Source organism: Erpetoichthys calabaricus, chromosome 1 (genome assembly GCF_900747795.2).
Source record: "Erpetoichthys calabaricus chromosome 1, fErpCal1.3, whole genome shotgun sequence".
Lineage (NCBI taxonomy): Eukaryota > Metazoa > Chordata > Cladistia > Polypteriformes > Polypteridae > Erpetoichthys > Erpetoichthys calabaricus.
Genome location: NC_041394.2, coordinates 130,472,036 through 130,577,035, shown reverse-complemented (window position 1 = coordinate 130,577,035; position 105,000 = coordinate 130,472,036). Strand labels below are relative to the sequence as shown.

Genomic DNA, 105,000 nt, shown 5'->3' with positions numbered 1-105,000 from the left:
TCTTTCCCTTTATCCTGACTAGTCTTTCAGTCCCTGCCACTGACAAACATCCCCACAGCATGATGCTGCCACCACCATGCTTCACTGTAGGGATGGTATTGGCCTGGTGATGAGCGGTGCCTGTTTTCCTCCAAACATGACGCCTGGCATTCACACCAAAGAGTGCAATCTTTGTCTCATCAGACCAGAGAATTTTCTTTCTCATGGTCGAAGAGTCCTCCACATGCCTTTTGGCAAATTCCAGGCGGGCTGCCATGTGCCTTTTACTAAGGAGTGGCTTCCGTCTGGCCACTCTACCATACAGGCCTGATTGGTGGATTGCTGCAGAGATGGTTGTCCTTCTGGAAGGTTCTCCTCTCTCCACAGAGGACCTCTGGAGCTCTGACAGAGTGACTAATATCATACTTAATACTCTTAGTGTTAAAGTAGCTAAAGCTAAAGTAGCTATGGTATTTGGAATAGTTTGGCTATTCCGTGGACCATTATATTGTTTCAGGTTAATTACAATCAGATGCCTTAAACTAACAAACAATATGCGGTAATTTCAGTGTATTTGATAAAGCTGCATCAGTGTGGATCTAAATGAAAAAGGGAAACCACACTTGAACAAAAGCACTGCTTTGACGCTGGGTGCCGCCAGTTTGCAAAACCGAGCAGAGAACTTGTGTACGTGATGTAAGCGTGAAAACGGGCTTACGCAACAGTTTTGTGCGTACGCACTGTTTATACATGAGGCCTCTGGTCTCTGTGACTGACATCTTTAACAAAAGTGGAGTTTTTTTACTGCGATAAAAAAAAACTTTTTTTCTAATATATTTGTACTACAGGGGTCTGGTAAGCAGATGAGTTTAGAGTCTGACATTGTTCTAGGGCTGCCTACCATTGCCAAAAAAACAAACAAAAAACAGGGGTCACATAGCCTCTTCCTGTGAGTTCCTGGGTCTAGTTAACATAGGGAGTGCATAATCTGGCTTGCCAATGCCTTTTTAATGATATTTTGTGCTTTTACTAAACTTAAACAAGGTAGGTTGAACCCTTTAATTCAACTGAACTATAAATACACCATTCAGTATTAAAACGTAATATTATTTTGAGTATTACATTATAAGGAAAATTAACACAATACCAAACATTCCTTATCTAACCTCACTTATTCACTGTAAGCAGTTATCATGTCAATATGTTAGTGTTTTTTTCTAAATAATAGCAAGAGCACAATAGAACAGGTCAGGCTACAATTAAAGCATACACATGGCAAAGGAACAAAATTTGGAGTGAATGCTCAAAGTTAAATAACAGTTGGGGAGTTTCTGCTTGCTTATTAATTATGAAACCTATTGAACGACAACACGGTGCTCCTTTGCATGCAAACAAAGTGTACTGCATCCACTTCAGGCTTGTTTTATTTTTTCTTTTTTATTTTTTTATTGAATTTATTAAAAGCATATAACATTCCATTCAATGAAGTCAAACTTAACAAAACTAAAATAAAATAAAATCAACCCCCATCCATGAGGATTGTTAATTCATCCACCGGAATGAATTTGTATCCCAAGTCAGCATTCTCACTCCCACCACCTTTACTAGAAATGTCTCCCAATATGTTAGCTTTGTTATTCATCCATCCATCCATTTTCCAGCCCGCTGAATCCAAACTCAGGGTCACGGGGTCTGCTGGAGCCAATCCCATCCAACACAGGGCACAAGGCAGGAGCCAATCCCGGGCAGGGTGCCAACCCACCGCAGGCTTTGTTATTCATTAACTTGGAAAACCAAAAGAAATGTAACCTGACTGTATCGTAAATGTTATAAGTTGCCTTGGATAAAGGCATCAGCCAAATAAGTAAATGGAAATGGAAAATGGAATTAACAAAGAAGATAACAATTGCAGCATTTGTGGATTTTCTGCTTTTGATAAATGCAGATGAATAGTTGCACTCTTGTAGAATCCGTCAATCTAAAGCTATTAAATTATACAGTAAGAAAAACTGCGAGAGTAAAAAGATGATAAGTTTAATAAAGAAAAAGTCATTTTGAATGAACTCACCTGTTCAAAACACACTTTGCAAGCAGCACCTTGTTTAAGTTCATGGACTTACAAAGTACACGAGTACTTGAAATTTATACCCACAACTAACAAGGAAAGCGGAAACTTAAAAAAACTGAAAACATAAAGAATGTTTGTCTTGGCCTCGTTGATAAACTTGTTTTATGGCTAGCAGCATTTTAGCAAAAAGTAGCATGAAAAATTTTTATCATGAACTACTCTCTGAAGGGAGAAAATATTTGCTTTATGACTTCCAAGCCCCTCCTTTAACCGTCACCTTATTTGTGGTGGAGGGGTTTGCGTGTCCCAATGATCCTAGGAGCTCTGTTGTCCGGGGCTTTATGCCCCTGGTAGGGCCACCCAAGGCAAACTGGTCCTAGGTGAGGGATGAGACAAAGAGCGGTTAAACAAACCTCCTATGAAGAAAAACAATTTTGGACAGCGTTTTCCCTTGCCCGGACGCGGGTCACCGGGGCCCCACTCTGGAGCCAGGCCTGGAGGTGGGGCTCGATGGCGAGCGCCTGGTGGCCGGGCCTGCACCCATGGGCTCGGCCGGGCACAGCCCGAAGAGGCAACGTGGGTCCCCCTTCCCATGGGCTCACCACCTATGGGAGGGGCCAAGGAGTTCGGGTGCAGTGTGAGTTGGGTGGTGGCCGAAGGCGGGGACCTTGGCGGTCCGATCCTCGGCTACAGAAACTGGCTCTTGGGACGTGGAATGTCACCTCTCTGAAGGGGAAGGAGCCTGAGCTAGTGCGCGAAGTTGAGAGGTTCCGGCTAGATATAGTCGGACTCACCTCGACGCACAGCTTGGACTCTGGAACCAATCTCCTTGAGAGGGGCTGGACTCTCTACCACTCTGGAGTTGCCCCCGGTGAGAGGCGCCGAGCAGGTGTGGGTATACTTATTGCCCCCAACTTGGAGCCTGTACATGGGGTTTACCCAGTGGATGAGAGGGTAGCCTCCCTTCGCCTTCGGGTGGGGGGACGGGTCCTAACTGTTGTTTGTGCGTATGCACCGAACAGCAGTTCGGAGTACCCACCCTTTTTGGAGTCCCTGGAGGGGGTGCTAGAGGGCATACCTTCTGGGGACTCCCTCGTTCTGCTGGAGACTTCAATGCTCACGTGGGCAATGACAGTGAGACCTGGAAGGGCGTGATTGGGAGGAATGGCCCCCCTGATCTGAACCCGAGCGGTGTTTTGTTATTGGACTTCTGTGCTCGTCACGGATTGTCCATAACGAACACCATGTTCAAGCATAGGGTGTTCATATGTGCACTTGGCACCAGGACACCCTAGGCCTCAGTTCGATGATCGACTTGTGGTCGTGTCATCGGACTTGCGGCCACATGTCTTGGACTCTCGGTGAAGAGAGGGGCGGAGCTGTCAACTGATCACCACCTGGTGGTGAGTTGGCTTCGATGGTGGGGGAGGATGCCGGTCAGGCGTGGTAGGCCCAAACGTGTTGTGAGGGTCTGCTGGGAACGTCTGGCAGAGCCCCCTGTCAGAAGTAGCTTCAACTCCCCCCTCCGGCAGAACTTCGACCACATCCCGAGGGAGGTGGGGGACATTGAGTCCGAATGGGCCATGTTCCGTGCCTCTATTGTTGAGGCAGCTGACCGGAGCTGTGGCCGTAAGGTGGTCGGTGCCTGTCGTGGCGGCAATCCCCGAACCCGCTGGTGGACACCGGCGGTGAAGGATGCCGTCAAGCTGAAGAAGGAGTCCTACAGGACCCTTTTGTCCTGTGGGACCCCGAAGGCAGCTAATAGGTACCGGCAGGCCAAGCGGAATGCAGCTTTGGTGGTTGCTGAGGCAAAAACTCGGGCGTGGGAGGAGTTTGGGGAGGCCATGGAGAATGACTTTCGGACGGCTTCGAGGAGATTCTGGTCCACCATCCGGCGTCTCAGGAAGGGGAAGCAGTGCAGTGTCAACACTGTATATGGTGGGGATGTGCGCTGCTGACCTCGACTCGGGACGTTGTGGGTCGGTGGGGGGAATACTTCGAAGACCTCCTCAATCCCATTAACATGCCTTCCAATGAGGAAGCAGAGCCTGGGGACTCAGAGGTGGGCTCCCCCATCTCTGGGACTGAGGTCACCGAGGTGGTCAAAAAACTCCTTGGTGGCAGGGCCCCGGGGGTGGATGAGATACGCCCGGAGTTCCTCAAGGCTCTGGATGTTGTAGGACTGTCTTGGCTGACACGCCTCTGCAACATCGCATGGACATCAGGGACAGTGCCTCTGGATTGGCAGACCGGGTGGTGGTCACCCTCTTTAAGAAGGGGGATCGGAGGGTGTGTTCCAACTACAGAGGGATCACACTCCTCAGCCTCCCTGGAAAAGTCTATTCAGGGGTCCTGGAGAGGAGGGTCCGTCGATAGTCGAGCCTCGGATTCAGGAGGAACAGTGTGGTTTTCGTCCTGGTCGCGGAACAGTGGACCAGCTCTATACCCTTAGCAGGGTCCTGGAGGGTGCATGGGAGTTTGCCCAACCAGTCTACATGTGTTTGTGGACTTAGAAAAGGCATTCGACCGTGTCCCTCGGGGAATCCTGTGGGGGGTACTCCGAGAGTATGGGGTACCGGACCCCCTGATAAGAGCTGTTCGATCCCTGTACAACCGGTGTCAGAGCTTGGTCCGCATTGCTGGCAGTAAGTCGAACCCGTTTCCAGTGAGAGTTGGACTCCGCCAGGGCTGCCCTTTGTCACCGACTCTGTTCATAACTTTTATGGACAGAATTTCTAGGCGCAGCCAGGGTGTTGAGGGGGTCCGGTTTGGTGGGCTCAGGATTGGGTCACTGCTTTTTGCAGATGATGTTGTCCTGTTTGCTTCATCAGGCCGTGATCTTCAGCTCTCTCTGGATCGGTTCGCAGCCGAGTGTGAAGCGGCTGGGATGAGAATCAGCACCTCCAAATCCGAGACCATGGTCCTCAGCCAGAAAAGGGTGGAGTGCCCTCTCAGGGTAGCGAGATCCTGCCCCAAGTGGAGGAGTTCAAGTATCTCGGGTCTTGTTCACGAGTGAGGGAAGAATGGAGCGTGAGATCAACAGGCGGATCGGTGCGGCATCCGCAGTAATGTGGGCGTTGCATCGGTCTGTCGTGGTGAAAAAGGAGTTGAGCCGCAAGGCGAAGCTCTCAATTTACCAGTCGATCTATGTTCCTACCCTCACCTATGGTCATGAGCTATGGGTAGTGACCGAAAGAACGAGATCGCGAATACAAGCGGCTGAAATGAGTTTCCTCCGCAGGGTGTCTGGGCTTTCCCTTAAAGATAGGATGAGAAGCTCAGTCATCCGGGAGGGGCTCAGAGTAGAGCCGCTGCTCCTCCGCATCGAGAGGAGTCAGATGAGGTGGCTCGGGCATCTGATCAGGATGCCTCCTGGACGCCTCCCTGGTGAGGTGTTCCGGGCACGTCCAACCGGAGGGAGGCCCCGGGAAGACCCAGGACATGCTGGAGGGACTATAGTCTCTCCGACTGGCCTGGGAACGCCTTGGGATTCTCCCGGAAGAGCTAGAAGAAGTGGCCGGGGGAGAGTGAAGTCTGGCATCTCTGCTCAAGCTGCTGCCCCGCGGCGACCCGACCTCGGATAAGCGGGAGACAATGGATGGATGGATGGATGGACTTCCAACCCAAAGTCATACCAAATGATAAGCACAGACTTAACTTGTTCATGTGCTATTTCATAAATTACTCAAGTTGAGTAATTTTCTGAAGAATTTTTTTTTTCCAATTCAGTGTTTTCTAACTGAGCAGACCTGGGTACAAAGAGGATAGCAGTGCAAGACGACTACAGGGCATTCTTATGTACTCACCCACCTGGACAAATTTCAAGCTGCCAAACAACCTATTCTCTTTGTTTGTGGGATGATGGGATGTGCCTGGAATATTGCTCCGAGCAGGGGTGTACACACTCCCTGAGAAAACATACATTAATGACTGCAGCTTTTACTAAACCATCTTTTTGTAAATATGTATATATATGTATGTATGGAAGACAGAAGGTGCCAGGGGATGGACAAGAAGAAATGTGCGCCAGGATCAGTTCCATCCCCCATACATTACATGAAAGTGGTCCGCTGGAGGCATTCCAGCTTGTACACCCACAGGGGTTCATGGATGTGGAGTCTGGAAATGCAACACTTTTGGAATCACTGGGTACCACAAGAGGGTATTGTCAGGGGAGGACTCCCCTAGTCTTTAAACAACCCTAAAGTGCTTCCCACAAGTCAGTTCAGGTCACTGGAAGCCATTCTGTGTTCAGTATAAAAGGAGTCAACTCTGACTCCACGAGGTAAGGAAGTAGGCAACACTCAACTGGAGATGAAAAGAGAGGAAAGAGTCATAATATCATGTGATTATTGGTTGTTGTGGTACAAAGCCATTATTTGAGCCAATGACAGTGTTGGTCATTATTTGGTGTGGCGAGCGTGTAGGCATGACATCATACATATAGTCGAATTCGAAGTCAGTGCTCCACTGAGTGTCCGCAAAGGTAGTTGTGTGTGTTTGGATACTGTACTGTTCAAGTTTCATAACACTTCTCAAAGCTTTCTTTGAGGTGAACAAAAAAAAAAAAAGAAACGGCATCAGTTTACTGTGAAAGAAAAAGAATTCTGGAAGAAGTTGATTCCGGAATGAAGAAAAATGACGTGGCAAAAGCATTTTGGAATCTCGCCTTTATCTTCATCTAATGACTTGTTTTCATTCTGTATTTTCATAGTTTTATTTCTATATAAAAAAAAGTTACATCTAAAGTCTCATTTTCAAATTCAATTTGTTTTGCAGTTTAAGAAACGTTGTTTTATTATACAGATGTTATCAAGCTTGGGTTACAGAGTTGCACAAGAGACAGTAAGATGAGTAAACTGATCCTGCAGTAGACAACCTGTTGCTTTGCTCTTGGTTAACTGTTTACCAGACATAGCAGAGCACCTACGGAGATGTCCCTACGCCCCTGCCATTAGACATAGCAAACGCTGGCGTCCCCTGTTTGCAATACTATACGCATTTTCCCCATTTTCGTTATAATGAAATTTCCATCATAATTAAATATTTTTATGGTCTCATGAGTTTTGTTATAATGGGATTCCACCTGTATACATTATGACAGGCAGCCATGGCCATTACCTGGCTGAGTCACCAGCTGGACAGAAGGACGGGGAAAGAGCAACGACAGTGCATTACCTCTTCCAGGGCGCTAGAGGGCAGCCCTCCTAGTGACAGTGACAGCATGGATTTCCACAGGGCACAGATGCGAGTAGGGGAGCAACAGTGCTCTGAGTGCCACTGTGTGGGCCATGGGTGGAGCGCTGTCCTAGTAGTGTATCAATAGACACTTGGAGAGGGCCTCAGCGCAGCACCTCTGTCTACTTCTTGTCTTTTCTTTACAGGACAGAGCCTTGGTCCAGACAGTGTCAACTCCCCATCTTGTTGAACAACAGTTCTCGCGGGACAGGACAATTCACCCCACAAGGCTCAGCTGAGGGAGGGGCACTGTGACAGGCGGCCATGGTCATTAATTGGCCGTGATGCCAACTGGATAGAAGAACTGGGGGAGAGAGCATCGGCAGGGCACAACCTCCCCCAAGGTGCTAAAGGGCAGCCCTCCTGGGTGGCTGTGGCACCATGGATTCCTGCAGGAACGCTGAGAGTTGCAGTGTTGCACAGCCCTGTTGGGTTCCATGGGGGCCATCAGAGGGAGCTGAAGAGCCCTATATGGGGCTTTCACCACACCGATTAATGAGCCACTTAGAACATTCCCAGGGTCTGTCTAAAGGAGCTACCTCACTCTATTTGGGGAGCCAGAGTTGAGAGGAAGAGGAAAAAGCTTGCCAAGAGGAGGAGTGGAGGCGGACGACAAGTAGACAAGGAAGAAGGGACTGTAAACAGTTTATTTTGGCACTCTGCTTATTTGTACTGTGCTGCTGTTGGTAGTGAGGGAAAAGCGCTTCCCCATCGAAATAAACGTGTGGTGTGGCAAACTCATGTCTCTGACTCTCTGTGCTGAGGTGGGGTGGCTGTACAAGTCCCTGGTTTCCACTATCTATAAGTTCCAAGTAAAAAATAATTTAAAAATTAAATCACCAAAATAGCAATAAAAAGATTCATAATTATAATTAAATCTTGTGTGAGTAAATAAGTTTACCCAACCTATTCTACAGCTTACAAATCGTAAAGATGTCAATCAAATGATCTTTGGTTTATTTTATAACATCATTTAAACAATTTTGAATTCAAAAACATACAATCCAATTTAGAAGTTTTTTTGGCATTGGTTTTGAATGTAGATTTTAAATATATTCAATTATTTTATAAATCACAAATTCATTTTCTAAAAGGAGGAACAAAGACAAAAAAAAACAAGTTATCTTTGGCAAAAATTGTCCTGGAACACCAATTATAATACTGGGTTATTTAGGACCACCGTATGAAGCAGAATGACAGAAGGCTAAAGTGAAAGATTCAAAAGAAAATGGGACAGAGTGGTACTTTTGCAAATATGAAATTCTATGAAGTATGTTAGAATTAGCAAATGATGCTTGAAAAGGGAGGAATAAAGGGTCTTGAAAAGGTTAACAAATTCCATACCAGTCAACCTCCCAACACAGAACCTGTCTTAGAAGGTCCAATTCATATGGTCAAAAGCCTTCTTCGTTTTTATTGAAAGAAGAAAGCTGGATGTGGGAAATGTTGGAGCTGCATCAGTTATATAAAACAGGCGGTGGGTGTTGTCTCCATGAACAAGGCACTCGCTCCCTGGGAATATGTTCTTTTAGAATTGCAGCTCCTAGTGGTTTGAGTAGAGAGAGCAGCTGTATATAAACACAGGGTTATTCAAAAAGATTAATCAGATTTCAAAGTTGCCATTATTTTTACAAACCGTGAGGGCACCTAGGAACCAGACCACATACCAATTGAAAGAGGGGGTTATAGAGTTTCTGACAGTCAATGGAAGATGGCCTACCTTCAGTCTGTGAAGAGATGGTGACCTCTGAGCAGAAAGTATTCTCAACAACGAGCTCCCTCATCGCTGGATTGGCCGTAAAGGAGCCCACGATTTGCACTCCTCTTCTGTCCCCAAGATCACCAGATCTCACACCATTGTGACTTTTTTTTGTGAGGGTACATTGAGAATTCTGTTTATGTGCCACCACTTCCAACAACACTGGATGATCTCCGAAATCGCATTGAAAGAGCCGTGAGTACATTGACACCAAAATGCTCAATTGAGTATGGGATGAATTTGACTATTAGTTGATGTTGTTCGTACAGCTGGAGGAGGTCATATTGAGCACTTGTAAAATTACATAATAAACTTTATGTTCACCTAAATGATTTTACAATTTACAGGGTTGTTCTGTAATGATTACAAATGAAATAAAATCATTTTGAATCGGATGAACCTTTTTGAATCACCCTGTGTAATTTATTATTATTATTCACCGTTTAAAAATCGACAGAAAACACAGGTGAAAAGGGATAAACTATACACATATTGTTCATGAAGCTTGTCAGATTGCAATGTGCTAATGAATGTGCCATCTTAAAGTATGTACTGCAAACAATATGTTGGAAAATAAAATGTCAATCCATAACCTTTTCTGAGATGTAGAGCATTTACTTCTAAGGTTTAGGAAACAGTTTTGGGGCAGGATGAAGGCACAAAATACACTTGAGATGTTTATTACTTTCTTTATGTATGATATTTCTTGAAATGCAAAAAGCATATATGTTAGGTACATTATCTACTCTAAATTATCACAATATATGAAATGAACAAAGGATGGACTGGTTGCACATTCATAGGTGACAACAGACTTGTAACCCAAAGTAGCTGGGACAGGATCCAGCACTCCAACCCTGTATTGGATTGAGCAAGTATGCAAATGAATAGATGAATATTCATTTTGTGCAAATATTATTAGCAGACAGCACATGTGCATACATGCTATCATGTGCATATAATAGAAATACCCGTCTAATTTACAGTATGATTACATAAAGAAAAATAGCCAATTAAAATGAAATCCTATTTACAAAGTTATCTTTCATTTCATATTACTTCACCACAGTTGTGAAAATTTCCACCAAAAACAGTCTACCAGAACCTTAATGAATGTCTTCAGAAGTAAACACACAAAAACTTCTGCCACATAAAACTGCACTGGCATGATGGTTCTGTGGCTCAGTAAACAAACAATACTATGTGTTACACATGTGTGACTAAGGATCACCTCCAGGGCACTCTTCAGGTGAGCAATACCCACCCTGGATGAGAGGAGGGATGGTGCTTACAATCTCCTCTCCTTTCCCCACAGTTGAAGAGAAATGCCCAAATGAGGAATGACCACACCCCCAATTCTTCCATGATGCCCCGCCCCTTCTGGGCCTGGCGCTATTTCTTCTGACACTGCACCTGGATGTGAGTGATCAGTTCGATTCATACCAGGACCAGTTCTGGAGTCTTCTCAGGAGTGGCAATCCATCAAGAAGCTCCTTTAGTCAATTGTACTCCCTGTGGATTTGCCATCCATTGTCCTAAACTTTGGTTAATTTGTGCTTTTTCTAAAGCAAACTATGGTTATTCATCAAGGACTGATAGCTTCTGGCTTTATAAGGCTCAAAAAGCTTTTTTTTTTTTTTTGCTTATCTATATAGTCAAGACATTTTGGCTCAAGTCTCACCCTAATCGTCTTTATCATTCTTGAACATTTCAGACTCTCAATTACAGTGCAGGAGGGGTAAACTTGCAAAACCAGTTGTCTGACAGACACACAGTCCCATTATACTTCACTGCCAAAAAAGTTAAGTGTACTGTTCAAACATTTCTATACTGACTGCTGAACATGCTCTGGATTAAAGTTGAGTGTGTCTTCAATGATGCAAACTCACTCACTGCCTCTTTCAGAATGAGGTCTAAGGAGTGGTTACTACAATGGAAGTTCTTGGAGTCTGGATGGACATCTTTCAGTTTGTTAAATTTTTTACAAATGGCAGGTCAAGGCTTTGTTTGACCATTCCAGGACATGGAACTTTGCCCCCCACATAATCATGATAGTGCAATTACTTGAATGTTCAGGATCATAGTCTTGTTGAAACACTTTTGTGTTCAACTTGAGTTTTCAAACCATTATCTTGACATAACTCTTATAAATTCTTATTTTTTTCTCAGAATTCCCAATTCTCTCAATGATGTCAGCTTAAACAAGGCCATAGTAAGATCCACAGACTCTTCCACGATCATCCTTGACAGGACAGACAAGTCTTTGCTGGCTCTTCAATAAAAAATGGGCCCCCTCTTGTTGTGTCCAAATAGGCTGAAGTTTGGAGTTATCTGTGCTGAGAACTAATTCACACTTGCCCAAGTTGTCTGTAACAAAAACTTCAGATTGGCAACTTTGCTATATATGGATGGAAAGAAGGTTCTCTTGGTGAGCCTTCCATAGATTGGCATTTCTTTTTTTGGACTCTTTCTTACTGTTAATTATGCACTGCTATTCTAGAGGACAGCTAGAAGTCCTAAGGGTGTAATTTTAGAATGGTCTTTTACTTCTGTTACTATTATCCTTGTTACAGTGGCTGAAATATTAGAAGAATGTTCACTTTCTGGCAGGACTGCAGTTATTTTAATTTAATTAATATGAATTGACTTTATACTCGGCATCAATTTTGATGAGCATTCAATAATGTTTTCTCAGTTCTCCTGAATGCTTCCTTAGTTGAGGTGAGGCAGGGTGCTATTGTAGACAAGTAATTGATAAGCTTTCTTGTAATTTTTTATAGTTGCTCTTCCCTTCACAACCATTTGAGGTCTTCAGTGTAAGTTACCTTAATGTTACTCACAGAACTAAGGGTTCCTTAATTTTTGGACATGTACAATTTCTGTATACTATGTGATATTTTGCTACATGAACGTTTTCTTTCAAATAACTCAAGGAAGTGACAAATCCTGAATACATATTGTCACATACGAGCACATGGAAGACAGCTAGAAGGACCCATCAAAGGTAATTCCACACCAGGCCAGGGGGTGGTGGGGTGTGCTAATCTTTCCTCTGATATTTCTGAAGATCAAATACGTGAACTTCTGCCCAAGTTGAAGACGTCACTTCTGGTTCTGGCCACGTAGATTTCATTTCTGGTTCCGGCCACGAAGGCATCACCTTCTGGTCTGGCCATGAAGATGTCACTTCTGCCCGACCCTGCCATAAAACCCTGACAACCTCCTTCTGTAATCAGTTCGATCTTGGACTCAATTCTGTACACAACTGCACTACAAGCTTTGCCTTTTTGCAAGCCAGATTCAAGTACACGTGGGTTGCCCCAAACCTTTTTCTGTGTGTCAAGTTGTATCATATTCACAATATGTACTATTTGCAGTAATAAAAACAAAACATCCAAAAGTATGTAAAGTATGTAAACTTTCAAGCATGACTATATGTGTTCTCTCAAAACAATAGCTTTCCAAACATCCCCAGTATGATAACTATGGCTTCTGAATAGAAACCCTTTTGACAGAGAGATTAGATAGTTTTGTAAAGTAGTGCTTTGATCTTTTATTGGTAAGTCTGATCTCACAGATCTATCAAAATTAATGCAATTCTGAATGTAGACCTTACAGCCCAGTCACTTCTTTTATCACTCACTTATCAAAACATTTCTTTGTTACCATTTACTCATCCCTTCTCCACCACTTTACCTCTGAGTAAAATGGAGAACACAATGTTTCTTTAGTGTAATGCAATCAACATTAATTTAATAAACCATTTTCCTTGAAATGATCTCTCAGTTTTCCTTGTGCCAAATCTTGTAACAGGGAATTTAATGTCCTTAAGTTAAAAAGCCTCCTCAAATTCTGTCATTTTAACATCCATCCATCCATTTTCCAACTGCTGAATTCCGAACACAGGGTCACGGGGGTCTGCAGGAGCCAATCCCAGCAACACAAAGGCACAAGGCAGGAACCAATCCCGGGCAGGGTGCCAAACCCACCGCAGGACATGCAACTCAATATACGAAGGAGAATCAATAGTAAAGGCAAGCTTAACCTTTAATGCTGGGAGCTGTGAGCACTTGAACAAACAGTTATGTCACTTCTCCACCAAGTCTCCATGCAGGTCGATTACACTTCTTCTATTGTTCCATTAACATCTTAATTCCTTGGGAGAAGAAGCTTTTCTCCGTTGCTCCTCAACTGCAGTTGTGCACCACTTCATTAGAGGTCAAACCTGTGACTGTGTAGAGCCATTTTAAGTGAACCGAAGATGTGATAGTAGCATGTGCTAAATCAGGGCTCTAAAGGAGAAGGCTTTGGAAAGGAGGCTCTGAGAGACCTGCTTTGGGACTACAGACTGGGATATCCTGCATGGATCACAAAGTGAGAACATTGAGGAGGTTGTTGACTGCACTACTGACTACATCAACTTCTGTATGAATATTGTAGTTCCAGTAAGAACTGTACGCTGCTATGCTAACCAACAAGCTATGGATTACAAGTGACATCAAGGGCCTTTCGAACCAGAAGAAAAGGGCTTTTTAAAGGCGGTGATCAGCATGAGCTCAGTGCGTGCAGAAGGAACTCAGAGTCCAGCTCAGGGCGGCAAAGGAGCAGTACAGGAGAAAGCTGGAGCAGAAGTTGCAGAATAACAACATGAAGGAAGTGTGGGATGGGATGAAGATCATCACTGGCTGCAGCTAGAAGCGGGTTGCTAACATCGAGAGAGACGTGAAGAGAGCAAACCCAAATGAACAACTTCTTTAACAGGTTTGACCACCCTAACCACACTCACCTCGGGAGTACTACAACCTTCCACCCATCCTTCTGCTGATACCAGCATAGGAGAGACATCCCCACCCACAATTACAGCAGTGCAGGTTAGCAGAGAGCTTAGGAGACTTCGTGCCAGCAAAGCAGCAGGTCCAGATGGAGTATCGCCACGACTGCTGAAGGTTTGTGCGCTGGCGCTGGGGAGTCCTCTACAGCGCATCTTCAAACCTGAGCCTGGAACAGGGGAGAGTCCCGAGGCTTTGGAAAACATCTTGTATCATCCCAGTCCCCAAAGGTATCACGTCCTAGTCGCTCAACGTCACATGTGATGAAGACCATGAAACGGCTGAAGCTTCACCACCTGAGGCCCACTGGTCCGCCACGCCCTCGACCCTCTGCAGTTCGCATGTCAGAGAGAAGGTGGGAGCGGAGGATGCCATCATCTATATGCTACACCGATCACTCTCCCACTTGGACAGAGGCAGGGGTGCTGTAAGAATTATGTTTCTAGACTTCTCTAGCACCTTCAACACCATCCAACCTCTGCTCCTTAGGGATAAGCTGACAGAGATGGGAATAGATTCATACCTAGTGGCATGGATCATGGACTATCTAAAGACAGACCTCAGTATGTGCGTCTCGGGAACTGCAGGTCTGACATTGTGGTCAGCAAACACAGGTGTGCCGTAGGGGACTGTACTTTCTCGATCCTGTTCAGCCTATATACATCGGACTTCCAATACAACTCAGAGTCCTGCCACATGCAAAGTTCGCTGATGACACTGCTATTGTGGGCTGCATCAGGAGTGGGCTGGAGGAGGGAGTATAGGGACCTCATCAAGGACTTTGTTAAATGGTACGACTCAAACCACCTACACCCTGAACACCAGCAAAACCAAGAGCTGGTGGTGGATTTTATGCGGCCCAAGCACCTCATGGACCCCATGATCATCCAGAGGTGACTGTGTGCAGATGGTACAGACCTATAAATACTGTACATGGGAGTGCAGCTGGATGATAAATTGGACTGGACTGCCAATACTGATTCTCTGTTGAAGAGAGGACAGAGCCGGCTATACTTCCTTAGAAGACTGGCATCCTTCAACATCTCCAATAAGATGCTGCAGATGTTATATCAGACAGTTGTGGCGAGCTCCCCTCTTCTACGTGGTGGTATACTGGGGAGGCAGGCATTAAGAAGAAGGACGCCTCACGCCTGGACAAACTGTGAGGAAGGCAGGCTCTATTGTAGGCATGGAGCTGGACAGTTTAACATCTATGACGGAGTGACGGGCGCCTCAGCAGGCTCCTATCAATTATGGCAGAATCCACTGCACCCCACTAAACACTATCATCTCCAGACAGAGGAGCAGCTTCAGCGACAGACTGCTGTCACTGTCCCTGCTCCATTGACAGAACTGAGGAGATCGTTCCTCCCCCAAACCTATGCGACTCTTCAATTCCACCCCTTGGGGGGGTTGGTGGGGGGGGGAGTAAACGTTAACATTATTCAAAGTTGTTGTCTGTTTTACCTACATTTTTATTACTCTTTAATTTAATATTGTTTTTTGTTATCAGTATGCTGCTGCTGGAGTATGGGAATTTCCCCTTGGGATTATAAAGTATTCTAATCTATCTATCTATCTATCTATCTATCTATCTATCTATCTATCTATCTATCTATCTATCTATCTATCTATCTATCTATCTATCTATCTATCTAAAGGGGATGAGGAAGATGTTCAAACAGCAGCTGTTGCATTGCCTCCACCACTGCGGCCACTGCATGACAGCTGTTTTCACTGGATGCTATGTCTCTTGCTTTCTGGCACACAGTGGTGAACCTATATCAGTTTCTACCTGTTGCGGTTACGCATTTTCAAATTGCTTTTACTTTTTGATTTATCATTGTATAATGCATGCACACTTGGTTAATCTGCTTTTCAACCAAACATTGACTGTGCAAGATACAATATCTAATTGACTGTGATGATTGCTGGTGCTGGACATTGTTGTTTTAGCTTCTCAGAAACTCTGAGGATTTTTTACATTCAACAGTCTCTGACATTCACGAAGAATGGTAAGATAAAGGAAAACCATACAATGATTGAAAGTTCTGTGAATAATGAACACCTTATTAGCTTCTTAACGTTATGTTTACCCCTGGAAAAACATGTCAAAAATGTTAACATTTGCTTCAACAAGAAAAATATTATTACATGTAAATATCAAAACATCAGAAAAATGCAGGAGGAAAGTTATGTCTAGTGTCCATTAAAGTACAGATGCAGATTTAGCACACATCCTTTGTGTGATATGTTTTGAGACAGTCAACAACACAATTGGTGACAGCAGAAATGTGTTTCTTTCTGTGCTTTTCGTATATTATTTTTTCTTTTGTTGCTTGAGCTTGCTGGGAGAATGTCAATGTCTGATCTGCACGATTGATGCACCCCCTTCTGTTATTGTGCAAGACTTCTACATTTCCCCGTGACAGGAACACCAGTTGCTACATTGTCAGTGGTGCTTAGGATCCAACAGCTTTCTTGTCCTTCTGCCTGATTGCAATCATTTTGTCTCTTTGCCACACACCTACTTGCATAACAGTTCGGTGATACAGTTTCACTATTCATGTCAGTGATGACCAGTTCCCATGGTCTTTACTATCACTTGATTTAAACTAATGTTAAAATGTACTACCGTAAAAGCAGATCATTGCAGTCACCCAAGTCTGATTTGGACTGAACCCTAAGCAGACAGGGACTGCTCCCACCTACTTCAAGCATGCAGTGATTCAACCTCTGTTAGAAAAGGCAGGACCTCAATGTCTTGCTTCCCAGTAGCTTTTGTCCCATTTCCAAATTATCATTTCTTTCCAATGTTTTGTAGAAAGTTGTGGGTACCCATCTACAGGCTTTTTCGGAGCACAACAATATTCTTACTACGTTTCAGTCTGTATTCAGAACATTTCACAGCATAGAATTGGCGCTTCCAAGAGTGACGAATGATTTTCTGTTGGCAGCTGATTCAAGGAGGTGCACAGTGCTAATGTTACTGGATTTGAGCACTGCGTTTGACACTGTTGATCATTTCATTCAGATTAACAGGTTTGAACATTGGGTTGCTATTCGGGTTACTGCTCTTAAGTGGGTTCGCAGATTACTTCATAGGCAGGACTTTTTCTGTACATGTTAGTAGCTCAACGTCTCCTACTGCTTCTGTAACCTGTGGGGTACCCCAGGGGTCTGTCTTAGGTCTTCTTCTCTTTATGTATGTTACCGTTATGCTCTATATTAAACAAGTATAACATCCCATATCATTGTTACACTGATGATGCCCCACAATTACTTCCAAGTGCAACCAAGTGGAAATGGAGTCAGTGACAAAGCTTTTTAACTGCTTAAACGATAAAAAACACTGGATGGCAACTAACTTCTTGCAGTTAAATGAGTCAAAAACTGAAGTCATTCTATTTGGTAAATCCACTATTACCCGAAACATTGCTAGCATATTGGTCCCACTTGTCCGGTACTTAATGCAATGTGCTAAAAAAATCTATTTATTTTCTCTATCAGACTATCACCAGCAAACTATAAATAGTCCAGATTATCTTGATCAAAAGGCATCTTTAGATTGGAGCTACCTGTAAATGGAGGTGCAGGATTGTCAGCAGTAGTATGAAGCTGGCACCAAACACATGCATCACTGAAACTTAGCAGGCCTGAATCTTCCAAACATGGTGTCAGTTTCACTGTTTGTGTCAATGTCTGGTGACCAATTCACGTTGTCTTCATTATTGCTCACTTTGAATAATGGATCCGTTTCCGTTTGTTCTAAAACTGGCTTTACAGCTTGGTTACAGGCTCTGCCCCCACTCATGAATATTGATGAATTACAATAAAGAACATATAAAAAATTAATGGGTTTTCACAGAATGATGTTATTTTAAACACTTTCCCAAGAGTTATTTGGACGGAACAATGTTTGACTTGGCCTTAACCATATTTACATAGAATTCTGAGCCTGTTTCACGCTCCCGGGCTACTGCTCCAGTGTTGGCCTCCCTTCATAGGCCTCTTCCCCATTAGTTATAATGTGAATTTTAAGATTTTAGTGCTTGTGTTTAAAGCATTACATGGGTCAGCTCCACCATACTTAGCTGATCTTCTCGATCAGTACTCGTCAGCTGAGGTGTTCAATTCAGCTATTGCTTACTGCCACACATGAATGGTTGAAGCTGAAAGGTGATAATGCCTTTATGGTTGCTGGTCTGAAACAGTGGAACAGTTTGCTCCTCACAATAAGGTAAGCTCCCACGATTTACGCTTTTACTAATAAAGCAATTTTATTCACTTGAATTTCAGTGCTTAAATCTTTCTATTTATGTTATTTATACTGCATTATTTTTTATATAATTCTGTATCCGGTTTTTATTTCTTACTGTTAGTTTTTATTCTTTAAAAGGACTTTGGTCAACTTTTAGCTGTTTTAAAATGTGCTATATAAATAAATAAAACTGATGGTTCAGTTTCAGTTTGTTCTAAAACTGGCTTTACAGATTTGGTTTACACAACATTGTATTTTGGTTGAAGGCTCTGCTCCACTCAGAAATATTGATGAGTTGCCTGAGAGTGGCAAAATCACATTGAAATATTCATGATTTTTTTGCAGCATATTATTTTATGTATTAGATGGCAGCAGAATACTGTCCCAAGAGTTATTCAGACTTAACACTGTAACAGCAGATCATTACAGTCACCCCCAAATCTGAACTGGACTGAATCATAATTACATAGAATTCCAAGCTTGAATCACACTCTGGGTTAATATCGAGGACGTTAATGAGAGACGTTTCAGAGAATGGCCAGACATACTCCAGTAATAGCTTTTAAAATTGTGTTGTGCAAAACCTTCCTCTGTCTTGCACATGAATATAAACCACGTTAGACCATGAAGTGGATGGAGCTACAACAGCAGAGCACAGGTTCCACTCCAGTTAGCTGGAGATAATGTGACAGTGGGCAAGTGAACAGGAGAACTTAAGTGTGGTCTAATGGAGCTCAATTTTTGGTAAAACATCAAGATGTTAGAGTCAACATTCAGTATACATAGCATGCATACTCCAGTATGGATTCACCCTGCCTTTTATCAATGGTACAAGCTGGTGGGGGTACAGGAGAACTGTGTAGGGAATGTTTCCTTGGTACACATCAGGGTTGTTGACATACCGTCTGAGTGCTCCTAAGCAGTGTTACTTACCATATTCATTTCTTTCTAGCTGGTATATGCACTTTCAAAACAAGTATTTCCAGTAGAATAAACAAGCTGTGTCACAAAGGTGGTTCCATGAACAGCACATTCACTTTTTTCTAATTGCCTACTCAACCTCCAGATGTCACTCCAAACAGAGCAATAAGGTACTGTAGAACAGGATATTTGCAAGCAAATGTGTCTGAAAATTCACCATTAATTTTGTGATGCCATTGAGTCAGATGAAAATTCATAAATAATTTTCCCGGGCACCATGCAGAATTCAGTCTTTTCTGATAACAAAAGCTGTCCAATCCAGCAAGGCTGCACCTCATAAAATGCCCAATCAGTACATGATGGGTAACTTTTTTGTAAGTACCTTTTGTATCCCACTTCCAGCTTGTATGCTAAATATACTTTCTCATACAGTAAATCACTTACTTGTACTAATAGTAAAGGAGACACCAACCACCTCAGCTGCCTACCCCAAATTTCACATATAAGAGGCCAATTTAGAGTCACCAGTTAATGTGAAATACAAATGCTTTTGATGAGTGAGGGAAAAACCAGAATACACAGAAAAACCACACTGACATTGGTACAATATGCAAACTCCAAAAGTTATAAAACACGTCTGGGATTTGAACACGGAGGTATATTGCAATAATAATAATACCTGCACCACCATGACATTTATGTTACTAAGAAATTAATGAATTGTATAAACTAAATTTGCTGGCATATGTAGTAAATACACACAGGTAAAGAGTGAGTGGCTGGGTACAGTATGAATCTCGTTAAAAAAAGACTTGCTGATCCAATAGTAACGCTCCCCTAAAAAATCATTATTAAACCAGGTTTTACTTGTGCAGTGCAGAAGTGCTAAAAGGGCTCAATGGAAAGACAATTTGACGATAACTAAAGTGAGTTTAAAGTGATCAGAGACATTGAACACATTAGACAGCATCATTAATAGCTCAATTAAAGGTTACTTGTATCTGCTAACAGCACTGTCAGGAGCTTTGAAATTTTGATGTAGCTGTATCTTCATGTATCCCTGAGCATTCAACACCACTAAATACCGAAACACAGAGCAACAAAGGCACCACCACTTTCTAAACAAAACTTTGGTGGAAGGACAAAAAAAAACTGACTGTAATAAAGCAAAACACCTGGATTATTTATTGTTCACTGCAAAGAAAGCTGCAATGGGTTTCAAATTATTACTGACAGAACGCCATCGCCATTCTGTTATGACTTTTTTAGTATTGTGTAGTGAAAATTTCTATCCGCGTCTCATTGTTGTGTGCACCGTACATACAGTATACTTGAGGCACGATGTTGAGTAAAAACATTTCGTTGACGGTTATGGAACAGGCATATGTTCAGTAAAAACTAATACTGCCCTGTTCTTAATAATGCCCAAGATACTAGCCTGGTGACATTGTATAAAATACCCACATGGTTCCATTTAATCTTCGAATCTATAGAATTTAAAGCATTTTATGGGTAGGTTCCACTAATTAATGTAGCAATATAGCCATTAGCTCTCCTTAGTGTTATGTTTACCCCCAAAAAAAACAAGACCGAAAGTGTTGAAATTTTTATTTTCAACAAACAAAAAATGTTAATAGATAGATAGATAGATATGTGTAACAGATTAATACAAATGCCAAAATGTCAACATATTCACAATAAGAAAGGTATGTCTAGTGTCCATCGCTGTACTGATGCAGATTTTAGGATATGTGATTTGTGTGATATTTATTTTTTGAAACGGGTCACCACTGTAGGAAAGATTCATTTTTTAGTATTCCAGAGCTGACTTCACACAGCACGTAGAACTTGATAACAAATTGTGTCTGTTTTTATGCAATGTACTGTATCCGTGACAGCCCTTCCCTTGTATCCCATGAGACTTTAGTTAATAAATATACCACAATCGGAAACCTAGACCTTTTACATATCTTCTGATCCTCTATGAACAGATTTATTGCTAAGTCAATTTTATTAGCGATATGCTTATACTTATAATGAGACAAATTCAACACTTAATCATAACTTGCCAAAAATGGGTGTCTGCAACAATTGGTTTGTGGACCAGTACTATCTCTGGACTGCTTCACCCACTATGCTCTGTAGAATCAGGAGACTGAAAAGCACCCATATGTCATTTGCTGCAGCACACTGTCAGGAACTGACATGGTTTACTGTGACCTTTCCCATACTACTTAGCATAGTGAACTATTTTCTCTACCAGACAATAGACCAGATTATCATGATCAACAGACATCTTTAGACTGGGGTTACCTGTAAATGGGAAACATTGAGGTGCAGGAATGTCAGCAGAAGTATGAAGCTGGCACCAAACACATTCAGCCCTGCTAAGTTTCAGTGATGTAACTACCAAACATGGTGTCAGTTTCACTGTTTGTGTCAATGTCTGGTGACCAATTCACATTGTCTTTGTTATTGCTCACTTTAAACAATGGATCCGTTTCAGTTTGTTCTAAAACTGGCTTTACAGCTTGGTTACAGGCTCTGTCCCACTCATGAATACTGAGGAGTTACGATAAAGTGGCAGAACACATAGAAATATAATGGGTTTTCACAGAATGATGTTTATTTTATACACTTGTCTCAAAAGTTATTTGGACGTAACACTGTCTGACTCGGCCGTAACCGTATTTACATAGAATTCTTAGCCTGATTCATGCTCCGGGTTACTACCAAGGTGGTTAAAAGAAATCAGGATACACTGTATTAAAAAGCGATGCAAAGAAAAATAACCTAAAAAATGTGTAAACCACTACAAAATTGTATTCATAATTAAAAAGAAATAAAAAAAATCCACACAAAAGGTGGATCCAGCCGCTCAAGGTGTAGAGATTCCTGCATGCTGCATCAATAGACAAAAACCTTCTGCTAGCTACAACCAAATCATATCCATCAATCTTAAATTAAATTTGCTTTTAAAGCACAAATGACTTTAGTTGTAAATAGGCTATCTGTAATGGATTTATGCTACGAAATTATTTAGGTTGTTAAATGTCCATTTACTTTTCATACGTTCTCCAGTTCAGGGACATGAAGTGTGGCAGCATATCACAGCAGCAATGGGTGCCAAGCAGAACACAATCCTACAGCACACATTCACACACACTCAGACCAGCCACCTATTGTTTAAGAGCCTACAAATGAGGGGTTTCTTTAGTAAAGTGTATCACTCAATGTACTTAATCAAATAACTATATGCAGTGTCATTAAAAGGTATTTGCCCCTTCCTCACTGCCTCCAATTTTGGTTAATCATAACACTTTACTTGGTTTCTGATCTCCAAACAAATTTAGAATAACACGAAGAAACCTGAGTAAACACAATACTGTACAAGTTTTAAATGATCATTTTGATTTATTGTAGGAAAACAGTTCACCGACACCTACATCAACCAATGTGGAAAAGGTAATTGCCCCCATAAACTTACTACTTGGCTGTGTCACCTTTAGCAGTAACAACTCAACTCAAATGCTTCCCATAACAGGAGATCAGTCTTTAGCATCACTGTACAGAAATTCTGGCCCTCTATTCTCTACTGAATTGTTTTAACTCAGCCACATTGCAGGGTTTCAATTATAAACTTCTCATTTAAAGTTCAGCCACAATATCTCCATGGCATACAAGTTAGGACTTTGACCGGGCCAATCCAACACTGAATTCATGATAATCTCAATTATGGCAAGTTACCCAGGCGCTGAAGCAGCAAAGCATCCCCAAGCCATCCCCACTACCTTCACCGCGTCTGAATGTGGAAAGCTGTGAATGCTTTACACCCGATGTAATGGGAACCATGTCTTCCAGAAGGTTCCACATTAGACATATCAGTCCACGTTCCTTTTGTTTAACAGTCTTTTTTGCCTTGTAACTTACCCATGGATGCCATCTTTCCGATGGTGGAGTAATGAACACTTACATTAAATGAACTAAGAGAGACCTGCAGTTCCATATATGTTCATCTGGGATCTTCCATAACTTTCCAGATGAGTTTTCTATGAATTCTTGGGCGTAATTTTGCTAGGGTGGCCACTCCTGGGCAGATTTACCACTGTTCACATTTTTCTCCATTTGGAGATTAGAGTCATCACTAGAATCCCAGGGTTTTACATATTGCTTTGTAGTCATTTCCCAACTGGTATATTTCAGTAATTTACTTTCTTAGGTCTTCTGGAATTACTTTTGATCAAGGCATGTTGTGATGATTTTTAGTAACTTCATATTGCTAGAAACATTCTATTTAAGTAATGTTTAGAGATCATTAGGGCTGGCAGCATTCAAGTTTAAGCTTGGGTGTGTCTAGTCTACCTTAACCCATTATAATATAAGTTTGGTTCACAATCAGCAGCCATACCACATACCACATTCATAACATAATCCACCTGAAGCTAAGCATGTTTAGGCCCATGCTAGTACTTGGATGTTCTAGCTAAGTTGCTCCATCCAGCCCTGGTCAGTCCTCTAATCTTCCCCTGTCAGTTACTGGCTATCTCTCCACCTGTTCAACACTTAACAGCTAATGTGTGGTGAGCACACTGATGCAAGAATGGCTTGCCATAGCATCAACCCGAGAGAAAGCTGCACACTGATGGTGGTAAAGTGGCTTGACCATCTCAATATAAAGTGTTTTAGAATACCTTGAAAAGCACTATATAAATGCAATGTCTTTTTCTTCATGGTTGACCAGGGTGACTATGGGGACAATCACCTTTTCAAAGGGGTGATAAAAGTGTTGGTGGACTTTTTCCTTCAGTAAATGAAAAGAACATTTAAAAACTGAACTATTTTAGCTCTGGTTGTCTTTTGTATTGTTTGGAGATAATAAACAAGAAGAAATAAGGAAGGGGGCAAATACATGTACAAACCTAGACAAATGATCTTGCAGCATTCTGGAACTTTTAGCAGGGTTTATCAAGCCTGCAATCGACAGATACATGTCGGTATCATCAACAACATATAACCACAAGCAATTTGTTCAAAGCCACAGGAACTTGCTGTGATGGGTCAATGGGACAAGCTAGGAAAACTAAACAGGACTAGTGTGTGTAGTTAACTAATGCCACTTCTTACCACTTTGATATGGTATGCACTTTTAAAAAGAAATTTGGGTGATAACTATTGCCGTTAATGTCCTTCTGTGGTTGTGTTTCAGTAAATACAAGCAGAAACACTTCTATAAATGATCCATCATGTTTGTTAAGTGATTTTTGCTAGTATTCATCACATAGCTCATAACTAATTCTGTTTATCAAACTGAAGAAAGGCCATTCTGCTTGGCATAGCAATGCCAAGGTTGTAGTAAAGTAGGAAACAGATTTCAAGGACAAATATTTACACACAATGACTGCATTAAGTTCTCAAGATGGACTACACTACACTGGATCTCCAGTGTAGGTTAAAGATGCTTGCCAAAAACATACTGAGTATGAAGATTCCTGAATATTCAAGAGTGCTGCTTACTCTGTGCAGACGTTTCAGAATTCAAAGTTCTTGCACTGGGTAGACTATCTTCTTATATAATACGCTACTGTGGCTGTCCGTTTGTCTGTCCAGAATTTTAAATCACCTGTAGCTCGCAAACCGTTTGACCCATTGACCTGATATTTGGTACGCATATACTGCGTGATGTCTACTATCCGCTTTCAATTGACCTCCAAGGTTATTCCTCTTTTAATTTTTATTTTATTGTCGAATCAACTCTCAGCAGCGGCCAGCAGGGCGGCCGTGCGGTGCATGCGTATGGGCACCGTTCTCATTCTTACCACCTTCGCTGACACTTCTTCATATCATAAATCATTCTTGAGGCAAATTGAACACTTAAGTGGCAGCTTAAGTGAAAAATTATGGAAAATGTACTAAGTAATTGCAACACAAACACTGACTTAACGCAAAAAGATGCCGATGAAAGAAGAGAAGAAGTGGGCTGCTAGGGTGCAGAAAAGAAGAGCTGCTCAGGAAGCAGCAAGCGCATCAACCTCTGAGCAAACGAATGCTAAACGTAGAGAGAAAATGTATGAAAACTATGAACGCTCAAGTCAAGTGTATTCACTGCATGTTATCGTGCAGTGCGCCGTTACTGGTGTAACTATGAAAGACTGCTCATTCAGCAGGGTGATAACTAAACTTTGACCAAGTCCTTGAAGATTGTTTTGGTACCAGCATTCAAATATTAACTTTTTTTTTTCTTTTCTGTTTCTGTACTAAATGTGACAGATTTAATCTTTATCTGTGCCCCTTCTATGCATGTAATGTACTGTTGACATGTGTTCCATCTTTGTACTTGATACTGCCAGCAAACCAAAAACTGGATTAAATAGGCTGAGCAAATTGATACTATATTTATCATTAGTAATATTGTTTAGCAGGAAAAACATAACCATCACAAAAACATTTTTTACACATGATTTATAAAATCCTTGACTAGAAAAATCATATTAAATCACATAATACCCAACCACCCATCCATCCATGCAGAAATCACTTTATCCAATGCAGGGTTAGAGAGAGCTCAAGCCTACAAAGGCAAAATTGAGCACACGGCATGACACAAACAGGGTGCCACTCCATCACAGATAATGCACAGCCGCCTGCACTCACTCACATATGTTCATTGTAACGTCCCAAATTAACAGAACACATTTTTGCATTGTTAGAAGTAACAAGACTACCCACAGAAAAAAGACAAGCCTCACAAAGACATTAACCATACCTGGAATCAATCCTAGAAATCTGGAACTGTGCTAAACCATTGTGCCACCATACTGCCTCTCTTACTCAACAAGATTAATCAAATATTTAAAGAGAAGGCTTCATACAGTGCAATTGTATATTATTTGTCTTTGTCAAGAAGACACATTAAGTGTGTAAGTTGCCCTGAGGTGTTTGCCTAAAGGATTTTTTAAAACATTCACTTTAAGAGGCAAGTGAACACTTTATGAAACAATTATGACAACATTCCAATAAATAATTACCATCACATAAAAGGTAGCAGTCAGTTTTATCACACAAGGACCAAAGCTGGCATTCTTATTTTAAAACTATCTGGACTAGAATGTAAACTACACTTGTAAAACTGGTTCCACTCCAATAATTGAAAAAAAAAAAAAAAAAAAAAGTAATTGGTTGTACGGAACTTGTATTTTTACATCACCCATAGAATAATTTTGTGTACAAATTAACAATTCACCGAAAAATATATAGGAACACAATCAAAAACAAACAAAAAAAAAAAGGATTACACAGAGAGTTTAGACACTCTACAAAGGCTCATGAGTACTGCTAAAATTGGACACATATGAAGTGTGAAAGTTCACTTATACTAAGATATAGCAGCTGTGTGTCACATCCTTCACACTCTGCACTGTTTCTCTAAAAGCACGCTTTCCTTAAACAAGTGCACATGCCTGAAATTACAAAGGGCTAGGCATTATTATTTAAAGTACAGTATTTTCTGACATTAAACAAAATACTCAAAAAAAAAATAAAAAAATAAAGCAACATGATGGATTAATCCAAGATATCTCGGCAATTTCAAAATAGTATAAATATCACATTGATCTAAGTAAAAACAATAATTTCAGTTAAAAATTGAAGCCTTTACAAAGATACTGCCTATAAATACCATTTTGACACAGCAGCATCCAGTTCACATAATTAAGACGTCGATTAACAAGCAACCAATCTTAAAGATAGGGGGTAAAAAAAGCTAGAACATCCCATTGGCAGCACTTCTTTTGAATCTGTCCTGGAGAAGACCCTAGGCCCAAAGGGAACTGCATGCTTATCAGAAGACCACATACTGTGATGCATCTCCTAACTAGCCAAAAGTGATGTAAGTATACTCCAGTTCTTGTAAATCAAAATCCATTATTCCAGCTACACGTTTGGATATATAGCATTTTTTTTAGTGTACTATAAGAATGACAGTTTATAAGAGGAGAAACTCCTGCTTAACAATCTTGGCAGATTATTGGCCTAAAAAAATTAAAAAAAAGAAAAAAAGGTTAAATTTACCACCTGATATAGATAACCTGACAATTCCCTTACTTTTGGAAGTGAATAAGTCAAAGTTGAAGGAGAAAAATCTACACATAAAACAAAAATAAAAGCCTTCCCCGTCACCTAGAGGAAAAGAGGCCACGTTAATAAAGTCTCTGTAGCTGTGCAGTTCAAAATTGTTCAGTTCCCTTTTTCTTTACATTCTGTTTAAAGGCACAGCTGCAAAATGAATACATCAAGGCTACCAGGGTGAAGTCTTATTCCGCCAGATCGTCCTTAGCTTTAATGGTCTGTTGGCTGGAAGAATATAGGATCTTATAAAAAGTATCTCCCAAGATGACTATACTCCCTTTTCTGCTTCTTCATTTTTTGACTCAACCATGCTGCTAGTCTGTAAAGAAAATGGAAGATAAAAAAATGAATGTGGATAGTTACTACATGAGGCACTAAGCCTGTAGAATATCAAGTAAAATAAACCTCTTGTTATATAACAGCTTATAAAAGATACTTTCAAAGAAAACGCAAGCAATTTTTATATATAGAACAAATTTTGATATAACAGTGGAGGTGAACTTTTAATTTAATCCAAAAAATGTTTAAAAGGCATAATTATTTTTGTTAATTTCATATGTAAACCATTTTTTAATCGTAATATTAGTTCATGGAAATCTTTTATACAATATAATTAACTACTTTGTTACTGGTTTTTTTTGATTTGATAACAAAGTTTCTAAATCTATGCATAGCGACGGGAGAATCTCTCAACATTATAGTCTACATTTATGAAGGGTTGGTTATTCATATAAAACTGAAAATAAGCTAATAATAATAACTAAATAACTAAACATCAGATACATGTTGTGCAATAGCAGACAAACCCTAAAATCTACAACTATTATCAAAATGGATAAAAACAGAAAATAACTGTCTTATAGCTTCAAACAAAATCAAAAGTAAAAAAAAAACAAAAAAAACTGGAAGTTAATGGCAGTTCATAAAAAAAGGATGCATCGGTAAAAAAATATTCAAAACATCCACGCATCCAAAGGACGATGCTACAAGACAGAAGGTGGCATGGCTCTACCAGTCTTTCAATTTTATTACTGGGTGGCAAATATACAAGTAAAAAAATCCTGGACATTGACACAAATAGACGAACACACACAGGCTTGGTCCACAATAGAAATAAAATCCTGCAGTACTTTTTTATATTCCTTGCTTTGTACCCCAGTAAATACAAGTTATATGGAACCGATGTAGGAAGTACATCAAGATAGAGAAGCTTTTATCTGTGGCACCTCTGCACGACAACCACCTTTTTCCACCCTCTCAAATGTACACACAGTTTGTAATGTTTGGAAAATATTCGGGATTAAATCATTTCGAGATTTGTACATAGATAACGTCTTTGCATCCTACGAACAATTACACTCCAAATCTAACTTTCCATCAACGCAATTTTTCCACTATTTCCAAATTAGAAACTTTGCTAAACAAAATCTGCCCAATTTTCCTCACCTCCCACCTACTTCTATTCCGGAAGAAACAGTGATCAGTCTTGAATGCTCTGACATCATTTCTGTAATATATTTCTGTAAAAAACATTTTAAAGTCCCTTCCTTTCAAATTTCCCAGAGTACAGTGGGAAAAGGATCTCTCACTCAACATTACAGAAAAGGAGTGAAAGGCAGCCATTAACAGAATTCACTCTAGCAACATATGCACAAAGCTTGCAATTATTCAACTTAATATCTTTTATCGAGCACAACTGTCTCATTTAAAATTGTCTAAATGTATCCAGGACAAGATCCAACTTGCAAACACTGCAATCGAGCTCTGGCCTCACTGGGCCACTTGTTTTGGGCCTGCACCATATTAACATCATTCTGGACCAAAATCTTTAAATGACTTTCAGACAGCCTTGGAGTCACAATCCCTCCTAATCCAGTTGTGTTTGGTGTTCTTCCAGATGGGCTTAAAGTGGAGAAGGACAAAGAAACTGTGATTGCCTTTACTTCACTATTGGCATGTAGACTTATTTTGTTTAACTGGAAGATTCCTAACTCACCTCTTTTAAGTCAGTGGGTAACTGATGTTATATATTAATTGAAATTGGAAAAAATCTAATTCTCACTTAGTGGATCTGTTCAAAGTTTTTTTTTAAACCTGGTAGGATGTAAACAGTAACATATTAGAATAAGCATTTATATTGAGGAAAAGGATTCTCTTCCCCTTTTTTTTTTTACTCTTAAAGTTTTACTCTGACTGTTGGCCTTGCTCTCTTTCTCATGGGTGGTGGCTGATTTGAATTTAGTTTTGTCAAGTTTGACTTGCTTATATAGAATGTTACTTACCTTTAATAAAGTCAATAAAATGTAATAAAAAAATCCTTTTACTGTATACTTGCACAAAACAGAGACAAACATTTCACTGGTAGCCAGCAATTTAAAAAAAAAAAAAAAAAAAGAGAGAGTACAGCAATCATATTAAATTATAGAACACACTCTTTTCCTGAAAACTATTCATTACTGCGTACAAGCTACTTCTAAATAAGGTAAAATTATCTATACTAGAACCATGGGGTTCTAGAAAATGAAAAAACTTCAGTATTTTCTCACCTTGTTCAAAATGCGTTGCATCTTTTCAATAACAAAAGACAGTTGTCCTGCATTTTCCTTCAGTTGTTTCTCACAACCTGAATGTCTTTTCTCTGCTTTGCTTAGTTTTTCTTGTGTTTCAGTTAGACTCTTCTCTGCAAACTCCAGTTTGGAAATCAAGGATTCTTCTCCCCCTCTTCTGTAGCTAACTGTGCTAAGGCCTCCTCTAGGTAAGAATGGAGAACTATGAGTGATGGCATCTTGAAAATGATTAAATAAACACAAATACATATGACAGAAAGAATTTAACATTTTCTTTTCCATTTGACAACATACGTAACAGAAAGTAATACTGAAGCAACAGGCAATTTATTAACATAATTCATTATTCATTTAAAATGAATGCCTTTAGCACTTTAAATGAGGTTACTAGGGGTTGGTCTGAAGATAAACTATTGCACTTACAAATCACCAAGGCACAGGTATTGCCAACCAAACCAATGAAACCATAATGACAAGAATAAAAGAAAATTCCTTAGGCACAAGCACCTAAAAAAAAACAATTTTAAACTTAACTGATGAAAACCAACCATAATGCAGCACTAAAACCTATTAACTGGAAGAACTTCAGATATAACATATTCCTGGGTGCTATTAACCATAGTATTTTATAAAAGAAAAATAAATGGAATTTTACTACTATCCTGGGCTTCCAGATTACTAATTCTGCACTCCAGATGGACCCGTGTGCTCTCATCCTGTTCAGCTTCTGCAGCAGATTTTTCAATGTTGACTACAGCACCCTTATGCAAAGCAAATTTACAGGTTTCATCTCCCAAAATGGTGAGATGAATCAATGCTTCTCTTTGCAGGTAATGGTGGCAACAGAGCAAGGTTTCCTGGAATAATAATGGCAGACACTGATTCCCGAGGAAAGGATACATTTATGAATACTTGTGGTGTGATGTTACCTTTAAAGTCTAACAACATATCAGAGTTACTTCTACATCTACTGTGATAATAAAATAAAGCAGTATTTTATGAAAGGTAATTTTCTATGACATCAAGTTCTTTTACTTATATGTTCACTTCAAGCACATAACTTAAGCAGACACAACATGTTGGCTGGCAGAATGAAGGGTCGGTTGTATATAGTGACATGCAAAAGTTTGGGCACCCTTGCTTAAAGTGTCTGTTACTGTGAGTTAAGTAAGCACAAAGTAAAATGATCACCAAAAGGCATGAAGTTTAAAGAGAACACATTTCTTTTCAGCATTTTATGAAGATTAGTGTAATGTTTTTATTTTGTACAATTGAAAAAAGGAAAAGAACACCATGAAAAGTATGGGCAGACCACGATATCAGGTCTCAGATACGTTTTCCCAAGGTCTCAGACCTTAATTGTCTTGTTAGGGCTATGGCTTGTTCATAGTCATTGTTAGGAAACCTCAGGTGATGCAAGTTGCAAAACTGTATACATTCTCTGACTTCTCAAACCTTGTCCCAACAATCAGTAGCCAAGGGCTCTTCTAAGCAGCTGTCTAGTACTCTAAAAAATAAAATGACTGATGCCCACAAAGCAGGAGGAGGCTACAAGAAGATAGCAAAGTGTTTTCAGGTAGTTGTTTCCTCAGTTTGTAATGTTATTAAGAAATAGCTAGTTACAGTGGAGGAAATAAGTATTTAAACCCCTGCTGAATTTGTAAGTTTGCTCTCTTACAAGGAAATGAAGAGACAGAAAATCAACCAAAAATCCAGAAAAAACACATTACATAAAAGTTATAAATTGACTTGCATGTCATTAAGAAAAATAAGTATTTGATCCGCAACAACCCAGCCAGAATTCTGGCTCCCATAAATTGGCTGTGTACCCATGTGGTCACACAATCAATTTATAACTTTTGTGTAGTTTGTTTTTTTCTGGATTTTTGGTTAATTTTCTGTCTCTCTCCATTAAAATAAAGACACCATAAAAAATAAAAAGAGTGTTCATTTCTATGTAAGTGAGCAAACTTACAAATTCAGCAGGGGATCAAATACTTATTTCCCACACTGTAACAGGAATGGTAGTGGTCAAGTTGTGGTCTGAAAGACCAAGAAAACTTTCTGAAAGAATTGGTTTTTGGATTGCTAGAAAGGCAAATACCACCCCTCATTTGACTGGAAAAGACCTTCAGGTAGATTTAGCAGACTCTGGAGTGGTGGTGCACTGTTTTACTGTGCAGCGACACCTGAACAAATATGACCTTCATGGAGGAGTCAGAAGAAGAAAACCTTTCTTGTGTCCTAGCCACAAAATTCAGCACCTGAAGTTTGCAAATGAACATCTAAACAAGCCAGGTGCATTTTGAAAACAAGTCCTGTGCATTGATATAAGGTTAAAGCATAACTTTTTGGTGACGACATGTAAAGGTACGTTTGGAGAAAAAAGGTTGCTGAATTACAGGAAAAGAACACCTCTCCCACTATTAAGCATGGAGGTGGATCACTCATGCTTTAGGCTTATGTTGCAGCCAGTGGTACAGGGAACATGTCATTGGTAGAGAAAGGATTCAAATAAATACCAGCAAATTCAGGAAGCAAACATCACACCATCTGTAAAAAAGCAGAAGTTAAAAAGAGGATGGACCCTACAACAAAATAATGATCCGAAACACACCTCAAAATCTATAATGGAATACCTCAAGAGGCGCAAGGTGACAGTTTTTCCCATGACCCTAACAGTTCCCCGACCTTAAACCTCTAAACATCAGAAGCCTTTTGCAAGGACGAATGGGGCATAAATACCCCAAGTAACAATTGAAAGACACTTAGCTGGCTACAAAAAGTGTTTACAAGCTGTGATACTTGCCAAATGTGTGGGGGGGGGGGGGGGGGGTTTTGTTACAAAGTACTGTCGGATGCCTAAACTTTTGCTTCTGGCCCTTTTCTTTTTTTGTAATTGCGAATGATGGAAATACAAATGTAATTTTGCTTAAAAGAAATGTGTCATCTTTGGCTTTTGGTGATGATCCATTCCTCTATTCACATAACTATTCAAAGTAACAGATATTTTAAGCAAGGGTGCCCAGACATTTGCATGCCACTATACCATCTATTGGAATGAAAATTCAGTTCACTTTCAAGTACATGCGACAAAGTTCTTGGAATAGGAATGTTGGAAAAGATGTCCTTGACTGAGAGAGTCGCAAATGACATTGTAGGTATTGTGAACTGCAGTTACAATGTGTTGAATTCATTTCAATTAGACGACTGTTCTGCAGTTAGTTTTAAGCACTACACAAATTTGAGCAGTTTGAGACTTAATCATAGACTGGGCAAAAAAGTAACATAATAGTTGCATACCTTTGTAAATTTCAGGTGTGACTGAAATGACATTAGAAAAAACACTTAATTTCACCTTCACAAAGCAGTCAATAGTGAGATCCTTATTTTGATTCTCAGTGGCAATTATTGCAGCTAACTGCTAAATCTCGGTAATGAAACTTATTCTCTGATGAAAACTTGATATTAGATCTTTAACCTAATTGGAAAGGGGACAAAACATAGTGACACAATTACATTAGTCCTAATTCAATTGTTTTACTAGAACACAAACACTCAGCACTATGGTGATAACGCACATCTTTTCAAGCAAATAAAACATTATAATTTGTGGCAAATGTTAAATCACTAATTTGCTCATGTCTCTCAACATACTTCTAATTGCTCACATACAAGAAAAATCAATACAATTCTGGAAAGACCTGCCAGCCCATCACAGAGCATATGAAACACACATCCATAGTCACTCAAAGCAGGCAAATTCAAAGCAGAACAGTCCCCAAGACATCCTAACAGATTGGGGAGTGCTGTATATTCTCCAAGCTTTTCAGGGAGAGTTCAATAGAGAGGCACAATTCAGTAAAGATTGTCTATTCATCCTTTATCCAAAGAGTGAATAACTCAGTTTAAAAAAATGGCCCACAAAATAACATTGTTTCATCATTATTAGTTCACTAGAGCATTCAGCTTTACTAGCCAACCGAAAGAACACTGCCTCTTCCTTTACTCAACAAGCTATTTGACAAACATATTGTTTCCCTGCTTTACAGACGTATGTAAGTGGAAACAACTTTTAGAACATCAAAAATAAGAATGATCTGAAACATTGCCTATGCAAAATTGAGTAACATAGTTTCCTCGTGCACTATTATTATAAAATACTGTAGATTAAACATGTATGTTAATGTATATACAACAACAATATCTACAAATAGAAAAACCCATTGAAACTGTTAAACTGTCCAGTGGTTATTTTGCTCTCCCACTGTGTCAGTTACATTTGTCTGATGTTCATTATATGTGTTGTACATTCGTTCAAGATAACTTTCTGCCCCTTATAGCACTGTTTTAAACATACTTTTTATATGATTTAGATCATGAGCTTGGGTGCTGCAGCATACTTAGCACCTCCCTTTCCATGCCAAGAATTGCATACTGCTTATTGATTGAATTATGTGAGATGGTGCTATGATGTACAGTATAAGATGAAAAATATTCTTGTACAAATTGCACAAAGCATAAGACAATTTATTTTCCATTTTATTAATAGGTATCATTAATATAAAAATACGATTTCGAACTTGGTTAAAATGGATGTAGAATCATGTAAAAAAAATATGCACACCCAATGAAAGGTTTTCTTCTTTTTCTAGCATATGTGGACATATAAAGATTTGATCTTCAATTTAAACAATACCATATAGTGACATATAAAGTGACATATACAACAAGCATTATACCACATTTACATTTTCCTGTCATTGTATAATTTTACATAAGCATAAATGCAATTTTTGCATGTGAAAACATAAATGCACCCCTAAATTTATCATTATTTCAAATTACCTAAAATTAGAGAAACAGGGTGTACCAGATCAGTTGAAAATGATTAGATCATCATAGAGAGGATTGGATCCTGAGGAGCCTGTTTTATTTAAACCATACTTTATTTTTTTTTTTATCTGAAAACCCCATTTATTTATTACCATGCCTAGATCAAAGAGCTCCCTAAGGCTGTCAGAAAGAAGGTATAGATGCCCAAGTCTGGGAAGAGATTTTAAAAGACTTAAAAATTAGAAATCAACCAGTTCCACTGTTAGGAAGATCAGTTACAAAGTACCAATCTAAAAGTACAATATACAAATGCCAACTTGTCCAGGTCAAGCTGCCCCTGAAAGTTACGGCTGAGAGCAGACTAAGGTGCTGAAAGAAGTTTCTATGAGCCCCAGATATCATCATAGAACCTACAGGTAACTCTTGTCACTGCTAATGTCAAAGTGCATGAGCCTATCATTAGAAAGAGGCTGCACAAATTAAATGGAAGTGGACCAGAAGAAGCCTTTACTGTCCAGAAAGAACAAAGACACAACTAAAGTTTGCCAATGACTCCAAGGCAAAGACGAGGACTTCTGGGGCAATGTGCTCTGACTAGATGAGGCAAAGATGGAGTTATCAGGCCACAATAATAGAAGACATTTTAGTGAAATTCAAAGACATCTGACCTGAAACACCTGATTCCAACTGCAAAGCATGGTGCAGGAAATGTTATAGTTTGAGGATGTTTTGCTACATTAGGGCCTTTGCAGTTCACCATCATTGTATCATAGTACAAGAAGGTACTTAAGAGTAATGTGAGACCATCTGTCAGAAGACTGAAGCTCAGTCAAGTGGACCCTTCAACTTGACAACTGCCCTAAACATTCCAGCAAACACACCAAGGAATGGTTGAAAAGAAAGAAATGTAGGATTCTGTAATACCAGCTATTAGGGCCAATGGTGTACTTATTTTTTCCACAGACAGAAATTTTTTGTTGAATACATTATTTTAGAGTCAAACTTTCATTGTCTTTTTCCCAATAACATCACCTCTATTTACAGCTGCTGTTTAAATGATCTATCTAGAAATGTCCACATTTGATAATAAAGAATAAAACATTTTGCTGTGGTGCACTTACTTTTTCACCTGACTGTATGAATGGATGGAAGATGCAAGGTTAGGACATTTGTTAGCACTGGTGAATTAAAAAAAAGTATTAAAACATATGACAATAGATGCTACATAAAAAAAACTACATTATGTAATACAGGGTGCACCAAAAAAGGACGTACCACATTTCAAACGTTATTCTACAAAAACGCTACAAAATAAATAAATTTCATTACGATACAAGAAAGGGTATACAAAATAGAGTTTTTCCACTGTGTTTAAAAAATGATGTCTTCAAGGCCGTGGCCATCATTAGTCTCTTCAAGACTATTTGGCCATTTCATTGGGGAATAGCGGAGATTTTGTGGGGAAAAGCGTCCTTGAGGGCTGCAAGATTTTGAGGTGGCTGTGTGTATACCTTCAACTTGAGATAGCCCCACAAGAAGAAATCACATGGAGTGACATCAGGCGAATTTGAAGGCCACCTGACATCACCACAAAAATTTGCATGGATCTCTGTATAAACTGTTGCCCCATCCTGTTGAAACCCGACATCCACTACATCCATTTCTTCAAGTTGGGGCCGCAAAAAGTTCTCTAGCATTTCGATGTAACGTTCTGAAGTGATGGTGACTGTTGCTCCCCCCTCCTCAAAAAATGAAGGGCCTGCAATGCCAAACTCTGCAACAGCACCCAAAACTGTAACATGCTCACTGTGCAGGTGTCTCTGATGAAGTTCACGAGGGTTGGGCAACCATTCAAATGGAAATGTGCCTTGTCGCTGCACATGATGATAGCATCTCGATGAACGGTTTGCAGAATGTTCACACATAACTCTATTGCTCTCCCAGTCTCTCTCAGTGAGTTCCTGCACTACCATCATTTTGTATGGATGGAAATTAAAGTCCTCAAGCAACATCCTCATCAAAGACATGTTGGAAATGCCCAAGTCAAAAGCATGTTTGCATGCTAAACGTCTAGGGAACTACAAAATTGATGCCCTTACAGCTTGGATGTTTTCAGGCATCTGTACAGTATGAGGACGGCCTGGAGATTTTCCATTCAATGTTGTACCCGTCTGTCTAAATTTATCCATGCACTAAAGAATTGTTTTCCGATTTGGGTTGTCACCGTTAGGAGGAATGCTGAAGTGCGTTTGGAAGGCACATTCCATAGTGATGATGGATTTGTTGTTTTTGAAGAATGTTTCAACAGTGAAAGCATGGTGCGCAACGGACCAAGGCGTGTTGCCGACTAAAAACTACAAGGGATCGCCTATCAAAGGATCCCACTCCAACCCACATGCCCGCCTCTACCTCACACAATGACCTTGAGAAATGTGGTACTTCATTTTGGCTCACCCTGTACATTATTTTGGAAGCATGGCTACTAAAATAAAAAGACCAGTGGCTGACTGACCATTTAAATGTAGTTCATGCAGTGGTTAGCCCTGTTGCCTCAAAGTACAGGAAGCCTGGGTTCAAATCCCAGTCTGTCCACTATGTCTGGTTTGCACTTTCTTTCTGTGCCAAGAGTTGGATAGGCTTTAGGTTCTGGACTGTCCAATACATCTGTGCTTAATCCCTTTACATCTGTATTAAATGACAAATTGTGCACAGGATTATACTGATAGCAAGCAACTAATATATTTGTAATATAGCATTATAATTTTTGGAAAATAGAGCAAACACTTTGTTGTAAAATAATACATTTATTATTTTCTTGAGTTTCTGAAATCCACTACTAGCTCCTTGGTCTTGCCGACATTCAGTGAGAGGTTATGGAGCCTGGCACCGGGTGCTGCCAGGTTCTCTACCTTGACCTTTTTGGAAATGAGGCCTAAGAGCGTCATGTCATCAGCAAATCTAATAATGGTGTATTGTGTGTGTAAAGGAAGTACAGCAGAGGACTTGGTACACAGCTTTGTGGAACTCCTGTGTTGACAGTGATGGTGTTTCTTTGAGCAACTACCCAAACTCTTGATTAAATTTATAAGAAAAGACCCCACCCAATAGCAAATAATTAACCTCTTCTGTTTTCTCTGTAGGATCTAAGTATTGTTAACTAAAATTAATATCAATAAAAACTGAGTCTGTCATGCTGAATCATATATTGCAAAAACAATAATTTAAAAATAAATGATTCTAAATGAACACCACAACTCTCATCACAGTTCATACAGCAAAACACTTGAAAAGACAAGTTCAAAGATAAATAAATATACCAGAATGAAGTGGAAAAACTGGCATGATTTATTAAGTATAGACTCAGTACTAGAAACGAAGAAAGGCACTGAGAGGTGCAAGTCTTGTAATAGCTGCAGAAGATCCCATTATTTGTTTTATCATCATTATGTGACTTTAATGTTTTTGTATTTTAACACAGATAAATGTCTAAATTTGCATTATATCGATTCTAACTGGTATTAATGCTTTACACAGACTCAGAAAGGCATCAATGTCCGTCTTCAATGATGTGGGATAATTTTTGGCAACCTCACCAGAGGTTCTATGTCTTATATAGAAATTCAGTTTTGCATTGCTTTTATCACTTTATAATAATGACAAAACTCCAAATGCTTATTATACCTTTTTTATTGAAAAATAAAACTTGTGTCAGGTTTTTTGCCTTTTTCCCCATTATATTCTTGGCTATCTCTCACCTACAGTATTTGTCTTTGCATCATCTGACACCTTTGTTCAAACTGACTTACAATATGAGTATCAATTACTACTGTTTATATGCATTTTTCACTTTTGAAATACAGACAGGTTAAGTGAGTGACATCCTCACACATGTCTCAGAAACACACGTCCTCACATGTCTCAGAAACAACATACTGCTTAAGAGATACTCTCAGGCTGTTGAAACTGCTTTTATTCTAACAAAAGAAAATGTTTAAGACTTTTAGGAGTCTCCACTTTATCATAATTTATTTGTTTCTTTGCTTTGCCGAACAGCACACTGAAGTTGATCTTAAAAGCATTGAATTTTGTTGTTGTTAGTTTGAATGAGGGAGCATAGTTTGTTTTTATGTCAACCTGTCACTCGATGATTCCTGAAACACATGTCTGAGGAATCCAACAACTAACTTTAAGGCAGACACTGTGAAAGACCATACTTTTCTTTGACATTACAGTAATCCCTCGCTATATCGCGCTTTGCCTTTTGCGGCTTCACTCCATCGCGGATTTTATATGTAAGCATATTTAAATATATATCGCGGATTTTTTGCTGGTTCACGGATTTCTGCGGACAATGGGTCTTTTAATTTCTGGCACATGCTTCCTCAGTTGGTTTGCCCAGTTGATTTCATACAAGGGACGCTATTGGCAGATGGCTGAGAAGCTACCCAGCTTACTTTTCTCTCTCTCTCTCTCTCTCGCGCTGACTTTCTCTGATCCTGACCTAGGGGGATTGAGCAGGGGGGCTGTTCGCACACCTAGACGATACGGACGCTCGTCTAAAAATGCTGAAAGATTATCTTCACGTTGCTACCTTCTGTGCAGCTGCTTCCTGAAGCGACATGCTGCACGGTGCTTCGCATACTTAAAAGCTCGAAGGGCATGTATTGATTTTTGCTTGTTTGTTTTTCTCTGTCTCTCTCTCTCTGCTCCTGACGGAGGGGGTGTGAGCTGCCACCTTCAACAGCTTTGTGCCATGGTGCTTCGCATACTTAAAAGCCAAACAGCCCTATTGATTTGTTTGCTTTTCTCTATCTCTCTGACATGATCTGCTCCTGACGCGCACTCCTTTGAAGAGGAAGATATAGTTTGCATTCTTTTAATTGTGAGACGGAACTGTCATCTCTGTCCTGTCATGGAGCACAGTTTAAACTTTTGAAAAAGAGACAAATGTTTGTTTACAGTGTTTGAATAACGTTCCTGTCTCTCTACAACCTCCTGTGTTTCTGCGCAAATCTGTGACCCAAGCATGACAATATAAAAATAACCATATAAACATATGGTTTCTACTTCGCAGATTTTCTTATTTCGCGGGTGGCTCTGGAACGCAACCCCCGCGATGGAGGAGGGATTACTGTACATCCACAAAGTTGATTCCTGTCCAAAATCAATAATAGCAAACACAACCCTACCATTATATAATTGTTAATAACCTTACTTGAAAGAGATCCATCTTAGAAATCAGGAATTATATCAACACTATTTTCAACATGCAAAATAAATTCAATATTTTTAAGTTGTGGATTGAAAACTATCTTCAATGTATGAGGGTTCAGAATTTTTTTTTAACCTGCAAGGAATTTTATTCACAAAGCAATTTATTTGGTAGAGAGAAAAAGCATCCCAGATATCTAACATCCATCCATCATCTAACCTGCTATCTCCTAACTACAGGGTCACGGGGGCAGCTTGAGCCAATCCCAGCCAACACAGGGCGCAAGGCAGGGAACAAACCCTCGGCAGGGCGTCAGCCCACTGCAGTATCAAACATGTATCTTCTCAAATATGAATTACATAATAATCAAGAGGCAAACAATATAAAAAACTATAAACATTTTTTTTCTGCTGGGTACACCATTCCTGCGCTGAACAACTGACTACATTTAAATAAAAAGATCTCAATTAAGTTGAAATAGCACATTACTTCACTACTCCACAATAACAATAAGGTAAAATTTTATAGTAATGACAAGTAAGAGGGGCTGATATGGCCTAAAAATCCAATCATGGTATAATTGAAAAATTGAGATGGTTACAGTAGATGACATTTTTAACAAATACAAAATGTATTATTTATTAACTGTGCACATTAACAAAATGTTTGTTAACACTTTGCAACTCAAATAGTTCAGAGAATAAGGATTCACCTCTCTCACTCACTCACTAGAGCTGCAGATGCCACTTCCAAGCACTTGGAACACTTCCTGTTCAACCTTCCTGTTTGCATCAATGCTTGAACCACACATCAAATCACTTATTGCATACAATAATATTTTTATGACACTAATATGTCAACACAAAAATAACTTTTCTCATTTCCTTCTGCATACATGTTTTGTGTTGTACACTTAGATATGTTCACAAGTTTTCCACTAATTTATAGCATACTGAAGAAACTATTTTTAATCTATAGATCATCTGGTATTATCACCAAGTTCAAATGACAAGAATTATATCATAATGTGCTTCAGTTCAAGGCAAATGTCCTGATCTTCTTTTAACAATAATAAAGTTAACACTTTATAAACACTATAAATAACAAAGAGTACTAAGAAATAGATAAGGGTAAAGACTTCCATCCAAAGCTAATGTGAAAAGAAGATATATTTACCCTAAAAGGAAGGAAACTTTCAACAAGTAATTATCATAGCTTTGCCTACTGCCTATTCCACTGTGTATGATATCCCATACACTATAGAAAATCATGGTCAGTTTCACTGTTTACACTTAACACAGGGCATATTTAGAAAAGAAAAAAAAAAACAATGCTGCTGCTAGCTTTCACACTTTAATATACATAAAATAACCAATTAAGAAAACAAGGAAATAATAATAAAAAAAAAAAAAAGTCACCACTAGAAATACAATCAAAAACACTTTCCCTAATGGGTTTTCCAGTTTGTGCTTAACATTTACTATCCAGCTACTTTTGTTTTAATAAGCACTTGAATAAACAAACAAGCAATTGATGTACACCACAAAGAGACATTAAATCATAACACTGACAGCATTGCCTCCTATCCTCTTTAATAAAATCCCTGTGTGCGTCCAGGTGTCCATGTGTGTGTGTGTGTCTTCTGGTGATGTGCGCATACGCGGGGCACGGTGCGCTGCGTGATATTACTGTCAGAGAAAGTTACAGGCATTTTACGGAAATACAAACCAGTATTACTGCGAGAGGAAATTAAAGGTACACAATACAGTGATGCATATTATAGCCACATACAAGCCAGTATTACTGTCAGAGAAAATTAAAGGCATATTACCGACGCGCACGCCTGTATTACCGCCAGAGAAAATTAAAGATACATGACGGACGTACAAGCCAGCAGACGTACAAGACAGTATTACTGTCACAGAAAATTAAAGACACACAATACACGGCGGTAGCCCACGAAGAACGGTCAGCTCAGCAAGTAAACATCAACAAAAGAAAGGCTGAAAGACAAAGAAAAATACAACCAACATAAAGAATGAGGTCAAAGTCCCTTGCCATTTAATATAGACTGTTCTTACTAATCTTTATACACTACTGTTCTAGCGCCCGTTATTGTAACGGGCTAAATGACTAGTATTGTATAATCAGAAGTCACAACACATAAGCTGAACAAATCTGAGCAAGCCTTTGCATCTGGCGGCTATCTTCTCACAAAGTTGTCATTGCCCATTCTGTTTGGAAATACTGGCATGCCAGGCCTGTTAAAACAAAAGGTTTAGCAGGCATCAAGCTTCGCCTTTCTTCACTTGCATTCCAATGTAAGGGACTAAACATCTCATACCAGGATCAGCATGTACTTCATCTGATGACAAAGGTGTAAATCGTAGTTGCACCGACATCTTTGCACAGTCCACTTTGCAGACTTCTTGAGCCAGAAGGCACGTAATGGACTAATGCAAGAAATGTAAATCAATGAATGACAATTCTGATGGACAGGAGACCTTGCCTATGAGGAGATCCTCATTTTGTAACTGGGTGTGACTTTAATCCAATCAGGAGAAGTTACATGTTCCCTTAAAACTCTTTGCATCAGCCTGCGAATTCTCTGAAGACACACCCTGATTCTCTCAGGTGGCTCTCTCAACGGAAGTCTAAGGGAACTCCCACGGGAGCACTGCTCTCACTATCTAAAATGACTAAAAACCTATGAAACCTGTTCTCTGAAACTAAAGGGCTTTGAGCTGGTCTTCTTTGGGGAACTGAAACCAGCACTCTTCTTTTTATAAGCCAGAGAGCTGAGATCCAGTTTGCCAAGCTAAACAGTGAGCCAGTTTGAAAGCAGAGGAGCAGCCATCACTTCAAGAATGGAGCATCTAAATTCTTGTGCCAGAAGAGTAATGCTTTTCTCTATGAAGCTGCAAACAACATAGCAAAGGGTCTAACTGAGGAAAACCCAACACACAACAAAAAAAGGATCATGCAGCAAAGAGAAGGAATGCACTATGATATAATAAGAATCCTTCACTTGAACCTAGTGAAGAAACAAATGCAACAATTCCCCACAACATCAGACATTACCTTTAAAAACTGAGTATCGTAAAACTATCAGTTCCATGATAAATTAGAACTCTAAACAGCAAGTAAACAACCTGTCTATGTTATATGTTTGCCTGTCTAGATGGTCTGCATCCTTAAATATCAACATATATATTCAATTATCATATCTCAATAATGTTTGTGTTCATCAACCAATTGTATTATTCTATTTGTTAAAACAAGTGTGCTAAAGTTACATTAATATCGGAGAGGAGCCTCCTACAACAGAGAAATGTAAGGTAAATAACATAGAAGCCTTACTGAATTGTTTGATTAAGTACCAGTGATGCCAAAGGCAATACTGATAATTATTAAGCAAGTTCAAATTCATCTTTATATTCGTACAGTAGTATAATTCTAATGTCTTACCTGAGCAGGTGAGAGGTGTAGTCCTAGAGAATGCAGGATTTCCTCAAGGTCCTTGATCATGAGGAAGCCACAGAGATTCTGATCAAAGTATGTGAATGCCAGGACAACATCCCGACTTAGGACCAATTTATTGTGCTCTACTTTTTCCTGTATTATATGAAGCATATAACATTTTTCATTATATCTTTTTATTTAAACACTTTATCTCCCATTATGATAATTTACTGTATTACCACTCTTTTTATAAGCAGCAAAGATCTGATGCTACACAAACACTGTGATGCATCCAAACGTGCAGGAGCATTATGTAGAGAAAGGGACACTGCCAGCTATTGGCAACAGGAATTATAAGGATGCTTAATACGATATTTTAATTATTTTTAAAATTATATCAAAGATGTTCTAACAGAATCTTTAAAGCAGCTAACCTGCAAACAGAAAAACACATTTTTTTCCAGAAACTATAACTTAAAAAAAAATGTAATTATACATTTCTGGCATTTGCTTACCACTTCTTTACTGGAGACAGCATCTAATGAATTTGATACAGCAGACTTCATCTCACCTTCATCTGTAGAAACCCCTACATCAAAAAATATACTCCAGGTTATTTCCTCACTGGGATAACACAGAGTTTTCGGAAGGTTTATATGAATCAGTTTGCATTTTAGGGTTTTGAATAAAAACCTTTTAAATGTTTAGTCAATTTAAACATAAAAACCATATAAAACCGATACTCCTCATTTTGTGTACCGTGATGACATCAAGATGGTAACTTAAGCGCTAACACTGGCGCCTTTTAAAACACCGCTTTGGAAGCAGCATTGTGGTTATAGTCAAGTAGTGATCAAAAAAGTTGAATGAAAGCATATTTTAGTGAGACTGAAATACTGGAGTATGTGACATGGACAAGCTTGGAAAAGAAGTGTCAACATTTTTTTCAAATTGGGAACACAATATGGTGTACATATAAGCAATATGCATCATCACATTCAGTGCTGTACAACAGTTATCAATATGCAAGGACTTGGCGCTTTAACCACTATAAGAACTGAAGGTGTTGTTTGCCGTAGGCGGGTGGTGTTAAAGAAAATGATGGGTGTGTGTGTGTTTTTTTTTTAAATGCTATGTCTAAAACCAAAGTATTTCACTCTTATACTTCAATCTCTCTATTGGTTCCTATTAAAGCAGCGACAGAAGTCATGGCTCTGTGATTAAAAAAAAAAAAAAAAAAATCAGAAGAAACTGTCCAGAGAATTTTGCCTATGGAACCATTTCTGAACTTTTCCAAATTATGAGTGTAACCTGTGTTAGCATTCTCTTCAAAAGGCATTTAGAACAATATCAATGAGAAAGTAATCATCTTATTAAAGGAAAAAGTCTCTTATTGTTGGGGAGGTTGAGGTGGGAGAACATAGCAATTTAAGCAAAAACATATTAACTGAGTTGTGTGACTTGCACTTCAGCAAAAGGTTCTCCATATGATTCCCAGACTTTTGTGAACTTACTTTTTATGGGATTGTGTATTTTTGATCACATATTAAATAACCAAATCTCACATTTGTGGAATAAGTGTTTGTTCTCACTATGAATTAGTGTTTGAAGGAGAAGTATGTGTATGCCTGAAACATGGAATTACTAGTTGAGCTTCCCTGTCCATGCTAGCTGATACTCCAGATGCACAGTGCATCTGCATACAAATGATATCTTCAGTGTTCAAAAGAACACACAAAAATATGCTGAAAATCAAATCTGCTGAAATTAAGCTATGATTTTTGTGCAAAAGATGGCCCGTTTCTAATCCTTTATTCTAAAGGTTTACCAAATTGCTTACATTTTAACATTCCTATTTCACCAGGTCAATTTCAGGGTGGAGTTGAACTTGACTTCAGCACCTTTTGGTTAAACATATTAAAACACTTGTTTGTACAGACCTTTGGGAAGAATAATAATTTATATATTAAAAAAAATCCTGAGTTTAGCTTAGCTCTAGCTAAGAAAGTGTGTAAAGAAATAAGTCATAAATACCTGGCTACTGATTTCTTTAAACTGTATGTTTCAAAAATTTATCATTGGCACAATAACATTTAACATCTCATTATATAAATAATACATTTTATAAAAAAAAATACTGAGGGAAGCCTCACCAAAATCATCTTCATCATCATCTTGCAAAAGCAAGCAGTCATCAATTATTTCATCATTTGTCTTTTTACTCTGCTCGGATTTCAAAGTCTCTTCACCCTTAAATTTTGCATCTACCTCTTCCTCTTTCTTAACTTCAGACTGTGGAAGGTAACGGATCATTTATTAAAATAAATTTAAAAAAACAGTTTTAGGATAGTTATCAAGAGGCCTGCATAAAGAATTATATCACCTATGTAAACAGGCTGAATATTACATAATTAAAATATGTCAATAAAAATTATTTTTATAATTACACAGCATAAAAACGTAACAGTCAATTTTCTAGACATAGTCCTGTAAATCTATACATTTCTAACTAGAACAAAAAATAAAAGGAAGACAAAGACAGCTTTGCACTGGCGGTGGGGTGTTTGGTTGTTATTATTTTGAAACCAACAAAATGTCCATACCATATAGACATTGCATATCAGCCAGCCACATACAGTTAACATAAGGTTTTCTAATCAATAGTCATATTCAAAGCCTCCTTAAAATCAAACAAAAGCGATTTTACTACCAGGTGGCATTTTTCATATCTATTGTACATACTTATCTAATTTAATTAGTTTTTTTCTTTTCTTGTAACTACTTCTTTGACATCTTGTAGAGTACTTTGAGCTACATTCTGTGTATGGAAAATATGCTATAGAGATAAATGTAGTGCTGTTGCTGTAACTTTATCCACATGGACATTTTGGGGCCTACAGTAGGGATACCAAGTTTTAACACAGAAAAAATGCAAGGATAAAATTCCCAGAAAAAATTCAATGCAAGCATTTAAGAATTTGTTTTAATACTAAAAGAAAATTTATTACAAATCTTTTGTTCTATATAGTGGGTGACAGTGTCTAGATAGAATGTGGTACTCTGACTCAAGATTGACTGATTAAGTGCCGGAAACCTTTACAATCAACCATCTTCTTCTATCACAGCCCCCTGTGTGAATTCATCCGACTGCCAATCAGTATTTTTTTCCTTGTTAGTGCTTCTGATATGGAAACACTGCTGCACTTTGACTTTTGGTAATGCATTAATGATGTGTGGTTTTGGTATTTCAGCGCAGTATCAAAGAGTCTGCAACAAACCTCATCACCCTTTACCTAAAAATGCTCCTAAACTGATCTATGTTTAGCAAGCTTCATTTTCACTAACAGTATTTGTTCTACTTAATGTGTCTTACTGTTCACATTTCAGAATGAGAACTTCCACTTATTTTTTACTTTACATCTTACTTTTATAGTCTTAGTATACTTTAAATTAACTAAATTTTGCCAAGATCATTTTTCAAATGGATGTATGCATTTTTGCACATTTCTTTAGAAACAATAATAGGATTAAAATAAAGAGATGATGACATCTTTATTTCTAAATACAGCAAACACAAGGCAATGATGATGTCTTACTGTCATCTTAATGTCTTGATTGTCTTCTTCACTCTTATCCTGAGTTTGTACAGTCTCTGGTCCTGGAAGTAGGCAGAGAGTCTGGTAAATCAGAAACCCAAAGTCTCGTTGTAGCATTTCATTAAACAGCTCAGCCATCAGGAACACCTGTTAAAACAGAATCTATAAGAATTTATGAAGTCTTCAACGATGTGATGGTATTTATGCAGATACTTGTACAAGGTATATACAGAATTTGAGAATCACTTCAAAAACTGAATATTTTATAAAATACTGCATGCAATATGGGTGTGATAAGAACAGAGATAGGAAAATAAAGACAAGGTTGCTCATCTGCAGAGAGGTTTTTTCTAGTCAGGGTGAACCTCACCCTGTTTGTACTTTCTGGGTGTCAGACATAAAGGTAACAGTAGATGTGATGGACAAGCATTTGTCCTTGAGTTATTCAAAAAAAAAAACAAAGTTATGATCAGTGCTGCTTCAACGTCTATGAGGTACTTTAAATGCAAAATTTTTATTACTAAATTCTTGTTCTTTCAAAACTAGTCTTTAAGTATACAGTGGTATGTGTCTATGAATTCCATGTATTACTTTGAAGAACTGATGCATCCAAAATAAAGAAATATGTAAATAGTTATTAGCTCATGTACAAAATTAAGTGAACTACAAAATGTAGCTCAGTGAATCATGTATGTCTAACTATTAAAGCCAATGAAAGAATTAACAGTTATTTGAAAAAAGGACACTGTGTCAATTTGTAGAAGTATGTTCTCCAAAAAGCACAAAAACAATGTAGTGTACAAAAAGGTACAAAATAAGAGGAGGAAAAATATTTTACACTAGCAGATGTACCTGGCATTGCCTGGTTATATTAGCTTAATGGATTAAGTTAAAGATAATATTTATGTGTTTACTAAATATTGTCTCTTTTGTCATTGTTGGCTAAAAGGGAAATTTCATATTTGTCATTTACACTGCTTCTCTGATAACGATCAATTTTTTTTCTGCTTTCATGAGACAAGAATTAATTTTCATGTGTATCATTGGATTCCATAATTTGCTAACTCCTTGTTGGGTTGGAACCATGAATGTTACTTCTTTTTTTTCCTGGTTTAGTGTGGTTTCATGAATAAATGTTTAACCCACATTAATAAACTGGATTGCATGACTGCAGAAAGCATCTACAGTAGGAAGGCCAGGGGGCCTGGGATTCGCAGATCTCTGTATTATTGCAACAGACAACACTTGTTCAATACTGTTAAAAGAAGATTCAAAGTTGATTCAGTCAGTGTAAATTTAAAATTACTATAAATCATGACTGTATTGGCATAAAAGCCTAAAATTATATATATATCATAAAAAGGAATTGAATAGGTATACCATCAACAGTAGTGAAACGGTAAAAATTGTCACCATCCTCAATAATTCTCTTTCTGCCATATTGTGAACAGCAGCTTGGCATATGCGAAAACAAAACAGTTTTTTTCTGTTTCATCATGGCTCTTTTGCTAATGGTAATGGTGTACAGGAGTACCATAGCATTGGCTTTTTCAAAATAATAAGGTTTTGCTTTGAAAAAAATTGTAGTGTTATCCATTAATTTCAGAGTACACAGTGTAATGAAATTCCTATCTGCTGCTTTACCAACATGCAACAGGCCGCCACAGTCCAGGTCAAGCAGCATGAATCTCCCACCATAGGTTATGTAAAATATAACATCATAAAGGAATAGGAAATGGTGAGCGAAACAGCCAAGTTTCCTTTTGCATGCAGTTTCACGAAATTGACGCTAAACTTTGTTTCATAGGATCCAGATGAAAATAAGCGGGAAGGATCTCTTGAACATTTAACACGGTTAAACACAATCCACAATGAAACAAAAAGGCATTCTTCAACAAAGCTGGAGTCCAATTTGTAAGGAAATTGTTATCCAGATTTGCAGAGAAGAAAACATTGTACCTCCGGTCTTAGATGAAAACCCACTTTGGCTGGTTCAGACGTTTGAGTGAGCTGATAAAGGTATCCTTCAATCAGCCCAACACAGAACTCTCCTGCTGCCTGATGCAGTCCCAGCATCTACACTGTTTTTTGTGATGCTTTCCATTACTTATATTTTAAGTTAGACCAATGGCAGCATATAGTACATGCAAAACTTTGTGAAAATCGGTTTAGCTATATTGTTCTTGATGACCAAACAAACAAACTGATTACAATTGTATAGATAATGATAACTATTCATGATAGATACGTTTACTCTTCATTTTGGTTTGTAAAAAGATGAAATTAATGCCCTGAGTTACTCAGAGTAAACAGAATACTACATAGTTTCAGAAACTGGTTCAAGAGGACAACAGTCTACATTAAATCCTAGATCAGATAGGAATTATAACATCCAGCTTTCTGTCCCTACTTTACTTTTCCTTATTTTGTTGCTACACAAATTTGAATCATTGTTTCTGAAGTACAGTCTTCTGTTTTAGACCATATGCAGCAACATAAACATGCACACAGTTGGACTAGGTAAAGGATTTAAAGAAAATAAGATATATGGTTTACTCTGGAATTATTGGCAGCCTTCATGAAATTAAACAAAAATGAATGTATAAAATAACACGAGTCATATTTTGTGCTCAAAAATGAGTAGTACATTTTTTCTACAAAACAAAACTATTGGTACACCTAGAATTAATTTTGGTGAAGATAATATCACTAAACTTTACTTTCTGTAAAGTGTAACAAGGTTAGATCACACTTTTGGAGAGATGTTGGACCTCTCTTCCATAGAGAACAAAATACAATTGATAGTCTTAAATTTGTGCTGGTTAAAGGTCCATTTCAATTCAGATAACAGGTTTTCAAAGTGATTCAAATGGCAATTTAAAAAAAAAAACACTGCTTTTGTGGTCCTGCAACCATTTTGGTTGATTTTCATTAACCACACCATTAAGTACATAGAGGGTAATAATCAAAACATTCCATGTCTAGAACAGTTGCAAATTTGCAAAGATAAGGCCCAAATAATCACTGTCACAGTGGCCATGAAAATTAGAATCCATGAAAAAAATTAAAACAATAGGGAGCCTTCCTGGTTAATACAGTATTATATTAGCAAGAACAATACATTAATTAAAAGCCAAGGAGATGTACTAAATCCAATTAGGAAAATGTTTTTGTTTTTTCACAGCCAGAAATATGGAAAACATTGCTTATATGAAAAATAAACTGACAGATTGCACTGAAGCTGCTAAACAAACCTGACATTTAGAACAAACTTTATCTCAGTAAGAAAGTCTGATACACTGGTATCCAAAACAAGTATTCCCACACAGATTTCTGAGTACATAAGATTATGCTATGAACATGAATGACAGAGTACAAAATAAAAAAAAGCACACACACACGTTTAAATTATTGTAATTTGGGCCAACATGGTCTATAACACAGGCACAGGTTAATGCAGAAATATGGAACTCCTTATAGACATTCATGGCAAAAAATAGTTTGAGCAAGGCTCCAACCTATTGGAATCAAATAATGGTTTCATCCTAAGAAATACTTTGTTGCATGTATATACTGTGGTACCCGGATGGGGGTGGTGCCCAGCCGGGACGCCTGAGAAGACTGGAGGAGGGCTTGTGCCTCCTCCAGACCTCGAGGGGGCAACCGCCCTGGGGGCCACGGGTACACAGCTGGGAAGGGGCCCGTGGTCACCGCCAGGGGGCAGCCCAATACCAGTAGGACCCTGAACCTCAGCACTTCCACCACACCCGGAAGTGCTGGGGGGGGGGGGGGAGAAAAGAAGGGACACCCGGAGTGCTTCCGGGGATACAGCCGGCACTTCCGCCACACTGGGGCGTGTCGGTGGGAGATTGCCGGGAACACACCTGGAGCACATCCGGGTGCTTATTTAAAGGGGCCGCCTCCCTTCAGAGGGGACTTGAATCGGGTGGAAGACGGATGAGGTCTCTGGAGGAGAGAAGGAGGCGGCTGGAAGAAGAGAAAGAAAAAGGTATTGTGTTGGCCAGAACTGTGGGGTATTGGGGCTGTTGAGTACTGAGTATTGTGATGGAAAACCTCAATAAATGTGTGTGGGGTAAATCTAACGTATCTGCCTGTCTGTGTCCGGGTCAAGTTCCACAATACATACACACACACACACACACAATTATACACGTACATATACACACGCATATGCAGGTTTCAGCCCAAGCATGGTGTCCCCGGCTTGTATGAAACTTTTGTAAACAGTTAACCTAACAGCTAGAAAATAATGCAACTGATAAGACATTAAGAGAGACTTCAGCTTATTTATATTAAAGTGAACTTGCTTTTAACATGTGACTTCAAGGCAACCCTCTTAAAGCTCATTTACTTGTTACTTTAGTCATTCTTTCACAGCAAAGGGTTAATCATGGTTGGCATAATTATATGCACTTACACGTCTACACATTCATTAGACAAAGGATTTAATGGCATGTTTATATAACTGAGATACCAAGAATCAATCCCTTATTTCATACCTCAAAAGCAAACTCACTGCTGCCTTGCTGACATTCTAATAAGGTGTTTAAAGAAAGAGTTGCACAGGTAAACTTGTCTCCTGCAGCTGTCTGCTGTGGACTTGAAATAATGGAGGGCTCATCTGGCAAGCTATCCTGACATTCTGGTTTTGGGGCAGACTCCCCTTTGCCCTGCATGCAAAGACAAACACACGTATTAATCAGATAGAGAAAAAACATGTAAATAGCCACTTAAAGTACCATTACCACAATGTTTTGGTGCAGTCATTAAAATTACACTTCTTTTACCACATTTTTATTGAAATGTGTCTCAGAAACATGCCTAGAACCAATAATTGTAAAAATAGGGGCACATTCTTAAGTAAGTATACTTAAAGACTACATAGAAGAATGAAGATAAACAGGTGAATCATTGAAGGGACATGTCACAAACAACCTTTTTGAAGAAAAAAGTATAAGTGCTGACCTGGATTAAATTCCTAGTGGGACTAAAAACTATAAAGTATTTTGTGACTGGAACAGCACTCATCGTCATGCTACATCCATGCTTCATTTCTCATAAGCCAAGCAATATAAGTTAAACAGACAACACAAGCACCCCAATGATGTAGTCACTCTACCTGACACGTTTTTCTAAAAGGAATGTATTTCATATGAACTAACAGCTAACAAAATGCAATTTAATCTAGGAGTCAGCATAACTTTTTAAAACTAAGGCACTTTAATTTTAGTGCTCCAGACATCCCAGTTATTTTCATCATAGTTTCAATAACTGTTTATTATAAACCTATCACAAACAGATGATTATTCATTCATTTTCTAATCCACTTAATCCATTCTGGATCAAAGGCAATAAATAATCCAAGGTTAAATCATTCTGAATAATCTCAAACTCCAAATACCTTGTCCTGCTCATTTTCAGTAGTGTCATTGTCATCTACAGTTACTTTGTGATTGTTTTTTTATAGTTTCCCACTCTGGTAAGGAGGGCATGCAGTGCCACACATCAGGAATAAGGAACACTGTTGTCTCTACCCACTCATCACGCAAGTACCGCACTTCAGCAAAGCGGAACCTAGAACAAAAAAAAAAATTAACAAAAAAAAAAAACAACAACATGTTCAAATCCAAGTGTGATTGCAATATTTTCTAACAATGAATGATTGCTATAAAACAGTCAGTACAGCTTTCTTGCAAATTAAATTTCAAAGGAAGTGCGTCAAAAATGTAAGCAACCACAATGACAAATTTACCACCCTGCAAATTATGTAGCATTTTAAAATTCCTGATTTAGAATAATCATAAAATCATTTGATTTCATTGTAGTCTCTTTCAAATACACAAAATGAATAATTCAAGAGATGCATTCTTTGCTACTATTTTCTAAAAATACATATATTTATGTGCAATATATTTGAACATTTTTTATACAAACTTGAACACAGCACAGCCAGATGCAAAGCAGCAATAAACCAGTAATATGAACTAACAAAATATTTTAATGCTGCATAATATGTATTAATTTCCATCTGATGAATACCATGAGCTGTCCTTTTTACTTTTGTTTCATTATCATTCGAGTACATCATTCCCTTTTCTGAAAAGTGGATGTAAATATCACCAAGTTTAATAGTATAATTAACACAATTTCCTGACATTCTGAAATAGACACCCTTGCAAAACAAGCAAACCCCCCTGCTTAATTATAACAGCCACAACCTGAGTGATTCATTCATGACTGATTCACTTAAATTTAGTCTGCTAAAAATGAAAAAAAAAAAACACGTAATTTTGAGGGTGGAGTTTCTTGGGACACTCAATTTCTACTTTACTCACATGTCTGTGGCATGACAACTTGCCATTGAATTCCAGGGACAGTTTGCAGTTGTGAAAGGGTATATATCCAAATAAATTTAAAACAGTTTCTAGGATTGTAGAAATCATACAAACATTTAATGTTTTGACCTCTGGACAATTCTGTCATTTAATATGAAATATGGCATGAATATGTGTTAGGGTAACTAGATTTTGCTAATATCATACCAGGCATGGAACCATCATCAAAATGGACTTGCAACTTTTTTTTTTCTTTCAAATTGTGGATGGGGCATAATCTTACTATTTTTTATTTTTAAAGGATAATTGGAGCAACTGGGATTTCAGGTTTCTGCTAAATAAATCTCTACAGAGGCCACAAAGGGAATATGTATGGTAATGGAATGTAAATGTTCATATAACAGGTGACAAGAAAATTATATATAATAATAATGATGATAATGATGATGATAATAATAGCCCAAGATGAGACTCACTAATGCTGTCTAATTCAAACAAGCTAATATTATTTAATCTACATCTACAATTTGCAATTTTCTTTCATAAATTGGACTGATTTTCTGCTCAAAACCCAAAATAACATTAGAGGTAGAAACTGAGATGATTAGATGTAAACTTTAATCTCTCACCTTTACAGGTAAAAATATGTAATCTTATGACTTACCTATATTATATTACCTATATTGTGAATTTCCCCTTGGGATTAATAAAGTATCTATCTATCTATCTATTACAGGCTTAATTTGCTTATTCTGTAAGTCTTTACTGTAGTAAATGCAGTATCCATTTATAAACCTATTGGTATACTTGCATTTAATTTTTTAAAAGCAACTACTACACCAGTTCACTAACAAGTGTGCTCAAGAAAAACTGTAAACTCAACCTACACAAGCAAACAATGACTGCAAAAGGGTTGGCTCATTCACAAACTGAACTGAGAATAAATAGTAAATTCTTTTCCATTTTAGGTGCTGGAATAAGAACTGTACCAAGATCTAAGAAAATAGAATTGGAATTAAATTTGAATGACAGTAAATTAATTGAAATTCACTAAATTCAATAAAATTCACTGACATAACTAAACACTAAAATTCAAACATTATTAATCAAATAAAAAATCTTTCTTCTTCTTTTGGCTGCTCCCGTTAGGGGCTGTCACAGTGGATCACTTTTTTCCATATCTTCCTGTCCTCTTCATCTAGCTCCGTTACACCCACCACCTTCATGTCCTCTCTCACCACATCCATAAACCTTCTCTTAGGCCTTTCTCTTTTCCTCTTACCTGGGAGCTCCATCCTTAACACCTTACTCCCAATATATCCACCATCTCTCCTCTGCTCATATCCAAACCAATGCAACTCATCAAACTTTAGCTGACCCTCTAATGTACTCATTTCTAATCCTGTCCATCCCTGTCACACTCAATGCAAATCTTAACATCTTTAACCATTTTTTTGGGTCAGTGCCATCGTCTCCAACCCATATAACATAGCTGGTCTCACTGCTGTCTTTAAAACCTTCCCTTTCAGTCTTGCGGATATCCGTCTGTCACAAATAACTCCTGACATTCTTCTCCATCCACTCCACCCTGCCCACACTCTCTTCCTCACGTCACTTCCACACTCCCCGCTACTCTGTATTACTGATCTTGCTCCACCTTTGCCAACTCTACTCCCTGCTTCCTCACCATTCCTCTGACCTGCCTCTCATTCACACACATGTATTCTGACTTATTCCTACTGACCCTCATTCCTCTCCTCTCTAGAGCATATATCCACCACCTGCTCCCTACTCTCACTACAGATCACAATGTCATCATTGTCATGGGGACTTGTATATAAATCTTGTCTGTCAACCTGTCCATCATCATTCCAAATACCTTGAATGTACCCATCACTCCTATCACAGACCTCACCACTGTCAAACTTCCCTCGTTCATATCCTGTACCACTCTTACATACTTCTCTGCCTCTCCCAACTTTCTCATGCAGTACCACAACACCTCTCTAGGCACCCCGTAATATATGCTTTCTCTAAGTCCACAAAGACACAATGCACTCCTTTTGGCCTTATTTACACTTATCTATTAACACCATCAGAGCAAACATCACATCTGTACTGCTCTTTCCCAGCAAAAAAAACAAACTGCTGCTCACTAATCATCACCTGCCTTCTTAACCTAGCTTCCATTACTCTTTCCCATAACTTCATACTGTGGTTTATGAATTGTATCCCTCTGTAGTTACTACAGATCTGCACATCTCCCTTATTCTTAAAAATCACTTTCCAAGATTGCATTAAACAATCTGGCTAAAAACTCCACTGCTATCTCTCCCAAATACCTCCATGCTTTGACAGGTACTGTATGTCATCTGGTCCAACAGCCTTTCCATTCTTCATCTTCTTCATAGCTGTACTAACTTCCTCCTTGCTGATTCAATGAACTTCCCGATTCACTATATCCCCATCATCCAACCTTCTCTCTCATTTTCTTCATTCATCAGCCTCTCAAAGTACTCTTTTGAACTGTTCAACACAGTCTCCTCGCTTGTGAACACATTTCCATCTTTAGCCTTTATCACCCTAACCTGCTGCACATCTTTCCCAGCTCGGTCCCCCTCTCTAGCCAATCGGTACAGATCCTTTTCTCCATCCTTAGTGTCCAACCTCTCATACAACTCATTATATGCCTTTTCTTTAGCCTTAAGCCACCTCTCTCTTCACCTTACACCTTATCTCATTGTACTCCTGTCTACATTCTGCATCTCTCTGATATCCCACTTCTTCTTCGTCATCCTCTTCCTCTGTATACTCTCCTGTACGGCCTCATTCCACCACCAGGTTTCCTTATTCTTCTTCCGCTGTCCAGATGTCACACCAAGCACCCTTCTAGCTGTCACCCTTAGTACTTCTGCTGTAGTTGTCCAGCTACCTGGCAACTCTTCACTGCCAACCAGTGCCCGTCTTATCTCCTCCCTAAACCTAACCCTACAGCTTTCCTTTTTCAACTTCCACCCTTTGATTAAATAAAAAATAATTAAATCAAATAGTATATCCTAATATACACATTACAATTACATGTCATGCAGGATCAATTGTCAATTTATCTATTTATAAAGAAACTGAATGTTTCACTTCATCTTTCACTCTGCATAATAATTCTCCATAACACTTCTGTTATTTAAAGATGTAAAAATGATTGGATGCAACAAAAGTGTATATATATTAAAAACATTTATTATCAATAAAATATTCTGTTTTAAAATATTATATATTACAGTTTAGCAACAAGACTGAGGACATTTTTCATTACTTTATGTAGTAGCTTATATTTATAGATGTCAAACAATTGTTTTTTGTCTCCAGATATTCAAGTAATCCTTTACTGGTATAAACAGTATGGTGAAATCCACAGCTCAACACACAGTTCTACTACTGCCACTTCTTTGCTTTACGTCTTATCTTTTTTCAATGACTATGCATTTTAAATTCTCCTTTTTATTTAATCTACTTTACATCAGCTTACCTTCATATACAGTTAGGTCCATAAATATTTGGACAGAGACAACTTTTTTCTAATTTTGGTTCTGTACATTACCACAATGAATTTTAAATGAAACAACTCAGATGCAGTTGAAGTGCAGACTTTCAGCTTTAATTCCAGTGAGGTGAACAAAACGATTGCATAAAAATGTGAGGCAACTAAAGCATTTTTTTAACACAATCCCTTCTTTTCAGGGGCTCAAAAGTAATTGGACAAATTAAATAACTGGAAATAAAATGTTAGTTTCTACTACTTGGTTGAAAACCCTTTGCTGGCAATGACAGCCTGAAGTCTTGAACTCATGGACATCACCAGATGCTGGGTTTCCTCCTTTTTAATGCCCTGCCAGGCCTTTACTGCAGTGGCTTTCAGTTGCTATTTGTTTGTGGGCCTTTCTGTCTGAAGTTTAGTCTTCAACAAGTGAAATGCATGCTCAATCCATATTACTAACCGAGAATGGTAAACCGGATATGGAAGCAGGTACATGCCCATGGACGCAGGAGACATAGTGCGCAGGCACCACACAAAGCCCCCCCGCCCCAGAGTGAAACGGGAGAGACTACGAACGACACGCAGTATGGCTCAACATTTATGACTAAACATGGTACTCGCCCTCTTAATGCAACCAATAATAGTCCAAGATGTGGAGAGGATCTTTAATCTCTCAAGAGTACACTCATACATAACACCTAGCGCAAGTTGTTTAAAGACAGTTTATTCATTTAACCTTTCAAACTGCTGAAACGTGCCGCAAGGTCTCAAATTTATTACAACAAATTTAGATTAAATCAAAGAATCATAAAATTCAAAAGATAAGTGTTGAACAGGGTTGTACGGTGATCAGAAAACTGATTACGATGAATATGAAAAACTACATATTAACATTAACAAACTCACCACTGAGAGCAGGTACTCAAGTCCAATCCTGCCTGTGCTCTGGTACAGCGGATAGCTGTTTGGATCAAGACTAACGGGTCTTTATCTGGATCAGGACCATCCAAAGATGAAATCCAGGGTCCCCCTAGTATTAGTACTTCCTGTTCTTTCATACCTACTAAAAACTATGGATAATAATGCAAAAATTATTAATCTTGATAGTTGATCACAATATTATATAGATAACTAATAAATAAACAAACAAGTATATACTGTATGTATTGTAGTATTGGGCTGCCAGAACAAACATCACTATTCCAATGTAATTCATATCTATCTATCTATCTATCTATCTATCTATCTATCTATCTATCTATCTATATATATATATATATATATATATATATATATATATATATATATATATATATATATATATATATATATATATATATATATATAAATAAATAAAAAAAAAAAAACTCTCATTCAAAGGAAATCGATGACATTCGATTGTAAAAGACTTTACACTAATTTTGCCTTTGCGTTATTCCAGGCATGCTAAGCTACAATACATTTGTTTTTTTGCATATGTTTTACACATCACTTCCACAATCAGCATTTTTATAATTTTAAACTGTTACTACTGGACAGATTTTTCCACCGTATTGCTCTGCTTCTTTAGTTAATGTGTGTACTAACCAACATTCTAAAGCATTATTTTTTATTTAGCAGCAGAATTTTAAAGTTGCTGTTATTGAAAGTGTATGCCAAATAAAAATCTAATTAAAGATCATTATAATGTATCATTTAATACTTTCAGTAACTCCTTTTGTGTAATGTGAATAGAATCATTATGCCACAACTTATATATACTATAGATGAGCACTGACTTTACATCTTTTGCAAAAACAGAAAGGGATGGCTAGAAAAGGAGGTGGATTGTGAAGGACTAAAGTAATGTGTTTAAATAATCGTGATTTCACATATGCATTACAGGAATATAAAATGTCCCAGTTCCACTTTTGTCTTTGATCACGGCACTTTCTACAGACAGAAAATCCTTCTGTGCTTGAGTATCAGTGCATGAATCATAAGTTTTTGTGAAAATATAAGCGACTTTTAGGAGGGAAAAAAAAATAAGATTTGAGTATAGCTGTATTGAAATCCTGATGCTAATACTGAATTACATACACACATAATCACACATATTAAATTGCATGCATAATTTGATGGCAAATGTGCACACATGCAAAGAAAAACATTGTTTATTCTTGTATTTGCGTACATTGTCATGTGTGCCATGTCTGAGAAAACAGTAGAAGTGAGCTGCATTCACTTCCCGGTTCCTCCCTGTGTGGATAGCGCTTTGAGTACTGAGAAAAGCGCTATATAAATGTAATGGATTATTATTATTATTATTATTACTTATGGATCATTCCATTCAAGGTGTGCCAGCTCCTTCAGGAAAGATGGAGGTGTACTCAAGCATCATACTTTATAAGTGAGGGAATACATACCCATTGATGAGCAGTTGTTCCTCATTGAATACTGATGCCCTTTCATGCAGTAAAAGCCAAATGAATCTGGGAATCAAAGTAGCAAACATGTACACTAGAGACTATATCTTATATGGAGAAAGGTCACACTCGATTGCCAGGAAAAGGACAGTGTGACTGGTGATGTGATTCTGGAACCTTTCACAGGCAATGTGAAAAAAGTCAATGCAGATATTATTTTCACATCACTTTGCATGGTAAATAAGCTGCTTGTCCAAAAGACAGGCCTGCTCTGTATCGAACTGTACACAAAATGAACCACTCTTTTTTTATTTTTCCTTCTTTTGGCTGTGAAACAAAGTTCTATATACAAATACGAAATTATTATATGTTTTGAAAAATAAAGTTTTTCCCAAAGAGTAATAGAGTTTCAGCTCCTTCTAGAATCTAGAACCTATATTCAACAAAAAATCTAGAGGGATACCGCAGTTTGTTTTCTTTACTTGTAAGGGCACAGTGAAAGGAAAGGTTTGAGAAACACTGGTTTAAACTATACTGTGTTAAACTGACATAGTGTTACAACATTCATTACTTTTATATGTTTTCTAATTTTTTTGAAGCCATGCCGAATGTAAAAATTAAGAATAGCAGATGTCTTGTAAAACTGAAAAAAACTGCTACTGAAAACTTAAAGAACACAGTCTGTACAGTGCCCACCAGATCTTTCCATGTACAACTTTTTTCTCTTTTCAAACTTAAAAGGTCTGGTCAAAGAAATACATTTTCTACCAAGGCACCCAAAATAAAATTAAAGTGACTTAAAAGCACTCTCACAAAAACTGGCTTCGGTTTATGGCTTAACATCTAGGAGGCTACAACAGAAGGGTGGAGTTGTTTTCCATGGAAACTGCATTTAAGGGGATATAAGGTATATACCATTTTTAGTAATAGAGTTTTCTTTTTTAACTAAACTTGCCTTGCAACAGTTGCATGTTATATAATAACATATTAATTCCTCCTATCACACAAAATGTTTAACTTTCATGAAAATTAATTAACCTTAACCAGAGAGCTAGGGTGAACAGGTTTACAAGAGGAGTCCTTCTGATCTTCAGATGATAAGCAACACTTCTTATACAACTCTTCTAACCCAGGGTTGGATAATAGTAATACCTGCAGAAGAGATAATGCTCATATTAAAAACAGTTTACTGATTATTGGGAAAATTCACGCTTTTGGAGATACCCGTGAAACATTTATAAGATCAACTCAACACCCCAGATCATTTTTATATCTGCTGCTAGTAAAAAACAAAATACTTTAATAAGCAAACATTATTCCCTGTCATGCACCATAAAAACCCACTCAACATCAAAAAACTCCATATTATAACAACACATACCCAGCTCCTTTTCATGGCTCCAACAGTCCCTGTAAAGTGTCAGTATAATTTTGTTTTCCTTATATTTCCATAGTTTAAATTATGTTTTCTGAGATTAATACTTTAACATGTATGAAGTAACGGAATGTCAGCACATTTTGAGAAAGTAATAAGCCTGTGAGTTTACAATCTAACAATCAGCTTATTTTAAGAATTTGGTCAGGAAGGCACTGTTTTCAACTGTAGTACTTAGCTATAGAAATAGCAATTTTACCTTGCACTCTCTGTAATGTTATAAAGGTTATGCAGTGCAAGTAGGGTTTGGAACTTTATTACAGTACACAATTTACAATTACAATTTAGTCACCATCAAAATACACCATTTGTCCCAGTCTTCTTCCATTCCTGGAAACATTTGCTGTGTTCATCTTCTGTTACTGTGTCTAGAGCAGGGGTGGGCAAAGTCATTCCTGGAGAGCCGGAGTGGCTGCAGGCTTTTGCTCCAACCCAATGGCCTAATAAGTAGCACTTATTGTTCAAGTAACACTTCTGCTTCATTTTACTTGTTTCGCTCGTTAAGATTTTGAACCCTTACTGCTTATTTTAGTCTTAAACAGCTGTATTCTCAGTTTTTGATTGCTCACAGGCCTTTAACAAAGGAAAGCAGCATTTCTCCATTTAGCTTGTTACCATTTACACCTGTGTGTATTTATCATGCACTATTTGGTTTAATTAAATACTTGGAAGGAAAATGAAGAGAAAAAAGTGAAGGACTGAGAATTACTCCTCCATTTTAGACTTCAGATCATTTTTATGATATCCTTACAAAGGAAAAAAAGATCTAGGATATGAGAATGACCTGCCATGGCAGAGTTAAAGCACTAACAAGTCATGAAATTTAATTATTGGCAAGGATTGTTTTCTAAATAAGCAACAGGGCTGGATGAAAAACCTGCAGCCACTGTGGCCCTCTGGGACTGACTTTGCCCACCCCTGGTCTAGAGCCTCCTATGATTGTTTCCTGGAATTCTAACATGGCACCAAACAGCCTGCCTTTCCATCTCAATTTTTAATTTTGGGAATGGACGCAGTCACAGGGAGCGAGATCTGGTGAATTTGGAGTGCAAAGCTACAACCACGTTGTTTTTGGTCAAAAACTCTTTGAATGATATGATAGTGTGTACAGGTGTGCTGTCTGTTGCAAAATGCAGCTTTGTAAGTGCACATGCTCTAGACATTTTTTCTTAATATTTTCTCACAGATGCTTCAGCAATTTAATATATTTCTCATTAACAGTCTGTTCATTCTGAAACTATTTATTAAGTAGTCTGTTAATGTTAAATAAACAAGATAATTTTTGTCTTGATATGACCCAATGTGCTTTTTTTGGGTTATAGAAAAAAATCACAGCTGTTATCTATCAGAATATCTATCAGAAACACACATCTTGATCAACTTAGCACAATGCCACATGGAAAACAGATTAACAACACAGTAGGAAAACAATACCTAGCAGCATAGTTGATAGTTTTCGCCTAACTCCTGTGTTGTTGACCGATTCTGGGAATTTCTGCATCCCCCTCTCGTATATACCCCAACTATTTGTGTCCCTTACCCCACCTTCTGACACTGATTAGTTATATGAATACATTCAGTTTTGACATGATTAATGCCTGTTTCTGAATCAAAATGCAATGCACTGAGCTAAGGCAAACTACAAGAAGTTACCTTAGTTAAGACAAGCAACTTATGGACATGAATTAAAATGAAATACAGGAAAATTGTGGGCCATAGTGAAAAGCAATTGAACATTTGGTTGATGTTTTTAATTATGTCATGATAAAACCATGTCAAAATGAAATGCACCATATGCAAATGCATTGCATTGCAAAGTACACTGGACCATATTTAATATTGACATGAATAATCTGATATAATTATAAAGTGTAACTCCAGATACAAGAATAATAATCTCAACATGCTTACATTTGTATCACACAAAATCTAGACTAACAATTCGAACAGCAGTTTGATTTCTTCTCTACCACAACAGAAAAACAAAAACTTAACAACTTTGCTAAAACATAAAGGAAAAGTTGGTAACTCACCTTTGCATTATAAACAATTTCAGAATCACACGAGTTGACATCTTCAAGGGAACTATCAACCTTGGACTCGGCAATGTGGAACCGACTAGGGTAACGTAGTGTCAAGGGTCTCCCCATGGGAAGTGTTTCTACCCAGCATATTCTCAAGTCAAAAAAAATGGCCAGGAACCATGATTTTCGGGTAGCGACGCAGTAGTTCAATTGTGTCACACATGCCACTACAACACACATTAAAGATGATGTTTTCAATTGACAGAGCAAATAATTTGTTTTACAGAAAAAGATAATGGTGCTTAAACCCTATCCTTTGGTCACCACCGTTTCTTATTTTACCTCTGAAATGCCTAAAGTAATACATAGGCTATAATGAGTAAAGGCTTTTCTCGTAATCAGAGACATGACAGAACACTCCGATAAATGTAAACTGATAAAGAAGACAATGAAGCCAACAAGTATAATGTTCTCAGGTAAAAAAAAAAAAAAAAATTAAGTGCCAAAAAAAACTTTAGTTCTGGAGCCCTCCAGTGGCTGCAGGTTTTCATTCTAAACATTTTTTTTCTTTAAGTTAAAGAGTCTATTAGTTTAGCAAGCTGTCATTTCCAAGATTTTAAGTCTTCTTTTGTTTTTCCAGAAGTCACAAACTCGATATGCTAAATAATTGCTTGCCTCATCCAGTAAACATGAATTAAGAAAAAATAAATATTTCATTCTTTTTATCTTGCTACTTAATAGTTTGTTCTTTGTTACTGTTTAGGCTATTTAGGCCATTACTTGCTAATAAGTACACAACTGGATAATGCTTAAGTAACTGGTGTCCTTTATCAGTCAGTATTATTTGGACACATGTCAACTCTGTTCATCATTAATTAAAAGATAAAAAGTAGATTAAAAGAAAATTGACAAAACAAAGTTAAGCATTTAAAGCTACAATGAAACATTTCTTAATATCTTATAAATTAACTTTCACAGATACTTTTGTGAAAGCAAAATAAATTCAGCTCAGGTTATTTGGTTAACCTGAAACAACTTTAACCACGGTATCTGACATTTACCATTAAAAGCATTATTTTCTTAATGTTACCATCATACATCATGACTTTTTAGTCACTCCATTCCACCAAAAGGATTTGCGCTGATATTTATAAAGCTTTACAAATTAAAATTGTGTTGCTACTAAAAATTCATATACGTACAGTGGAACCTCGGTTCACGAACGCCTCGGTACACGTACAACTCGGTTTACGACCAAAAAGTTTGCCAAACTTTTGCCTCGGTTCACGACCACACACTCGGAATACGAACAAGCCAGTTTCCCTTTCGGTTTGTGCGCGCTGATGATTTCCGCACTTGTTGCATTGTTCTCAGTCAGACGTGAACTGCTGAACTGCTGCAATGTAAGAGAGTGAGAGAGAGAGAGAGAGAGAGCAGGCAGGCTCGTGTGCTGATGAGAGAGAGAGAGAGAGAGAGAGAGAGAGAGAGAGAGAGCAGGCAGGCTCGTGTGCTAGAGAGAGAGAGAGAGAGAGCAGGAAGGCTCGTGTGCTGATGAGAGAGAGAGACAGAGAGAGAGAGAGAGAGAGAGCAGGCAGGCTCGCGTGCTAGAGAGAGAGAGCGCGTGCAGCTGAGAGCAAGCCTGTACGTGCAGCTGAGCAGGGAGCCTGGGTGTTTGTCAGTGTTATTCAATGTTTTTACATTAGTTTACTATTACACTGTGCGTTCTATGGTGTAATTAACTATATTTGTGCTTAAAAATATTTTTAAAAATATATTTACATACAGTTCGTACGGTCTGGAACGGATTAATTGTATTTACATACAATCCTATGGGGGAAATTGCTTCGGTTCACGACCAGAGGTTTGGAACGAATTATGGTCGTGAACCGAGGTTCCACTGTGCATGGGTCAAAAAAGCAATACATAATCCTCTCAATAATAACAACCAGCAAAGACCCTAAACACACTGGAAACCATTTCGCTTAGAGTATGAAATCAGCAAACATAGGGAAATGTAGAACATACCTTTCTCTTGAAAAACGAGAAAAAAGAGGTGAATAACGGAGCGCATGCCTGTTGGCAATTTTAAGCTCTAGACCTCCCTGCCATCTCCGCTTTTTTTTGATCAGTAATATCTGCTCCCTTACCCGGTAAATCGTCCCTAAAGAATAGAGGCCAAAAAAGAACAAAAAAAAAAAAAGGCTTTGATTTACGTGCAAATATAGAAAACAAACATGGTATCTCTAAACAGAAATATATGTTTAGAGTACAGTTACTTATAAAAGACTATTAACAAAGTTAATTGCAAACTGTAATTTCAAAAAATACTCCACTAACTCACCACCGACCCATTTCTCTTCCTCCTTCACCTCGCCTTTTTCTGCTTCCTGTCCTTGCGTCAAACAAGTTTGATCGTGGGTGCTGGATATGTGGAAGAAGGTGGCTGGGTGTTTGAAGGAGTCCAGCTGTCAAATCAAAGTAACCAAATTTATTTTGTTACCATGTATAAGGGGTAAACAAAAATATGTGAGACTGAAAACTGAAATAAGTGTGCTATGGTGCTGATTTTACAAGTGCCCAATGATTGGGTCTTGTGTACTATAACATAAGAATTAGAAGTATACAAGCATTTGTAGTTTACATTGCATGTTTAATGATTTAGGACAAAGTCAACACAGATGCCAAAAAACAAAAAGCCAGATATCAGTTGACTTTGACATCTAGGGAAAAATTGACTCCTATAATAAAACAGCTCTGCACCCAGTGTTCCAAGGAGAATCTCAAAGAAATAATTTCAGACTGTGAGAAAGCATTTCTTAACTGGGATACATCATTACTATCCACTCTGCAAGCAATAACTAAAACAATAGATACTGGTGATTTTGCAAACCTAACTGTTCCCATGCTATGTGTACAATTCATAATACTTACACCCCTCAAAAGGCCTACATAGCCTGTCAATATTATGTCAGTTTCCTTTGGCACTTGTAGCAGTTAATTAGAAAAAAGCAGCATAGAAGGCCATCAACGATGTCCTTATTTCTTCACAATGCAGATTCTAAAGTATGCTGTACAAAATTACATATTTGCTTTTTGTTGAGTTTTTGAATTGAAGACAGGGTTATTGACCAAAGAGTGAGGGGGGGAGGTGTGTCTTCCAATCAAAACGTTGCATTTGCTTGAATACAATTTAATTTACTAGAAGCAATTACTTACTGTTTTAGCAATAAACAATGTATTTAGGATGTTGTTAGCTTAAAACTGGCATATAGATTATGCAAAACAAGTAACTTGGTAACTTGAGATTTTCATGAACATTTTAATGTTGTTTGCTCTTGTTCTGGCCCGGCTCACCCCCACCTAAGCCCATTGTATCAGAAACGTTAATGTCGCGGCTCTCTGTAAAAACATGAAATTAATTTTTCTAAGCCATCGCTACAAACAACACAAAAAATTATCATTTTTGGTCATCATACTCTTTTATAATAAATGACTTTCATAGTGAGAATCACAAAGTGGAGATCAATAAGAAATAGTTCACAACAAAGCACTCTAAGAATACAGTGTTTGATATAGCCCACCAAAAAGCCTTATTAAAAATGAATGTGTGTCCAGTTGGAATTGTGAAATTTTGAAGCAATTATTGAAGGAAAATCTATTGCACACTGATAATTGTTGCAACATTATGCAGTCACTTAGTACACTGGCTCACAGGTCGTGAACAACTGCAGCATGAAACATTGCTAGAAAAAATTAATAAACAAAATTATTGTTTTCAGAAACTACATCTAAAGTCCTGTTCTGCAGAAGTTGCCACAACTTATGAAATGAGAGAGGACTTGATTTTTCACACAGTGGAGTTCCTCAGGATGCTTACTGCTGGGGGTATCACCTACTGCAAATAATGCATAACATCCGATAAAATGCAACATATGCTTGCTGAAGTCCTCAATGAGACAATTCAGCAAGAGTGTGCATCTGTATCTTTGCTTGCTAATAGGAGTACAGACATTGATATAATAAAAAGTGGAGTCTCTATATTCACCATGTATTATGAAAAAAAGTACAGAAACCATTCTCCTACAAAAACACAGAGCAAATATGTAGGACCACAGAAACTATGGTTCAAGCTGTAAGGGGAATTCTGTATGAGAAGAACACACCCAAAGGAAAAGTATGGGAATTGGGTTTGGTAATGAAGTATTATTGGTAAGTTTATTACAAGAAAAAAATTATTATAATCATATTACCCTATGGCTTTTGTGACCAGAGCACTAGCATGCAAGATGTAGATTTTTTTTTTTTTTTTGCAAACAGCACAAGTGCATACTAAGGCAATTATGAAAAAAATAATCCAGACTCATTTTATTTGCATATACATACAGGTTTTATCTAAAATTATTAAGCAATCATAGTTATTTTCCATAAAGAGATCAAAAAGAAGTTTGGTTAACATATTAATTTGATTACTGCACTATGATAAAGCCCTTGGTTTTCTTTAATAGAAAAACAAATGTTACTTTTCTTATGAAAGGCAACTAGGCAGAGTTCACCTTCATTGAGAGGAAGAGTTCACCTTCATTGAAAATACACACTGCATCTCAGTTTACTTAGCCCTTGCTGTAAACCGGAGTGTGAAAAGAATATCTTAAATTATCAGATTTGAATACATAATAAACTCATTATACTGCTACTTAAAAGATTTGGCTGTGTGCAAAGAAAAATATTGGATAATATAATAAGTAATTGACTCACAGTATATTTTTCTAGTCCTTTTTATATCTGATTTGAAAATTTTATATTTGTAATATTTAAACTTTAACATCTTTTTTAATGTTTTTTAAACTCATACAGGATCCATTTTGCAAGAGTTTCTGTATACTTGGAACAGTATGTTCAACAGGTTTTAAAAAGAATCTGCCATACTGGTTTAAATACAGAAAGAATGAGTCAGTCCTTGAGTTCTTAAGGCCTGTGTTAATCAACTTTGTGGTATCCACTGTTACCTGTTCAGTCTGTCCCTAAGGCTCTAGAAAGTGCTGCTGCTATGGAAAACATACTGCATTGTTCCTACTCCAAAGAAGGCACTCACCTCTTCAAATAATGACTACAGACCAGTGGCACTTATGTCTCACATAATTGAGACCTTAGAGAGACTGGTCCTGGACTATACAAGTCCTCATGGTAGACCATCTAGACCAACTGCAGTTTTCCTATCAGACAAAGACTGGAGTGGAGGATGCAATTATCTATCTTTAAGCTGGTAGCACAATGAGGATTATGTTTTTTGATTTCTCCAGTGATTTCAATACCATCCAGCTATCTTTATTAATGGATAAGCTCAGAGATATGCAGGTGGATGAGTCTATGGTGTCCTGGATAATGGACTATGTGTTGGGCAGACAGCAGTTTGTGAGACTCAAAAGCTGTGTTTCTGATGCAAATGTGAGCAACACTGGAGCATCACAAGGAACAGTCCTGTCTCCTTTTATCTTCACTCTGTACACCCACGTCTATAAATATAACATCAGGTCTTGTCACTTGCAGAAATTCTTATATGATTCTTCAATTAAGGGTTATATTGGTAAGGGGGATGAGACAGAATATAGGAATCAGGTGGACAACTTTGTTTCTTCATGCAAAGAGAATTATCTGCATTTAACATCTACCAAACCAAGAAACTGGTTACTGTACTTTCACGCACCAAAGAGCCTCTATGTCCAGTCACTACTTACGGAGTTGATGTAGAAGTGGTGCACTGCTACAAGTACTTGGGGGTTCACATCAATGACAGCTTTGACTGGTCTTGTAACACAGAGGAACTACATATGAATGGGCCGATCAGGTTCTTTCTTCCCCCAAGAGACTGCACTCCTTTAATGTTGGTAGTGACATCCTTCATATCTTCTACAGCTCTGTGATGGTCAGTGCGATTTTTTAGGCTGTGGTGTGCTTGGCTGGTAACATCACTTCAACAGAGTCCCACCAAATAAACAAGCTAATTAAAAGATTAGGTTCGGTTATGAGATGCCCTCTGTAACCTCTGAAGGTAGCCGCAAAAGAGAGAATTAAAACAAAACCGAGTGCCATTATAAACAATGCTACACATCCCTCCTCTGACACATTATAACACTGAATTCTTTCAGCCAATTAATTAATCAGTAGAGTCAAGAAATGCTGCTGGAGCTTCTATATACCAAAGGCAACATGCCTGCATATAATGCCTCACTGTGACTGCCAAGTCAGAAGCTTTATTGTCTTTTTAAATTTTCTTTCTTTTTAGTAATTCTGATGTTTGTTCTTAACATACTGTCTGTGTGAATATATATATTTATATTTAAGTATCAATGTATGCATTTTCTTATTTAAAGAGCTTCTGTAAAAAGCCAAATGGTACTCTGGTGACAAATAACCTTCCATCTATCTGTATGGCAGGCTGAAAAGAAGTATGTATTCTTATAGTCTACATACTTTTTTCCTTGCTTCATTAAAGTGGGTTCCCCTTACATAGAAAACAAACCTTCTAAAATTACCAAAGTGTGCAAAAATGTCATCCTGAAAATTCATTCTAGATCACACACTGTAATAGGATATCATACATCATCAAAGCCTTTGCTATATTTGCAGGCGTAAAACAATCAAATAATAGATTCGGAACACAATTCTTTTCAGATACCTTATTATAAATTACAACTCAATAGAATACATGCTGAAACCTGCTTAAAGGATAAATTTGGTATTTTTCAAGTCGAAGTTATTTCTTCACAATCATGGCATATATTAATTTGCCACATGAAATTGTGTTTTAAAGGGAAGTGTCTTTTATAAATTGTAAAAATACCTTGTTTTTGCCGTTTATAATGTGGCTTTAGTGTACACAATGACAGAAAAGGTGACAGAAAAAGCCTTAAAACTTTTCAAGCCAAAACTGTTACATAGTATTAATCAGCATCTTGAGACACACATACTGCAAATAGAGACTTTACTACCCTGTTTGTCTTACTCCGCAGCAGTACTGCACCCTTCAGGGCAATCGGGTAGTAGATTCACCTGGAAAATCATGGCTCAGCACCCAGTATTGACATTAACTGTTGATGCCCAGATGTGAATTTCTATCTCAGTTCCATAGACAACTAAACAATAATAACTGAAAAATAGTCACAAGATTGTTTATTAGACAACTAAACAATAATAACTGAAAAATAGTCACAAGATTGTTTATGTTCTTTTCCTGTATTAAGGCTTTTCCCTTTATTTCACAAAGATACTGCACATAGCCACTGGATTGATAAAAGCACATATCTGCTTCAGTGAGAGAGAATACTGAACAGGCATGTAGCCAGGGCTTCAACTGGGGCATATTTCTGTTTCAGCACGCGAAGTACCTGCTAGAAATGGCTGGGGCACCTCACACTCTGCCACCAAAAACTCCCTCCTCCTCAACCACCTCCCATCCCAATCTTTGATATAATGCACTTCTAACAGCATGCTGAAAACTCTGTGGGGACCACAACACAAGACGGATTAAGAAATATCATAAAATTTGAAATACATTGCAAGTATAATCAAACAGCTTACCAAAAAAGAAAGTCCCAGAAATTATTAGCATTACAGGTAGCATGCAATCAAGTGAAAGAAACTGAGCAGATGTTGCACGCATTCATCCCGCTTATCAAGGGCAGGGTCGCAGTACAGATGGAGCCTATCTCAGCTAGCACTGGATATATGCAAGGCAGGAACGATCCCTGGACTATGTACGATCCCTGGCTATGTATCACAGTGTGAACACACACTCATACAATAGGGCCAATTTAGCAATGTCAATTCATGTAAGTTTATTCAGGTTGAAGCTGATTAAGTTCAGTACAGAAGTTTTAACAAAGGCAGAGTAGGCTGTTATTTCTGCCTCACAAAGACAGGTTCTCCCCATGTCTTTATGGAGTGTTTGGCATCAGTGTTAGTGAATTTTCACTCAAAAACACAGTGCTCAAATCTTTTATTACCATATTGATATCAAGAACAACTCGTCATACATTAAAAAAAAAAAAGTTATAACTGGTTTGTGGCACTTCAGTTGGCTCTGTCGCACATCCTGCCCATTTGTTTTTAAATTGTACGTGCACAAGATATGCCATCGAAATAGTGGCTTGACTTTCTCAAAAAATATATGTGCTCTTTTCATTATGCTCCCACCGGGCAGGCATCTGGTTTCATAGGCTGTGTAAAATAACAGAAAATAAAAGGTCTTGGGTGCTATGTGTCAGGTTGTCATAGCTCCACCCACGATGGCCATTACAAGTTGACAAACTCACAAGAAACATACCCTTACCTAAAGAAAATAATGTCAAGAATCCAATAAAATAATTATTTCTAGTTCCCTTCCAGTACCACAAGGATGCCTTATAAATGTGGAAGGCATGTAATCTTAAATCAAAACCTCTGCTGCTTCAAAGTGGATGTTAAGTTTTAAGGCTTCTTCTATCATCTATGTACCCATGTACCATAAAGCCCTATAGTAAACTACAATAATACAGAAGGTATTTTTAAAATTAATAAAAACCACTTCACTTTCAAGCACAATTTCAAGTGGCATATTAATATATATCATGATTGTGAAGAAATAATTTTGTCTTTAATAATACTAAACTCCTTTAAGAAAGACAACACAATTGTGCTATAAATGAAAAAAAAGATTTCACACATCAAAATTCTATACCCTACATGCTTTTGTAATGGATTTAAGTGTGTCCTAGAAACTGTACTGGAGCAAGTTCAAGTCTCTTTAAGATGATAAATAACTTATTTATAGTGCTCATTAATTAAAAAAAAAAAAAAAAAAATGGTTTCACATAAATGCAAAATTTACAAATTTAAAAGTCGCTACTGAAATATGTATCTTTAAAGCTTACGTTTCTGATGAGCCTGCTGAATATTTGGTAATAATGGTGGTATTAAAGATGTCTGCAGTAACAAGGGTTGAGGCTTGGAACCCAGAATTCCCTGCTTTTGGCCCTGACCCATAGTGGGCAAAAGGGATGGCAAGGACTTTATCAGAGGCTGGAAAAATAAGAAATATTTCACAGTAAGGCAAACATTACTGTACTGTTGTTATGAATACAAGAACTTATTGATTGCCTTTAAAAAGTGAGATATACTGTTAAAAACTGAATATGTCTAACTTCATCAGCTGAAAGATTACAAGCACAGAACTTACCTGGTTATTAAGGACTTGAACTTTTTGAGCATTCCACTTTGAGGTCTGAGTGGGGTAATAAATAGCCTGGACCAGAACCTTCTCTCCAACTTGTGGTAGTCGGCCCTTTACTACACTGAAAAGAAAAGGGTTGAAAAGAGGTAAGCTGAAAATACTTTTGGGGAAACAAGAGGAAATAAACTATAACTTTTGGTAAATCTGATGATAGCACAAGATAAATGTTTTAAACACATTGAAAATACATGATATACATCTATCTAAGAACCTCAATGTAATAAACAAAACACTTCAACTAAATCCATAATTCATTAAATGAAAAGTCGGCTATTTTGACTTATCACTATAGTTAAAAAAAATCCTCTTTGTTGTGTTAATTACAAATAATAATAAAATAAAAAAAAACTAAAAATAAACACACCAAAGTGCTTCTAACTTGCTAATTCTACATCTTTATAAATAAGTTTTCTTAATGTACCTCTGTCTATCTTTCAGGGATATAAAACAAAAACAGGTATAAAACTAGTAAACAAAAGCAACTCAATTAAGGAAGCACTCTCTCTTTGCTCCATCATTTTCTTCCTTCGTAATTGCTTTTGCTCAATCCCTTGACACAAAATAGATGCTCCACTAGGTAAAGTTCAAAGTGAGCACTAATCTTCTGAAACATAAAATTACATACTAACTGTATTTTGTTATTATCCAAGAAAAAATCTCTTTGGGAACCAACAAAAACTAACCTGGTCATCTGCTATAAGCAGAAATTAAAACTGAGTATATCAATGCCAGAGACCAATGCATGAACAATGGGTTGCACAAATCAAACTGTTTCAATATAATTAGAATTTAAGGAATATTCGTCTCATTTTTAATTAGCTATTACTGGAAAGAAAGGTCTGCGGTGGGTTGGCACCCTGCCCAGGATTGGTTTCCTGCCTTGTGCCCTGTGTTGGCTGGGATTGGCTCCAGCAGACCCCCGTGACCCTGTGTTCGGGATTCAGCGGGTTGGAAAATGGATGGATGGATGGAAACGTGCCTTGACAAAATTTGGAAAATCAAACTTATTATGATGTCAGATCTGTAAATAAGTGACTTTTCTTTTCTTGCTTATATTTAAGTAATATTTTCCCAAATCATGGCCTTTGTCATTATACTTTTTTAGGTTATATTATGACTTCAAACCCACCAAATTACAGGGGAAACTAGAATAGCTGTGTCAGGTCCACTTCCCATGCTGCGTAGATCGTATGAAGCCTACAGTTGACTCCTAGCCCTAAACACCTGGATGAGAGCCTTCGGAGAGAGACAAAACATTAGCTTCATTGACAACTAGGATCTTTTCTGGGAAAGACTGATTTTCTACAGATGTGATTGCTTGCATCCAAATTGGTTCACAGCTCGGGTCCTCTCTGACAATATCTCAAAGGTAATTTGTCTTTCTTGAATACATAGTTTTACTCAAACATTTAACCATAACCCAATGTTAAGATGTAATAATTCTGTAGAAGGTTCATCTATTGTTGTGCACTGTATTAGAAATACAACAAAGGACCACAGTTTAACTAAAATCTCCTGACAAAGCAGTATAAACACAAATAACCTAATTACCACTTCAAGATGCCCCAACATTCCAATACAGCTCTGCTCTTTTGAGACCTTATGTGACTTTGCTAAATATTACAGCGTTAACCAGTAAGCCTTATTAAATTAACAATCTATTAGTGACAGCAATACAGACATTACTACGTAGAGTGAAACATGGCTCAGCAGAATGTGTATGGCAGTGTTATTTGAAGCAACACCTCCAAATTACAATTTTGTTTATTCAGTTTTCCAAGGTAAAAAAGGAAGCAGTGAAGCAAATTTTTTTTTGAGTCGTTTAAACTGTAAAAAAAAAAAAAAAAAAAAAAAAAAAGCCACTTTGGGTACTTTCCTGTCTTTTGAGTATCTTGCCAGGGTTCAAAGAGTGTTGCAGTTCCTCGTATTGATTGTATTTAGACCTCCAAAATATAATGCATCTTTCTCAAGGGGTTTTAAGACTTGGTATCTATAACAATAATTAACTATGACAAGTTCCTAATTGTAAGCGATTTCAGTTTTCATATTGATTACCAGTGTGACTCTAAAGCAAGAGAATTTATTAAGTTACTACACTCTTTTGATCTTAGCCAGCATGACAGCCAGCCTACACAAGTAGACACATCTTGGATTTAGTAATATCAAAAGAACTAAAAATTCTTGTGTAGCAGGTCATGGATATTGGTATATCTGAAAATTTCTGCACTTTAGTGTATGTACAAACACTGATAACTAGAACTAAAGAGAAGTAAATCATTAAAAAACATTATTTTGAAGAATTTGCAGCTAAAGAGAAGTAAACCATTAAAAAACATTATTCTGAAGAATTTGCAGCCTCTCTGTTTGCTAATATTCTGAAGAATCAGTCCAAATGTAGTCGCCTTTATAGAGCTTGCAATGTAACCCGTAAGGGGGAAAATCTGAATGCAAAGTTCAGGTCTGCAGCTGACATAGTGGCCCCTGAAAAATCCTCCAGCACTAAAATACCTTGGAAGACTCATAGAGGACTTGAATTCAAGAAAAAATGACAGAGAGTTGACCTTAAATGCAGGAAAACTAACCATTCACTTGGAATATTGAAGATACATACGAGGTGAAACACAAAAATAACCAGATTGGTAAAAAAAAAAAAAAAAATTATTGATGAATTACAGCATTCTAAACATTGCCACCTTCTATATACTCCCCCTCCCGATCGTTACACCACTCCATACATATCTTCCATTAACTGAAACAATACTGGAAGTCTTCTTCCTTGAGGCTCTTCAACAGGCTTGCTGTTTTTGTCTTCACTTCATCCATTGAAGAAAAATGTGTTCCTTTCAGGTCACTTTTGATTTTCGGGAACAAGTAAAAATCATATGGGAGCTAAATCAGGCGAATAGGGAGGATGATCGAGGACAGGAATGTTTTTGCCAGTCAAAAAGTGCTTTACGGAAAAAGAAAATTCGCTAGAAATTTGATGTTGATTCTCTGTTCGATTTTTTCACCTGACATTATTACAGCAACTCATGTAGTGATTGTTGTGCAAATACTGACTGGGCTATTCACAGGATATACCTAGCCGGTCTGTGGTTTGAGAGGGTATGTAGGAGGGGCTAAAGTTCTATGATTCACGTCCAGCCGACCTCCAGAAGGTTTTCCAGGAAAGCCCAAAGCCCAGTCCGGTTATTTTTGTGTCTCACCACATATAATTGAATATAACAATACATTTTGCCTTAGGAGGCAGTCCTACTTCCCTAAAATTACAAATTATAATGCTGAAAATCCAAGAGATTTTTTCCTCAACTGTTGATCATCTTCTCCAGCTCCATCAGCAGAAAGCCTCTTGATAACTTCTAGATAAACGTGCGAGGCTTACATATTAGATGTAATATAATACATCCCTCCAAACTTAATCCTGGTAAACACCAGCATGCTCTTTTTAGTGAATTAAATTCCTTCACACAAATAGGTCTACCTGAACTCCTCAGAATAATTTCTCAACTAAAACCCTCCACTTGTGTCCCTGATCCAGTCTCAACTCTCTTTTTCAAAGAAGTTTTCATTGTGCTTAATGATAGTGTATAGTGACATAGTTAACTCATCATTACATAACAGGGCTTTTCCCAGATTGTCTAAAAACTGCAGTTGTTAAACCCCTGCTCAATAAAAATAATTTAGACTCCTCTGTATTTGACAACTTTAGACCTACTTCTTACCATCCTATCTTAAGCAAAATTCTAGAAAAAGCAGTGTTTCTACAGTTAAATGATTACTCAAACAAGCATTCTATTCTTGATTAATTTTTGTAAGGTTTTAGAACAAATAGTAGTTGAAAAATTTCACTGGTTAAACTAGTAAACTTGGACACAGGTCACATATTTGGTGTTGTTCTCTTAAACCAGAGTACAGGATTTGACACCACAGACTGCATTATTCTTATAAATTACCGTAGACAGTGGTTTGATCTCTCTGGTTGTGTCATAAACTGGTTTTAGTCTCATTTAACAGGTAGAAAATTCTTTGCTAGTTGAGGTAATAGTAGTTCAGTAGTCCAAAATTTTGTATATGATGTACCACAAGGATCTATTCTGGGCCTGTTGCCTTTTTCAATCTACATGCTTCCATTAGGCCAGATTATATTGACACAGAAGATGAACAGCTATGCATATGACACGCAGCTTTGCTTATCTATAGCATCTGATAACTATGATGCTCTAGCCTCTCTGATCCAATGTCTTGTATTTCTGAATGGACAAGTACCATCTTTCTCAAGCTAATTAACAAAAAAAAACGAAACCTTAGTGGTTGGCAAAATGCAAATAATGAGGGTATTAGATATAGCATTTAGCATTTAAAGTCAAGAAGGTAACACATAGCATTTAAACTCAAGGAGGTAAAGAATTTCAATGAAATCATGGACTGTGACCTAAACTTTAAATTGCACATCAACCCGATTACTAGGACTGCATTTTTTCACTTATGGAACATCGCACAAGTTACACCTCTTATAAGAATGCAAGATACGGTAATGCACTCCAAACAGGACTACCTAAGAAAGAAATTAACTGGTTACAATTAGTTCAAAATGTAACAACAAGAATCCTAATCAAAAAAAGAAAATCTGAGCACATCTCATCAGTTTTAGTGTGGTTACACTGGTTACCACTATTCTTATACATAAACATCTACTTGTGGAAGTGTGTCTGTCTGTCCAGCCCAGAACTGAGAGGTGGAGTCGGGGTAAGGGCTCCACCTCCGAGGATACACAAGCGAGGCCAGCACGTCGGCAAAATGGTATCCCTTTTACTTTTCTTCCCGTCACAAATACATGAGCGAGGCGAGCACACCAGCAAAAGGAAACCTCCGAAGAAAGACAGTCGCTGAGCCGCTAATACACAAATGATGCAGGCATGTCGGCAACACGAAACCTCCTAGGAGAGAAATGCCCAAAGTAGTTCCTTTCAATTTCCTGACATCTCTACATTTCAGTTTTTTTTCTAACAATTTCAATAGTTTCTAGGCTTACACAGCTACTGATATATAAGCTTTAAATAATCTTGGTCCTTCCTATATTTTGGAGTGCCTGTCCCCCTACATCCAAGTTGTAACCTCATATCTTCTAATAGGGGTCTACTTATTATTCCAAGACCTAAGCACAAAAGAGGTGGCGAGGCATCCTTTTGCTGTTATGCACCAAAAACCTGGAAAATTTTACCAATAGTGATAGGGCAGGCTAACACTGTACAACATTTCAAAAACACGCCTAAAAATACACTTGTTCTGATGTGGCCTTTTAGTAGCTACATTTTAGATGTACTCCTAATATACTAAAGATGCAAAGAATTATCATTATCATATTCTTTACTGATCTCTACCGTGCACACCTGCACCCCTCCCCACAATCCACTTCCCCTCCCCAAAATGAGCATGAGCATTTTATTTTCACAAAAACAACTTCACACTGTCACTGACTTCTAAATGCAGTTTACAACGTCAAACAAGAATGAAATTATATTAAGAACATGAAGTGCAATTTAGGTCTCCCTATACATAACATGTAATTGTAAGCATCCATTGATATAATAAGGCACACAATCGTTAAATTAATTAAATAACTTAAACAGGGTAAGAAATTAACAGAAATGTCTATGTGTAAGTAAAATTGATCCCTAAGCAGAATCTCCACAGAATTTTTCACAGTAAAGCATGTTTCAATTAAGCAGAACCCTACTTAAGTTTAAAAAGTGTGAAGAGTATTTAACATCCACTCACCTCAATTGAAAAAATACGTCCTCATCCACTATGCCATAACAGTCGTGCATTTTTGACACTACACCTGTGAACACACGCTGCTTCTGTCCTACTGATGAAGGTTGAGGATTCTAAAGAAAAAAAAAAGATATATGCAATTAAGGTTATTTTTCATGATAATTTTTTTCCTTGATCAAAAATAAAAGGAGGAAAATGATTAAAACTTCTTCTTTTGGCTGCTCCCATTAGGGGTTGCTACAGCGGATCAACTTCTTCCATAGCTTTCTGTCCTCTGCATCTTATTCTGTTACACCCATCACCTGCATGTCCTCTCTTACCACATCCATAAACCTTCTCTTAGGCCTTCCACTTTTTCTCTTGTCTGGCAGCTCTATCATTAGCATCCTTCTCCCAATATACTCAGCATCTCTCCTATGCACATGTCCAAACCAGCGCAATCTCTCCTTTCTGACTTTGTCTCCCAATCGTCCAACTTGAGCTGACCCTCTTATGTACTCATTTCTAATCCTATCCATCCTGGTCACACCCAATACAAATCTTAGCATCTTTAACTCTGCCACCTCCAGCTGTGTCTCCTGCTTTCTGGTCAGTGCCACCATCTCCAACCCATATAACATAGCTGGTCTCAATACCATCCTGTAGACCTTCCCTTTCACTCTTGCTGATATTCATCTGTCACAAATCCTGACACTCTTCTCCACCCAATTCACCCTGTCTGCACTCTCTTTTTCACCTCTCTTCCACAATCCCCATTACTCTGTACTGTTGATCCCAAGTATTTAAACTCATCCAACTTCGCCAACTCTGCTCCTTGCATCCTCACCATTCCACTGACCTCCCTCTCATTTACACACATGTACTCTGTCCTGTTCCTACTGACCTTCATTCCTCTCCTCTCTAGAGCAAATCTCCACCTCTCCAGGGTTTCCTCAACCTGCTCTCTACTCTCGCAACAGATCACAATGTCATCAGTAAACATCATAGTCCACAGGGACTCCTGTCTAATCTTGTCTGTCAACCTGTTCATCACCATTGCAAATAAGAAAGGGCTCAGAGCCGATCCCCGATGTAATCCCACCTCCACCTTGAATGCATTCGTCACTCCTACCGCAGACCTCACCACGGTCACACTTCCCTTGTACATACCCTGTACAACTCTTACGTACTTCTCTGCCACTCCCGACCTCTTCATACAATACTACAGCTCCTCTCGAGGCACCCTGTCAAATGCTTTCTCCAGGTCCACAAAGACGCAATGCAACTCCTTCTGGCCTTCTCTATACTTCTCCATCAACATCCTCAGCGCGAACATCGCATCTGTGGTACTCTTTCTTGGCATGAAACCATACTGCTGCTCACTAATCATAACCTCACATCTTAACCTAGCTTCCACTACTCTTTCTCATAACTTCATGCTCTGGCTCATCAATTTTATTCCCCTGTATTTACTACAGCTCTGCACATCCCCCTTATTCTTAAAAATCGGCACCAGTACACTTCTCCACTCCTCAGGCATCCCCTCATTTTCCAAGATTCCATTAAACAATCTGGTTAAAAATTCCACTGCCATCTCTCCTAAACCCCTCCATGCTTCCATAGATATGTTATCTGGACCAACGGCCTTTCCATTTTTCATCCTCTTCATAGCCGTCCTTACTTCCTCCTTGCTAATCCGTTGCACCTCCCGATTCACTACCTCCACATCATCCAACCTCTTCTCTCTCTCGTTTTGTTCATTCATCAGCCTCTCAAAGTACTCTTTCCATCTGCTCAACACACTCTCCTCGCTTGTGAGTACGTTACTATCTTTATCACCCTAACCTGCTGCACATTTTTCCCAGCTCGGTTCCTCTGTCTAGCCAATTGGTACCGGTCCTTTTCTCCCTCCTTAGTTTCCAACATCTCATACGCCTATTTCTTTAGCCTTCGCCACCTCTCTCTTCACCCTGCGCCTTATCTCCTTGTACTCGTCTACTTTTTGCATCTCTCTGACTATCGCACTTCTTCTTTGCCATCTTCATCCTTTGTATATGATGATAATAATGATTAAAACTAATAATACAATATAAAAATTTAAAAGATAGTATTAATAACATACCCTTAATTCAGCTTCATATGGGTAAAAAATAAACATGCAAGGACATCATCACTTTTTTATCAGTATAAACCAATTTTACTCAAGTTCATAGGCAGTATTACCTAGAATACAGCTCTTAAAACAATTATTGGATTAATATTTCTATTATAGCCTAGAAAAAGCAGAATGTACTTGATAGCAATAATTTATTTTGAGTGCATCAGCTTTGTCTGTAAAGGCAAACCTAAGTAACATTTGGTGATGTCTTCATCAAGTCATGCCCTTCTACTTATCAAGTCAGGAGAGCAGAAAACCTTTATAAAATAATATAGAGTGGTGTGAAAAACTATTTGCCCCCTTCCTGATTTCTTATTCTTTTGCATGTTTGTCACACAAAATGTTTCTGATCATCAAACACATTTAACCATTAGTCAAATATAACACAAGTAAACACAAAATACAGTTTGTAAATGGTGGTTTTTATTATTTAGGGAGAAAAAAAAATCCAAACCTACATGGCCCTGTGTGAAAAAGTAATTGCCCCCTGAACCTAATAACTGGTTGGGCCACCGTTAGCAGCAATAACTGCAATCAAGGGTTTGCGATAACTTGCAATGAGTCTTTTACATCGCTCTGGAGGAATTTTGGCCCACTCATCTTTGCAAAATTGTTGTAATTCAGCTTTATTTGAGGGTTTTCTAGCATGAACCGCCTTTTTAAGGTCATGCCATAGCATCTCAATTGGATTCAGGTCAGGACTTTGACTAGGCCACTCCAAAGTCTTCATTTTGTTTATCTTCAGCCATTCAGAGGTGGATTTGCTGGTGTGTTTTGGGTCATTGTCCTGTTGCAGCACCCAAGATCGCTTCAGCTTGAGTTGACGAACAGATGGCCGGACATTCTCCTTCAGGATTTTTTGGTAGACAGTAGAATTCATGGTTCCATCTATCACAGCAAGCCTTCCAGGTCCTGAAGCAGCAAAACACCCCAGACCATCACACTACCACCACCATATTTTACTGTTGGTATGATGTTCTTTTTCTGAAATGCTGTGTTCCTTTTACGCCAGATGTAACGGACATTTGCCTTCCAAAAAGTTCAACTTTTGACTCATCAGTCCACAAGGTATTTTCCCAAAAGTCTTGGCAATCATTGAGATGTTTCTTAGCAAAATTGAGACGAGCCCTAATGTTCTTTTTGCTTAACAGTGGTTTGTGTCTTGGAAATCTGCCATGCAGGCCGTTTTTGCCCAGTCTCTTTCTTATGGTGGAGTCGTGAACACTGACCTTAATTGAGGTAAGTGAGGCCTGCAGTTCTTTAGACGTTGTCCTGGGGTCTTTTGTGACCTCTCGGATGAGTCGTCTCTGCGCTCTTGGGGTAATTTTGGTCAGCCGGCCACTCCTGGGAAGGTTCACCACTGTTCCATGTTTTTGCCATTTGTGGATAATGGCTCTCACTGTGGTTCGCTGGAGTCCCAAAGCTTTAGAAATGGCTTTATAACCTTTACCAGACTGATAGATCTCAAATTACTTCTGTTCTCATTTGTTCCTGAATTTCTTTGGATCTTGGCATGATGTCTATCTTTTGAGGTGCTTTTGGTCTACTTCTCTGTGTCAGGCAGCTCCTATTTAAGTGATTTCTTGATTGAAACAGGTGTGGCAGTAATCAGGCCTGGGGGTGGCTACGGAAATTGAACTCAGGTGTGATACACCACAGTTAGGTTATTTTTTAACAAGGGGGCAATTACTTTTTCACACAGGGCCATGTAGGTTTGGATTTTTTTTCTCCCTAAATAATAAACACCATCATTTAAAAACTGCATTTTGTGTTTACTTGTGTTATATTTGACTAATGGTTAAATGTGTTTGATGATCAGAAACATTTTGTGTGACAAACATGCAAAAGAATAAGAAATCAGGAAGGGGGCAAATAGTTTTTCACACCACTGTATATAAAACAAGCAACACAGGGGCACAGTGTGGGACTACTTTACTCTACGGGGATTTTACCTTCTTTATATCTGTGATTCTATCCTGCTTAAAATCTTATTGTACTCAAAAACTGCACACACATCCTACCTCCAAATTCCTATCCACTGCAAGCAAGAATGCTGAAACAGGAATTGACTATACTATGTTTACATCAGACATAAAGAATGCAAAACAATATTTGTCCACGTAGAAGATGTAGATGATCATTTCTTCCAGCTTTAAATATGGTGACCTATATATTTTCACAGTAAAAGGTGAAATATCCAAATCATGTTAAACACTTTCAGCTCAAAATGATTCGTGCTTACAATTCATGTACAGTCCAGTGCAGTTTGAAATGTAATTTAAAAAAAAAACAATTATTAATAATACAATAAAAAAAAATGACTAAGTATTCCTTGAAACAAAACCAACTCAAACAATTACAGAAAGTGGTTAAAGATGGTGCCCATATGCCCATAACAATAATACATCAAAAATAGTCTTGAAGTCTGCATGACAACAAGGGATAAAACTAATCAATGACTATAACATCAACATGGTGTCTCTATAGGCATACCCATGCCAGCAATTGTTAGTAGCCCAGAGACTGCAAAAAAGCAAAAAAATGACCAACCTTTTAAGCAGATATACTCACTCACTGTGGTTTTATAAGAGTTGGGCTTGAAATAAAGTTTTGAAATAATGAAAGCATGACTCTTAGAAATAAACATTTCCTTAATCGCTGAAAAGTTTACCCAATCAAAAACATTTCATACAAAGCTGTATGAGATACATAAATAAAAAGGACACTACACAATGTTTGCCCTGCTTTATTTTTTTTATAAATCATGTATCTTTTCCTGTAAAAAATTTGAGAAACATATTTGGGTCATTTCATGTCAAATAAACCGATTTTCCAGAAATCCCAGACACTTTGGTCTCAAAAAACTTCTGGGGAAAAAAAAATACCAGGTGGACCCATGTTATCCAGGAGACACCCTGTAAGATCAATACTTTCAAGATGCAGCCAATTTTGTGAGGAGAGATGGGTGTCAAATCGGACACGGCTTTATATTTTCATCAGTTTCACAAGACCATATCTCAAGAACTAAACTACCTAGCATGCTCAAATTTTGTATAATGGTACCTTTATAGGTATAGTACGTAACAAACTCAAAATCTTTTAATCCAGATGACACCACTTGGTAAGAGCAGACCTTCAAAATTGGGAAAAAAAAATATTTTGTGTCTTTGGCCATGTGTAGACTTTCAGAAAGCATACTTCTAACTGATACAGCCTGCAAAATTATTTTCCATATTTAGAAATCTACAAAGAACTTTTCAAAAAGTTATAAACAAACAAGAAACTGCATCAGGGTTTGACCAGCAGACCTCTCAAACGTGAAAAAATAATTTTGGGACTAATTTTCGGAGCAGCTTAATGCACTGTAGGAATGTTCAGACATTTTTATAATTATTTTTCCTGTATCCTTCCTTACATGGTCCCTTCTTTCTCAAAAAGCAAGTCTTACTTGTCTTATGTGAATCTGTCATGTTTATTTTCCATTCTAAACATGGGTTAAATTCACCATTTGTCAGTAATGATAATCATCAAGTTCTTCACTGCTAACTTGGGTATAGTATTAATGGAAAAAAATTAATCACCAAAGGCACATTACACATGAACAATAGCTGCTTGATTTATCATGAAATACAACACTAATTATAATGAAACGTTAACATCTTAGTTATGCAGCAGCAGGAATAATGACCCATCTCATTTCTGTTTCAATCAAAGTGCAGAGTGTTGGGCATATTTGTCTCTAAGACCATGATGGTACTGCCTCCCACTGACCGTTGTAGGTGCACTAAGCAGTGCAATGACACCCAAAAAATATCGTCTCTAGGTGGCCAATGGAAAGACTATACAGGACAGTTTGGATGCATGAAACACATCAGATTGTCTGATTCCGCTTCACTCTCTTATCATGAATCACACCAATCCAACATTTTTCATCATAAATGCACCCAACATAGCCTACAATAGGACACTGGTCTAATGTGATCTATCAGGAGTGTGATCGTGAGAGGGCAGGATCTCAGGTGCTGCTTCAGTGGTGAAAATTAGGACAGTCAATTTACTGCATTCACCAGACACCCAGCTGACTTTGAGTTTGCTATCTTCTGTATGGATGTAACAGATGGTATTCTTAAGAACCGGGTTCCCTTTTGGCTACGGAGAATCACAATCTCTGTTCAGCAATAAGAAACAGGACATTGTAAAAAAAAAAGTTTGACATTTTTGATAACATACTGATTGAAACTCAGTGATTACCATTATTGACACATGGCACATTCAGTCAATGTTTAGGATGGAAAATAAACATTGAAATATTTGCATTAGAAAACTAAGGTTTGTGTTTTGAAAAAGAAGGGACAATGTAGAATAAATGAAAAATATTTAAATAATTATCTGCACATTCCCACATGCCGTTAGGGTGTTCTGAAAATTAAATCCAAAATGATTTTTTCGATTTAAGAGGTCTGCTGTTCAAACCCTGATACAGTTACTTTTCAGTTTATTGGTTTTTCAGAAAGCTCATATAGTTATCTGAATAAGGAAAGGTCTGTGTTAGATACAAATATGTGTTTCTGAGGCCTAAACATAGCTAACAATTACATTTTGGCCAATTTCAAGGGGTTGCTTTGATCATGCAAGGTCATCTGGACCAAATATTTTAATTTCATCATATACTATACCAATTAATGTACCAGCGTGCAAAGTCTGAGCCTGCTGAGTGGTTTAGTTCTTAAGCTATGGACTGAAATTTGATGAAAAAATGAGGCTGAATAAAATTGACACCCCCAGGTAAAGTATTGGAAAGTATTGATCTTACATCAAAAAAATTGTATAGGGTGTCTCCTGACTAATATGGATACACCTGGTAATTTTTACAAAATTTTTTGAGTCCAAAGTTTGTGCACATTTGGTTGATTTGACATGGAATGACCCATCCCTATAAGAACTGCTTAATTCTACTAAAAAGTCTCCCTTGACACTTTCAATGGATCATGAGATTTACTTTTCCTGCATGTAATTCTGAATCGTAACCTGCCAAAATGTAGTCATATGCCTGCTTTTTTTAATTGCATACATTTTATGAGGTAAACGAAACAGTCAAATATTGATGTAATGTATACAGAAGGGCCTTTCTGAAAAGTATAAATGGTACACAGTGCAGAGAAAATCTGTAACTAGGAAAAAGCATTACAAAAGTCTGAAATATCCATATTACTAACCGAGAATGCTAAACCGGATGATGGACGCAGGCACATCCGGCAATGGGCCGTAGCTGCAAAAAGACGTACTGCGCAGGCGCAAAAAGAGTCCGCGAGGGTCGGCTGAGGAGCCGAGAAAGGCGGATAGAAGAGGGCGAGAGAGGCGGATGAGGGGCCGCGAGAGGCGGACAAGACCACAGAAAAAAGGAGTGAGCACAGGAAAAATTGAGAAATGAGGCGCAAAGAGCACCGAAAAAAGGAAACGGCACATAAAAAAGTATTCAAACGCAAGCAAAGCACGAAACACATTGCACACGAAACTAGACCCAAAAAAAAAAAAAAAGAGGCTCGTGCATAACAGCAAGGCACCCCCCCCCCCCCCCTACAGGCACCGGACGGGACACACACCAAGAGGGGGATTCAACAAGCCCATGGAACACAAAAAAAAGAACACAAAACCACCCCACAGACCCTTCACGCAAGGGACGGGACACACACAAAGAGGGGGATTCAACAAGACACAGGAACACAAAAAGAAAGAAGACGCTCGCGCGACAACAATCCTCAACCCCCCCCCCCCACACACACACACACACACACACACACACACACACACATCCATAAGAAGTGACACCCAAAGCCACATATTCTAAAGTGAACATCAACACCTTCACACTAGACAGCATAGGTGTCAGCATTGGTGGATCTCCTTACAATAAAGCACTATTAACCGTTCAACTACAGAAAAAGAAACATATTAACAGTGACTGCGATCCTTCTTATTACTTATCCATACTTCGCATGCTGAGAAAGAAACAAGTCATGAATACACGGTCACGGGTACAAAACGAAAAGGAAAGGATAACAGGAACAAACACACGAAAACGAAAGAAACAACAAAATAGACGGCTATGCAGCATAGGTGGATCTCATTACAATAAGGCACTATTAACCGTTCAACCGCAGAAAAGGCTCCATATTAACAGTGAGTGCAATACTCCTTATTACTTATCCATATTTCTAAAAGAAAAAATGTCTCGACTCCAAAAACGCAAAGCTCAACTAAAGCTTCTAACTAACGATGTACCTAAAAGTAAAAACTTTATGAACTGCATTAGATCCTACAATGGTTCATTTGCTTTTGCATATACCGGAGTAAATATCAGGCCACCAAAAGGCAATGGCCCATACTACTTTCGCATATGTGCACAAATACTGCATCGCATTGGAACAGTGCACCCTGAAACAAATCAACAACGCAAATATGCACAAATCTACATCCTAGATCCACATGACGCAAACTATCAATCAAAGTGCTGCATCGCAACAGGCACGGATTCAAAACGAAACACCTCCCGTCTCAGACATACGTTAATGGCAGCGAAGGCTACAACGGGCTTCTCACACAGCACAGGCAAATCGATTACAGCTCCAAAACAACACGTCCCAAATACTACACATGCATCAACGCGCCTCTCAAACGGCACAAGAAAAACATACACCAGTAAAATTCATTCGGATTAATGAATGTCATTTGCAATCATTGTCATTCAGTTCACTTCCCTGAAGAAACAACTGGAAATACAAGTTATACATTTACACGTTGTTGTCAAAAGGGTCAAATTAGACTGCCTTCTTTACATTCATATACTGAATATCTACAGAGGCTTATAACTGACGATGTACCTGAAAGTGAAATCTTTATCAACTACATTAGATCCTACAAATCGGTATCCACTATGAACATTAACGGTGGCACTGCACGTGACATCCGTCTTGAAAAAATGTTGTTTATTGATGAATGTTCAATGGCATGAAGTCACTTACTCAACACCATTCATAAACTTCTACAAACGTTTATGAATAATAATATTCGATTTGAAGGAAAGGTACTTTTATGAGGAGGAGATTTTAGACAGTGATTAGCTATTCTTCCAGATGCCATGCACTCAGCTATTGTTCAGTGCACCTTAAAATACGCAGACAATTGGCATTGCTTTCAAAAGATACAGTTAGTAAAAAAGATACGATGTCCAGAACCAGATCATAACAATTGCTTATTACAACTGAGAGATGGTACACTCTCCAATACAGCTGGACTTCAGGCACATATTATTACAATTCCTCAAGCCTTTATCTGCGACAACTTAGTTACAGAGACATTTGGAACAGCAATCTCATTAGACCAAATGCCCCTTTTAACACAACGCACTATATTATGTCCAAAAAATATTAATATGGAAAACATTAATACCCAAGTCATTCCATTACTTCCTGGAGAGACACAACTCTTTCTAAGCTCTGACAAACTTGACTCTGATCACAACAATAACCATCTTAAATGACCTTACAAGTTCTGAGCTGGAATTACCTTTTACACTTAAACGGCGTGTACAAAGAAATTTTCAAATAAACCGTAACACTGTGCCACACACTTTATTGTTTGCTTTCTATTTGCATAATCTACACCGTCACACTATTCTATATCTCATTCATACATCACGCTCTTTGTCATTCCCAACACCAGGGGTTGGCGAGCGAAGCGAGCAGGGGGCGGAGCCCCCTAGTTAGACATAATTAAGAAATGTCACTTCATAAATTAAAAAAAAAAGTTCTAAGAAAAACAAAACTTTGAAAAGTAACAGAAAATCACAGACTTGCATTACATAATTTAGGGTTGCAGGAAGCCAGAGTCTACTGAAGCAGCTCAGGAACAATTTAGTAAACAGTCCATTGTAGGGCCCAAACACACACCACACTTTAGCTCAAGCTCAAACAAGGGCCAATTTGGAATCATCAATTAAACTACACTGGGGACATGGAATCAAAACTGGAGTACCTACACACAGACATGGGCAGAACATGTAAACTTCATGCAGACAATGACTACTGATGGGATTCATTACCCAAATTCAGCACTAATGTAGCATTCAAACAGAATATATATTGAGCTCAGCTGTATTTCAACACACCTGCAGAAGAGGGGATGCCTGTGACAGATCCATTCCTGAAGAATTTTTCATATACATGGGATTTGGTCCAAGGAGTGATGGAGTACCTACAATAAAAACAATACTCACTTTATCATATAATACCACAATGCTACGACTAAACCCAAAAGGAGAAAATCTGGTCATAATAGGAATACAAGTAAAAGGTGTCATATATTATTTACACTATGAGGGTGCTATGAAACACATTTCACTTTAATTAAAAGTACAAATATTAACTACTGTCTCCTGCTGTTCTTCCTCTGCAACCCAACAAAAACCCCCACAGAGACAGGTTAAAAACAGGTTTCCACTGTCTGCATGTGTGTTTTTTCTCAAACTTGACATGTAACATCTACCTCAAAAATTTTAAGAATTGCTGTAAAAGGAAGACATATTCATGAAAACAAATCATCACCGGACTTACCGCTCTTGCTGTGATTGGATCGTAATGAATTCATCTTTTCCCACACTTCAGCCTTTGCGATTAAAAACTGTTTTAATGCATATACTGGTATTTAAAATTCTGCAAAGAAAAAAAATACACTATCATTAGTGTAAATGGGCTACACACACTTAAGTACCATATTCCTTACCCTATACCTATTTATTAATTATAAATAATCACTCATTCTGGTTGCTTGCATGATTAAAATTCAGTTCTATAGTTTCCATAGAGAAGTACACAAGGCAAACACAGTGACAGCACTTAGACAAATAACAAGACAAATACCAAAAGCCGACTAACAGACCAGGAATATCCTGTCACTGTGGCTTGCACTACAGCGAGAGAAGCTGTCAGTCATAATTAGGGGAGAACAAACTTCACATTTTTTAATTAGTAGGTGCTGGCCTAATGTATATCCAATATAATGTATATAAAATGCATGTGTTGGGTCAATGTACAAATACATTTAAAAATGTCAAGCGGTGGTCTGTACAAAGACGTATTTTCTGTACCTTGTGTCAAAAAACCCTGTATCTACTGGTTGCTCTATTACCTGGATACAAGATACATTTAGCGAAAGATCAACCCCCTTGACAATCCCCCTTTTTGTGATTGGATCTAATCATACAACAATGAAGACTTTTTATTCAATCCTACTTTGTGCACTGATATAGAATTCTATAAAATACACGAAATCTGATCACGCATGGTCATTTAAATTTTTCAATCGACACAATGAGCATTAAGGTGTCCTCTGTGTCTCCCTTGCTCAAAAGAAATAACACAGACGTATTTTGTTCTCTGGACTATTAGTAGTGAGTGTTTCAAAATAAAGCTGCGGCATTTTCTCTCATAGTCGAGAATGGCTTGTTCACTCACTGCGTTGTGCTATAATTTAAATAGACTTCCACTCCCACATCTCTAAAAGCTAACTCGCTATTTGCATAAAAAAGCAGTAATCACCTGCTGTTTCCAAAGACGATGTCTTGGTATTATTGATTACAACAACCGTACGGTTGTTTCTAACCATATGATAAACATACTTACTAAATCACTGATTTCGTACCTGTGCACTGATGTTTCACTCCAACTCCTTTTTTTCACCCCGTAAAGGTGTCGCTTGCATTTCCGGATCTTTCCTCGATAAAAGAGATACAATTACCAGTACAATTTGCCATGGGGCCATCTAGCGGTTGGAGGTCAAACAGAATCTAAACCAGTATTACCCAAAATAAGGAACGGTCCGTGTTACGTCGCAAGGGGGTCCGCAAAATAATTCATAAATATAGCGTATATGTAGTGTACCAACGATCTTGTTATTTTCTTCTCATTTATTCTTCATTTCACTTATTTTAAAAAATCACAACAAGACAATCGATTACATTGAAAAACTAATGTCCTTATTAAACAAACCAAAAAAAAGAGTTAAAAAAGTTCAGACTTTACACAGAACAAACATCAACAAATACGACAGGCTTCGTTTTCAGACAGCCAATCAAAACTCGACTAGCTGTCGCCCTATGCCGCTCTGCTTGTCACGTCAGCTTTTAAAAGGGAATACCAACCATACTAGAAGACTGACCCTTTTTTAAGTGGGATGCTGCGAGCACTTGTACCAATAAAGCTTAAGTTTGTGCTAGTCCTTACCATAATGTTCTGAGCCCATAAATATCACTGGGAAGCCTCGCATCACTCATTTTGTACATACCGCTGTTAATCACGTGAGCTTGAGTCCCATATGACTGTGTTTTGTCCCGTCTCCCTGAAGCTAATTAGCTAGTATGGGAACAAATCAAATAACGGATAGATTCTTGGGTCAATAAGTGTCTACGTCTTCAAGTGAAAATATGCCAGCTTCATCTATAAAAGGAAAATATGATGACAGCTATATAGAGTTTGGCTTTGTAAGTATTCATTCTCAGTAGTGACTGCTATCAAGACAAAGTATGGGACACGTTTGCATGCGGAGGATGATCTCAAAGTCTGCCTATCATCCATCACTCACTGAACTGAGAAAATATGCAATCAGAGAAAAGCGTACCAATCTGTCACTGTAAGGTACACGATTATTGGAAATAAACGCAAAAATGTGGTATAGTGCAGTTCTGAAGCTAAACAATCTGGAAAGGTGATTCACTTTCATTACCACAATGTATTTGTGATAATCCATGATTTGTGTTGTTTCCCAAGGGGTCCGTAATTTTTTTCTCACTTATAAGGAGTCCCTGACCTGATAAAGTTTGAGAACCCCTGGTCTAAAAGGACCGTGAGGAAACGTTAAACTAAACCCAGGAATATACGATGCGATTGTTAACTCAAACTGCGTCACCCACAACGTAACCGAGAAAAGTTATTAATGTTTTTAAAACTGATAAAATTTCAAAGATAATATTCACAATATGTGTCATACGCTTTTTTTCCGCTGTGGAAGAAAATTGTTTTTTGTGTGCTTCCATCGTATGGAAGATCATTTAGGACAAAACTTCTTCTTTCGGCTGCTCCCGTTAGGGTTGGCCACAGCTGATCATCTTCTTCCATAATTTAGGACAAAACTAAATAGATAAATATGCAGAAAAATGTGAAATGTAAAGAAAAGGCGCATGAAGTGTGTGCTTTATACTTAGATTTGTGCAGCAATGTAATATTTCAGTTGCATTTATTATTTTTAATTCACTTCTCTATGGTGTTTACACAGTTTATTTAATACAGTCAATTAAAGAGTAGAGCAACCACAAGTACAAATGACAATAGGGGCAGCTACTTTGGCAGCATGTCTTGATAACGCATTTTATACTTTCGAGATATGCTATTCAGAATTAAATGTTTATGGATTACTTGTAAGTAAGCCTTTCATTAATTTTTTTTGACAGCATTTCTTGATAAGATAATAAGTGTATCATTACATACATATCAAGGTTAAGGTGAATAACCTGGTTAAGGAAGAATCCTGATTTCTGAAAGATCCATGTTTATGTGGGCAAGAAATCTTCTGGAGTTCAACTTTGTCAAAACACTCCAACATCATTAACTGTGCAAAAAAGAGTTAAAAGTCTTCATTGTCAGTCAGTCATTTTCCAACCTGCTACATCCTAACACAGGGGTCTGCTGGAACCAATCCCAGCCAGCACAGGGCATAAGGCAGCAACAAACCCCGGGCAGGGAGCCAGCCCACCACAGGGCACACACACACACACCAAGAACACACTAGGGACAATTTAGGATTGCCAATGCACCTAACCTGCATGTCTTTGGACTGTGGGAGGAAACCCATGTAGACATAGGGAGAACATGCAAACTCCACACAGGGAGGACCCGGGAAGCGAACCAGGAAGCGAACTGTGTTGCCCATGTCTTCATTGGCCACTGTGAAATCAAAAATAAGTATTATTCACTTGATAATGTCTTGTGTTTTATAAATTCATTTAGTCAAACTGATGCTTTATTTGTACCAACTCTGTAGGTGGATTGCATGCAGAACATTATTTTTTGTTTGGCTGTGCAACTTAGCCCTGTGAAGGACGCAGTATGTGTGCTGTATGAATTTTGTATGTTTGGCTCATGAACATAAATTAAGTGATTTCAGAAATCTTGAGATAGATCATTTAAGCCTGGAGAAGGAATAACGCAATCACCCAAACACTTGCTTCTAGAAATCTATTTTATGCAGGCTTCTACCCATGGCTTCTGAAAGTGTGTGCAAAGGAAATACATGTGCAGGCTGATAACGGACATGCACAGACTACAAAATCATTAACAGTAACTCGGTTAAGGGTTTACATGGCCACATAATCACTGAGAAATTTACCTCTGTTATCCAGGTTTCTCAGAGTCCAATAACGTGCTGTTATTTTTTTTTCCTAACAGAAATAAGGGTTTACTTGACATTTTAGATGGCATACCACAGGCCAACAGACATACTTGATTGTGCAACATTAGTACAATTTGACAGAACAGGACAAGCTGATAGAACAGAGAATTAAAGGGAGGAGTTCTTAGCACCTAGACTAAAGTTAGGTAGAATGATTTTAAAACTCTTTGACTAACATTCTGTAACTGTCTCTTAATAAAAAGTATAACATGGACTAGATGAAACAAGGACTAAGGACAGTTATACAGGTGCTGGAATGTGTAATTGATTGCTGAAATAATATATTCCAAAATTGTAATATATTGAAGCATTGTTATATTTAAACCATAAATTGCCTATTCCAGCAACCACATAATTGTCAGTGGTAAGTGTTGAAATATTTTTCTTTCATATACAATATATAAAATTTTATTACTACAAATATTCATTTTTATTTTTAATATAGTTAATTGGTTTCTTTTCCTTTTTATTTACAATTCTTGGTTTGTGGTTTTTAATATTATGCTTAATCAGTCTGTGAAGAAAGCATTTCTTGGGCTCTGCAACTAGTTGAGCTAAGAAAGGTCTTTGTTACAGAGTTTTCTAGCAAAAGGGGTGCAAAGGTCCTTCTTAAATACTAGGCCAGTTGCAGTGTACCTGAGATAGTACCATTCTAGCTGCACATCAAGACCAGACTACAGTAGTACGTATGGTACTGAGAGGAGACGATTCTCGGGTCTAAGTGCTGTTTGCAGTGAACAGTGAAACAAGGTCAATACCATGTTTGACTAATACACAGCTAGTCTTCTTGTCTTGTGTTTCTCCTCAGTTTTCTCAGCTGACCGTCTGATTGCCTGTTAATGGTGGGTGCTGGCAATTAATGTCTTGCTCTCTCTCAATTAACAAATTGCAGCTGCACATTCCTCTCGATGTAAAGGGACAGAGTACAGGAGAAAAGTGTGTCCTCATGTAAACTTTATAAAACCAATTGCAATTGTTAAGCTACATTAGATCAAAAGGAGTGCCACTTTTGTTTTTTAAATGTTATTCATGTGTCTGTATAGTATAAAGTAATGACAATAAAAGGTAAACATAAGTAGAATTGTTTGTGAAGCATAAATGTCTCTGTGGAACTCATGAGTGGATGATGCTATATCATAAGGGTGGCCTGGGTGTATGCTCTGGCGTATGCAAGTGAAAAAGTAATGCAGGCATTGTACCAAATTCACTCCACCCCTGCCCAATTATCACCGCCCCTTCACATGCACACAAAAGGCATTATTTTATCATTCTTAAGGTTAAGTATGTAAGTGCTGTTGATTAATTTTGAGACACTATTAGTACATTTATTTATATTTTGCATATTATTGTATTGAGCATTAGGCAATATTATTCAACTGTAGCTGCAACAGGATATTAGGATGTTGGTGTCATTCAGTCTGGAAAGTCAGAATCACTTCAGATTTCTTCTTCTGTCACTGACTGACCTGTGCATTAAGCTGCAGAAAACCTTATCAAGACTGTTGACTTTTACTTAGTATCATTTTGGAAGCTCAAACTGAAATCAATGCATACTACTATGTAGGTAACTCATTTTGCTTAAATGGATTATGAGCCTGTGTGTTGAGGGAGCCAAAAGCAGTGTGGGAAACTGGAGTCTGAGACCATAGCTTAGCATATTGCTTTTATAGTTGCATGGTAAAAAAATGACTCATGCTAGGATCTGCAGCATCACTAAACTATGAATATGCTAGTCTTTATAACATCACACAATGCTTTCAAACCCATATAATTCAAATCAGGATTGCAGGAGGCTTCAGCCTTTCTCAGAAGCAGTGGGTACATGTCAATTGCACACTGATACTAGGTCCATTTGGATTTGTCACAGTTTTTGTGATGTGGGAAGAAAATTCATGCAAACACAGTGAGAATGTATAAATTCCACATGAATATTGACTGGGTTATTGAGATGAAACCGAGAATGCTGGACCTATAAGGCAGGAGCAGTCTTACTGCCACAATGAAATATTTATAAAGTGAGAAATTTCTTAAAAAACACAAAGTGTAGAAAAAAAATTAAAGTGATTTAGGGCTGACTGACAACTCTGTGAAGCCTCTGTAATCTCATATATAAGGATTCTGATGTGAAACCATACAGTGTTAGGTTCAGCCCAGTGGTGCCTGGGGCGGTCTTTGAGTTAGCTAAATTACAAAATTAAACATAATACAGATCATATAAAAAATGAAAATGATGAAAGTTTTAGCAGTTACAATTTAATTACAATCTAAAATCTACAACCAACAATTTTTCAAACAATAAATCTACAATGCTACTTTCTTGCTTTTATGTTGGCAAAATCATCATTGACATTATTGAAGTCGATTTCGTTTGTCAGTTGTTACTCTATGGAAAGTATGGCAAGGTTTCTTAAATGCGAAGTACTCATTGAAGATCTTAAATCATTTTTTCTAAGTGTCAGCTTGGAGAAACTTCTCTCATAGCTAGCAAAAATAATAGCAATTGTGAGGAAAATTTGTAGAAGAATTATGATATTTGGAACAGAATGTTGAACCACAGACACACCTTGACATACCAGTAAGATCCCTGTTTCATCGTTAATTTTTCTTGGCCAGAGACTGATATCTTTTAAGTTAACAGTCGGAAATGTTTGTTCGTCATACATTTCATCGCTTGAAGATGAAGAACTACTTGAACTTGAGGATAGCTTCTTCATGTGCAATAATAGTAATTTCTTCATGATCAAGATATTTCAATAATGCCCCTTCATTCTTTTTTAATACTCCTTCCCTTGCCTTTTTCTTTTTTCTAAAAGCATCACCACTCTCTTTTGTTGAGATTGAGATTGAGAAAATAGTTAAATATTAATAATGAGATGTAAGGATTCATCCCTTTCAGCCAGAGTAAGTCGGCGAACTGGTCAAGATTCGCATTTGTAAAATATAACTTTGTAGCACACGTATTTGTAAAAGTTTTTAAACATTAAAAATGGTGTAATTTTGACATAGAAAACACACATTAGCTTACCAAAGCCCTATCAAACAAAATTGTCAAAAAAATTCTAAAAAGTCTATTACTAAAGTTTATTAAAAAGTGCCGCCTGGGCCGGAGTGCCTCCTCTGCCCCCACCTACCTATGCCAGTCGTTCAGCCTGCACCACTTCCTTAAGTAAGATGCTTAAAAATGTCATTCTCCATTTCAACTTGTAGAAAATTACTCCTAAGTCATAATAGTCATTACATGAAGTGGTATATACAACATAATGAACAGTCTTCATCCAAACAGTATAAAGAGACCAATGATAAGTTAATGGCTACTAGCCTCACAACAGCCAAAGCAGATGATCCTGAAGTTGCAGATGCTCTGGAGATACTTTAGAGTTCACTAAGGGTTCTGCTGTTCTTTTGAACATCTTAAAAAAAGCAACATGCCTAATCCCTGGTTTTCTGTGAGAACAAGTGCCTCATACCTCCAAGGACCAGAGTGTGATTTTAGTCTTTTTCTGCATTGAATTTTTACATTGTGTGTGTAAGTGCGTCTGTGTGTAATTCCTTTTACATCCCAAATCAGCATTGATTGATGAGTTTAAATTTGTCCATTGTATGTGTTTATTTGTGTAGCCTACAATGAATTTACAAAAACAGCTAGGGCTTCTTCCTGTCTTGAGCTGGATGCACCAGGATAAAGTTTGAAAAACACATACTGTAAATAGAGTATGCTAAGCTAGAGAAGTACAGATTCAAGAAGGAGGTTCATTTTATTGTTAAATCAGATTGTATGATTGGTAAAGCTATGTGTTTCCAAAATTTAATAATTCTGGCTTATGTTCAAGAGATAGCAAAGGTAACCATGAGATGATCCTTTTTCTGCAGTTTTTTAAATGCAGATTTTCTTGAGATTCTCCATTACTGTTTCCAGGAGATCAAGCCACTGTGGAGTAAGTAAGCCTGTATGGGCCTAATTGTGTTTTCTTGCTTGGTTACCTTAACTTTTTATTTTGTGAAGTATGTGGTGTTTCATTTTCCTTTATTTGAAATGTTAAAATTGAGGCACAACTCAGAGTTTGAAGGTCTGCTGTGGTGTCCTCCATGCTGCATTTGAATATTCCCTCTGTGTTTATTTTTAAGACTTTAGTGTCCTCTTTTAGTCCAAAAACCTGCTCTTCCAAATGATATACCTTATACTCGGTCAGGCCTGTATAACCTGTATGTTACCTGGGCAATGGCAACTACTTAACCATCACCTGAGGTCCTCTGAGTTCAATTTGCCTATGTGGAAGATCCGCCCGGCAACAGACAGACACGGACTCCAGATGTCCCAAAAACACGCGCTATTTAATAGAAATACTGCACACACACAATACCGTGCACAAAGCACAAGGCTCAGTCCTTTTTATTTCTCTTCAGCCGCCTCCACTCCTCTCTCGCAAGTTACGTTTTCTCCCTCCAACTCCGGCTCCTCAAATGGAGTGAGGCAGCCCCTTTTATCCTGCGGCGAATGTGCTCCAGGTGCTCTGTGATGGTCTTCCGGCAGCACATCCTAGTGTGGCGGAAGTGCTGTTGCCTTTGGCTCAGGAACCATCCAGGTGCCCCCACAGGGTTGAGCTTCCTAGCTCCGTGGTCCTGATGGAATCCAGGGGGGCTGCCCTCTTACATTCAAGGGGAAGTATTGCCCCTCTCCCGGTCCTTCCGGGTTCCAGGCATCCCAGTGGGACAAGATCCCTGGCCCTCTGCCACACCTAATTATCTAAACATAAATGTGTTAATGCATGGTGATTAGCACATGCAAGTAAGCATATCAGTGTACTCTGTGTATGTGACAGTACTGATTTTATAAACTTATATTTTCTTTACATATAACTAACAGTCTCTCATGACCTTCTTTTTAGACATGCTGATTTTTTTGTTGGTTTGGGCCCTTGCCATCCATCATGACTTGTTTATATTTTGACCCAGTGCCAAAATTTTTAAATAAGTAATTCCCTGCTACCTGGTTCCTACTCCTATCCCTATCTCATTGTCATTTATGTACTATAACCTTCTGATTTATTTTTATACATTTTATACATTTCCATACCAACACAATAAGAACATGTCAGTGAATGTATTTTTTCTCTGTAGTTAACAATGGATGAAAACTAACACAAATTGAAAACATGAATTCACAATGACTTGATAGCAAAGGAATGGAGTCCCATCTAAGGCTGGTTTCATTTATGCATTCATTTCTGCCAGGTAATTGCAAACTTTCTTTGCAAATTACATTGAAATTGAAAACTTACTGGAGTCCAATCTAGGGTTGGTTTCATTTATGCATCCATTGCTGCCAGGTAATTTCAAACTTACATCATCAGACTGTGCAAGGTCTTCATATCTTTTGGTGATATGCGTTTAATGGGCACAGTTTCAATAGCAAATTTTGAGCCCCATTCCCATTAGATAGATAGATAGATAGATAGATAGATAGATAGATAGATAGATAGATAGATAGATAGATAGATAGATAGATAGATAGATAGATAGATAGATAGATAGATAGATAGATAGATAGATAGATAGATAGATAGATACTTTATTAATCCCAATGGGAAATTCACATTCTCCAGCAGCAGCATACTGATACAATAAATAATATTAAATTAAAGATTGATAATAATGCAGGTGAAAAACAGGCAAAAACTTTGTATAATGTTAAATGTTAATGTTTACCCCCCCCCCCCCGGGTGGAATTGAAGAGTCGCATAGTTTGGGGGAGGAACGATCTCCTCAATCTGTCAGTGGAGCAGGACAGTGTCATCAGTCTATCGCTGAAGCTGCTCTTCTGTCTGGAGATGATACTATTTAGTGGATGCAGTGGATTCTCCATAATTGATAGGAGCCTGCTGAGCACCTTTCGCTCTGCCACAGATGTTAAACTGTCCAGCTCCATGCCAACAATAGAGCCTGCCTTCCTCACCAGTTTGTCCAGGCGTGAGACGTCTTTCTTCTTAATGCTGCCTCCCCAGCACACCACCGCGTAGAAGAGGGCACTCGCCACAACAGTCTGATAGAACATCTGCAGCATCTTATTGCAGATGTTGAAGGACGCCAGCCTTCTAAGGAAGTATAGTCGGCTCTGTCCTTTCTTGCACAGAGCATCAGTATTGGCAGTCCAGTCTAATTTATCATCCAGCTGCACTCCCAGATATTTATAGGTCTGCACCATCTGCACACAGTCACCTTTGATGATCACGGGGTCCATGAGGGGTCTGGGCCTCCTAAAATCCACCACCAGCTCCTTGGTTTTGCTGGTGTTCAGTTGTAGGTGGTTTGAGTCGCACCATTTAACAAAGTCATTGATTAGGTCCCTATACTCCTCCTCCAGCCCACTCCTGATGCAGCCCACGATAGCAGTGTCATCAGCGAACTTTTGCACGTGGCAGGACTCCGAGTTGTATTGGAAGTCCGATATATATAGGCTGAACAGGACCAGAGCATTAATGCTACTTTCAAACATATTTTGTGAATGCAGAGAGTTCCCAATCTATATTTTAATGTAAAATATGAGTTTTTAAAAAATTTTTGCCAGCAATTGTTGTGTTTCATTGTTCACTCTTGACATTTTGCACCTGACAAAAAAGGACTCCTTTGCTCAATTTAAAACAGTTTTGAATTATGGCTCTCGTAATAGCCAGTCTTTCAACTCCCAGTGACCATGACTGCAAAAATACAAAACCAGAAAAAACCCTTCATCTGAAAAATGGATGGATGAAATAAGGTAAAGCAGTAATAAAATAACAAAATACCACATTCTTGAACCGATTTACAATTATAAGGTTATGGGAGACAGCAACAGTAACAAGACAGGAACACCAGTCCATATCAATGTCCACAATGCACACCCACAGTTATATGGAGCCAGTTGAGTTAAAATCACCATTCTACCCAAATCTTTAAAATGTGAGATGAAACTGTTTTATTTTATAACAAGGGAAATCAGTTGCACTGAAGCAGCTATGTATGGCTTAGTGTTAGTGGAAGGCCAAGAAATCTTCGAGCTATGTGCTTGTGGTGATAAGGAATACTTCAAAGAAATTTTAAACATTTAGCACATTCCCCCTTTATCTAACAGTTCAGAATTTTGCTTGCATTGTTTCACTAAGAAGTTGACTGGCATCTAGCATATACAGCATGATACAATTCTCCTGTTAAATCTTTCCTTATATTTTGTAATCTACTTTATGCAGTCTGAGATTTATAAAAATAAGATTTTTTTATTATAAGAAAACATGGAGAAGTAATGAGCAAACACAAAAGCAATGCCTGCCTGCAACACAGAGCCTGGTTACTCTAGTCCACTCCCAAACTGACTGGATAGTTGACCTCTAAAGAATTTTGAAAAACCTTTATGTTATCTCCTGTTTTGCTAACCTCTATTTTTTCCCACCAATGAGCCCTTCTGTCTGGCAGTGATTGTAAGTCTACGCATAATGTTAAGTCAGCCATTCTCGGAAAATCCTCAAGGTGTAAAGAAAATATGTGGCACCTTAGTAGTATAAACTGGCTATGAGTCCACCCAATATGATTTTTATCACTGAACCTCTTCAAAAGAGCAGTTTCCTATTACTGCTGCTAGGCAGAGTGCCTGTACACAATAATAGCAGGGAATTATCAGTTTCTCAGTTTGTTTTTTGTCTGCTATGACCATTCTTTTATGTTGAGATCCCGACTCAATTTATTTCCAGGGCACCCTTTGAACACTTGGAGTTAACCACCCCGTGGTAATCTCTGTCTACTCAGACTGGCTTACAGGAAATCTGTTTACCTTTCTTTTTCACCAGACCATGAGGACCTCGGTCCAGGCTTTCAAATCTCTACAGTATATGCTTGTTGTCTTTTGTAATCCCTTTCCAGTCAGTCCTGTCTGAATATATATTTGGTATAGAAAAGAAATATAGGTAGAGATTATGCTTATAGCCAACAGGGAGTGCTATTAAGATAATATAAGGCCTAACAAAGCTCTAGACAAAATACTCTGGGGCATAGTGGCCAGAGGGAAGTGTGGTTGGGTTTCTCCAAGTTATATAGGAGGACAACCTTCCTGAGCTCAATATACCGTACGTATATCTGTGGTCCACCCGAGACCTTAGAAGTGATTCCAGTGTGTGCCCCAAAATGGTTTCTGCCTGAGGCTTAAAGACCTGTTTTGGCCAAACAGTCACTAGGCTGGGAGTTGAGAGATGAGCATAGCCAAGAGGTGTCTGGCAGGAGAAAGAAAGGTAAGGATATGGAGAAGAAGACTAGAGAGTAGAAGGTTTAGCAAAAAGTATTGGAGAATTGCTGTGAATAAGAACAACCAGCTCATGTAGTAGAAAGGGCTAACTGTATGTATAGCTGGGCCCTGAGAGGCAGTATGATTTCAGTTATTTTACCTCTGTGATATTCTTTCAGTTATCCATGTTATGGTAATTGTCCGTGATCAATATTTTTCATATTTTTGTACTCTTCTAGCCTCCTAGGTCTTTTATTTGAGTTCAAGGCCACCTCCATGTTGTCTAGAGCAACTTTTTCACAAAGCCCAACTCCATAGACTTTTTGAAAGCAACTGCAAATTTAACAGACCCAGATGACTCATACAACTTGTAATTTTTAATGACTGCCTTGACTGGACCTGGGGTGACATTGTGCAATGGCTGTGATTGCTGCCTCACAGCTTCTCACCTGAGTTTGACCTGTTTGGTGAAGCATTCTCTATATTCTGCCTTGTCAAGTGAGTATTCTGTAATGTGCATTCCTGCTACATTCCAAAGGCCGAGAGGGTAAGTTAACTGGTGACTCTAAATGTGTCACTTTTTATTTTATTTAATGTCATCTCACAGGGTCCTTTAAAAGTCTAACAAGATGACATTATACAATTAAATGTTCCCAGTGATAAACTAGCATCCCTGTTGTTTGTGGGTTCTTCACCTAAATGCTTTTAGAAAAATCTCCACACCCTGTAGTGGATGACATCTCATCTTGGATTGGTTCTTACCTTATTTGTGAGACTCTTAGGCCAGATTTATCCTTCACACGCAAGCGTTGTGCTGTTTATACTTGCGTGCATACCTTACGTAAATCTGTAGGAATCCACCAGGTGGCAGTGCGAGATATCATCATGGTGAGAACAGGTTTGGCTTCGCTGTGTTGTGAATTGCCTGGAACACCCATTAAACTCCGATGACACCTTACCGCAATATCTCTGAAAAGGATGTTTAATGATTAAATCCGTCAGTCCAGGGATTTGTCCATTTCAGCTAGTATTGGACATGAGGCTGAAACAATCCCTGGACGAGGCATCAGCTCATCGCAAGGTGAATACAAGCACACACACACACGCTGGCGTCATTTTAGTGTAATCAAATCTGCATATTTTTGGAAGGAAACTGGAGCACAATGTAGAAACACAGCAGGAAAACATGTAAACTTCAGGCAGGGAATATCAGCGATGTGACTCCCTGCAAGACAGCAGCGCTAATGCTCCACCACCGTGTTACCCCCATGTGTGTCATTATTAACAGTATTCATTATTGAAACGAAATTACCGATTTACCTGTAAAATGTAACATACATAGTTCAATGCATTTCATCATGAAAGTGATATCAAGTATAAATCTAAGGATTCAAAATGTGCAAAAAGTATACTCTTTCCAGTGAATTCACAAGCATATATATAACTAGCAAAATACCCGCGCTTCACAGCGGCGAAGTACTGCTTTAAAATTTTAAATAATAAACTGAGGGAAATTATACCAATAATTATTTGTTAAGGATCTCTTTGTATACCATGTTGTCAGTTCGCCCCTCCGGTTGTAATATGACCAAGTTGTGCGCTGAGCTTACTCTTGAGCATGCAACGTATAGTTGGCCATGTGAAAAGCAAATCAAGAACAGCAAGACCGCGCCAGCTGCGGAGCTCATCTCGGAGCGAAATGAAGTGAATGAAATGAGGTGAATGGGAGGGTTAGATGATCACGTGACTCCAACACCCGCCTTAACTCTCCATCCCTCCACAAACACACAAACACAGTCTGTCGGATCACAACTCTCCTTTATATATATAGATAAATAGCAAAATACCCGCGCTTCGCAGCGGAGAAGTAGTGTGTTAAAGAGGTTATGAAAAAGAAAAGGAAACATTTTAAAAATAACGTAACATGATTGTCAATGTAATTGTGTTGTCATTGTTATGAGTGTTGCTGTCTTTTATATATATAATATACACACACACAGATAAACATATATATACATATATACATATATATACATATCTACATATACACATGTCATATATATATATATATATATATATATATATATATATATATATATATATATATATATATATATATATATATATATACTAGCAAAATACCCGCGCTTTGCAGCGGAGAAGTAGTGTGTTAAAGAGGTTATGAAAAAGTAAAGGAAACATTTTTAAAATAACGTAACATGATTGTCAATGTAATTGTGTTGTCATTGTTATGAGTGTTGCTGTCATATATGGTCTTCCTTTTGCCTTGCTTCGCCAAGGAAAGAGCCTTTTTATTAAATCCAAGGGTTCTTCTCTTTTTTTTTTGTTTGTTTATTACGATTGTTATAGTTCTGTTTGTATACGACGTTGTCAGTTCAGCACTCAGGTTGTAATATGACCAAGCTGTGCAAGCTTACTGTTAAGAATGCAACGTATAGTTGTACATGAGAAAAGCAATCTTGCCTCAAATCAATGGCAAACTTTTGTAGGTCTATGAACTTAATTTAAAGTTTAGGTTTTCACGGTGCTTTCTTTCCGAAGTACCTGCACTCATGAATATGTCTGTATGCGTCAGTCGCTCAAATCCCCGCGCTTCGCACCGGCGAAGTACTGCTTTTAAATTTTTATTAAGAAGAAAAGAAAACCTTTTAAAATTGAGGGAAAATATACCAATAGCAGTTTGTTAAGGATCTGTTTTTTTGTGAAGCTGCGTTCACACGAGTGATCACTTCGAGATGACTTGCTGGCTAACCATAAGCGTTACCTGGTAGGTAACCACCCATACAATCAGATTGTGAATCAGACTACGAATGCCGTGAATGTAATTACCCCGATCTACATGCTGTCAAATAAACGAACCACATGCCGTGGCGCAATTTTAGGGGCTTAGCCTCTAGCGCTGACGTCCGAGGTTCGATTTCCATAAGGGAGTGAAGTGAGCGCTTCGCACCGACGAAGTACTGCTTTTAAATTTTTATTAAGAAGAAAAGAAAACCTTTTTAAATTAAGTCTTAAAAAGAGCTGTAAAGATATTGACAATAAGCTACGCAAACCGACCAAGACATGCAATCGTTTAAATCAAAGCGCGAATCGAAAAACACCATCCCATAATATTAGTTAACGATTAACACATTTCTATATGTATTGTAAGCATACAATACAACTGATAATATGTTGCGCTTATTTATCTGGTGTACTGACATTTTTGCGCGTTTAACGGCTGAAATCTAACGTGGTTTGTGCCCTTCAGAATGAAAAGAGTTTGCATTTACCTTTTTAATAAAAGGCGAGCTTTTAAGCCTGAGAAATCACCCCGTAAATGCACACGTTTAATTGCACATGTGTTAATATGTATGCTTACACAGTATTAAAAGACACTCAACAAGTACACAGTATTAAAAGACAGTCAACAATTAACGTCATTTACCTTCGTTCCCGCGTTTGACTTGTGCTGTAAATCTCTTCCTCATTTTCAGTTCACGTGATTACGTAGGAGGCGTAATACGTGATGACGCGATACGTGACTCCGCCTCCTCCATTGGAGTATATGGACAAAAAACAGGTTCCAGTTATGACCATTACACGTAGAATTTCGAAATGAAACCTGCCTAACTTTTGTAAGTAAGCTGTAAGGAATGAGCCTGCCAAATTTCAGCCTTCTACCTACACGGGAAGTTGGAGAATTAGTGATGAATGAGTCAGTCAAACAGGTTCCAGTTATGACCATTACGCGTAGAATTTCGAAATAAAACCTGCCTAACTTTTGTAAGTAAGCTGTAAGGAATGAGCCTGCCAAATTTCAGCCTTCTACGTACACGGGAAGTTGGAGAATTAGTGATGAGTGAGTCAGTCAAACAGGTTCCAGTTATGACCATTACGCGTAGAATTTCGAAATAAAACCTGCCTAACTTTTGTAAGTAAGCTGTAAGGAATGAGCCTGCCAAATTTCAGACTTCTACCTACACGGGAAGTTGGAGAATTAGTGATGAGTGAGTCAGTCAAACAGGTTCCAGTTATGACCATTACGCGTAGAATTTCGAAATAAAACCTGCCTAACTTTTGTAAGTAAGCTGTAAGGAATGAGCCTGCCAAATTTCAAACTTCTACCTACACGGGAAGTCAGTGAGGGCTTTGCCTTTTATTAGTATAGATATAGACATACATACATATATATATATATCTATATCTCACTGACTTCCCGTGTAGGTAGAAGTTTGAAATTTGGCAGGCTCATTCCTTACAGCTTACTTACAAAAGTTAGGCAGGTTTCATTTCGAAATTCTACGTGTAATGGTCATAACTGGAACCTGTTTTTTGTCCATATACTCTAATGGAGGAGGCGGAGTCACGTATCGCGTCATCACGTATTACGCCTCCTACGTAATCACGTGAACTGAAAACGAGGAAGAGATTTACAGCACAAGTCAAACGCGGGAACGAAGG

The 105,000-nt window shown here is 38.1% G+C and overlaps 2 protein-coding genes across 3 annotated transcripts; both read right to left on the bottom strand.

Annotated features, from left to right (window-relative positions):
- Positions 1–25,423: 25,423 nt before the first annotated feature.
- On the bottom strand, positions 25,424–62,733 carry LOC127527057 (cell division cycle and apoptosis regulator protein 1-like). The gene is made up of 13 exons (XM_051924583.1): positions 62,617–62,733; positions 60,187–60,300; positions 57,650–57,813; positions 52,378–52,447; positions 51,373–51,543; positions 46,853–46,999; positions 45,410–45,548; positions 43,772–43,845; positions 43,263–43,409; positions 33,106–33,227; positions 30,405–30,605; positions 29,726–29,930; positions 25,424–27,498 (listed from the first exon to the last, which is right to left on the bottom strand). The coding sequence occupies exons 1-10, from the start codon at positions 62,731–62,733 to the stop codon at positions 33,171–33,173; spliced, it is 1,200 nt and encodes a 399-aa protein (XP_051780543.1). The 3' UTR covers positions 25,424–27,498; positions 29,726–29,930; positions 30,405–30,605; positions 33,106–33,170.
- On the bottom strand, positions 51,396–89,600 carry LOC114655331 (cell cycle and apoptosis regulator protein 2). Of its 2 annotated transcripts, none has more exons than XM_028806239.2 (13): positions 89,487–89,600; positions 88,400–88,498; positions 87,955–88,040; positions 77,654–77,763; positions 71,822–71,936; positions 71,517–71,664; positions 64,949–65,072; positions 64,633–64,768; positions 62,617–62,834; positions 60,187–60,300; positions 57,650–57,813; positions 52,275–52,447; positions 51,396–51,543 (listed from the first exon to the last, which is right to left on the bottom strand). In XM_028806239.2, the coding sequence occupies exons 2-8, from the start codon at positions 88,431–88,433 to the stop codon at positions 64,693–64,695; spliced, it is 693 nt and encodes a 230-aa protein (XP_028662072.2). In that variant the 5' UTR covers positions 88,434–88,498; positions 89,487–89,600; the 3' UTR covers positions 51,396–51,543; positions 52,275–52,447; positions 57,650–57,813; positions 60,187–60,300; positions 62,617–62,834; positions 64,633–64,692. The 2 variants fall into 2 exon arrangements, with proteins under 2 accessions (XP_028662072.2, XP_028662078.2); XM_028806245.2 differs by having other exon boundaries at positions 89,468–89,530.
- Positions 89,601–105,000: the final 15,400 nt, after the last annotated feature.

Excerpts from the sequence above, each read along its gene's own strand:
- LOC127527057 (XM_051924583.1), bottom strand. The coding sequence starts at position 62,733 with ATGGGGAGACCCTTGACACTACGTTACCCTAGTCGGTTCCACATTGCC. Across the intron at positions 57,814-60,186 it reads ACCCTAGCTCTCTGGTTAAG|TTTTTAGTAGGTATGAAAGA; the intron begins GTTAATTAATTT and ends TATTATCCATAG. Across the intron at positions 45,549-46,852 it reads ATCAAGACATTAAGATGACA|TCTGAAGTTAAGAAAGAGGA; the intron begins GTAAGACATCAT and ends TACCTTCCACAG.
- LOC114655331 (XM_028806239.2), bottom strand. The coding sequence starts at position 88,433 with ATGAATTCATTACGATCCAATCACAGCAAGAGCG. Across the intron at positions 77,764-87,954 it reads AGGCATCCCCTCTTCTGCAG|AATCCTCAACCTTCATCAGT; the intron begins GTGTGTTGAAAT and ends TTTTTTCTTTAG. Across the intron at positions 65,073-71,516 it reads TCAGCAGGCTCATCAGAAAC|CTGGACTCCTTCAAACACCC; the intron begins GTAAGCTTTAAA and ends TTGATTTGACAG.